Source organism: Python bivittatus, unplaced genomic scaffold (assembly GCF_059951505.1).
Source record: "Python bivittatus isolate LINGU-HERP-01145 unplaced genomic scaffold, Pbiv_v1 ctg000750_np1212, whole genome shotgun sequence".
NCBI lineage: Eukaryota > Metazoa > Chordata > Lepidosauria > Squamata > Pythonidae > Python > Python bivittatus.
Genome location: NW_028277102.1, coordinates 78,612 through 206,103, shown reverse-complemented (window position 1 = coordinate 206,103; position 127,492 = coordinate 78,612). Strand labels below are relative to the sequence as shown.

The 127,492-nt window shown below is 43.3% G+C and overlaps 6 protein-coding genes and 1 pseudogene across 6 annotated transcripts; all 7 read right to left on the bottom strand.

The window, feature by feature from the left end:
• Window positions 1-2,782: 2,782 nt before the first annotated feature.
• LOC148214099 (vomeronasal type-2 receptor 26-like) lies at window positions 2,783-13,339 on the bottom strand. Its single transcript, XM_088128576.1, has 3 exons — window positions 13,106-13,339; window positions 6,230-6,356; window positions 2,783-3,705 (listed from the first exon to the last, which is right to left on the bottom strand). The coding sequence occupies exons 1-3, from the start codon at window positions 13,250-13,252 to the stop codon at window positions 2,783-2,785; spliced, it is 1,197 nt and encodes a 398-aa protein (XP_087984702.1). The 5' UTR covers window positions 13,253-13,339.
• A 13,339-nt stretch (window positions 13,340-26,678) lies between these two features.
• On the bottom strand, window positions 26,679-37,798 carry LOC107326675 (vomeronasal type-2 receptor 26-like). Its single transcript, XM_088128575.1, has 6 exons — window positions 37,581-37,798; window positions 36,121-36,412; window positions 34,685-34,747; window positions 31,744-31,971; window positions 29,211-29,337; window positions 26,679-27,601 (listed from the first exon to the last, which is right to left on the bottom strand). Exons 1-6 carry the CDS (start codon window positions 37,796-37,798, stop codon window positions 26,679-26,681), a joined length of 1,851 nt encoding a protein of 616 aa, XP_087984701.1.
• A 5,850-nt stretch (window positions 37,799-43,648) lies between these two features.
• Window positions 43,649-56,883, bottom strand: LOC107326676 (vomeronasal type-2 receptor 26-like). Its single transcript, XM_088128574.1, has 3 exons — window positions 56,650-56,883; window positions 49,679-49,805; window positions 43,649-44,571 (listed from the first exon to the last, which is right to left on the bottom strand). The coding sequence occupies exons 1-3, from the start codon at window positions 56,794-56,796 to the stop codon at window positions 43,649-43,651; spliced, it is 1,197 nt and encodes a 398-aa protein (XP_087984700.1). The 5' UTR covers window positions 56,797-56,883.
• A 5,255-nt stretch (window positions 56,884-62,138) lies between these two features.
• On the bottom strand, window positions 62,139-74,797 carry LOC148214098 (vomeronasal type-2 receptor 26-like). Its single transcript, XM_088128572.1, has 6 exons — window positions 74,580-74,797; window positions 73,115-73,406; window positions 72,176-72,205; window positions 66,945-67,172; window positions 64,415-64,541; window positions 62,139-63,031 (listed from the first exon to the last, which is right to left on the bottom strand). Exons 1-6 carry the CDS (start codon window positions 74,795-74,797, stop codon window positions 62,139-62,141), a joined length of 1,788 nt encoding a protein of 595 aa, XP_087984698.1.
• A 1,975-nt stretch (window positions 74,798-76,772) lies between these two features.
• Window positions 76,773-86,465, bottom strand: LOC148214097 (vomeronasal type-2 receptor 26-like). Its single transcript, XM_088128571.1, has 6 exons — window positions 86,184-86,465; window positions 85,247-85,276; window positions 84,700-84,762; window positions 81,857-82,084; window positions 79,322-79,448; window positions 76,773-77,665 (listed from the first exon to the last, which is right to left on the bottom strand). Exons 1-6 carry the CDS (start codon window positions 86,463-86,465, stop codon window positions 76,773-76,775), a joined length of 1,623 nt encoding a protein of 540 aa, XP_087984697.1.
• Window positions 86,466-87,644: 1,179 nt separating this feature from the next.
• On the bottom strand, window positions 87,645-106,217 carry LOC148214096 (uncharacterized; annotated as a pseudogene).
• Window positions 106,218-113,227: 7,010 nt separating this feature from the next.
• On the bottom strand, window positions 113,228-118,539 carry LOC103052782 (vomeronasal type-2 receptor 26-like). The gene is made up of 3 exons (XM_088128602.1): window positions 118,354-118,539; window positions 116,824-116,950; window positions 113,228-114,120 (listed from the first exon to the last, which is right to left on the bottom strand). The coding sequence occupies exons 1-3, from the start codon at window positions 118,537-118,539 to the stop codon at window positions 113,228-113,230; spliced, it is 1,206 nt and encodes a 401-aa protein (XP_087984728.1).
• Window positions 118,540-127,492: the final 8,953 nt, after the last annotated feature.

Below are 127,492 nucleotides of genomic sequence, written 5' to 3'. Positions count from 1 at the left end.
TCATTTTCTTGTATGCTTCCTGTGCTTTCCCAAAACACAGCCCTCTTGGCATCTAGAACCCCTTTTGCTCTTGAGGATTGTTCCATCAGGGCATATTGGATCATCTATAACTGGCTTATCTCCTATCCTTCCGCTGTGCCTGTGACCTAGTCCTCCAACCGAAAGGGGCTGATACAGATGTGGTAGGTAAGGCAACCAGCTTCATGCAGCTACAAGAGACACACAGCGTCTCATTCATTACCCACCACATCTTTTACCCATCCCCTCCACTGGTGCTCCATTCCATGTTTCACCCTTATTTTTTTCTGAGGGGTTAAGCAAATCTTGGATATCAAGAACTGAGCTGCAGTTATCCATCGCCTCTGTTATTGCAAGAAGGCCTATGTGGGGCTCAAAATCTATTGATCATGGATGATTGTTGGAATGAGACAAAGAGGGGGACTATCCAGATGAGGCAGCAAGCAGGCTCGGCTGCTGGACCCAGTCAAGTTGGGAGACTGGGCTTGATGCATTTGATAAATGGAACCTCTGAGTTGGTGGGATGCAACAGGCTATTGACTCACAAGGTAGACTCCTGGGATCTTAGCTTGTAGAGAATAACATGACCAGGTGGTTCTTGTGCGGAAAATAGGAGGAGAGAGGAGTATTAGGTATGTTCACCGCCTGGAGTTATTTATAAAAAAAAAAAAAGGATAAAAAATCTGAAAGCTTCAGAGGCAGCCTTGCTCCTGGATAAACCTATCCAAAGACCAGAGAGCCTTTCATTCAGATTACTGTAACACACTCTACATGGGGCCACACTTAGACTATTGAGGAAACATAATTTGTTCAGTACAGTAGCAAAAACCACTCTAGTTTGTTCTTTGCAGACCACATTACACCTGTTTGAAATTAGCTGCACTGATTTCCCGTTCCTGTTTAGGCCCAACTCCAGATCCTGAGCTGTACCTCCAAAGCCTGAGCAATATCTGTGGAATCAAAATCTTAAGTTATTCTCATGGATTTGTTGATATTGCCTTTAATGAAAATTTTAGTTTTGCACTAATATTTTGATATATTGCTTGGTGGTGTATTAATTACACAGCTCCAGACAGCTGGACAAGATCAAGGAAGGAAGAAAGGACTACAGAGATTTCAGTAAGGTCTATTGAATGTTAGTCTGGGTAAATACAGAACCTTGGAAACGGTGAATTTCCCTTGAGTTAATTAAGGCAGAATCCCTTGGGAATGCTTTGAAATGCTTCTTTCCAGGTTTCCCAGTTGCCATGTATGAAATAAGCTGTCAGCTGACTGGGCAGCAGGGAAGGGAAGGGTGTGTTAAAAAAAAAAAAAAAAAATTGTAGCCAGACCTGTGTGATTAAACCCCTCCCTTGACTGCGTGGCTATCATCTTGACTTTGTTGACCACCCCCGTGGCCCTCCTGACCGCTTATGTCATTCCACTCCTTTACCAGCCTCCCCACAAGCTCACAAATTATAATTTTTATTCCTTGCATTGATTCCCCCACTCCCAATACTTGTAATCTGCCTCTCAAGATGGAAAAGTTATATATACAGTGGTACCTCGGTTTACGAACTTAATTCGTTCTGTGACTCTGGTCGCACCCCGAATTGGTCGCAACCCGAAGGAAATTTCCCCATAAGGTTCAATGTAATTACCGTTAATCCGTTCTGGCGTGGAAGACAGGGAGGTGGCTATTGCCTGGAGGGAGAGTCCCCCTCCCTACGACCACGTGTCAGGGGCGGAAAATGGCCATGGACCACGTGTCGGGCGGAAAAATGGCCGCAGACCACGTGTCAGGGGTGGAAAATGGCCGTGGACCGTGTCACGGGAGGGAAAATGGCCGTGTATCCTGTTCATATCCCGAGACGGAGTTCGCAAACTGAGGTAACCCGAAAAGTTCGTTAACAGAGACGTTCGTAACCCGAGGTTCCACTGTATATAAAAAGATGAAACTATGTTCTCTGAAGAAGATGGCATTCTTCAAACAACAAGTTTGCCCATGATTTACTGAATTTACTGAAAAGTTTCCGTTCACACAAACCACTGAGGTTCCTTTTTTTATCCGAGGGCACTGGACAAACAACTTCTACCAGGTCATAAGGAAAAATATGCAACTAAATGAGTTTATTATTTATTGATTGATTAGCCCTTAGGCCATATCAGAATAGAGAATATAAAAAAAATCAGACCATATATTAAAATAGAATAAGAAAAAAAATTTAAAAAAGGAAAATGCAAATCATATTTCTGTATTACTTGTAAATATGCAACTAAATGAAGAATTTCCCCAACGTGGGAAAGCAGGACCCTGAATTTGTCAGGCTTTTGGTGTGATCCTATGGAGTGTGTGACAATTTATAATCAATGTTTATTCAGCATCAAACCAGGCTAACCCTTATTCCATTACTGGCTATCTTGAATAAGGATGTCCTCTATCACTGAATCCCAGTTTGGAATAAAATTGACACAGTGAGGAATGGGGGAAGTTCCACAAGGTTCATTGTGGTTTACTGCTGGGACTGGCCTCTTCTATACTATTCATGACTTGGATGTTGTTTTATCACTTTTGAAATGACCCAAAAGCGACTGGAATAGCTAATACACTAGAAGACAAACAAATTCAAAATGATCTAAAACTGATAAAGGAAATCTAGGCTGCATCAACAGAAATATGTCTTACTGTGGTATGTCAACCTGAACAGTATTCAAAAGGAACAGCAGATCATGCATCTCTCATCATCTGCCTCCCTATCTTCTACCTATCTACCCATCCTTCCATCTACCTAACAAAATCAGGTTCTCTTTTAGAATTTACTATTAGGTGCTCCTTGGTGTTCATATCAGGTCTCAGGAGGATGATGTAGCATTTGGGGACAAAGATGCAGCCCAGTAAGCCCAGGCTGGAGGCCAGGATGGAGAAGATCTGCACAGCCACCATGTATTTCCCTTTGGTGCTCAGGTAGGTGGGGACAAAGGAGACCCAAACGCTGCAGAAAACTAACATGCTGAAGGTGATCAACTTGGCTTCGTTGAAGCTCCCTGGTAGCCTGCGAGCTAGGAAAGCCACCAAGAAGCAGATGGCAGCCAGAAAGCCCATGTAGCCCAGTGCAGTGTAGAACATGATGACTGGGCCTTCATTACATTGCAGCAGGATGTACCCAGGTTGGGAATGCATGTCAGAGTCTGGGAATGGGGGAGAGATTCCCAACCATATCATGCAGATACCCACCTGAATCCCAGAACAGGACAAGACAATGGAGTTGGCCAGAGTCTTCCCCAGCCATTTCCTCATCCTGCTTCCTGGCTTTGTAGCCTGAAATGCCACCACCACCATGATAGTCTTGGCCAGCAATGAAGAGACAGCAACTGAGAAAACAACACTGAAGGTGGTTTGTCGAAGAAGGCAGGTCACCTTCCTGGGACGACCAATGAATAGAAGGGAGGTCAAGAAGGAAAGGAGGAGGGAAACCAGAAGAATGTAGGTGAGGTCCCGGTTGTTCGCTTTGACGATGGGAGTTTCTCGGTATTTAATGACGATTCCCAAGATGAAGCTGGTGGTTAGGGAGAAAGCAAGGGCTAAGGAAGCCAAGATGAGACCCAACATTTGTTCATAGGATAGGAAGCTGATACTTTTTGGGACACATTGATCTCTCTTCTTATTGGAATGCTTGTCATCTGGACATTGGCTGCAACTGGATGCATCTGAAAAACATAAGCCATTGTTGAGCCAGCATCTAACCATACTGTGGCTGTAACATGAAAAATCCATTTTAATTATTGGGCTGATGAAATGAGAATTTCGTCTTGGAGAAAATCTGTCTATGAGATTGCTATGAACTGAAAACAAGTTGATGGCATATAATCATCAATCAAGTGAGAGCTGATTTTCTAGAAGAGTAGAGGAGAGGTGGGACTGACATTCTTCAGTATTTGGCTAGGGCCGAAGATGGTTCCAAAAAAGAAGAGATAATTCATGCAGGACAAATGATCAATGGGCAATAGTTAGGAGGTGCTATGGGACATGTAGCTGAATTTGAACTGAAAGCTGAAACAAGCAGAGTATTGTCTGTAAACCCTATCATGGGCCTCATGTTGGCACTTGGTGGACAAGAAAAAGTTAAAAAATGTTGGGCTCAGCTACATACAGTAATTGAGAACATCTTAAAGAAACAGTTGAAAGCAGAGGGGTTTCTTTGGAGATTGATCGATAAACAGCTGGGAAAAAGTCATTGAACTTTGTTTTTATATGTGGTAAGTGCAGCATGATTGTTAGACACAAAGGTGGAAAGGCTTGAACTTATTCACAATGGTGGAATGGATGGTGAAGATGATGGAACTTGCTGAGATGGCCAAATTGACATCACTGATGAGAGAAAAGACATTAACTAAGTATAACACTGGCTGGAAGCCCTTATAGACTTTTTGTGTGAAACAGAAAAAATGAACTTTTGATATTTGGTTGTCATGAGCCACGATTCAGAGCCTTTCTCTGATTCTGACAACGTTGCTCCAGCTGAGCCTGTGAATGTCAGCCTGAGGAATCATTAAGGCATGAAGCATCTGAGGCTGATCAGTCAGAGGCCTCTCCTGATCAGCTGGAGCAGTCAGATGAGGAGGCATGACCTCCAAGCCCCAGATCCAGATGCATGCAGAGGCAAGCAGAGGAGTGTCAATCAATGAGACTCCTTGCAAGGCAAAGGGTGAACCCTGAATAAATGCAGTCAGCTGCCAGCGGAGAGATTTATGTAGCTTGCTTTGCCTTCACTGTGTTGGAAAACACGTGTTTGAAACCTGAACTCATGTCTTGTGTGTATCCTGTCCTTGAATTCCTGATTTCTGGACTGGCTGACTACTCGATTTGGCTTCGTGAGTTTTGGCACTGTAACTAGACTACTCTTGCTTCTTGGACTACAAACTGTACTTTATTTGCTAAGTCTTTGATTTACAACTTGTCTGCTGTTATCTGCTTCTGCTCCTTGGCAATCATGTCTGCTACCTTGAAACAGAACAATGGTTTTGATGATTACAAAAAAAGAGATTACCCCCCTCCCCCAAGAAATGAAAGTCACACTCTAACCATAGAGTAAGAGGTTAATTTACACTTGTAACTGCTGTAAAGGAAAATGAGAAGTTCCTTCTTCATGGGCCTCATGATGGCCTGCCGGGGGACTATTGCATTTGGTCAGATGGGTCCTTTTGATCCAGCAGAAATCCTCCGAAGACCAGGGTAAGATCCTGTGTAAATCCTTTCAAAGAGGATCTGCAGAAGACCAAGGAACAACATAGAGCCCTCTTTTGGAAACACGACAGGAACTGCCTCTTTTCCCAGTGTTGTAGACAGATGCAGTGATAGTCAGAACAGGTCTTAAATCAGCTGTGTGAGCCTGGATAAGATGTGGCTTTGAAGTGATTCAAGAGGAGATGCACTGTAGGTTCTTCTGAGGCATCTCTCTGAAGGATTTGCTCTGCTCCATTCTAAAATGTAGGCAAAGATCCCTGTGGTTACCCAGCTGCAATTTCAACACTCACCCAAATGGAAACCTTGGTCTTAAAACTGAAACCTGATGGGGCTATTAGAACCCCAATCTTGACCTTAGGACTGGATACTTTAGTTCCAGGCTTCCCCTGAAAACCTGGCATGGGATCCTCAAAGCTTCTTCAAAAATTTCTACCAAACTAATTTTAATAGAATAAAATAAGGAAGTTATTGAATACATGGGGAGAAGTCTCTATTTTATTTTTGGAATGGAAGAAATAATGCATTCCAGATAGAGTTCCACTGCCCACCAGTGAAGTCCACATGACGATCAAATTCATGTTTCCATGAGAATTAGTCCTTTTGCCTACAAACCCTTGAGGAAGTCAATGTTAAGTGGAATTGCCACTGACTTTTCAAGGCTGAAGATCAATGAGATGCCAAACCCCACAAGTGTTACCTTCTTTCCTGAAAGCAAACAAGAATACAGCAGGTCAAGGATTCAGCCATCTTTCATTATTTTACTTTTAATGGCCACATCATCATGAAAATTGTACGATGGTCTCAAATCTTGGAAATATTTGGTGACTGTGTTGTTTTCCAATGCTTCTTTGTGGAGATAAGGAGAAATAGATGAGGAATTAGGTCTAGAAGTAGCAGGAAAGCAGCACCTGTAACAAACCCTGCCCAGAAGAGCAAAGTGAATTTGACCTCTGTCCCAAGTGCCCTCTTTGCTCTAGAGCCACTGACCTTCCTGCCCAGAGATGGTTCCTTCCATGCACGGAGAACAGTCGTAGCAGCAGACGGGTGCTCCTTCTCTCGTCAGCTTGCTGTATCCTGGGAGACAGTTTTCTGTGCATCTGGACAAAGGCACCTTCTAAACATGAAGAGGAGCCACAGAAATATTCCATTCAATTCCATTTTGGGGGGAGTCAATTACCAGTGTAAAATAGAAGCAGTCAGATAAGCAAGAAATAAAAGAGAAAAACACATCTGAAAATATCACCTGAGTTAACATACTCGAATTGGATGAATATTACTCTAATAAAACTCTATGAATCCTACAGCTGAAATCATAATATTTAAAAGTAAAATTATGAGTCTACGAAGAGCTAAAATCTGGAATCTGGGAAAGCACTGGGAGCACTAAATTTTTGAATAAAAATTGCTGCATTGGTCAAGGGGGAAGCATAAATCCTTCTGACATATGTATAGGAGAATAGAGTCTTTCATTGTCTGTCTGTTGTTGACTTGGCTTTAGTTAGCGAGTGACAACTGTCAAGGTTTTAATTTTAAAGGCGGTCTAGCAAAACATGGCAATGTCTGAAGAAATGGAGTCTGAGTGGTCAGAGAGAAGAGTTTGCACAAAGAAGGAATTGGCGTGCCCTGGATATTTTACTAGGTAAGGAGAGATGAAGCAGACACTAGAACATCTGTGAAACCACAGCAGAATACAGTATGGGCAGGGATTCTATAGTCCATGTGCCCAAGGGCACAATCAGGCAGCATAGGGTAATTTCTTATAATAAGCACAGTTCATGGTGGGGCATTAAACTGAGCTAATGTTAGAGCCTTTCTCATTTTGGAAACCATGGCAAAATGGAAATACGTCACTGACCTAAGCAAGGGGAATTAGCTGCTGAAAAGTCCATCTTTGGCTTGGTGAGATGGCCTGATAGTCTTTCTACATCAAATTGTGAGACGCTTCCCTGTACACAGTTAATTTATAATTCTTAATATTTACAATGAGTGGCAAGTGATCTTAGGGCATGTTTTAATCCAGTCAAAGTCTGAGACGAAGATCACACCATTGCCATATAGAAGCGTGGGGATAAACCTATGAACTAATTTGGTGGGAAGAAGGGATTTTCACCAGAAAGAGTTAAACCTGGTCCTTCAAGTCTTCCTATTTATTTATTTGTTAAACCTGCATGCCACCTGACTCCCATCAACTCTGGGCAGACCTGTGGTACACCCATCACTGCTTGAATTGAGTCCATCCACCTTGCTGCTGGTCGTCATCTTCTTGTCTTTCCTTCAATCTTTTCCAGAATTACAGACTTCTCCACAGAGCTAGCTTTTTACATAATCTGTCCAAAGTAGGAAAATTTGAGCCTGGTCATTTGTGCCTTGAGCGAGAACTCTGGGTTGATTTGTTCAATGATCCATTGTTTGGTTTCTTGACTGACCATGGCATTCTGAGGAGTCTTCTCCAACACCAAAGTTCAAAAGTGTCACTACTCTTTCTCTCCAGCTTCTTCAAAGTCCAACTTTGAAGAGGAGAGTGATTGACTCTAAGCAATATAACCATGTGAATGGGGGTGGTATTTCTGTGAACTGAAATGTGTTATGGGCTGGGTACACATACTGGGCAAAAGCATGGTTTCTTTTAATCAAGATTTGTTGGAAGCAAAATAAATATGGTTGTCAAAACAAATTGTATTAAGTCATGATCCACAATATAATGTCTCTGTTCATGTAACACAGAAAAGTGAGATCAACAAATCTTCCTATACTGTAATGTAATGGATGACTCCACCTTTGGACAGGTTTCTTCAACCACATCACTGCCCCACTTACTATTCTGTCTCTCCTATGTAATATTAACTGCAACCCAGATTACAAGATCTAAGTATGCTACATGTTTATTGAGGTGCTTACTAGGAAATGTATTATTGAAGCCCTTGCAGTCTTCCATGAACTTAAAAACAGTTCTGAGCAGCAAAGTCTTCAGAAAGCCACAAATTTGGGGACTAGTCCAGGAAAATACAGAAAGTCTTCCTCCATGGGAAGAACAACAGCTGATAAATGGTAAGAAGCAAAATGCAGCAGGATCACCCACCTGACTGAATGATGCTGGCCACATGATGGCACTTGGGTTGATGGAGAGGTTGACTTCTGAAGAGGCCTCTCTTTCTATTCTCCCAACTTTGACCCCAGCAGTAGACTTGTTGGGGAACACTGCCCAGTGCATGATATCAAAGTCAGAGGCTAGATCTCCATTCTTGTTGAAATAAACACCATCCACGGAAAGATTGTAAAGCTGGAAATTTCTCAGGAAAGGATGAAGCTGGAAAGAAGGAAAACCACGTCCATATCTTATCTGGTTCCATTTCAGCCCTAATTCAATGTTTATATTGCTCTTATTATAGCTATGGGACTGGTATGAATAACTGGACCTTTCTGAGTCAGTGCCTCTGCCTGTAAAGTGTTTCAGGATCTTAGAGGAAGTCTTTCTCCCTTCGTTCCAAGGGAAACTGGATCTGGTCCACATGCTTCTTGTGAGTTTCCTGAAACAGTTAAGTCCACTCAGTGACTTGTCCCTGAAAGCCAAAAGTCAGCAAACCAATTCTAAGAAGCCCCTATAATTACATTAAGAGGGAAATCCCAAAAGATAAATGAATCTCATATCTGGTGGTCAATGTTTGGGATCCCATGAGATGCTGTACATATTTAATGTTTTAATTTCTTTCTAAAAATCTTGTTTGTATATATATACATATAGCATGAAATATTATGCAGATGCCTCTGGCCCCGAAAACTTGCCACAGAGGGATCTGGCTTCATTCTCCCTTCCTTTTGCACTGCTGGTCTGTCTCACACTCTTGCTCTGCCTGCCTCTCTCTAGTGTCTTCTCCTGTCCTCATTCTCCTTCTCCTCCTCGTCCTGTGCTGTTCCTCCTCCTTTCTTCCATCTTACTCCCTCAGTCTTCCTCCCTTGCTCAGTCCTTCTAATGCCATGTTTCCGTGTGAAATTGGTTTTATTTTGTTAAACAGTCACACGCCTAACAGCCTTGCCTGAGACTGTTGTCAGATTCACCCGGCACGCCACAGCGAACGCCGCTGCTCAGTTTCACCGCCCCTAGTCAATTTCACCGCCCCAGGCGCAGGCAGTGGAAAAGGGGAAGACAGGCGAACTGCAAGTTAATTGCCAACAGATACTTTCTATCACAGCCTGCTTCCCTCAAGCGCCCCAGGCAAAGCCAACCGCAGCGGCTCGGAAGCGCAGCGATCAGTGAGTGATCAAGAATTCCCGGCTTAGTCTGCAGAAGAAAAGCCCAACGAACGAACGCAACAACCCCATAGACAAAGGACAGCAATCAGAGAGACAAAGAAACTCAGCTGAATCTGCCATTTGGGCAAGGGGGAAATACCCCGGGCAACTCAGTACCTAGGCAACGGGGAGAAGGGCGGGAAAGAAGAAGGGGCAACTCTGGGTCAGGGAGGGAACCCTATAGAACCGCTCTATGTAACCGTGCCAAACCAACCCTGGCTTTGTATCACCCTGCATTACACCCAAGTAAACTTCTTTTGCTGAACCTGTGTTTCACGAGAGTTTCATTCGGCGCTGAATGTGGCAACTCTTACAACTGTTACACTCAGGCGAGGGATTAGGAGAATGGCTGAGCAATGCCTGATGGAGTGATCAGGAATTATGCTGACACATACCTGCTGCCAGATCGCTTCTGCTTCCAAGACCAAAATAGCCATATAAGATAGTCCCAGCGTCTAGGAGTGAGGGGGGATACCCATGACAGGCCAAAGGGAGCTGGGCAGACCCAGCCTCTACCGTCTCTTCACCACAGTTACCACTGAAGCATGTCAGACCAGGCAGATAGGAAGGCTTGTGATGGGAGAAGATGCAAAATATATCTTTTCCGCCAGACCAGATCAATATGAAGTTACACAGGCTCAGCTTTTGGCTAGGAAATGGACAAAACTGGCATCATGAATGTATGGCCCTGATTTATTGAGTGATTTGACTTTCAGGCCGCCACAGTCTTTGGACTCTTGGTGGTGTGCTTTCGAAAAGCAGTAAGGATCTTAAGGCTGAAATTCAGGGCACATGTGGAGGGGGGTCCTGGTTCCTGCTAGAAGGTGCTATGAAGAAACATGAATTTGAAGCAGAAAAATGCTTTGAATTCAGAAGCAAAAGTCTTGACTATTTCCTTGGCTGGAAGTAGAGGAGACCAAGTTGGGTGACCAAGGAAGAACATGAGGATGCCCTCCTGGTGCTTAAACACTTTACAATCAGGGAATTGCTGTCCCTGTAGAAGTATCTCTTTTATTGTAAAGCATTCCAAAGCAGCACCAGTACTTCCATTTTGGAAGATTCAGCAACAGAATCTCTTTTTCTTTCTCCAAACCTCATCTGATCAGAACAAACATTATAGCAGGGCAACTGCTGTTCAGACCACCATATCCGCCCCTCCCACCCAGCCCTGCCTACACCCAATTTAACACTGAGGAATTGAAGGAGGAGCATCAATGGAACTTCGAGGAGAAGTCCTACCTGCCATGGCTGTATAATCTGGGGTGTTTGATGGACTCCAACCCGCCACCGCCTCCTCGGTTGGGCAGAATAGGCAGCACTGAGGACCCAGAACAGGGCCTGAATTGCTGTGGATATACTAGAGGCGTCCTCAGACAGGATTCTTGCAACCGCATCACGGGGTGGGATTTCCCAGTTCATTTTTTCTAAGCATCTTCCCCAAACTTTCTTGGACAACACAGGCCTGGAATAGGAACACTGGAATGCTGCCTCCCCATATTGATCAATAGCAGAGTAATATGAATAAAAATCATAATCTTCTGTCCTTTCTTTTGTGTGAGTTAAGAAGGATAACAAAAGATGTTTATCCTGGAGATCAAGCTCTTGGTAAAACCTTCTGACACTTAAGTCTTGCAAAGCTGCTACAAGCCACACTTTCCCCTCACAGAATTCCAACATTTCAAGAAATTGTATACATAATAGTAGTGATACTGTGCCCTGAATGTCTAATTGACAAACAATTATTGTTACTTTACGGTTGCTGAAATTTAGAAAAACATTTTTGTTAAATTCTTCTGAGAATGGGACGTTTTTTCTCAACTTCAGTGTTAAGATGCTTTGTGAGAAGGCAATGCAAATTCCCATTTTTGTGGCTAGAGGTGCAAAGTTTCTTCGGAACTTTTCCCCGTTTTCATTGTCTGGAGCAACGAGGCCGATCCACGTCCACCGGAAATGCAGGAGCAGCTTGACAATCGCCAAGTGAGGAGGTTCTTGGTTAGGACTCATCCGGTAGAAAAAAGGGAAATGCTGTTTATGCTCCGGAATGGGGCTGAGAACACCATAATTGATCTAAGAAAGAAGATGAAAGATTGCTGGTCTGCCTCACTTTTAATGATAATATTCAGATGCTTAAATCTAAGGGCTTTTCACAGCTACTGAGCTAAGGTTTCCAGAAAAGAAAAGCTGCTTTGAAATGTTCCATCTCCATTGATGATCTCTCTCCGGCTTCTGTCATCTCTGTCCATGTCATTTCTGGCTAAGAAAAGCCTGTTCTCCTTGTGGTTGATGTCCATGGTGATCCCTGACCAATAACCCCAACCCACCCAGGTTAGTATGGGGTGATACACATGGTGCTCAGTGGAGAACCTTTGGTGCCTATGGGAGCCCTACTCACTCTGTGGATCCCCTGTAGCTCTCAGCACACAACAGATCAGGGGCTCTAAGTGAGCCAGGTGGTGGATAGGAGATTCTCAGTAAAGTAAGGGGTGAGCATTGTTTCCTAATGTCTTGGGAATTTCCCCTCCGATTACTTTCTGAAAGCTGCCTAAACCCACTGCTTCAACCATCTGTCCAAACTTACCACCTCCTCCACTGCCGGCCCCATCCCATCCTAGGGAGACAGACTGGTATTTATTTATTTTTACTGGCAGGGAAATCTTCCAACCTCTCCACCTTAACATTCTTCTCACTAAACTGTTGGGACAGCACCCGCCTCTTATACAAAGCAGAGTGGAGGTCAACTTGGGGTATAGAGGAAATTAATGGTGACCTCCTTTGTGCATCAAAGCACATTAAAGTGGTTGGCTGGCTGTGCCCTTGTCCTCTCACTGCCTTTGTACCATTGGAAAGATTCCTTGCATCCACTTTGTCCATACTTGGTGTCATAGGGTGTCATTAGTTCTCCCCTCTTGCTTTTCATCCACTCATGAATTGCATCCAGGAACAACTTTCTTGGTCTTCCTCTTTCTTTTGACTTTCCTTCATATCTTTCGCTCCTCATTCATTCTGTGTCTCAAACCCACCAATTTTGTATCACCCACTTAAAACTCTGTCCACACTCATTTGGCACCCATACATTCTGGATTCTCTCTTATCACATCCATTTCTTAGAGACCCATTCTGAATGCATTCCACTGACTTTTTTCTTTCTCCTGACATGCCCAATTCTCACTGTGATATAACAGTGTGAGCAGAATGATATTGAATCATTCTGGCAAAAGACCACATATCACTATCTTATGACAAGTATTTGTGGGCCTCAGAATTTGTCCATCCTTTTCTTGCTCTTTTCTGACCAGATAGACCAATCTGTTTACTTGCTCAAGTTGTTTCTGTGAGGAAAGGTTTTGGTTGCATGTCCAATTCATAGCAGAAAAGGAGAGGGTCATGAAGACAGTGTATTGTATTCCAAATTGTGTATCAATATCAGAACGGCCAAAGTAATACAAGGGAAATGAACCTATTTCAGGTCGTTTAAGAGTGACCGACTCCAACTTTGCTTGGTGCTGTCCAAGAGTGCCCCCTTCTGGACTCGTCTGGAGAATTTCCAAAATGGACTTCTATTTATATTCATACCTGTGGAATTTTGTAGATGCTCAGCATGGTTGAAACATGATTAAAGAGCTCCGAATTAGTCCCTTCAAGAATGGCCAAGATATTTTTTCTTCTTCCACAACTGTAGTTTGGGATGTTCTCCTGCCCCATAGACAGAACGTCCATCATGGCCTCGTATGTTATGAGGGCGTTGAAAAAGTTCTCATAAATATTGTAGCCCAGGGAGATATTGTGGAGCAGTGTAGGACTCTGATTGATCTCGTGAGTGGCAAACAAGAAAGGCAAGATGTGGCTGAAGCTCATACTCTTTACACTACAACAGAAAAGATATCAATAGGTTTTCCTCTTCTGCTTATAAAGACATGTTGTATTGCCCCCAGCTTTTACTTGAACCACATCTGGCACTGATCAATTCAAGTTTAGACTTAGAACCACCCTTGTGAAAGTCCCACAGCCTGAAACATCAATGGAATGAGGATGCAATAGGACACCATATAAATGTTCAACCTAATCTGGTTGATCTCACAGAGGGCAAAGAAGGAGGGTGGGACCAGAACTCACTTTCATTACACTGCAGTGCAGGAACTATTGTCAGGCGCTCATTGCAGAATGAAAAAAACAGGAAATTCCTGTATTAAATATTTACAGGGCCTTTGTAGGGGATAGACTTCTCTGGATGTTCCTGTTAGACAGAAAATCCCATGTACACCAATGGGAGTGTTTTTCCAAAAGAAGTGGCAGAAGAAAAGCTTGGTAGATCAGGATCAAAGTGAACCTTACCCGAAACCACCCGATATGATTCTGTGTCTATGTTATGACTTGGAGGGATAGCATGGAAAAGAATTCTTCTAGCCAAACTAACATAAAGCAGAAAAGTATCTGAGTAACTGCTTACATTTGTAGAAAATAATCTCTTTTTTGAGCAGAACCTGTTGCAGGAATCTTTTCCCAAGATATCTGTGTATTTTGCATTTTCTTTGTTGCACACTGCCTTGCATACTCATGTTGATTGGAGAGGAGTATAAGTAAAATCCAAAAAAATCTGGAGACTGATTTGTTGCACAGTAGCACTGTCAAATAATGTATTGCTCTATGTTCCATAACCCCAATGGTGCCTGTGTTTCCACAAGACATTCAGAAAAGGTAATATCAAAATCCATCACCCTTAGCATGTTGTTAAAAAAAATGATTAGGTCTTAGACTGCCCTCGGTAAACTTGTCACTCGAGTGCTTTGAAGTACCATCAAAAATTCCTAATGTCTGTGCTTCTGAGGTTCTTTTACCTTTAAATCGTTCTCTGGAGGAAGGAATGGCTTTCTCCCTTGTTGATCATGCACATGTCTATTTCAAGATGGAAGAAACCACCCCGATGTGAAAAGATCACGAGGGTAAAGTAGGATGGTCCTGAATTCCCCTCAGCAAATCCCAATCATATTTCTCCCTCAAGAGCTACTAAAGGACATCATTCCCCCTGAGGTGAGGTTAGACCCATCGCTGTTAGGCTTTTGGAAAGCCCTGAAAATGTGGTTTTTGCAGCAAGCTTGGGGATCCCATGGAAAGCATGCAAGATGGTTGCAATGTACTTAGATGGCTGTAATTCTCCTGCAATCTTGCTTTTTATTTATGTTGATTATGTTTATGGTTTTCCATGTTTTAGTGGCTGTGACACTGTTTTAATTGTTAGTTGCGCATCACCCAGACTCACGTCCAGTGAAATGGACAGCCATATACATTTGTTTTCTTTTACACTGATTCTAATCTAATAATTTACTTCATACTTCCCTTTTTTACTATATACGCCTAATTATTTACTCTCTTTCTTGTTTGACCAGATGGCTATGGATTGGTGACCCAAGATTACAGTCTCTTCTTTCCCACAGCATAAAATGCTATTGTGTTAAATGTTTTTTTATTAATGTATAATTCTTGAAGCATATAAGTAGAAGTAAAAAAAAACCCCAGTGAATTAATGGTATTGATACCCTCTGTTTTACGGTACTTTCTAACTCTGGATTCTGTTCGGTGAAGAAGAGGAGACGATTTCTGACAAATTTACAGTCATTCAGGCAGCAGCAGATTTCCCCAAACTCTATTCTGCATATATGACAAATATATCTTGGCGATTATATAAATTGAGTTCAGAAATATCCTCTTCCAAATCAGCTGTTTATTTCTCTGTCATAACCTTCGCACATGGCATACCCAGAGAGACCTTTCTGCTTGACTAGAAAATAAAGGTGTTCCTTTTAGAAGTTGGAAAGCATCTGGTGTTGATGCTTGTCCTTGTTGAAGAACCCAAAAGAAACTCTTCAGGTTTTAAAAAATCCAAAATGCCTTTTGCTTAAAGAAAATGTGGAGGAAAAAGAATAAGCTTCTTGAAAAAGGCTAGGAATTGGGAAATGGGAATTATTCCTTACTAAAGAGATATTGGAGAGGGAAAAATGTACCACTAGAGGCACATTCACGTCAATAATTACCTGATAAATGTATGGCGTGGAGGCCTGATGAACTCATATTGTTGAAATATACTATTAGCTGTAGATATGATTCCACTGATCAGATAATCTCCTGGCTTGTAGAAATTGTCCCCGTAATGTAGCTCATTGATTACATTCAATGGACATTTCTTCACCAGCATCTCAGAGGGAAAATGGGACCCCAGCAGAAGCAGGAACAGTAGCCCTCGAGATACCATGATGGGGCTATTTGCTAGAATTCCCTTTCAGGCAAAGATAGCTCTTCCTTGGTCCCCGAGCTGCCTAATTATGAGGAAAAACTACTAACAGACAGTACGACTGCACTGAAGATTTTCTCTTCAATGAAGATGGTCCAGCTTGGCACCAAATTTGGAAACCACAACTGGTAATTTCAGAATGGCGTGGCCTTTCCTTAAATCAAAAGCATCTTCTCCTCTCAGAAAACCAGGAGGTAATTATGGATCAGAGATGTTCAGGTTTTATATATCAGGATTTGTCAAATATTGGTCACCATGGTTTCAAAAATGACCTGTGATGATGCTGATGAAATCCCTTCAGCTTTGTTACCATCACCATGGTTCTGATAATTAGAAGGAGAATTGGGAATCATTGTGGCAACATAGATGTGCAGCTGGAGAAAATATTTTTGTCTAACTCATAGACAAAGTTCCAGTTTAAGTGTCGAGAGGGGAAGAATTCAGGAAAGCTTGACTGCCTTTTACTTAAGAAACTTATTTGGAGATGCTTAAAGTTGTAGTATGTTCAGTATTAAAGGCTGTAATACACTAAATCAGCTAAACCTTTATTAACTGTCCAGGGGGAACTCCATCTTGGTGTGGGTGAGTCCATCTTCCTAAATGCAGGTCAGATACCCCAGAATAGCTACATCCAGAAATACCATCTGGATGGCCCTTCAGAGGCCCTGTTACAACATCTTCTGCTTTACAAAATGGAGAAGAAATAACAATGTTTATGTTTATGAAGATAGGATTTGATGGAAATTCCATGGACATTGTTGTGATCTTTTTGATTATATAGGGTTTATTTTTTAGAGTCAGAATCACGTGGCAGAGTTTGACCTGTGCAGTCGGTCTCAGTTGAGCTTCTGAGGACACAACGACAATGTCTGGAAATCTGCTGCTGCTCTCAGGGGTTGCAGAAAGAGGTGGAAAAAAAGGTGGTGCTTTCCCTGCAGCAAGGGTGGTGAGCATTCTCCCATGATGTCTTACTCAGCAGGATGCTTTCTGTCCCTCCCTCAGTCTGTCTTGTGTCCCCTTTGGGTTTGAAAGCTGCCTGAATCTTGAAAGACCTTTCTTTCCCTTGAAGCTTTGCTTTTCTCCCTTGATTGGAAGGAAGATTGAATGGTGCTCCTCAGTGCGCTAGAAGCCTCTTCTCAAAATGCGGTTTTGCTGTCCGCATCAGGGTGGGCCACTCATGGGGTCTCGACAGGCGAGAGTGAAGACAAACACGCAGGTTTTCCTCGAGGTGAGTGAGCCCAGAGCGTGTTCTGAACTACTCTTTTATTGGGTATTACAAGTCAGGAAGCAGGTGGTGGGGGCAGGTTGTGGGGGCATATAGCCTTTTATAGTCATGCAACAGCTTTAAGCAACACTATTGGTTTATTCTATGTTTCCTGTATAGCCTGTCATGGTTATACGTTTCCCTACTTGCTTACGTAGCATCAGGTATGTCTCAAGCAGTGATCGCCTTATCGTGCTTTTAGGTGCTTTTATTATCTGGTGCCTTCCCTCATCCTAGGTTTCTGGTTCGTGTGCTGGCCACTGGCCTGGCCACACTGCAGAAGCCTGAATCAAGTTTCTGATAAGCAAGCATTTTATTCCAACATCTCCTCCGTTTTTGTTTTAAAAGTAAAACTGGTGGATTCCAACTCTTCGTCAGAGTCTAATATGCGGAGGGATGCTTTTTCCATATTTTCTCCAGACCGTATTGGTTGGTAATGGTGGCGTTCCAGTACCATATTTTCCAAGGCACCTATTTTAGTTTCCACAAATTTTGTTAGGCGAGATAAAATGCAGGGGCCTAATGTACATGCAAGGAGTAGCAATATCAGTGGTCCTGCTATGGTACCTATCAGGGTGGTCAACCATGGGGAAAAGTTGAACCAGGATTGAGACCATCCTTGCTGACCCTCCCTCTCCTTTTTACGTTTATCCAGGCCCTCCCTGAGTTTGGTCATGGAGTCCTGCACTATGCCAGAGTGATCTGCATAGAAGCAACATTCTTCTCTTAAAGCCACACATAACCCCCCCTCTTTTAGAAAAAGTAAATCAAGGCCTCTTCTGTTCTGCAAGACCATTTCTGAGAGGGAGGTTAGGGATTTTTGTAAGTGAGAGATCGAAGTTTCTATTCTCTCTAAGTCTTCATCGATGGCTGCCCTAAGGTGGTGGTATTGGACATACTGATTTGCAAAGGATGCTATCCCAGTTCCTGCTCCTGTTAGGCCAAGTCCTACCAAGAGAGCTACTGTGAGGGTGGAAATGGGTTCACGCTTGTGTCTTATGAGTTCTGACCCTGAGTAAGTGTTATAAACTTCTTCTTCTGTGTGGTAGTATATGCGTGGCATGACCTGGACAAGGATGCAAAAACCTTTGGTGCTTATTACATGACCATGGGCACAGGCCGTGAGGCCTGTAGAGCAAGCCCACCATCCATCTGTGGGTGGTATGTAAAAGAGTGTTGTATCAACCTCACTATGTGTTGTGTTGCAGTATTGTTTATACTGTGTGGGAACCTGTCCAAGGCAGGTTCCCTTGCCTGAGATTGACTGCAATGTTTGTGAGCCATGTTTCCATCTGCATGCCTTGTCATTCGAGGAAGTGTTGTATGGAGAAACAAGCCCTACAGCCTCATAATATGGGGGTCGAACATCGTAGCAAAACCAGCAGGCTGTAGTAAGGTTGGGATTGGTGTCATTGACCATGTGATAGGTGGCTGTGACGATGTCCCAAAGGGGGTTCCCAGGGCGGCTCCATGAAGGGGAAAAAGAATAACCGATGGAAGTAGGCGAACTTTTCCCGGGAGTGGGGGTGGGTTGTGGGGGTGGCTCCCTGCGGACTGGGGTTACTTCAATTTCTACTTTATGTTTACTATCGCGTGGGGGTGGCGCCTTACGGTTGGCTGGTATTGTCTTGGGGCCCACCGGTACCGGGGGTTCTATGGGGGTTTGTGTTAGGCGTATAGTAAAAATATTCCCCGGCTCCCCGGTTTTATCATGAACCCGGCCTCCCCAAGTGACCCCTGACTGCCACCCCGTGTGTCGTTTTCCCTCAGCAGTGAAAGAGATTTTAACCGGATTACAATTAATATATGTTCCAAATTGGTTTTGCTCACATCGTACGTTCTCACCAGTCCGTCTGAGTGTAATAAGATCACCTCTGAAAGGGGGGTTCCATGTTATTTCTCCCGTGGAGACGCAGCTCCAGTCCGCACAAAAGTAATCGTTTTCCCCACCACACTTCTTCCGGTATGTTGTTGCCCTGACATGGCCGGGGCAGACATAAAGGGGCCATCTCTTGATCCATCTGTGGCTAACCATACCCGGTCTGTTGGGAGAAGTGGTGGTGTCCATCATCACACCAAAGTCAAAGTACAGGTCAGGAAACCAGGACCCCGGCACCGCCATAGATGAAGTGGAGTTCAGGATGTCTGCGTGTGCGTCCAATACCGCCCACGTTAGGTTCTGGGGTTGATGGGGATTGTGCTGCGCATAGTTAGGTGCGCAGAGGGCGACGCTCAGTAGCTGAAGGGCAACCGGGAACCACAGTATTCTTCCCAATTGAGGCAGATGTGACATTTTTACTGAGGCCCTTCCCTTGGTCTACCTTCTGTTGTCCCTGCTGTCCTCTTCCTCGGCCGTACGTTGAGGGTCAGCTTCCGGAGTGACACCAGTAAGGCCTCTTATGTGGGGAGGAGGAGGGGCGTCTTGGGCGTCCGGCGAAAGCGGGAGATGACAAGGACGGACGCAGCGACCAGGGACCCACAGAACCTTATCGGGAAGCTGAATGGCCGCGTAACCTCGACCCCAGGTGATGAGTTGTGCAGGCCCTCTCCAGGCGGGGTCTGGCAGGCAACGATAGTAGACAAGTGGTCGTTGGTGGTCAGCGGCAGGTTGTGAGGCAAAGTGACGACAAGCAGCAGAAGTGGCAGGTAGTCCGGTCAAGTTGAGAAAGTTAAGAGTATAGAGGCAAAGGTTGAGAATGTCTTGCACCGCTGGGAGGCTAGGGGGCCCTTTCCCCTTTGTTTCTATATATCTGTCAAGAGCATGTTTTAAGGTCTGATTTGCTCTTTCAATTATGGCTTGACCTTTGCTGTTGTATGGTATGCCGAATTTGTGTGTGATTCCCCATTTCTGGCAAAAGGCGGCAAAAGCACTGCCTGTATAGCCAGGCCCATTGTCTGTTTTAAGTTCTTTTGGGCGTCCCAGCGTTGCAAAGGTTCGAATACAATGATTAATAATGTGTTTAGAGGCTTCGCCCCTTTGAGGGGTGGCCATGATGAACCCCGAGTAAGTGTCAATGGAAACGTGTAAGTACTTCCATGGGGAAAAAGAAGCATATTGGGTAACATCCATTTGCCAAATTTGGTTGCACTCTGTCCCCCTGGGGTTAACTCCCATGGGCACAGAGTGCGCTTGTTTGCTACAGGTGGGGCATTGCTGTAAAATTGCAGTGGCCTCTGTAGCAGAAATTTTGAACTGCTGAATGAGCGCCTTTTTATTCTGGTGGAAATAGGAATGACTTTCCCACGGAGTGGGAGAGGAAAAGGCAAAAATGAGTGGGGAGGAGGATGCAGCCGCGGCCGCAGCGTCGGCCACGCTATTTCCTTCCTGGAGGATACCAGGGAACGGTTGGTGGCTACGAATGTGTGCAACATGGAAAAAATGAGTCCTTTTAGAAATGAGGTGTTGTAAGGACAGAAACAAAGATAGAAGAGTTGGTTCGATAGAGGGGGATAAGTAGGCTTGATAAATGGAGGAAATAATTTGGGAAACATAAAGACTGTCAAGAATAAGGTTAAAAGATTGATGAGGAAAGGCCTCAAAAGCAAGGATGGAAGCATAAAGCTCTGCCCGTTGGGCGGAGGATTGTGGAGGGGTGGTTTTTGTATGCCATTGGCCGTCAATCTGCCAAGCGCAGGCGCCAGATTTTTTGCTGCTGTCGGCGAAGACAGTGACTGCATCATGAATGGGGAAAGGAGACATAGGAGTTTGCCAAATAAAGGGAGTGGTTCTGAGAAGTTGTACCCGAGGGTCTGGTGGTGGATGGCAAGAGACAGTGCCAGGCCAGTCAGCGAGGGCAAACTGAAGGTGGTCGCTGACCGCTAGCAGTGACTCCCATGTGGAGAGAGAGCAAGGAACATAAATGACAGAGGGTTCAACACCAGCTAGGGCCTTAGACCGCAGCCGACCTTTGGTAATAAGGGAAGCAAATTGAGCGGGTTTAGTAGTAAGCGTTGCACGAGGCGTGTGAGACAGGTGGATCCATTCAAGGATTAGCAATGAAGGTGTCACCTGAACCACCGCACCTGTTGGCAGTGTCAGCGTGTTCAGTAGGAGCAAAGAGAAAGGCAAGTTGTCTTTCATGCGATCCACCCATTTGGTACGTAGGGCCTGATTAATTAATTTTACAGCGTCCAATTGTTCCTTTTGCAAGGGGATGACATCTGCAGGTTGCTTTCCTTTAGTTAGTGCCGTGAATAAGGGAGAAAGTTGAATGGTGGAAAGACCTATGTAGGGGCGGATCCAGTTGATGGATCCCAAATATTGCTGTAATTGTAGCAAGGTAGGCGCAGGTGGCAATTGAATGTTCGGCAAACAGGGGTTAGCGTGTGATTCAAGCACCTTGTGTCCCAAATAATGAAAAGGTGATGAAAGTTGTACTTTGTCTGGTGCAATATGTAATCCTCCTTGTTGCAATATGTGTTGTAGGTGAGGCAATGTTTTTAAGACAGTACCTTTGGGTCCTGGTGCAGCAACCAGAATGTCATCCATGTAATGATAAACTAAAAATGACGAATATTTATCCCTATAGGGTTGTAAAACCTGCGATACAAAGTATTGACACATGGTGGGGCTGTTCAGCATTCCCTGTGGCAAAACTTTCCATTGATAGCGAGAAGTTGGTTGAGAATTATTGAGCGCAGGTACAGTAAAGGCAAAGATATGTTTATCTTTAGGATGCAAGGGTATAGAGAAAAAGCAATCTTTAAGATCAATGATCATCATATCGTAACTTTGAGGAATCAAATTTGGATTTGGGAGGCCGCATTGCAGCGCCCCCATTGGTTTGATAATTGCATTCACCGCCCTAAGGTCATGAAGAAATCTCCATTTACCGGATTTCTTTTTAATTACAAAGACTGGAGTGTTATAAGGGCTTAAAGAGGGCTCAAGGTGCCCATTGTCCAATTGTTCATTGACCAATTGTTTTAATACAGTGAGTTTTTCCACTGTGAGCGGCCATTGATCTATCCAGACTGGAGTTTGAGATTGCAATTCCAGCCGCAAAACAGCTGAAACAGCCATTATTGCAAAATAAGCTTGGTTTGGAATTGGGACATCAAATCTCGTCCCCACAAGTTAATATGTAAAGGTAAAACTACAGGCTTAATGAAAGCGGTAACAGGGCTTGTGGCTGATGTGACTGAGATCCAATTGCAGCTGATCTGAGCCGTCTGGATCCCTCCTACCCCTCTGACGGATGGGGCAGGGTCAGTAGGCCAATCGGCAGGCCATTCAGCTGAGCAGATGACCGAGACGTCGGCACCGGTATCTAGAAGACCGGAAAAAGAACGTCCATTGAGTTTAAACTTGGCTACTGGCCTTTTGGAGTTGACGTTTTGCTCTATAGTCATACAGTCAGAAAAAGTCTCAAGGGGGATCATTGTCGCCACCACATCTCCCTGTTTGATGGTTACCGGAGAATTAACCATAATTGCCAAGGCGAAATCAGAAAAGGAGTCAGCACTGCGCAAAAAGGGGGCAGCTATGACTCCTTGAGCGGTAAGGTCCAAGTTGGGGAAAACAAGCACCGGCATTTCGGGGGGCAATGTCAAAGGCGAGCGAGGCGATATAAAAAGATGATAAACATGAGCGGGTAAAGAATAGGTCACGGTCTCGTCCGCAGTCATCTCTACAGAGTGAGGGGACGGGTCCTCATTGGGTAATTCAGCCTTGGGGGTGGGGCTGGCTGCATGCCCCACAATCAGTTTCCCGAATTCTGCTGACTTTGATTAAAGGACCTGCATTGGTTGGCCCAATGAAATCCTTTTTTGCATTTTGGACAAACGGTCTTAGGTTTGACTGCCTGTTGGGAGAAACTGCGATGTGCGCCCCCTCCTGGTGCCCTGCACTGAGATTTGAAATGACCAGGTTTCCCGCAATTGAAGCAATTTCCGGCAGGGCGTGACACAGGAAGTGCGTCTTGTGGCGTGAGGGAGGAAGAAGAAGGCGGAAACAAGGTTGTGGTAATGGCGGAGGCCAGCGCAGCCATTTTGTGGCTGGTGGTTCCGACAATACGACATGCTTGGAGAAAATCAGCCAGGGTGATGCCAGGTTTGTTAGCTATGGGCTGGAGCACCTTTTGACAGTCCGAATTAGCGTTTTCATAAGCCAATTTCATACACAGTTCACCTCTAGCATCTACGTTGTCAATTTGGCGTTCTAATGCAACTTGAAGGCGACTAATAAAGGAAGAATAGTCTTCTGTAGGCGATTGAATTATTTTAGAAAAGGTTTGCAAAGGTTTGCCCTGATTGTCATCAACCTTTCGTAAGGCTGCTAAGGCACAATTTTTAATAATAGGAAAAGCAGCTCTATCGGAGTTTTGCTGTTGTGCGATAGTGCTGATGGTGCCAGTCCCCAGGACATCGTCAGCAGTAACATTTTGAGGGAGTCCAGCATTTATGGCAACGGCAGCCTGTTTGCCGTACTCCGAATTCCAAATTACATATTGAGCAGGGGTTAAAATCATGCCAAAAAGCGACTGCCAATCTGCAAGCAGCATTTCCACAGCAGCAGTAGAAAGCGAAGTAAGCAAGCCCATAACATAACGCGACTGCAGGCCATAATCTCTAACAGCACTTTTAATCTCTTTGATTTGTTTGTAATCTATGTGCGTATGCACCGGCTGGCCGGGAGCGCCCGCAGCAGCTCCGGCGGGCACCACCCAGGTCACCGGAAACATTGCACACGCTTCAAGATCCTCAGCAGAGAGTTGACCTGACTGCTGAGCAGTCTGCATAGCTCTGATTATGTGACCCCCCCTTTGAGGTTTTATAGTAAGGGGGGGACTTGGAGCCATGGGAGCCGTGGGACCATTGGCTGGATCAAGGCACCCAGAACCTGCTGACATGGGAAGTAAAGTGGCCGGAGAATTTTTAACAGAATCATACGGGGGTGGTATGGGTTCTGCCGGCATTTGGTTGTCGAATTTATGGTGAATCATTAAGCATTCCATGACCACACGCCATGAGGTCAGAATTTGGACCGGGGCCCTAGGGGCCGCGTGGAAGTATTCCCCCAATTTTGTCCATGTGGATATTTTCAGTGACCCTTTTTCAGGGTATGATGGACATTGTTGCCAAATGTAAGACAAAAGGCCAATTAATTCTTTGTTTTTCAAACGGGGAGGGTTTTGCCTCCGTTTGAAGAAATTTTAGAGGAAGATTCGGTTAATTCCCTCAATTCCTTCAGATGCGCTGTCTGTTGTTGAGAGAATTTTCCGCCCATACTTACGAATATCCAGCCGTGTTTCAGACGGGACGAGTGCACAGCTCCCCTCGAGCGAATAAGTAAGGACGGTCCGAGACGCACCTCGTGAAGTCACGCGATCACGTCGGGGTCACCACAATGCGGTTTTGCTGTCCGCATCAGGGTGGGCCACTCATGGGGTCTCGACAGGCGAGAGTGAAGACAAACACGCAGGTTTTCCTCGAGGTGAGTGAGCCCAGAGCGTGTTCTGAACTACTCTTTTATTGGGTATTACAAGTCAGGAAGCAGGTGGTGGGGGCAGGTTGTGGGGGCATATAGCCTTTTATAGTCATGCAACAGCTTTAAGCAACACTATTGGTTTATTCTATGTTTCCTATATAGCCTGTCATGGTTATACGTTTCCCTACTTGCTTACGTAGCATCAGGTATGTCTCAAGCAGTGATCGCCTTATCGTGCTTTTAGGTGCTTTTATTATCTGGTGCCTTCCCTCATCCTAGGTTTCTGGTTCGTGTGCTGGCCACTGGCCTGGCCACACTGCAGAAGCCTGAATCAAGTTTCTGATAAGCAAGCATTTTATTCCAACACAAAACCCCTGTGAGATAAGGGGGTGGTTCTTAACTTGGGCTTTCCCAGGGATTAGTAATGGTTGAGGAGTTGGGGGCCACAATTCATGTCTCCTAACCTTCTAAAGGTCTGCAGTAGGCAATCTGATGCTTTGTGATGTAACCAGAATGGGTATGGCCAATATTTTCTGCAGTTTGGGGAGGTTTTATGGCTTGTATTAGGAGCAGGAGGCCTCCAGAGGCTAACCACTCCCATTCCCATTTGCCTCTATCCAAAACCTAAAAGGTATGAAGTTACCCAAGCAAAATCCCGCCATTTTGCTGCCAAATTTGGACAGGGGCTCTGCAATCTTAGCATGTTTGGGGACTGTGTGAAGGTTGTGAGTTGCCTCCTCCTTAACCTGGTTCACTTTCTTTCCTGCAACCCAGAGGGATATGGTTAAGACAGGGATAGAGGTGGGTCTTGGGGAAATATTGTGATTCCCTCTTGTTACTCAGCAACAATCTGTAGCTCATCGTTGAGCAGATTCAAATAATACTTAGAGGACACATTCTTTGTTCTTTTCTTACCATGTATTTACATTTATGAATGTTGAACGTTCTGCAATAAATTAAAGGTTCGTTTTCTTGTATGCTTCCTGTGCTTTCCCGAAACACAGCCCTCTTGGCATCTAGAACCCCTTTTGCTCTTGAGGATTGTTCCATCAGGGCATATTGGATCATCTATAAATGGCTGTCTCCTATCCTTCCGCTGTGCCTGTGACCTAGCCCTCCAACCGAAAGGGGCTGATACAGATGTGGTAGGTAAGGCAACCAGCTTCATGCAGTTATAAGAGATGCACAAATTGTAATTTTTATTCCTTGCATTAATTCCCCCACTCCCAATACTTGTAATCTGCCTCTCTCAAGATGGAAAAGTTATATAAATATAAAAAGATGAAACTATCCTCTCTGAAGAAGAAAGATGGCATTCTCCAAACAACAAGTTTGCCCATGATTTACTGAATTTACTGAAAAGTTTCCGTTCACACAAACCACTGAGGTTCCTTTTTTATCCGAGGGCACTGGACAAACAACTTCTACCAGGTCATAAGGAAAAATATGCAACTAAATGAGTTTATTATTGATTGATTAGCCCTTAGGCCACATCAGAATATACAATATAAAACAAAAGAGTCATCAGACCATATATAAAAGATAGAATAAGAGAAACAAATTAAAAAAGAAAGAAAAAGTGCAAATCATATTTCTATATCACCTCTCAATATGCAACCAAATGAAGAATTTCCCCAATGTGGGAAAGCAGGACCCTGAATTTGCCAGTCTTTTGGTGTGATCCTATGGAGTGTGTGACAATTTATAATCAATGTTTGTTCAACATCATACAAAGCTAACCCTTATTCCATTACTGGCTATCATGAATAAGGATGTTCTCTATCACAGATTCCCAGTTTGGAATAAAATTCACACAGTGAGGAACAGCAGGAAGTTCCACAAGGTTCATTGTGGTTTACTGCTGGGACTGGCATCTTCTATACTATTCATGACTTGGATGTTGTTTAATCAGATTTGCAGATGACACAAAAGTGACTGGAGTAACTAATATGCTGGAAGACAGAAACAAACTCAAAATGATCTAAAACTGATAAAGGAAATCTAGGCTGCATCAACAGAAATATGGCTTACCATGGTATGTCAACCTGATCAATATTCAAAGGGGACAGAAGATCATGTATCTCTATCATCATCTGCTACCTCCCTCCCTAACTCCCTCCCTCCCTACCTTCTACCTATCTACCCACCCCTCCATCCTTCCATCTATCTATCTAAAAGAATCTGGTTCTCTTTTAGAATTTACTATTAGGTGCTCCTTGGTGTTCACATCAGGTCTCAGGAGGAGGATGTAGCATTTGGGGACAAAGATGCAGCCCAGTAAGCCCAGGCTGGAGGCCAGGATGGAGAAGATCTGGACAGCCACCATGTATTTCCCTTTGGTGCTCAGGTAGGTGGGCACAAAGGAGACCCAAACGCTGCAGAAAACCAGCATGCTGAAGGTGATCCACTTGGCTTCATTGAAGCTCCCTGGCAGCCTGCGAGCTAGGAAAGCAACCAAGAAGCAGATGGCAGCCAGAAAGCCCATGTAGCCCAGTGCACCGTAGAACATGGAGACTGAGCCTTCATTGCACTGCAACAGGATATGTCCTGGTTGGGAATGCATGTCAGAGTCTGGGAATGGGGGAGAGATTCCCAGCCATATCATGCAGATGCCCCCCTGAACCCCAGAGCAGGACAAGACAATGGAGTTAGCCAGAGTCTTCCCCAGCCATTTCCTCATCCTGCTGCCTGGCTTTGTGGCCTGAAATGCCACCACCACCATGATAGTTTTGGCCAGCAATGAAGAGACAGCCACTGAGAAAACAACGCTGAAAGTGGTTTGTCGAAGAAGGCAGGTCACCTTCCTGGGGTGACCAATGAATAGAAGGGAGGTCAAGAAGGAAAGGAGGAGGGAAACCAGGAGAATGTAGGTGAGTTCTCGGTTGTTGGCTTTGACAATGGGAGTTTCTCGGTATTTAATGAAGATTCCCAAGATGAAGCTGGTGGTTAGGGAGAAAGCAAGGGCCAAGGAAGCCAAGATGAGACCCAACATTTCTTCAAAGGATAGGAAGCTGATAACCTTTTGGACACATTGATCTCTGTTCTTATTGGAATGCTGGTCATCTGGACATTGGCTGCAACTGGATGCATCTGAAAAACACAGGCCATTGTTCTTTAGCTAGTATCTAACAATATCTGTGGCTGTAACATCATGAAAAATCCAATTTTAATCATGTGTTGGGATTATGTTTTTTGAGGTGATGAAGTGAGTGTTTTGTCTTGGAGAAAATTTATCTATTTGGTCGGTAGGAGTCGAAAACAAGAGTAGAAGAGAGATTGGGCCCACATTTTGCAATATTTGGCTAGGGCCTAAGACAGTTGCAAAAAAGATAAGGGGTAATTCATGCAGGACAAATGATTAATGGACAATAGTTGGGAGGTACTATGGGACATGTAGCTGAATTTGAACTAAATGCTGAAAGAGAATCAGGGCATTGTCTTTGAATCCTACCATGGGCCTCATGTTGGCAATTAGTGGACATGTAAAAATCTTAGAAAAATGTTGACCCCTACAACGTACACTAATTCAGAAGATTTAAGATCAGTATATAATTGAAAGCAGAGGTGTTTCTTTGGGGATTGATAGATAAACAGTTGGAAAAAAGTCATGGAAGTTTGTTTTTATACATGATGAATGCAGCGTGATTTTTTTATGCCCAAACGTGGAAAGACATGACATTACCCACAATGAAGGAATGGATGGTGAAGATGACGGAACTTGCTGAGATCGCCAGATTGACATGATTGATCAGAGAAAAGATAGTAAATTTAAAACTGACTGGAAGCCCTTATAGACTTTTGAAGTGAAACATTTGGAAACGTGATAGGAACTGCCTCTTAAATCAGCTGTGTCAGCATGGAAAAGATGTGGCTTTGAAGTGATTGAACATGAGATGCATTGTAGGTTATTCCAAGGCATCTCTTCTGAAATTATTTGCACTGGTCCATTCTATAAAGTAGGAAAAAAACCCAGATGCAAGCTTCAACACTGAACAAAACAGAAACCTTGGTTGTAAAATTGAAACCTGATGGGGTGATTGGAACCCCAATCTTGACCTTAGGATTGGATACTTTGTTTCCAGGCTTCCCCTGAAAACCTGGCATGTGGTCCTGAAAGCTTCTCAGAAAGTTACTCCATAACTAATTTTTAATATAATACAGTAAGGAAGTTATTGAATACATGGGGAGAAGTGTCTATTTTATTTTTGGAATGGAAGAAATAATGCATTCCAGATAGAGTTCCACTGCCCACCAGTGAAGTCCACATCATGACCAAGTTCAGATTTCCAGGGAGAATTCATCCTTTTGCCCACAGACATTTGAGGAAGTGAATGTTAAGGGGAAATTGCCACTGATTTTTCAAGGCTGAAGACCAATGAAATGCCAAACCCCACAAGATTTATCTTCTTTCCCAAAAGGAAACAAGAATACAGCAAGTCAAGGATTCAGCCATGTTTCATTATTTTGCATTTAATGGCCAGACCATCATGCAAAATGGTATGATGGTCCCAAATTTTGGAGATGGTTGCTGACAGGTCCCCCCCCCCCCCCCAATGCTTCTTTGTGGAAATAAGGAGAAATAGATGAATTAGGTCTAGGAGTAGCAGGAAAGCAGCAGGTGTAACAAACACTGCCAAGAAGAGCAAGAGTGAATTTGACCTCTGTCCCCAAGTGCCCTCTTTGCTGTAGAGCCACCGACCTTCTTGCCCAGAGACGGTTCCTTCCATGCATGGAGAACAGTCGTAGCAGCAGACTGGTGCTCCTTCTCTCGTCAGCTTGCTGTATCCTGGGAGACAGTTTTCTGTGCATCTCGACAAAGGCACCTTCTAAACATGAAGAGCAGCCACAGAAACATTCCATTCAATTCCATTTTGGGGAAGTAAATTACCAGTGTAAAAGAGAAGCAGTCAAATAAACAAGAAAGAAAAGAGAGAAACACATCTGAAGATATCACCTCAGTTGACATCCTTGATTTGAATGAATGAGCATTCTTGCACAGGTGATGGCAGGACATTAAACAAACAAATTTTAGAAGTGTTCTCAGTTTGGAAATCATGACAGAATTTCAACATCTTGCTAACCTGAACGAGAGGAACTGGCTCCTTAATAGTACATCTTTGGCTAGGTTAGATGATGTGATTCTCTTTCTATATCAAAAAGCGAGACTCTTCCCTTTGCACAGTTAATTTAGAATTCTTCATACATACCGTGAGTAGGCAAGTGATCTTAGGGCGTATTTTAATCCAGTCAAAGTCTGAGACAGGAGAACTATGCCATTGGCATATACAAGCATGGGGGTAAACCTATGAGCTAAATTGGGGTGAAGAAGCCAGAACTGATGCAGACATTCAATAGCAGTGGGGCCAATATACCACTCTGCCTAACTCCCCTCTTCAGTGTTCACTTCGTCAAATGACCTTGCGGGGTGGGTCAGATATTGGAATAGGAGTGTTCATAGAGCTTTTATAGCAAGAGTAATAGCCATCGCTCTATTGTAGAATTGATCTGTTTATCCCACAGCTTAGCTTTTGATATTGAATCAAAGGTGAACCTAAAATCAATGAAAGACGCACATACAGCTGGTCCTGCTTTGATGGACTATGTGCTATCAAGTTGGTGTCAACTTTTAGCAATCACATGGCAGGAGTTTCAGCAGAAAGACTTGAACCTGGTCCTTCAAGTCTTCGTATTTATTTATTTTTGTTTGTTTATTAAATTTGTATGCCACTCAACTCCCATCAACTATGGGCAGACCTATGGTACACCCATCACTGCTGTAATTGTGTTGATTCACTTTGCTGCTGGTCATCATCTTCCTGCCTTTCCTTCCACCTTTCCCAACATTATAGACTTCTTCACAGAGCTAGGTTTTTGCAGGATCACTCCAAAGTAGGAAAATTTGAGCCTGGTCATTTGTGCCTTGAGTGAGAACTCTGGGTTGATTTGCTCAGTGATCCATCATTTGGTTTCTTGACTGCCCATGGAATTTTCAGGAGTCTTCTCCAACACCAAAGTTCAAAAGCACCGCTACTCTTTCTCTCTGGCTTCTTCAAAGTCCAACTTTGAAGAGGAGAGTGATTGACTCTAAGCAAGATAACCATGTGAATGAGGGTGGTATTTCTGTGAACTGAAATGTGTTACAGGCTGGGAACACATACTAGGCTAAAGCATGATTTCTTTTAATATTGGTTTGTTGAGCACAAAATCAATATGGTTGTTAAATGACATTGTATCAAGTCATGATCCACAATACAATGTCTGTGTTCACGTAAGACAGAAAAGTGTGACCACCAAAACTTCCTATAATGTAATGGATGGATGACTCCACCTTTGGACAGGTTTCTTCAGCCATAACTTCCCCCCACTTAGTATTCTGTCTCTCCTACACAGTGTTAACTGCAACCGGGATTACGGGATCTAGGCATGCTACATGTTTACTGAGGTGCTTACTAGGAAATGTATCACTGAAGCCCTTGCAGTCTTCCATGGACTTAAAAGAAAAAAATTCCTTCTATGCTGCAAAGTCTTCAGAAAGCCACAAATTTGGGGATTAGTCCAGGAAAAGCAGCCCATGACCCACGTAGTCTTCCTCCATGTGAAGAAAAAGTGGGAACGCAAAATACCAGAGGCTTTCTGAAACTGGATCATGGTAAATACCTCCCTGGCTATGCTGTGGGGTAGGACACAACACTACATCCTGAGCCGTATACATCAGTGAGGTAGCTGCCTCACCATTAGTGTCCTCTGCATGCTACTGAAAAAATGTATTCATATAGTTTTTTTGTGGATGGCTTTCAGGAGGGTGCAGAAAACTGACTGGTTCAGGAGAGAGTTCCAACAGGCTTGGGAGTTTTTAGCCATCTTTTATCATTAAGTCTGCTATATTGTTATTTCTTACTGTTATTATTTTTGCCTTGCCTTGCCTTGCTTTACTTTGACTTTATTTTATTTTGTTTTAAATTGTTTACTGTTTCTTAAGACTCCCTGTGTTTTAATGTCTCTATATTGTTTAATCCACCCAGAGTTGCTTGCATTGTGGTGGGGAGGAAATGTGAAAATCAGTAAATAAAATAAGATAATCATGCAATTATGTCTGATGAATTAATGGGTTTCCATTCAAGGATTCCATTCCTTGAAACTGCTCCGCCCTGAGTTCAAAGGGATTTGTGTCTAAGGAGGCTTGTATAACAGCCGATCAATGGTAAGAACCAAAATGCAGCAGGATCACCCACCTGACTGAATGATGCTGGCCACATGATGGCACTTGGATCGATGGAGAGGTTGACTTCTGAAGAGGCCTCTCTTTCTATTCTCCCAACTTTGACCGCAGCAGTAGACTTGTTGGGGAACACTGCCCAGTGCATGATATCAAAGTCAGAGGCTAGATCTCCGTTCTCGTCCAAATAAACACCACCCACGGAAAGATTGTAAAGCTGGAAATTTCTCAGGAAAGGATGAAGCTAGAAAGAGAAGTAAAACCACGCCCATATCTTATTCAGTTCTATTTCAGCCCTCATTCAATGGTTATATGGCTTTTTCTATGGCTATGGGACTGGTATGAATAACTGGACCTTTCAGGTCAATGCCTCTGCCTGTAAAGTGTTTCAGGATCTTAGAGGAAGTCTCTCTCCCTTCCTCCCAAGGGAAACTGGATCTGGTCCACATGCTTCTTGTGAGTTTCCTGAAACAGTTAATTCCACTCAGTGACTTGTCCCATAAAGCCAAAAGTCAGCAAACCAATTCTATCAACCCCTTATATATACATTAAGAGGGAAATCAAAAAAGATAAATGAATCTCATTAGATCTGTGGTCCGTGTTTGGGATTCCATGAGATCCTGCTCATTTTAATGTTTTAACTTCTTTCTAAAAATCTTACATGCATGTATATACATATAGCATGAAATATTATGCGGCTGCCTCTGGCCCCAAAAGCTTGACGCAGAGGGATCTAGCCTGAAATTCATTCTCCCACCATTTCCCTCCACTGGTCTGTCTCATTCTCTTGCTCTGCCTGCAACTCTCTGTTGTCTTCTCCTGTCCTCCTCCTCCTCCTGTGCTCTTCCTCCTCCTTTCTTCCATCTTGCTCCCTCAATCTTGCTCCCTTGCTCACTGCTTTTTCTGACATCTTTCTCTGCCTGTTACTGCTGCTTGCTTGGCTGTTCCACTTGTGGTCTGTCCCTTGGACACACACCCTCTTGCTTACTCACACCTCTAGCTGGCTCATGTTGTCCAAGAAACAACTAACCAGGGGGTGCTGGTGTGTGGCCTCTCCCTTCAGTCTGTGCCCTTCACTGTAAGAGGTGCATGTGAATTGGTTTCAGTTTTTTAAATGGACACACTAGGTCTAGAAGACCTAAGGCTGTTATACCCATGTAGGTTGGGGACTAGGCTAATGGCTGAGCAATGCCTGATGAAGGATTGATCAGGAATTATGCTGACAGGTACCTGCTGTCAGATCTCTCCTGCTGCCAAGGCCAAATGGTCCTAGAAGGTAGTCACAGCGTCCATGAGTGACGGGGATACCCATGGCCGCCCAAAAGGGCAAAGGGAGCTGGGCAGATCCAGCCTCTACTGTCTAATCTCCACAGCCACCATCGAAGCATCTCAAACCAGGCAGATAGGAAGGCTTGTGATGGGAGAAGATGGAATACTATAAATAAATATATAAAATATATATTTTTCATCAGACCAGATCAATATGAAGTTACATAGGCTCAGCTTTGGGCTGGACAATGGAGAAAGGTGAAATCACCAGTGTATGGCCCTGATTTATTGACTGATTTGACTTTCAGGTCACCACAGTCTTAGGACTGTTGGTGCTGTGCTTTCAAAAAGCAGTAAGGATCTTAAGACTGACATTCAGGGGACATGTGGAGGGGGGTCCTGGTTCCTGCTAGAAGGTGCTATGAAGAAACATAAATTTGAAACAGAAAAAACTGCTTTGAATTCAGAACCGAAACTTATGACTATTTCCCTGGCTGGAAAGTAGAGAAAATCAAGCTGGGTGATCAAGGGAGAACATGAGGATTGTCATGCACTTCTGGTGCTTAAACACTATACAAATGGGGAAATGCTGTCCCTATAGAAGTATCTCTTTCATTGTACAGCATCCCAAAGTAGCACAGATATTTTCATTTTGGAAAATTCTGCAACAGAATCTCTCTTTCTTTCTTTCTTTCTTTCTTTCTTTCTTTCTTTCTTTCTTTCTTTCTTTCTTTCTTTCTTTCTTTCTTTCTTTCTTTCTTTCTTTCTTTCTCGAAACCTCCTCATCTGAACAGAAAAATACTACAACTGGGCAACACTTGTTCAAAGCGTCTAACCCACCCCCCACCCGAAGCCTTGCCTACACCCAATTTAACACTGAGAAATTGAAGGAGGAACATCAATGGAACCTCGAGGAGAGGTCCTACCTGCCATGGCTGTAGCATCTGGGACGTCTGATGGTCTCCAACCCACATCCTCCTCCTCCTCAGTTGGGCAGAATAGGCAGCACTGAGGACCCAGGACACGGCCTGAATTGCTGTGGATATACTAGAGGCGTCCTCAGATAGGATTCTTGCAACCGCATCACGGGGTGGGATTTCCCAGATCTCTTTTTCTGAGCATCTTTCCCAAACTTTCTTGGACAATACAGGCCTGGAATAGGAACACTGGAATGCTGCCTCCCCATATTGATGAATAGCAGAGTAATATGAATTAAAATCATAATATTGTGTGCTTTTTTTTGCCTGAGTTAAGAAGGATAACAAAAGATGTTTATGCTGGAGATCAAGCACTCTCACACTTAAATCTGGCAAAGCTGCCACAATCCACACTTTGCCCTCAAACAACTTATTTTTGTTTTCAATAGTTGTTATCATTGTTACTAGAGTTATTGTGGCCTGAAAGTCTAATTGAGAAACAATTACTTTTACATGAAGGTTGCTGAAATTCAGAAGCATGTCCTTTGTTTTCTTTTCTTCTGAGAGTGGAATATTTGTTCTCATATTCATTGTTAAGATCCTTTGTGAGAAGGCAATGCAAACTCCGTTCTTTGTGGCTAGAGGTGCAAAGTTTCTTCGGAACTTTTCCCCATTTTCATTGTCTGGAGCAACGAGGCCGATCCACGTCCATCGGAAATGCAGGAGCAGCTTGACAATCGCCCAGTGAGGAGGTTCTTGCTTTGGACTCACCCGGTAGAAAAAAGGGAAATGCTGCTTATGCTCCGGAATGGGGCTGAGAACACCATAATTGATCTAACAACAAAGAGAAAAGGTTGGTGGTCTGTCTCACTTTCAATGAAAATATTCAGATGCTTAAATCAAAGGGCTTTCCACAGCTGTTGAGCTAATAGGCAATAGCTGCATGAAAGGTTCGATCTCCATTGATGATCTCTCTCCTACTTGTGTCATCTCTGTTTATGTCCTTTCTGGCTAAGAAAAGCCTGTTCTCCTTGTGGTTGATGTCCAAGGTGACCCCTGACCAACAACCCTGACCCACCCAGGTTAGTCTGGGCTGATGCACATGGTGCTCAGTGGAGACCTTTTTGTGCCTATGGTAGCCCCTACTCACTTGGCAGATCCCCTGTAGCTCTCAGCACACAACAGATCAGAGGCTCTAAGTGAGCCAGGTGGTGGGTAGGAGATTCTCAGTAAAGTAGGGGGTAAGCACTTTTTCCTAATCCCTTGGGAATTTCTCCTCCGATTACTTTCTGAAAGCTGCCTAAACCCGCTGCTGTAGCCATCTGTCCAAACTTCCAAACACCCACCTCATGTACAAAGCAGAGTGGAGGTCAACTCTGCTTATAGAGGAAATTAATGATGACCTCCTTTGTGTCTAAAAGCACATTAAAGTGGCTGGCTGACTGTGCCCTTATCCTCTCAGTGCCTTTGTATTCTTGGAAAGTTTCCTTGCATCCACTTTATCCATACATAGTGTCATTGGCTGCTAATAGTTCTCTTGCCTTGCTTTTCATCCACTCATGAATTGCTTCCAGGCACAACTTTCTTGGTCTTCCTCTTTCTTTTGACTTATGAAGGATTCTTCCTTCATATCTTTTAGTCCTCGTTTGTTCTATTCTCAAGCACATCTGTATTGTATAACTCACTTAAGAATTCAGTCCACATTCATTTTCCACCATACATTCTAGACTCTCTTTTTTCACACACATTTCTTAGAGTCCCTATTCTGAATGCATTCCACTGACTTTCTTCTTTCGCCTGACCTGCCCAATTCTCACTGTCATATAACAGTGTGAGCAGAATTATACTGAATCATTCTGGCAACAGACCATATATCACTGTCTTATGACAAGCATTTGTGGGCCTTAAAATTTCTCCATCCTTTTTTTGCTCTTTTGCCTACTTGCTGTAATTTCTGTGAGGAAAGGCTGATGGCTATGAGTCCAATTCATAGCAGAAAAGGAGAAGGTCATGAAGACAGTGTATGGTTTCCAAATTGTGTACCAATATCAGAAAGTCCAAAGTAATACAAGAGAAATGAACCTATTTCAGGTCTTTTAAGAGTGACCATCCGACTCCAACCTTGCCTGGTGCTATCCAAAAGTACTCTTTTCTGGACTGATCTGGAGAATTTCCAAAATGGACTTTGCTTCTATTTCTATTGATACCTGTGGGATTTTGTAGATGCTCAGCATGGTTGAAATGTGATTAAAGAGCTCAGAATCAGTCCCTTCTAGAACGGCCAAGATATTTTTTCTTCTTCCACAACTGTAGTTTGGGGTGTTCTCCTGCCCCATAGAGAGAAAGTCCATCATGGCCTCGTATGTTATTAAGGCGTTGAAAAAGTTCTCATAGATGTTGTAGCCCAGGGAGCTATTGTGGAGCAGTCTAGGACTCTGATTGATCTCATGAGTGGCAAACAAGAAAGGCAAGGCGTGGCTGAAGCTCATACTCCTTATTCTACAAGAGAAGAGATATCAGTAGGTTTTCCTCTTCAGTTTATAAAGACATGTTGTATTGCCTGCAGCTGTTACTTGAAAGATTTCTGGCACTGGTCAATTCAAGTTTAGACTTAGAACCACCCTCGTGAAAATCCCACAGCCTGAAACATTGATGGAATGAGGACGAAATGGGGCACCGTATAAACGTGCAAAGAAGCCCCATCCCTGGTAGCCTTTTGGAAAGCCCTGAAAATGGGGTTTTCCAGCAAGCTTGGGTATCCCTTATGGAGACTGCAAGATCCTTGTATTGTGCTTAGATGGCTGTAATTCTCCTGCAATCTTGCTTTTTATTTATGTTGTTTATGTTTATTGTTTTAGTGGTTGTGACGCTGTTTTAATTGTTAGTTATACACCACCCAGAGCCATGTCCTGTGAGATGGGCAGCCACATAAATTTGTTCTCTTTTACAATGATTCCAATCTAATAATTTATTTCATACTTCCCTTTTTTACTCTATATGCCTTAGTCTAATTATTTACTCCCGTTGTTGTTTGACCAGAGACCCAAGATTACAGTCTCTTCTTTCCCACAGCATAAAATGCTGTTGTGTTAGTTAAATATTTTTCATTAAGGTATAATTCTTGAAGCATATCAGTAGAAGGAAAGAATTGCCCAGTGAATTAATGATATTGATACCATCTGTTTTATAGTACTTATAGCACTGGATTCTGTCTGGTGAAGAACAGGAAATGATTTTTGGCAAATCTACTGTCATTCAGGCAGCAGGAGATTTCCCCGAACTTTAATCTGCATGTATGAGAAATCCTCTTTCCTTGGCAATTATATGAATTGAATTCAGAAATATCCGCTTCCAAATCAGATGGTTATTTCTCTGTCATAATCTTAGCACATGTCATACTCGTAGAGTCATTTCTCCTTGAATAGAAAATAAAGGTGTTCCTTTTAGAAGTTGGAAAGCATCTGGTGTTGATGCTTGTTCTTGCTGAAGAACTCAAAAGAAACATTTCAAGTTTTAAAAAATCCAAAATGCCTTTTACTTAAAGAAAATTTGGAAGAAAAAGAATAGGCTGGTTGAAAAAGGCCAGGAATTGGGAAATGGGAATTATTCCTCACTAAAAGACATTGGGGAGGGAACAATCAGTCGATAGAGGGACTATAATAATTACCTCATAAATGTATAGCTTGGAGGCTTGAAGAACTCATATCGTTGAAACATAGCATGAGTTGTAGAGATGATTCCACTGATCAGGTAGTCTCCTGGCTTGTTGAAATTGTACTTGTAGTTTCCCTCAATTATCACATTCAATGGACATTTCTTCAGCATTGACACAGACGGAAAATGGGAGACTAGCAGAAGCAGGAACACCAGCCCTCGAGATACCATGATGGTGCTCTTTGCTAGAATTCTCTTTCAGGCAAAGACAGCTCTTCCTTGGTCCCAGAGCTGCCTAATTATGAGGAAAAACTATGAACAGACAGTACAGCTGCACTGAAGAATTTCTCTTCAATGAAGATGGTCCAGCTTGGCACCAAATTTGGAAACCACAACTGGTAATTTCAGAATGGCGTGGCCTTTCCTTAAATCAAAAGCATCTTCTCCTCTCAGAAAACCAGGAGGTAATTATGGATCAGAGATGTTCAGGTTTTATATATGAGGATTTGTCAAATATTGGTCACCATGGTTTCAAAAATGACCTGTGATGATGCTGATGAAATCCCTTCAGCTTTGTTACCATCACCATGGTTCTGATAATTAGAAGGAGAATTGGGAATCATTGTGGCAACATAGATGTGCAGCTGGAGAAAATATTTTTGTCTAACTCATAGACAAAGTTCCAGTTTAAGAGTCAAGAGGGGAAGAATTCAGGAAAGTTTGACTGCCCTTTACTTAAGAAACTTATTTTGAGATGGTTAAAGTTGTAGTATGTTCAGTATTAAAGGCTGTAATACAGTAAATCAGCTGAACGCTTATTAACTCTCCAGGTGAAACTCCATCTTGATGTGAGTGAGTCCATCTTCCTAAATGCAGGTCAGATACCCCAGAATAGCTACATCCAGAAATACCATCTGGATGACCTTTCAGAGGCCCTGTTACAACATCTTCTGCTTTACAAAATGGAAAAGAAATAACAATGTTTATGTTTATGAAGATAAGATTTAAAGGAAATTCCATGGACATTGTTGTGATCTTTTTGATTATATAGGGTTTATTTTTTTAGAGTCAGAATCATGTGGCAGAGTTTGACCTGTGCAGTCGATCTCAGTTGAGCTTCTGAGGGCACAACGACAATGTCTGGAAATCTGCTGCTGCTCTCAGGGGTTGCAGAAAGAGGTGGAAAAAAAGGTGGTGCTTTCCCTGCAGCAAGGGTGGTGAGCATTCTCCCATGATGTCTTACTCAGCAGGATGCTTTCTGTCCCTCCCTCAGTCTGTCTTGTGTCCCCTTTGGGTTTGAAAGCTGCCTGAATCTTGAAAGACCTTTCTTTCCCTTGAAGCTTTGCTTTTCTCCCTTGATTGGAAGGAAGATTGAATGGTGCTCCTCAGTGCGCTAGAAGCCTCTTCTCAAAACCCCTGTGAGATAAGGGGGTGGTTCTTAACTTGGGCTTTCCCAGGGATTAGTAATGGTTGAGGAGTTGGGGGCCACAATTCATGTCTCCTAATCTTCTAAAGGTCTGCAGTAGGCAATCTGATGCTTTGTGATGTAACCAGAATGGGTATGGCCAATATTTTCTGCAGTTTTGGCACGTTTTAAGGCTTGGGGTAGAATTAGAGATGGGAAGGCCTGGAAAAAAGCTGGAAAAAATTTTTTTCCAATGCCATTTGGAAAAGAGTGTGGAATATGTTTTTTTCCAATGATAAATAATATATCTATGACATGGTATTCAAACTATAGAACATGAAGACCTTAATGAAAGATTTCTGAGACTTTTTGTAAATTCTTAAATTATTGCAAGTTCTCTCAGCTGAAGACAAGCAAATCCTGGAATAGAATTCAAGTAACACGGTACTTCTCCATGCAGTTCTCAAACAGGGGAAATGTGCATTTGCGTCACGAGGGGGCACTGCAGGGAAAAGCCTTCCATTTAGTTTATTTGTGTACCTCCGACCTCCGACAGTTGAGTAATTGTTGGTATACAGGAGATCAGTGTTTCTCAACCTTGGCACCTTTAAGACGAGTGGACTTCAACTCCCAGAATTCTGGGAGTTGAAGTCCACTCGTCTTAAAGGTGCCAAGGTTGAGAAACACTGCAGAAGATGATAGTTTCTGTCCTCCTCTCAGGCCTTAACTGACAGGTAAGAGAGTAAATTTGTCTGATAAATTAGTTTCTCTTTTGTAACCCTTAAATGATTCCTATTAATGTTCTCCACCATCACAGCATAATGTTTACCTATAGTCTGGTCAGTAAATTGGTTTTTCTTTTCCTCCTCTCAGTACAATGGTGAGAGCAACATCTAGAGTTTGGAAACATTTCCACAGTGCAATTTCTGCTGAGAGCGAAGCTGCAATTTGCAAATATTGTGAGAAGAAATATTCTTTTCCAAATGCTACGAGGATGACAAAACACATTCTTGCAATGCAGAGGTGTCCTAAAGACATTAAAAAATACTTTATGGAATTAAATGATGAGGACCAGAATGAAAGTGCAAGTAGCTTTTCCTTCCAGAGTTCTAATTCCAGAAACACTATTTCTGCTGCTTCTGGATCATTACAAAGTGTTTCTTCGCCAGCAGCATCTTCAAGTAAAGAAGTGTTGCAAACCACTGCCTCACAAAAATGCACCATACCTTCATTTATAGATAACATGACACCTGAAAATCAGGAGGAAATTGATCATGGCCTTGCAAGAGCAATATATGCTTCTGGATCAGCACTGTCAATAACTGAAAATGCATATTGGCAGGAAGCTTTTAAATTATTACGACCATCATATCATTTGCCAAGCAGACATTCCTTGAGCAAGCCTCTTTTGGAGACAGAATATGAGCGTATGATGGAATCTGTACAAGGAAAAATCAGTGAAGCACTATGTCTTGCAGTACTTACAGATGGACGGACAAATGTTCGGGGAGAAGGAATCATCACCTTTGTGATAACAACACCTCAGCCAGTCTTTTATAGAAGCACTGAAACTGGAGAGAACAGCCATACTGCAGAGTATATCAGCAGTGAAATATGTGCAGTTTTAGAGAAAAGTGAGAGTGGTAAAGTATTTGCTTTGCTGACCGACAATGCAAGCAACATGAAAGCTGCATGGGAAATCATAACGGACAAGTATCCAGATATTACTGCAATAGGATGTGCATCTCATGGACTAAACTTACTTCTTAGTGACTTCATGAAACTGGACACTGGATTCAAAGGATTTATAGAAGAGCTAAAGAAGTTATCAAGTATGTAAAAGCTACTCATGTTGTCACCGCAGTCTTCAAGAAGAAGCAAGAAGAAAAAAATCCACAGAATAAAATAGTGACACTGAAGCTCTGTAGTAAAACACGTTGGGGTGGAGTGGTGATCTCCTTTGAAAGTTTACTAAAAAACAAAGAAGCTCTTCAAGCAACAGGAATAACTGAGGATCTTAAAATTCCCAGAAATATAAGGAACACTGTGCTTGATGAGGACGTGTTTTGGGTTCAGCCCTACAGATTTTAACACCAACTTTTTCAGCAATCCGTTCATCTGAATCAGACGCTGCACTTTTGTCCGAAATTCCTAACCCCATGGCTGTGATAAAAACACCTGTTTTTGAAAGTCTAAGTGCATCTCCACTTACAGCTGCTGAAAAAAGTAAAGTGAAAGATTTTATTAAGAATCGGGAAGAATTTTGTTGCCATCCAATACATGCTGCTGCAAATCTACTGGATCCAAGAGTCAAAGGCAGTGGTGTGAGTGACGAGAATACGGCTGCTGCATTTGGCTGGATTACGAAACAAGCCGTGCACTTCGGACTTGATGTTGGAAAAGTACTTTCAAATGTTGCAGAATATAGAACATCTTCGGGGATTTGGGCCAGGAATGCATTCTGGGATTCTGCAAAACATATCCCTCCTGCAACATGGGGGCAAGGTCTCTGTACCACACGACCTCTGACCCCTCTTGCATCTCGCTGACTGCAGATTCCTGCATCTTCTGCTGCATGTGAAAGAATCTGGTCTATGTTTGGTAATATTCATACCAAATCAAGAAACAAACTGACCCGTGAAAGGGTAGAAAAGCTTGTTTCAATCCGTGCAAACCTAATGTTTTTAGAAGTCCATGAGAAAAAGGACAAAGAGGAAGAGGAAGAAGAAACGGAAAATGATAGTTCAGAAAATGAGATAGAATAAACTGCATGTGTATGTTCTGTCTTCTGTTTCTTTTTTTTAAAAGCACCACTCAAGGGGTAGACCTTCTATGGAGCTTCAATACTGAGATGGACCTTAACTTTATTTGCTGTTGGTGCTAAGGGGCAAATCTGATTCTTTTTTATGTTGATGGTTTCTTGCTTTTTTTGTTGCTTTTGAGGGAAAGGGGGGTGCTCACCTGTTTTATTGCAAGCATAATACTTTTATATACACTGCAGTTCACACAATTTGTAAAACTACTCCACACTAAACTTGTTTTCAATTTTTCCAAAATTTCTATTTTTTCCAGAAAAAAACAGGGAAAAAACCGTTTTTTTCTCATGGCTTCAAAATTTCCGGAAATTTTACATCTCTAGGTAGAATCAGGAAGCCTCCAGAGGCAAACCACTCCCATTCCCATTTTCCACTGTCCAAAACCTAAAAGATATGAAATTACCCAAGCAAAATCCAGCCATTTTGCTGCCAAAGTTGGACAGGGGCTATGTAATACTTAGAGGACACAGTCTTTCCTCTTTTTTTTTTTACCATGTATTTACATTTATGAATGTTGAATGTTCTGCAATAAATTAAAGGTTCCTTTTCTTGTATGCTTCCTGTGCTTTCCTGAACACAGCCCTCTTGCCATTGAGAACCCCTTTTGCTCTTGAGGATTGTTCCATCAAGGCATATTGGATCATCTAGGAATGCAAGGAACAAAAATTACAGTTTGTGAGACATTGTGGGGAGGCTGGTAACATAGGACATAAGTGCTCAGCAGGGCCACAGGGGGTGGTCAAAAAAGTCAAGATGATAGCCACAGTCAAGGGAGGGGTTCAATCACACAGAGGGGGCTACAAGCTCTGTTTTTTTTTTCTTTTTACACACACCCTTCCCTTCCCTGCTGCCCAATCAGCTGACAGCTTATTTCATAAATGGCAACTGGGAAACCTGGAAGGAAGGTTTGCATTGATTCCCCCACTCCCAATACCTGTAATCTGCCTCTCTCAAGATGAATATGTGTGTGTGTGTGTGTGTATATATCTTCTATAACTATCTTCTCTGAAGAAGAAATATGTCATTCTTCAAACAACAAGTTTGCCCATGATTTACTGAATTTACTGAAAACTTTCTGTTCACACAAACCATTGAGGTTCCTTTTTTATCCAAGGGCACTGGGCAAACAACTTCTACCGGGTGATAAGGAAAAATATGGAACTAAATCAGTTTATTATTGATTGATTAGCCCGTAACCATATCAGAATACACAATATAAAACAAAACAGTAATCAGCCCATATATTAAAAAAAAGAGAAACAACTTAAAAAAGAAAAAGTGCAAATCAAATTTCTATATCACCTCTAAATATCCAACTAAATGAAGAATTTCCCCAACGTGGGAAAGCAGGACCCTGCATTTGCCAGGCTTTTGGTGTGATCCTATGGAGTGTGTGACAATTTATAATCAATGTTGATGCAACATCAAAGCAGGCTAAACTTTATTCCGTTACTGGCTATCATGAATAAGGATGTCCTCTATCACTGAATCCCAGTTTGGAATAAAATGCACACAGTGAGCGGGAAGTTCCACAATGTTCATTCTGGTTTACTGCAGGGACTGGCCGCTTCTATACTATTCATGACTTGGATGTTGTTTAATCAGATTTGCAGATGACACAAAAATTACTGGAATAACTAATACACTAGACAACAGAAACAAATTCAAAATGATCTAAAACTGATAAAGGAAATCTAGGCTGCATCAACAGAAATATGGCTTACCGAGGTATGTCAACCTGATCAATATTCAAAGGGGACAGAAGATTATGTATCTCTATCATCATCTGCTACCTCCCTCCCTTCCTCCCTATCTCCCTACCTTCTACCTATCTACCCACCCCTCCATCCTTCTACTTACCTATCTAAAAGAATCCAGTTCTCTTTTAGAATTTATTATTAGGTGCTCCTTGGTGTTCATATCAGGTCTCAGGAGGAGGATGTAGCATTTGGGGAGAAAGATGCAGCCCAGTAAGCCCAGGCTGGAGGCCAGGATGGAGAAGATCTGCACAGCCATCATGTATTTCCCTTTGGTGCTCAGGTAGGTGGGCACAAAGGAGACCCAAACACTGCAGAAAACTAACATGCTGAAGGTGATCAACTTGGCTTCGTTGAAGCTCCCTGGCAGCCTGCGAGCTAGGAAAGCAACCAAGAAGCAGATGGCAGCCAGAAAGCCCATGTAGCCCAGTGCAGTGTAGAACATGATGACTGGGCCTTCATTACATTGCAGCAGGATGTACCCAGGTTGGGAATGCATGTCAGAGTCTGGGAATGGGGGAGAGATTCCCAACCATAACATGCAGATGCCCACCTGAATCCCAGAACAGAACAAGACAATGGAGTTGGCCAAAGTCTTCCCCAGCCATTTCCTCATCCTGCTGCCTGGCGTTGTGGCCAAAAATGCCACCACCACCATGATAGTCTTGGCCAGCAATGAAGACACAGCCACTGAGAAAACAACGCTGAAAGTGGTTTGTCGAAGAAGGCAGGTCACCTTCCTGGGGTGACCAATGAATAGAAGGGAGGTCAAGAAGGAAAGGAGGAGGGAAACCAGGAGAATGTAGGTGAGTTCTCGGTTGTTGGCTTTGACAATGGGAGTTTCTTGGTATTTAATGAAGATTCCCAAAACGAAGCTGGTGGCTAGGGAGAAAGCAAGGGCCAAGGAAGCCAAGATGAGACCCAACCTTTCTTCATAGGATAGGAAGCTGATAACTTTTGGGACACACTGATCTCGCTTCTTATTAGAATGCTGGTCATCTGGACATTGGCTGCAACTGGATGCATCTGAAAAACACAGGCCATTGTTCTTTAGCTAGTATCTAATAATACCTGTGGCTGTAACATCATGAAAAATCCAGTTTAAATCAATGATTGGGATTATGTTTTTTGAGGTGATGAAGTGAGTGTTTCGTTTTGGAGAAACTCTATCTATGTGGCAGTGAGAAATCAAAAAGAACTTGATGTCACATAATCACCAATCAAGTGAGAGCTGGTTTGCTAGAAGAGAAGAGGAGAGGTGGGGCTCACATTCTGCAGTATTTAGCTAGGGCTTACGATGGTTCCAAAAAAGATAAGAGATAATTCATGCAGGACAAATGATTGATGGGTAATAGTTAGGAGGTGCTATGGGATATGCAGCTGAATTTGAAGTGATAGCTAAAAGAGAAGCAGGGCGTTGTCTTTAAATCCTACCATGGGCCTCATGTTGGCACTTGGTGGACAAGTAAAAATTTAAAAAATGTTGGACTCAGCTACATACAGTAATTGAGAAGATCTTAAAGAAACAGTTGAAAGCAGAGGTGTTTCTTTGGAGATTGATCAATAAACAGTTGGAAAAAAGTCATCGAACTTTGTTTTTATACATGGTAACTGTAGCATGATTCTTACATGCACAAAGGTGGAAAGGCTTGAACTTATTCACAATGGAGGAATGGATGGTGAAGATGTTGGAACTTGCTGAGATGGCCAAATTGACATCATTGATGAGAGAAAAGACATTAACTAAGTATAACACTGGCTGGAAGCCCTTATAGACTTTTTGCATGAAACAGAAAAAATGAACTTTTGATATTTGGTTGTCATGAGCCATGATTCAGAGCCTTTCTCTGATTCTGACAACGTTGCTCCAGCTGAGCCTGTGAATGTCAGCCTGAGGAATCATTAAGGCATGAAGCATCTGAGGCTGATCAGCCACAGGCCTCTCCTGATCAGCTGGAGCAGTTGGATGACTAGGCACAACCCCCAAGCCCCAGATCCAGATGCATGCAGAGGCAAGCAGAGCAGCGTCAATCAATGAGACTCCTTGGAAGGCGAAGGGTGAGGCCCGAATACCTGCCGCCAGCAATGGATTAGAACAAATGAAAGATTTAAAAAAAAAAATGGAAATCACACTGTAACCATAGATTAAGAGGTTAATTTACAGCATTGGTTCTCAACGGGGACAGTACCACCCCCTGGGGGGGGGGTGGGAAGATGCTGAGGGGCGGTGAACTTGTTTTGGGCGGTAGGGGGGCGGTGGGCATGTTTTTGGCCGTAGAGGGGCGATGAGCATGTTTTGGCATTCGAACTTAATTTTAAAACTCCCCCAAAAATGTATTAAATCAATTATCCGGTTTACACCATTTGTACCAGCAATAAAAGGAACTTACGCAACGGCTGCCCTCACGCACTTCTAAGAATGGTGAGACGAATTTGTATTCTAGGTAGGCTGACCTTGAAGAACTCGACACTACGATTCTTCTCTGATCCCAACCAGCACAGCGCATGCGTCAGCTGTTTTCCCGCGCGATTAATTGCAGCGTGTGCGTCAGCTGTTTTCCCGCGCGATTAATCACAGTGCGTGCGTTGAGCGTCCTTTCAATATGAATGTTTGATTTGACCCGTGTTTCTTGAGTTGCTTTTTGTTCGCTTCATTTCTGTTTTTTCCCCTCAGTTTCGATTTACTTTCATTGTTTATTTGGCCAGTCGGCTAGGTAAGTGCGCTTATTAGTTCTTTATCGTGGTCGTGAATTATTAATTTTGAGAAATAGTTATCTTTCCCTCATCATATTTTGCAGCCGCCAATGATGTCGGTTAATAAAAAGAAGTGTCGTCGATACAGTTCCACGTACTTGAAGTTCGGATTTGTTCCTTCGCCGTCGAACTCGCAACTACCCATGTGTTTACTTTGTAACAAAGTGTTATCTAATGAGGCAATGAAACCGTCTCGTTTGCAGGAGCATCTGCAAAAAATTCATCCTGACAAACAAAATAAAGATTTGTCGTTTTTCACGAACATCAGGGACAAGTTTCTGAAGGCACCGTCTGTCACAGGCTTACTAGCAACCTCATCAAAAAAATGCGACGATGGTTTGATAGCCTCTTATAATATATCAAAATTAATTGCTAAATCGGGGAAAGCTCATACCATTGGCGAAGAGTTGATACTGCCGGCTGTCAAGGAAGTTTTAGAAACGGTTTTACACCATCCAGCCGCATCCAATCTTATAAAAAATGTCCCATTGAGCAATGATACAGTGCGACGACGAATTGATGAGATGGCTGAAGATGTTGAAGCTTCCTTATGCAAACTTTTGATACCCACCGAATTTTCTCTTCAGGTTGATGAATCAACCTTGCCAAGTACTAATGAGGCTTTACTGTTAGCGTACGTCTAGTTTGTGAAGGAAGGAAAAATTATTCAAGAGATGCTTTTTGCAAGAAGCTTGATTGCAGATACTAAAGGTGAATCTATTTTTAATACTGTCAAAGATTATTTTAAAGAGAAAAATATTCCTCTTGCGAACATTATGTCTGTTGCCACCGATAGAGCTCCTGCAATGGTGGGTCATCATCGTGGGTTCATCGCCCTTTTGAAGAAAGAGGCACCAGGTATTTTAGCTGTTCACTGCGTGATTCATAGACAGCATTTAGTTGCAAAAAACCTCAGCGACCGTTTGCATCAGTCATTACAATATGTCATCTCTGCTGTGAACAAAATTCGCAGTAATGCTCTCAACGATCGATTATTCGGGCAGCTGTGTAAGGACAACGATGAAGAATTCAATCGCTTGCTTCTACACACCGAGGTCCGCTGGCTTTCCAAAGGCGCCTGCCTCAATAGCTTCTGGAATCTTTTCGACTCTGTACTTGAGTTCCTCGAAGAGGAAGATGTAGCTCTGAGAGACAGATTGCTACAATTTAAGATTGATGTTCTTACATGGCCGATTTATTCGCAAAATTCAATGGAATTAATTTGCAGCTTCAAGGCGAAGAGCTCAATTTGATCACAACAAAATCTGTTATTTCTGCCTTCCTAAAAAAACTCACTTTGTGGAAGCAGAATTTTGGTCGCAACGAGTTCAGCCAGTTTCCAATCTTGTCGGATCTGCATAAGAGCAGTGAAATCCCCTTCGATGAAACACAAGTTTACTGTCAACACCTTGAGTCTTTGCACAAGGACTTTTCTGAGCGTTTTGAGGATATTTTGTCCCTGGAAGTCCCTCAATGGGTCATGAACCCTTTTATGAATATTGAGACAGCAGAGGTTCAGATTCAGGAGGAACTGGCCGAACTTTCAGCTAATGAAACTTTGAAAGCCAGCTTCCAGAATGGTGATCGTCTCACAGAATTTTGGCTTCAAAGTAACATCAATCGCCTCTACCCAGGACTGTGGATTATCATCAAAAAATTTGTAATTGCCTTCCCTTCCTCCTACCTTGTTGAGTGAGGATTCAGTGCTGTGACTGATCTAATTACAAAAAAGAGAAGTCGACTCCAAATCGTGGAAAGAGGGGACTTGCGCCTTCATCTCTCTAACAATATTGAACCGAACGTTCAGAAACTGGCTCTGAACCATCAAGCACAACCATCCTACTGACATAATCAAGTATGTTTCATTGATATTACTCTTTTAGTGTATTTTTTGCTGTTCTTTTTTAATTATCTAATTAAGAATAAAGAATTTTTAAACATTAAAAAAGCATTTGCAAAAAAAAATAAAAAAAATAAAATTAAAAATTAAAAAAACGAGCATCAAAAAATAAATAAATGTATTTACAGCATTTTGAAATAAACGTATTTACATAAAAGAGCATTTAAGCATTTTTTTTTGCATTAGTCATTTTAATTTTAATAAAAGGAATGCAATTACCTTCCAGGGCAAAAGTATCGAGTTAAATTGAACAAATTTGGTGTGTAAGTCTCCCGAAAAAAATTACTTAAAATTTTTGCCTTTTATAATTCAGTAACTCCCCCCCCTCCCCTCCCCATACCCTAAATTACAGGATTTTCACAAAGGGTGGCGCTGAAAAATTTTCCACTCCTTAGGGGGGCGGCAGCTTCAAAAAGGTTGAGAATCACTGATTTACAGTTATAACTTCTGTAAAGGAAAATGAGAAGTTCCTTCTTCATAGGCCTCATGTTGGCCTGCCTGGGTACAATTTCACCTGATCAGATGGGTCACTCTGATCCAGCAGAAATCCTCAGAAGATCAGGGTCAGGTCCTGTGCAAATCCTTTCAAAGAGGATCTGCAGAAGACCAAGGAACAACATGCAGCCCTCTTTTGGAAACATGACAGGAACTGCCTCTTTTCCCAGTCTTGTATACACATTCAGTGATAGCCAGAACGGCTTTTAAATCAGCTGTGTGAGCATGGAAACGATGTGGCTTTGAAATGATTCAAGAGGAGATGCACTGTAGGTTCTTCTGAGGCATTTCTTTGAAGGATTTGTACTGCTCAATTCTATAAAGTAGGAAAAGACTCCTGTGGCTATCTGGCTGAAAGTTTCAACACTCACCTAAATGGAAAACCTGAGCTCAAAACTGAAACCTGATGGGGTCATTAGAATCCCAATCTTGACCTTAGGACTGGATACTTTGGTTCCAGGCTTCCCCTGAAAACCTGGCATGTGGTCCTCAAGGCTTCTTCAAAAGTTACTACCAAACTAATTTTAATGTAATACAATAAGGAAGTTACTGAACACATGGGGAGAAGCGTCTATTTTATTTTTGGAATGGAAGAAATATGCATTCCAGATAGAGTTCCCCTGCCAACCACATGATGATCAAATTCACGTTTCCAGTGAGAATTGGTCCTTTTGCCTATAAACCCTTGAGGAACTCAGTGTTAAGTGGAAATTGCCACTGACTTTTAAAGGCTGAAGATCAGTGAGATGCCAAACCCCACATGTTTTACCTACTTTCCTGAAAGCAAACAGAATACAGCAGGTCAAGGATTCAGCCAGGTTTCATTATTTTACTTTTAATGGCCACATCATCATGCAAAATTGTATGATGATCTCAAATCTTGGAAATGTTTGCTGACTGTTTTTTTTCCAATGCTTCATTGTGGAGAAATAGATGGGGAATTTGGTCTAGAAGTAGCAGGAAAGTAGCACTAGAGCCACCGACCTTCTTGCCCAGAGACGGTTCCTTCCATGCATGGAGAACAGTCGTAGCAGCAGACTGGTGCTCCTTCTCTCGTCAGCTTGGTGTATCCTGGGAGACAGTTTTCTGTGCATCTGGACAAAGGCACCTTCTAAACATGAAGAGGAGCCATAGAAACGTCCCACCCAATTCCATTTGTGGAGTCAATAACCAGTGTAAAAGAGAAGCAGTCAAATAAACAAGAAATAAAACAGAGAAACATATCTGAGAACATCACCTGAATTGACATTCTTGATTTGAATGAATGAGCATTCTTGTACAAGTGATGGTGGGACATGAAACTGAACAAATGTTAGAAGCTTTCCCAGTTTAGAAACTATGGCAGAATTTAAATATCTCATTGACCTAAACCAGAGGCTCCTTAAAAGTACATCTTTGGCTAAGTGAGATTATCTGAATGTCTTTCTATATCAAAAAGCGAGACTCTTCCCTTTGCACAGTTAATTTAGAATTCTTCATACATACCGTGAGTAGGCAAGTGATCTTAGGGTGTATTTTAATCCAGTCAAAGTCTGAGACAGGAGAACTACGCCATTGGCATATAGAAGCATGGGGGAAAACCTATGAGCTAATTTGTGGGGAAGAAGCCAGAACTGATACAGACATTCAATAGTAGTGGGGCCAATATCCCACTCTGCCTAACTCCCCTCATCAGTGTTCACTTTCTCAAATGACCATGTGGGGTGGCCCGATCTTTCATTAGGAGTTTTCATAAAGCTTTTATAGCAAGAGTAATAGCCATTTGACTATTACAGGATTGATAAGTTCATCCCATAGCCTGGCTCCTGATACTGAATCAAAGGTGAACCTAAAATCAATGAAAGATGCACATACAGCTGTTTCTGCTTTTTTTTTTAGACTATTTGGTATGAAGTTGGTGTCGAGTGTTCGCGATCACATAGAGGGATTTTCAGCAGAAAGACTTCAACCTGGTCTTTCAAGTCTTTTTATTGATTGATTAAATTTCTATGCTGCCCAACTCCCATCAACTCTGGGCAGACCTATGGTACACCCATCACTGCTGTAATTGTATTGATCCACCTTGCTGCTGGTCATCGTCTTCCTGTCTTTCCTTCCACCTTGCCCAGCATTATAGACTTCTCCACAGAGCTAGGTTTTTGCAGATCTGTCCAAAGTAGGAAAATTTGAGCCTGGTCATTTGTGCCTCGAGTGAGAACTGTGGGCTGATTTGCTCAATGATCCATTGTTTGGTTTCATGGCTGACTGTCAGAACCTGCAGCAATTGAATGAATAGCCAAAAGAGGACTGATTTATTAGGGATAATAAATGCTGGGTTTGCTTGCTTTGATTCTGCCATTTGTAAAAAAAAAGGGGGGGGGGAGGAAGACAGAGCTGGTGTCATCTCGAAGGCCGGGAAGGAGAGGTGTTATCAGGGTGAGGAATTCACAAGGCCATGACTTGGTAAGGAAGAAATCTGGTGCTAAAAGAAGAAGGGGGAGCAGAGGGGGTCAAAGGAGAGGGAAAGTTACGCGGGCTTTAGTTTTAGCAATGCTTTGCTTCGAGCTGCATGTACCATCCAACAAAGGAGATTTTATCTGAACCAGGCCTGCTTTCATGAGAATTCTTCTGGATTGGGATTCCGAGGAGTCTTCTCCAACACCAAAGTTCAAAAGCGCCAGTACTCTTTCTCTCTGGCTTCTTCAAAGTCCAACTTTGAGTCCAACTTTGAAGAGGAGAGTGATTGACTCTAAGCAAGATAACCATGTGAATGGGGGTGGTGTTTCTGTGAACTGAAATGTGTTATGGGCTGGGTACACATACTGGGCTAAAGCATGATTTCTTTTAATCATGATTTGTTGAAAGCAAAATGTGAAATCACATTGTATCAAGTCATGATCCACAATATTAAGGCTGTGTTCATGTAACACAGAAAAGTGAGCCCACCAAATCTTCCTACACTGTAATGTACAGATGACTCCACCTTTGGACAGGTTTCTTCAGCCATAACTTTCCCCCACTTAGTATTCTGTCTTTCCTACGTAGTGTTAACTGCAACCTAGATTACAGGATCTAGGCATGCTACAAGTTTATTGAGGTGCTTACTAGGAAATGTATCACTGAAACCCTTGCAGTCTTCCATGGACTTAAAAGAAAAAATTCCTTCTATGCTGCAAAGTCTTCAGAAAGCCACAGATTTGGGGACTAGTCCAGGAAAAGCAGCCCATGACACATGTAGTCTTCCTCCATGTGAAGAAAAAGTGGGAACGCAAAATACCAGAGGCTTTTTGAAACTGGATCATGGTAAATACCTCCCTGGCTATGCTGTGGGGTAGGACACAACACTACATCCTGAGCCATATACATCAGTGAGGTAGCTGCCTCACCATTAGTGTCCTCTGCATGCTACTGAAAAAATGTATTCATATAGTTTTTTTGTGGATGGCTTTCAGGAGGGTGCAGAAAACTGACTGGTTCAGGAGAGAGTTCCAACAGGCTTGGGAGTTTTTAGCCATCTTTTATCATTAAGTCTGCTATATTGTTATTTCTTACTGTTATTATTTTTGCCTTGCCTTGCTTTACTTTGACTTTATTTTATTTTGTTTTAAATTGTTTACTGTTTCTTAAGACTCCCTGTGTTTTAATGTCTCTATATTGTTTAATCCATCCAGAGTTGCTTGTATTGTGGTGGGGAGGAAATGTGAAAATCAGTAAATAAAATAAGATAATTATGCAGTTATGTCTGATGAATTAATGGGTTTCCATTCAAGGATTCCATTCCTTGAAACTGCTCCGCCCTGAGTTCAAAGGGATTTGTGTCTAAGGAGGCTTGTATAACAGCCGATCAATGGTAAGAACCAAAATGCAGCAGGATCACCCACCTGACTGAATGATGCTGGCCACATGATGGCACTTGGATCGATGGAGAGGTTGACTTCTGAAGAGGCCTCTCTTTCTATTCTCCCAACTTTGACCGCAGCAGTAGACTTGTTGGGGAACACTGCCCAGTGCATGATATCAAAGTCAGTGGTGGGATCTCCATTCTCGTCCAAATAAACACCACCCACGGAAAGATTGTAAAGCTGGAAATTTCTCAGGAAAGGATGAAGCTAGAAAGAGAAGGAAAACCACGCCCATATCTTATCCAGTTCCATTTCAGCCCTAATTCAATGTTTATATGGCTATTATTACAGCTATGGGACTGGTATGAATAACTGGACCTTTCAGGTCAGTGCCTCTGCCTGTAAAGAGTTTCAGGATCTTAGAGGAAGTCTCTCTCCCTTCCTCTCAAGGGAAACTGGATCTGGTCCACATGCTTCTTGTGAGTTTCCTGAAACAGTTAATTCCACTCAGTGACTTGTCCCATAAAGCCAAAAGTCAGCAAACCAATTCTAACAACTCCCTAAAATTACGTTAAGAGGGAAATCCCAAAATATAAATGAAGCTCATTAGATCTGGTGGTCAGTGTTTGGGATCCCGTGAGATCCTATTCATATTTCATGTTTTAATTTCTTTCTAAAAATCTTGTATGTATGTATATACCTATACCTTTAAATATTACGTGGATGCCGCTGGCCCCGAAAGCTTGCCACAGAGGGATCTAGCCTAAAGTTCATTCTCCCTTTGTCTTGCACTGCTGGTCTGTCTCACTCTTTTGCTCTGCCTGCCACTCTCTGTTGTCTTCTCCTGCCTTTGCCCTCCTCCTCCTTCTCCTTCTCCTCTTCCTCCTCCTTTCTTCCATCTTGCACCCTCAATCTTCGTCCCTTGCTCAGTGTTTCTTCTGCCATCTTTCTCTGTCTGTTACTGCTGCTTGCTTGGTTTTTCCACTTGTGGTCTGTCCCTTGGACACACACCCTCTTGCTTAATCACACCTCTAGCCGGCTCATGTTGTCCAAGAAAAAATAACCAGGGGGTGCTGGTGTGTGGCCTCTCCCTTCAGTCTGCACCCTGCACTGTAAGAGCTGCTAGTGAATTTATTTTTTTAAACAGACACACGTCTAGCAGTCTTGCCTGAGACTGTTACATCCACATAGGTGAGGGACTGGGGCAATGGCTGAGCAATGCCCGGTGAAGGAGCGATCAGGAATTATGCTGACAGGTATCTGCTGCCAGATCGCTCCTGCTGCCATAGCCAAAATGGCCATACAAGGGAATCCCAATCCAGGCATGAGGGGCATACCCACGGCAGCCCAAAGGGGCCAAAGGGGGTTGGGCAGATCCCAGCCTCTGCTGTCCCATCACCAAAGCCACTATCGAAGCATCACAAACCAGGCAAATAGGAAGGCTTGTGATGGGAGAAGATGGAAAATATGAGGTATTACGAATATGAAGTTACACAGGCTCAGCTTTGGGTTAGGAACTGGAGAAAGTTTGTAACATGACTATATGGTCCTGACATATTGATTGATTTGACTTTCAGACCACCACAATCTTAGCACTCTTGGTTGTATGCTTAAAAAAGCAGAAAGGATCTTAATGCTGAAGATTAGAACAAACATGACAACTGGAAAATCCTTGTTCAAAACAATGTACCCCCTCCTCCCGCAGCTCTGCCTACACCCAATTTAACACTGAGGAATTGAAGGAGGAGCATCAATGGAACCTCGAGGAGAAGTCCTACCTGCCATGGCTGTACCATCTGGAGCGTCTGATGGTCTCCAACCCACATCCTCCTCCTCCTCAGTTGGGCAGAATAGGCAGCATTGAGGACCCAGGACACGGCCTGGACTGCTGTAGAAATACTGGAGCCATCCTCAGACAGGATTCTTGCAACCACATCATGGGGTGGCATTTCCCAGTTCATTTTTTCTAAGCATCTTTCCCAAACTTTCTTGGACAACACAGGCCTGGAATAGGAACACTGGAATGCTGCCTCCCCATATTGATCAATAGCAGAGTAATATGAATTAAAATCATAATACTGTGTCTTTCTTTTTGTCTGAGTTAAGAAGGATAACAAAAGATGTTTGTGCTGGAGATCAAGCTCTTGGTAAAGCCATCTCACACTTATGTCTTGCAAAGTTGCTGCAAGCCACACTTTCCCCTCACATAAGTTCCACTTTTCAAGAAAATTTATGTGTATTGCTAGTAATACCGTGCCTTGGATGTCTAATTTACAAACAATTATTTTTACTTTCCGCTTTCTGAAATTTAGAAATGTGTTTTTGTTAAATTCTTCTGAGTATGGCATGTTTTTTCTCAACTTCAGTGTTAAGATGCTTTGTGAGAAGGCAATGCAAATTCCCATTTTTGTGGCTAGAGGTGCAAAGTTTCTTCGGAACTTTTCCCCGTTTTCATTGTCTGGAGCAACGAGGCCGATCCACGTCCATCGGAAATGCAGGAGCAGCTTGACAATCGCCCAGTGAGGAGGTTCTTGCTTTGGACTCACCCGGTAGAAAAAAGGGAAATGCTGCTTATGCTCCGGAATGGGGCTGAGAACACCATAGTTGATCTAAGAAAGAAGATGAAAGGTTGGTGGTCTGTCTCACTTTCAATGAAAATATTCAGATGCTTAAATCAAAGGGCTTTCCACAGCTGTTGAGCTAATAGGCAATAGCTGCATGAAAGGTTCGATCTCCATTGATGATCTCTCTCCTGCTTGTGTCATCTCTGTTTATGTCCTTTCTGGCTAAGAAAAGCCTGTTCTCCTTGTGGTTGATGTCCAAGGTGACCCTTGACCAACAACCCCAACCCACCCAGGTTAGTCTGGGCTGATGCACATGGTGCTCAGTGGAGACCTTTTGGTGCCTGTAGGAGCCCTACTCCCTCTGCGGATCCCCTGTAGCTCTCAGCACCCAACAGATCAGAGGCTGTAAGTGATCCAGGTGGTGGGTAGGAGATTCTCAGTAAAGTAGGGGGTGAGCACTGTTTCCTAATGTCTTAGGAATTTCCCCGCCAATTACTTTCTAAAAGCTGTCTATCCCACTGCTTTAGCCATCTGTCCAAACTTTCCTCCATCTCCACTGACAGCCCCATCCCATCCTATGGAGATAGACTCATAATTTTTTTTTTTAAAACTGGCAGGGAAATCTACCAATCTCTCCACTTTAACATTCTTCTCACTAAACTGTTGGGACAGCCCCAGCCTCATGTTCAAAGCAGAGTGGAGGTCAACTCTGGGTATAGAGCAAATGATTGGTGACATCCTTTGTGCCTCAAAGCACATTACAGTGGCTGGCTGGCTGTGCCCTTGTCCTCTCAGTGCCTTTGTATTCTCAGAAAGATTCCTTGCATCCACTTTGTCCATGCCTGGTGTCATAGGGTGTCATTAGTTCTCCCCTCTTGGTTTTCATCCACTCATAAATTGCATCCCAGAACATCTTTCTTGGTCTTCCTCTTTCTTTTGACCTATGAAGGATTCATAACGTTCAGTCCTCAATTCAGTCCTTTCAGTCCTTTCTATGTCCCAAACCCACCTATATTGTATCACTCACTGAAGAATTCAGTCCACACTCATTTGGCACCCATACATTCTGGATTCTCTCTTATCACTCTCAATTGTTAGAGACCCATTCTGAATGGATTCCATTGACTTCTTTCTACCTCCTGACATGCCCAATTATCAATACAGAATGATATTGAATTATTCTGGCAACAGACCACATGCTGCTATCTTATGACAAGCAGTTATGCGCCTTAACATTTCTCCATCCTTTTCTTGCTCTTTTCTGAACATTTTGACCAGATAGATCTATTTGTCTACTTGCTCTAGTTGTTTCTGAGAGGAAAGGCTCTTGGTTGTGAGTCCAATTCATAGCAGAAAAGGAGAAAGTCACAAAAACCATATATTGTGTCCAAATCCATGTTGGGTACCACTGTCAGAAAGGCCAAGGTAATACAAAGGAAATGAACCTATCTCAGATCTTTTAAGAGTGACCATCTGACTCCAACTTTGCTTGGTGCTATTCAGGAGTGCCCCCTTCTGGACTCATCTGGAGAATTCTCAAAATGGACTTTGCTTCTATTGATATTCATACCTGTGGGATTTTGTAGATGCTCAGCATGGTTGAAACATGATTAAAGAGCTCCGAATTAGTCCCTTCAAGAATGGCCAAGATATTTTTTCTTCTTCCACAACTGTAGTTTGGGATATTCTCCTGCCCCATAGATAGTATGTCCATCATGGCCTCGTATGTTATGAGGGGGTTGAAAAAGTTCTCATAGATGTTGTAGCCCAGGGAGATATTGTGGAGCAGCCTAGGACTCTGATTGATCTCATGAGTGGCAAACAAGAAAGGCAAGATGTGGCTGAAGCTCATACTCCTTATACTACAACAGAAGAGATATCAAAAGGTTTTCCTCCTCAGTTTATGAACACATGTTGTATTGCCAGCAGCTGTTACTTGAACCACATCTGCCACTGATCAATTCAAGTTTAGATTTAGAACCACCCTCGTGAAAGTCCCACAGCCTGAAATATCAGTGGAATGAGGATGCAATAGACCACTGTATAAATGTTCAACCTAGTCTGGTTGATCTCACAGAGGGCAAAGAAGGAGGGTGGGACCAGAACTCACTTTCATTACAAGGCAATGCAGGAACTATGTCAGGCAGTCATTGCAGAATGAAAAAAAACAGGAAATTCCTGTATTACTTTTTTACAGGACCTTTCTAGGGGATAGACTTCTCTGGATGTTCCCATTAGACAGAAAATCTCATGTACACCAATGGGATTTTCTTTCCAAAAGAAGTGGCAGAAGAGAAGCTTGGTAGATCAGGGTCAAAGTGAACCTTACCTGAAACCACCCAATATGATTCTGTGTCTAAGTCATGATTGGGGGGAAAGTCAGGCCTTTGAGCTGTAATTCAAGGGGTTTGACAAAAGTGGGGCACTAACCATTCAGGAAGTACAGCCGGTGGTATTCACACACACCCATCATTGGTGGCTCATAAGTAATGGAATGAATGGCTGACAAGAAGCTACATGGCCAGGTGTGGCCTGCTTCCTGGGTCCCCCTGACCAATCAAGCAGGTAAAACACCTGGAGGTGGTTCTGAGTGTTACATTTGCATTTGGTAGCTGTTCCCTGGAACTCTCAACATGAGGTCCAAAGAAGTGTCCATGCGAGTGAAGGAGGCCATCATTAGACTGAGAAAACAAAATAAACCCATCAGAGAGATAGCAAAAATATTGGGAGTGGCCAATACAACAGTTTGGAACATCCTGAAAAAGAAGGGATTAACTGGCAATCTCAGCAACAGCAAAAGGCCTGGAAGACCATGGAAGAGAAATAAAGTGGATGGCCGCAGAATTCTGCTCATGGTGAAGAGGAACCCTTTCACAACATCTAGCCAGGTCAAGAACGCTCTTGAGGAGGTAGACATGTCATTGTCAATATATACAGTCAAGAGATGGCTTTATGAATGTAAATACAGAGGCTTCATAACAAGGTGCAAACAACTGGTAATGCTCAAGAACAGAAAGGCCAGATTAGACTTTGCCAGCAAACATCTGAAAAAGCCTGCCCAGTTCTGCAATAAGATTCTTTGGACTGAGGAAACCAAGATTAACTTGCACCAGAATGATGAGAAGAGAAAAGCATGGAGAAGGAAAGGAACAGCTCATGATCCCAAGCATACCACATCATCTGTCAAACATGGTGGAGGCAGTGTTATGTCATGGGCATGTATGGCTGCCAATGGAACTGGGTCACCTGACTGCTGATAAAAGCAGCAGGATGAATTCTGAAGTGTATAGGGCTATACTTTCTGCTCAGATTCAGCCAAATGCTGCCAGACTGATAGGACGCCTCTTCATATTGCAGATGGATAATGACCCAAAACATACAGCAAAAGCTACCCAAGAGTTTCTCAAGGCAAAGAAGTGGGATGCCCTTCAATGGCCAGGTCAGTCACCTGATCTCAACCCAACAGAGCATGCCTTTCACTTCCTGAAGACAAGACTGAAGGCAGAAAGACCCACAAACAAGCAGCAGCTGAAGGCAGCTGCAATAAAGACCTGGCAAAGCATCTTGAAGGAGGAAACTCAGCATTTGGTCATGTCCATGGGTTCCAGACTTCAGGCAGTCATTGACTGCAAAGGATTTTCATCCAGGTATTAAAGGTAATCCTTATGTTTGTCATGATGTTGGTTTGTTCCATTACTTATGAGCCACCAATGATGGGTGTGTGTGTGTGTGTGTCTGTGTGTGTATGCCGCTGGCTGTACTTCCTGAATGGCTAGTGCCCCACTTTTGTCAAACCCCTTGAATTACAGCTGAAAGTCCTGATTTTGCTCCCATCTGGGTGTATTTCCTTTCAACTTCAATGTGGTGGTTTACAGAGGCCAAATGCCAAAACAGTTATCCTTGTTCCAATATTTCTGGTCCTGACTTTAAATAAAACTAAAAAAATCAGGAGACTGATTTGTTGCAGAATAGCACTGTCAAATAATGTATTGCTCTATGTTCCGTAACCCCAACTGTGCCTGTGTTTCCACAACACATGCGTGAAAAGCAATATCAAAATCCATCACCCTTAGCATGTTGTGAAAACAGTGATTAGGTCTTCTGTCACTTGAATGCTTTGAAGTACCGTCAAACATTCCTGATGCCTGTGGTTCTGAGGTTTCTAGATACACACTTTTTACCTTTAAATCATTCTCTGGAGGAAGGAATGGCTTTCTCCCTTGTTGGTCATGCAGATGTCTATTTCAAGATGGAAGAAACCACCCCGATGTGAAAAGATCACAAGGGTAAAATAGGATGGTCCTGAATTCCCCTCAGCAAATCCCAATCATATTTGTCCCTCAAGCGCCTACTAAAGGACATCCTCCTCCCTGAGGTGAGGTTAGACCCATCCCTGTTAGCCTTTTGGAAAGCCCTGAAAATGTGGTTTTTGCAACAAGCTTTGGGATCCCATGGGGAGCCTGTGAGATGGTTGCACTGTGCTTAGATGGCTGTAATTCTCCTGCAATCTTGCTTTTTATGTATGTTGATTATGTTTATGGTTTTCAGTGTTTTAGTGGTTGTGACACTGTTTTGTTAGTTTTACATCACCCAGACTCACGTCCAGTGAGATGGGCACCTGTCTAAATTTGTTGTCTTTTACACTGATTCTAATCTAATCATTGACTTCATACTTCCCTTTTTTACTGTATATGCCTTAGCCTAATTATTTACTCTCTTTCTTGTTTGACCAGAGAGCTATGGGTAGGTGACCCAAGATTACAGTCTCTTCTTTTCCAGAGAATAAAATGCTATTGTGTTAATTATTTTTTATTAGTGTATAATTCTTGAACCATATCAATAGGAATGCCCAATGAATTAATGATATTGATACCCCCTGTTTTATGGTACTTTCTAACTCTGGATTCTGCTCGGTAAAGAACAAATTTATTATCATTCAGGTGCCAGAAGATTTCCCTGAACTTTATTCTGCATATATGACAAATCCTCCTCCCTTGGTGATTATATGAATCGATTTCAGAAATATTCTCTTCCAATTCAGTTGTTTATTTCTCTGTCATACTCTTAGCACATGGCATACCCAGAGAGACCTTTCTGCTTGACTAAGAAATAACAGTGTTTCTTTTAGAAGTTGGGAAGCATCTGGTGTTGATGCTTGTCCTTGTTGAAGAACTCAAAAGACACACTTCAGGTTTTAAAAAATCCAAAATGCCTTTTACTTAAAGAAAATGTGGAGGAAAAAGAATAGGCTTCTTGAACAAGGCCATGAACTGGGAACTGGGAATTATTCCTTACTAAAAAGATATTGGAGAGGGAAAAATGAATCCTTAGAGGCACATTCATGTCAATAATTACCTGATAAATGTATGGCGTGGAGGCCTGCTGAACTCATATTGTTGAAATATACTATTAGCTGTAGATATGATTCCACTGATCAGATAATCTCCTGGCTTGTAGAAATTGTCCCCGTAATGTAGCTCATTGATCACATTCAATGGACATTTCTTCACCAGCATCTCAGAGGGAAAATGGGACCCCAGCAGAAGCAGGAACAGCAGCACTCGAGATACCATGATGGTGCTCTTTGATAGAAATCTCTTTCAGGCAAAGACAGCTCTTCCTTGGCCCCCGAGCTGCCTAATTATGAGGAAAAACTACTAACAGACAGTACGACTGCACTGAAGATTTTTTCTTCAATGAAGATGGTCCAGCTTGGCACCAAATCTGGAAGCCACAACCATTAATTTCAGAATGGCATCATCCCTGCTTAAATCAACAACACCTTCTGCTCTCAGCGAAGTAGGAGGTAATTATGGATCAGATGTTCAGGTTTTATATATGTTGTTGTTTAGTCGTTAAGTCGTGTCCGACTCTTCGTGACCCCATGAACCATATTGCGCCAGGCCTTCCTGTCCTTTTATATATGAGGATTTAGCAAATATTTGTCACAGTCATTTTGAAAATGATCCGTGATGATGGGGGTGAAATCCCTTAAGCGTTGTTACCATCATCATGGTTTTGATAATTTGAAGGAGAATTGGAAACCATTGAGGCAACATAGATGTGCAGCTGGAGAAAATATTAATAATAGTATGTTCAGCTGAAGCCTTATTAAATCTCCAGGGGGAACTCCACCTTGGTGTGGATGAGTCCATCTTCCTAAATGCAGGTCAGATACCCCAGAAGAGCTGCATCCAGAAATACCATCTGGATGACTCTTCAGAGGCCCTGTTACAACATCTTCTGCTTTACAAAATGGAGAAGAAATTGCAATCTTCATGTTTATGAGGATAAGATTTGATGGAAATTCCCTGGCCATTGTTGTGATGTTTTTGATTATACAGTGGTTTGTTTGTTTTTTTTAGAGTCAGCATCATGTGGCAGAGTTTGACCTGTGGAGCTGGTCTTAATTGACCTTCTGAGGGCACAACAATAACGTCTGGAAATCTGCTGCTGCTCTCAGGGTTTGCAAAAAAAGGCAGAAAAAATGATGGCACTTTCCCTGCAGAAAGGGAGGTGTGCATTCTCCCATTACATCTTGCTCAGCAGGATGCTTTCTGTCCATCCCTCACCTCTGTCTCATGCCTCCCTTTGGGCTTCCGAAACTCCCTGAATCATGAAGTCCTTTCTTTCCCTTGAAACTTTGCTTTTCTCCCTTGATTGATCAAGTTGGTGTCAATCCTTTCAAAAAGGAGGATGAAAGATGCAAATTGCTGCAAAGGCCTAATAAATAAGCCCAGAGCTTAATATTGAAAAGTTTGAGGGAAATTTTATCTGCTGTGGTGATATGTTATCTGACCTGGTTTCAGAAAACAGATTATCATCTTAATCCTACCTGATATCAGATTGAAAGAGAGTAAAGAATGTAATTAATTTTTTTAAAAAAGATGATCTAAGGCTATTTGTGTTTCATTATTTAATCATTATAATTCAAAATTCACACGCAAGGAAGAGAGATTTGTTAGAACACATAAAAGGGAGTGTAACTCTAAGCTATTTTTTTTTCAAATTACCAATTCTATTGAACAATAGGTACCAAAATCCGGTTTCCTTATTGTTTTATATCATTAACTGCTGCTTTGTGTTTCTGTTAGGTGTCAGGATGATGATATAGCATTTGGGGATAAAGATACAGCCCAGTAAGCCCAGGCTGGAGGCCAGGATGGAGAAGATCTGCACAGCCACCATGTATTTCCCTTTGGTGCTCAGGTAAGTGGGAACAAAGGAGACCCAAACGCTGCAGAAAACCAGCATGCTGAAGGTGATCCACTTGGCTTCATTGAAGCTCCCTGGCAGCTTTCGGGCCAGGAAAGCCACCAAGAAGCAGATGGCAGCCAGAAAGCCCATGTAGCCCAGTGCAGTGTAGAACATGGAGACTGAGCCTTCACTGCACTGCAACAGGATATGTCCTGGTTGGGAATGCATGTCAGAGTCTGGGAATGGGGGAGAGATTCCCAGCCATATCACACAGATTCCCCCCTGAACCCCAGAGCAGGACAAGACAATGGAGTTGGCCAGAGTCTTCCCCAGCCATTTCCTCATCCTGCTGCCTGGCTTTGTGGCCTGAAATGCCACCACCACCATGATAGTCTTGGCCAGCAATGAAGACACAGCCACTGAGAAAACAACACTGAAGGTGGTTTGTCGAAGAAGGCAGACCACTTTGTTTGGGCGACCAATGAATAGAAGGGAGGTCAAGAAGGAAAGGAGGAGGGAAACCAGAAGAATGTAGGTGAGGTCCCGGTTGTTGGCTTTGACGATGGGAGTTTCTCGGTATTTAATGAAGATTCCCAGAACAAAGCTGGTGGTTAGGGAGAGAGCAAGGGCCAAGGAAGCCAGGATGAGACCCAAGATTTCCTCATAGGATAGGAAGCTGATAATTTTTGGGACACATTGATCTCGCTTCTTATTGGAATGCTGGTCATCCGGACATTGGCTGCAACTGGATGCATCTGAAAAACACAGGCCATTGTTCTTTAGCTAGCATCTAACAATATCTGTGGCTGCAACATCATGAAAAATCCAATTTAAATCAATGATTGGGATTATGTTTTTTGAGGTGATGAAGTGAGAGTTTAATTTTGGAGAAACTCTATCTCTGTGGTCACGAGGAGTCAAAAAGAACTTTATGGCATATAATCATCAATCAAGTGAGAGCTGATTTGCTAGAAGAGAAGAGGAGAGGTGGGACCAACATTCTGCAGTATTTGGCTAGGGCCTAAGATGGTTCCAAAAAAGATAAGAGATATTTCATGCAGGACAAATGATCGATGGGCAATAGTTAGGAGGTGCTATGGGACGTGTAGCTGAATTTGAACTGAAAGCTGAAAGAGAAGCAGAGCACTGCCTTTGAACCCAGCATGGGCCTCGTATTGGTGCTTGATGGGCATGTAAGACAGTGTTGAATTCAACTATATATAGCAATTCAGAAGATGTTAAAGATCAATATACAACCGAAAACAGAGGTGTTTCTTTGGGGATTGATAGATAAAGAGTTGGAAAAAAGTCATGGAACTTTGTTTTATACAAGGTAACTGATTTTTACTAGTACAAAGGTGAAAAGGCTTGACATTATTCACAATGGAGGAATGGATGGTGAGGATGATGGAACTTGCTGAGATGGCCAAATGGACATCATTGATCAGAGAAAAGGCATCAACTACATGTAACCCTGGCTGGAAGACCTTATAGACTTTTGACATGAAGCAGAAAAAAATAAACCTTTGATAGATGGCTGTTATAAGCCATGATTCCAGAGTCTGGTTCTAGTTACTATTAAACTAATTTTAATATCATACAATAAGGAGGTTATTGAACACATGAGGAGAAGTGTCTTTTTTATTTTTGGAATGGAAGAAATAATGCATTCCTGATATAGTTCCCCTGCCCACCAGTGAAGTCCACATAATGATCAAATTCACATTTCCAGTGAGAATTAGTCCTTTTGGCTACAGACCCTTGAGAGAGTCAATGTTAAGTGGAAATTTCCACTGATTTTTTAAGGCTGAAGACCAATCAAATGCCAAACCCCAGAAGATTTATCCTCTTTCCAGAAAGTAAACAAGAATACAGCAGGTCAAGGATTCATCCATCTTTCATTATTTTATTTTTAATGGCCAGAGCATCATGCAAAATTGTATGATGGTCCCAAACACTGGAAATGTTTGCTTACTGTCCCCCCCCCCACCAATGCTTCCTTGTGGAAATAAGGAGAAATAGATGAATTAGGTCTAGGAGTAGCAGGAAAGCAGCAGGTGTAACAAACACTGCCAAGAAGAGCAAGAGTGAATTTGACCTCTGTCCCCAAGTGCCCTCTTTGCTCTAGAGCCACCGACCTTCTTGCCCAGAGACGGTTCCTTCCATGCATGGAGAACAGTCATAGCAGCAGACTGGTGCTCCTTCTCTCGTCAGCTTGCTGTATCCTGGGAGACAGTTTTCTGTGCATCTCGACAAAGGCACCTTCTAAACATGAAGAGCAGCCATAGAAACATTCCATTCAATTCCATTTTGGGTGAGTCAATTACCAGTGTAAAAGAGAAGCAGTCAAATAAACAAGAAGGAAAAGAGAAAAACACATCCAAAAATATCATCTAAGTTGACATCCTCAATTTGGATGAATATTACTCTAATAAAACTATATGAATCCTACAGCTGAAATCATAGTATCATTTAAAAGTAAAATTATGATCCTACCAAGAACTAAAATCTGGAATCTGGGAAAGCACTGGGACACTAAAATTTTGAATCAAAACTGCTGCATGGGTCAAGGGGGAAGCAGAAATCCTTCTGGCATATGTATACAGCCATAGAGACCTTCATCATCTGTCTGTTCTTGTCTTGGATTTGGTCAGTGAGTGACAACCTTCAAGGGGTGTTTGCTAGACCCCCAGTTTTAAAGGTGGTCTAGCAAAATATGGCAGCATCTGGAGTCTGACTGGTCAGAGGGAAGAGCTCTCACATAGAAGGAATTGGCGTGCCCTGGATATTTTATCTCGTAAGGAGAGATGGAGCAGACACCAGAACATCTGTGAATCCCACAGCAGAATCCAATATGGGCAGGGATTCTATAGTCCATGTGCCCAAGGGCACAATCAGGCCGCATAGCTTAATTCTAATGATCAGCCTTTTAGGACGGCTGATGGTGGGACGTTAAACTGAGCTAATGTCAGAGCCTTTCTCAGTTTGGAAACCGTGACAGAATGGAAATATCTCACTGGCCTAAACAAGGGGAATTAGCTGCTGGAAAGTACATTTTTGGCTTGGTGAGGTGGCCTGAGCTAATTTGGGGGGAAGAAGCCAGAAGTGATACAGAAATTCAACACAAGTGTGGGCAATATAGCACCCTGCCTAACTCCCCTCACCAGTGATTGCTTTTCTCAAATGACCTTGTGAGATGGGTCAGATCTTGGAATAGGAGTGTTCATAAAGCTTATATAGCAAGAGTAATAGCCACCTGTCTATTGCAGAACTGATCTGTTTCTCCCAGAGCTTAGCTCTTGATATTGAATCAAAGGTAAATCTAAAATCAATGAAAGCTGCACATACAGATAGTCCTGCTTTGATTGACTGTGTGCTGTCATGGTGTTGTCGATCCTTAGCGATCACAGAGAGGGATTTTCACCAGAAAGAGTTCAACCTGGTCCTTCAAGTCTTCTTATTTATGTATGTATGTATGTATTTATTTATTTATTAAATTTCTATGCCGCCCAACTCCCATCAACTCTGGGCTGATGTATGGTACACCCATCACTGCTGTAATTGTGTCCATCCACCTTGCTGCTGGTCATTGTCTTCTTGTCTTTCCTTCAATCTTTCCCAGGAATACAGACTTCTCCACAGAGCTAGAGTTTTGCATAATCTGTCCAAAGTAGGTTAATTTGAGCCTGGTCATTTGTGCCTTGAGTGACAACTTGGGGTTGATTTGTTCAGTGATCCATTGCTGGGTTTCTTGGCTGACCTTGGCATTCTCAGGAGTCTTCTCCAACACCAAAGTTCAGAAGTGTCACTACTCTTTCTCTCCAGGTTCTTCAAAGTCCAACCTCGAAGAGGAGAGTGATTGACTCTAAGCAAGATAACTGTCAGGCCTAGCCCAAGGAACTCCTGGAGACCATGCAGATTCAGTTCAGCAATGTTTATTAGCTACAATCTCTAGCAAGAATCTTCCCGGACTGAAACTCAGTTTCCACAGTCAGCCAGTGAAAACAGAGTGAATTCCTCAGGGAGGTCATAGCCTCATCCTCTTATCTCTTCCTTGCCCCTCAGGAGACGAAAGAGGATGTTTCCCTCCCTGAGTGTGGCCTTCATAATTCCATTCCATCACAATAACCATGGGAATGGGGATGGTATTTCTGTGAACTGAAATGTGTTATGGGCTGGGTACACATACTGGGCTAAAGTATGATTTCTTTTAATCATGATTTGTTGAAAGCTAAATCAATATGGTTGTCAAATCACATTGTGTCAAGTCATGATCCACAATATAATGTCTGTGTTCATGTAACACAGAAAAGAGAGATCAACAGATCTTCCTACACTCTAATGTCATGGATGACTCCACCACCTATGACCAGGTTTCTTCAGCCATATCTTTTCCCCACTTAGTATTCTGTGTCTCCTACATAGTATTAACTGCAACCCGGATTACGGGATCTAAGTATGCTACATGTTTATTGAGGTGCTTACTAGGAAATGTATCACTGAAGCCCTTGCAGTCTTCCATGGATTTAAAAAAAAGTCCTGCTGAGCGGCAAAGACTTCAGAAAGTCACAGATTTGGGGACTAGTCCAGGAAAACAGAAAGTCTTCCTCCATGTGAAGAACAACAGCTGATAAATGGTAAGAAGCAAAATGCAGCAGGATCACTCACCTGACTGAATGATGTTGGCCACATGATGGCACTTGGATTGATGGAGAGATTGACTTCTGAAAAGGCCTCTCTTTCTATTCTCCCAACTTTGACCGCAGCAGTAGACTTGTTGGGGAACACTGCCCAGTGCATGATATCAAAGTCAGAGGCTAGATCTCCGTTCTCGTCCAAATAAACACCATCCACGGAAAGATTGTAAAGCTGGAGATTTCTCAGGAAAGGATGAAGCTGGAAAGAGAAGGAAAACCATGTCCATATCTTATCCAGTTCCATTCAAGCCCTAATTCAATGTATATATGGCTCTTATTATAGATATGGGACTGGTATGAATAACTGGGCCTTTTCAAGTGCCTCTGTAAAGTGTTTCAGGATCTTAGAGGAAGTCTCTCTCCCTTCCTCCCAAGGGAAACTGGATCTCATCCACATGCTTCTTGTGAGTTTTCTGAAAGAGTTAATTCAACTCAGTGACTTGTCCCACAAAGCGAAAAGTAAGCAAACCAATTCTAAGAATCTCCTATAATTACATTAAGAGGGAAATCCCAAAAGATAAATGAAACTCATTAGATCTGGTGGTCAGTGTTTGGGATCCCATGAGATCTTGTTCATATTTCACGTTTTACTTTCTTTCTAAAAATCTTATTTGTATCTATGTACATGTAGCATGAAATATTATGCGGATGGCTCAGGCCCTGAAATCTTGACGCAGAGGGATCTAGCTTGATTCTCCCTCTGGTTTGCCCTGCTGGTCTATCTCATTCTCTTGCTTTGCCTGCCTCTCCGATGTCTTCTCCTGTCCTCCTCCTCCTCCTGTGCTCTTCCTCCTCCTTTCTTCCATCTTGCTCCCTCAATCTTCCTCCCTTGCTCAGTGCTTCTTCTGTTATCTTTCTCTGTCTGTTACTGCTGGTTGCTTGGCTTTTCCACTTGGACACACACACTCTTGCTTACTCACACCTCTAGCCGGCTGATGTTGTCCAAGAAACAACTAACCAGGGGGTGCTGGTGTGTGGCCTCTACCTTCAGTCTGCACCCTGCACTGTAAGAGCTGCATGTGAATTGGTTTTAGTTTTTTAAACAGACACACGTCTAGCAGACCTGAGACTGTTACACCCTCGTAGTTGAGGGATTAGGAGAATGGCTGAGCAATGCCTAATGAAGGAGTGGTCAGGAATTATGCTGACAGGTACCTGCTGCCAATCACTCCTGCTGCCAAGGCCAAAATGGTCCTAGAAGGCAGTCCCAGGGTCCAGGAGTGAGGGGGGAAACCCATGGCAGCCCAAAAGGGCCAAAGGGAGCAGGGCAGATCCAGCTTCTACTCTCTCATCACCACAGCCACCATCGAAGCATCTCAAACCAGGCAGATAGGAAGGCTTGTGATGGGAGAAGATGCAAAATATATCTTTTCCGCCAGACCAGACCAAAATGAAGTTACATAGGCTCAGCTTTCGGCTAGGAACTGCACAAAGCTGGCATCATGAGTGTATGGCCCTGATTTATTGACTAATTCAACTTTCAGGCCAGGACAAACTTTGGGCTCTTGGTGGTGTGCTTTCAAAAAGCAGTAAGGATCTTAAGGCTGAAATTCAGGGCACATGTGGAGGGGGTCCTGGTTCCTGCTAGAAGGTGCTATGAAGAAACAAAGTTTTGAAGAAGAAAAAGCTGCTTTGAATTCAGAAGCAAAACTTATGACTATTTCCCTGGCTGGAAAGTAGAGGAGACCAAGTTGGGTGGTCAAGGGAGAACATGAGAATTGTCATGCACTTCTGGTGCTTAAACACTATACAAATGGGGAAATGCTGTCCCTATAGAAGTATCTCTTTCATTGTACAGCATCCTAAAGTAGCACAAATATTTTCATTTTGGAAAATTCTGCAACAGAATCTCACTTTCTTTCTCCAAACCTCCTCATCTGATCAGAACAAACACTACACCAGGGCTACTGCTGTTCAAACCACCATATCCCCCCGCCCACCCAGCCCTGCCTACACCCAATTTAACCCTGAGGAATTGAAGGAGGAGCATCAATGGAGAGGAGGTCCTACCTTCCATGGCTGTAGCATCTGTGGTATCTGATGGTCTCCAACCCGCCTCCCCTTCCGCTGGGCAGAAGAGGCAGCACTGAGGGCCCAGGACACGGCCTGAATTGCTGTGGATATACTAGAGGCATCCTCAGACAGGATTCTTGCAACCACATCATTGGGTGGGATTTCCCAGATCTCTTTTTCTGAGCATCTTTCCCAAACTTTCTTGGACAACGCAGGCCTGGAATAGGAACATTGGAATGCTGCCTCCCCATATTGATGAATAGCAGAGTAATATGAATTAAAATCATAATATTGTGTCCTTTCTTTTGCCTGAGGTAGGAAGCATAACAAAAGATGTGTATGCTGGAGATCAAGCACTTCGTAAAACACTCTCACACTTATGTCTGGCAAAGCTGCTACAATCCACACTTTCCCCTCAAACAACTGATTTTTGTTTTCAATAGTTTTTATCACTGCTACTAGAGTCATCGTAGCCTGAAAGTCTAATTGAGAAACAATTATTTTTACTTGACGGTTGCTGAAATTTAGAAACATGTCCTTCTTTTTCTTTTCGTCTAATAATTTTTGTGTTTTTTGCTGATTCAGTGTTAAGATGCTTTGTGAGAAGGCAATGCAAACTCCGTTCTTTGTGGCTAGAGGTGCAAAGTTTCTTCGGAACTTTTCTCCGTTTTCATTGTCTGGAGCAACGAGGCCGATCCACGTCCATCGGAAATGCAGGAGCAGCTTGACAATCGCCAAATGAGGAGGCTCTTGCTTTGGACTCACCCGGTAGAAAAAAGGAAAATGCTGCTTATGCTCTGGAATGGGGCTGAGAACACCATAATTGATCTAATAACAAAGAGAAAAGGTTGGTGGTCTGTCTCACTTTCAATGAAAATATTCAGATGCTTAAATCAAAGGGCTTTTCACAACTACTGAGCTGATGTTTGCAGAAGGCAATAGTTGCATGAAATGGTCCATATCGATTGCTGATCTCTCTGCTGCTTGTGTCATCTCTGTTCATGTCCTTTCTGGCTAAGAAAAGCCTGTTCTTGTGGTTGATGTCCATAGTGACCCCTGACCAACAACCCTGACCCACCCAGGTTAGTATGGGCTGATGTACATGGTGCTCAGTGGAGAAACTTTGGTGTGTATGGGACCCCCTACTCACTCTGTGTGTCTCCTGTAGCTCTTAGCACACAAGAGATCAAGTGCTGCAAGTGTTCAGGTGGTGGATAGGAGATTCTCAGTAAGGTAGGGGTGAGCACTGTTTCCTAATGTCTTGGGATTTTGCCAGGCTCAACTCGATAATAATTCCAATCTACAAGAAAGGTGGGTTTGATCAGCCCAGTAATTTTCATCCAATTAGCCTTTTATCTATTTTAGGCAAGCTTTACGCTAAACATCTTGAACGTCGTTTACTAGATTGAATGTATACAAATGATGTAATTGGGCCTGAACACATAGGTTTCTGCAAAGGAAATTCTGCGATTGACCACTGCCTTACATTGAACTTCCTAATTGAAAAGTACCTGAATTTAGGAAGAAAAAAGCTTTTTGTAGCGTTTATAGATCTTAAAAGCACTTTTGACTCTATTCTGAGGGATGTACTATGGACTAAATTGAAGAAACAAGGAATAGAACTGAGGCTGTTGTTCCTACTAAAGAAACTGCATACAAACACTCTTGTCAAGTCAAACATTCGACTAAGGGTCACTTAACGGAAAGAATACCTACGCAGAAGGGAGTTAAGCAGGGCTGTGTCCTTGCTCCTCACCTCTTTAACCTTTTCTTGAATGACTTGGCCCACTCCCTTAGTTCAGTTAATGGTCACCCCCCCAGTCTCAGCGGTCTTCCTACTCCATTGTTACTTTATGCCGATGATACCACAGTTCTTTCCTGCTCGAGGGTGGGCTTACAAAGATATTTGGAGGCATTCTATAATTATTGTCAGAATAACTCACTTACTATTAATTTTTCCAAATCAAAGGTGATAACATTTGCTAAAAGATGGCGTCTGGCGAGATGGTCTATGGGCAGTACAGAAATTGAACAAGTCAAAACTTTTAAATACCTTGGCATTACTTTTAGCTATAATCTTTCTTGGGTAACTCATCGTAATAAGTCAATCCACTTAGCCAATTGTTCCACCACCCAGATTAAACAGTTTTATTTTACAAGAGGTAATCAATTTGTACCGGCAACAATTAGGATATTTAAAGCCAAATCTCTCTCTCAAATACTTTATGGTGTCCCTCTTTGGTTGAGAGCTTTTAATGCTAAAGTGGAAGGTATACAGGCTTCCTTTCTGAGGCAACTCTTAGGGGCTCCTAACTGCGTCTCTTATTCCATAATCTGCCTAGAAACGGGTCAAAGTGTAATCGAAACTAAAGCCTGGATATTAACAATTAAATATTGGCACAGAATCGTATTTAGAGCAGCTCCTCGAAGTCTGCTATCATATCTCAAAAAAGACAATTATATCTCGCTGTGGTCATGACGCATTATATCCAAGATTAAGCAGATTGGGATTGCAATTGAGGACCTATACCTTTCAGATGAAAGCTTTGTATTTAGCACTATTAAACAGAGACTTTTGGACCTAGAATACCACAAACTCAGACTAGCCCAACCTTGCGTATGCTCCCCTGCTATGCTTGGTATAGAAAACCAATTGGGCAAGATGGCGCATTATATAAACGATCTCATGTTACCTTCCCAGCGAAGGGCCTTTTTCTTGGCTAGAGGGAATGCTTTTCCTTCTAAGGTGCTCCTTGGAAGGTATAAAGGCATTCCCATCCATGACAGGCTCTGTCTTTGTGGCAGCCCAGATACAATCTATCATATCATTTTCGATAGTCATTTATTTGTGTCTCTTCGGCATGATTTGTTCTTAAGACCGTTGCAGGGTAAATATCCACTGAACGATGTGGATCCTGCGTCATCCTGCCCGTATTTGCTTTGTGATGCTATACCTGAGATTACCCAAATTGTTGCTAAGTTCTTGGAGGAAGTGTTCGAAAGGAAATGTAACCAAACTCTTCTTTGAGAATTGTTTTTTGCTTCTTATGATATGCTAATTCCTTGTACATTAATGTTTGTAATGCCAATAAAGGTCTGAATTGAATTGAATTGAATTGGGATTTTGCCCATCTGGTTACATTATGAAAGCTGTCTCAATCAACTGTACTAGCCATTGTCTGAACTTACCTCCTCCTCCACTGCCAGGCCCATCCCATCCTAGGGACACAGACCAATATATATTAAACTGGCAGGGAAATCTACCAACCTCTCCACCTTAACATTCTTCTCAGTAAACTGTTGGGACAGGACCTGCCTCATGGACAAAGCAGAGTGGAGGTCAACTCTGAGTATAAAGCAAATTAATGGTGACCTCCTTTCTGGGTCAAAGCACATTAAAGTGGATGGCTGGCTGTGCCCTCGTCGTCTCAATGCCTTTGTATCATTGGAAAGATTCCTTGGATCCACTTTCTTGGTCTTCCTCTTTCTTTTGACCTATGAAGGATTCTTCCTTCATATCTTTTAGTCCTCGTTTGTTCTATGTCTCAAGCCATCTGTATTGCATAACTCACTTAAGAATTCAGTCGACACTCATTTTCCACCATACATTCTAGATTCTCTTTTTTTCACACACATTTCTTAGAGACCCTATTCTGAATGCATTCCACTGACTTTTTTCTTTCGCCTGACATGCCCAATTCTCGCTGTCATATAACAGTCTGAGCAGAATTATATTGGATCATTCTGGCAACAGACCACATACCACTGTCTTATGACAAGCAGTTGTGAATCTTAAAATCCCTCCATCCTTTTTTTGCTCTTTTCTGATAGACCAGTTTGTCTACTTGCTGTAATTTCTGTGAGGAGAGGCTGTTGCGAGTCCAATGCATAGCAGAAAAGGAGAAGGTCATGAAGACAGTGTATGGTTTCCAAATTGTGTACCAATATCAGAAAGATCAAAGTAATACAAGGGAAATGAACCTATTTCAGGTCGTTTAAGAAATGACCATCTGACTCCAACTTTGCTTGGAGTCCAAGAGTGCTATCCAAGTGCTATCCAAGAGTGCCCTTTTCTGAACTCATCTGCGGAATTTCCAAAATGGACTTAGGTTGTACTGAGATTGATACCTGTGGGATTTTGTAGATGCTCAACATGGTTGAAATGTGATTAAAGAGCTCAGAGTCAGTCCCTTCAAGAACAGCCAAGATATGTTTTCTTCTCCCACAACTGTAGTTTGGGGTGTTCTCCTGCCCCATAGAGAGAAAGTCCATCATGGCCTCGTATGTCATTAGGGCGTTGAAGAAGTTCTCATAGATGTTGTAGCCCAGGGAGATATTGTGGAGCAGCGTAGGCCTCTGATTGATCTCATGAGTGGCAAACAAGAAAGGCAAGATGTGGCTGAAGCTCATACTCCTTATTCTATGAGAGAAGAGGTATCAATACATTTTCCTCTTCAGTTTATAAAGACATGTTGTATTGCCCACAGCTGTTACTTGAAAGACCTCTGGCAGTGATCAATTCAAGTTTGGACTCCACCACCCTCGTGAAAGTCCCACAGCCTGAAACATGAATGGAATGAGAAGGAAATGGGACACCAGATAGAAATGTAAAGAAGCCCCATCCCTGTTAGCCTTTCAGAAAGCCCTGAAAATGGGGTTTTCCAGCAAGCTTGGGTATCCCTTAGGGAGCCTGGAAGATGCTTGTATTGTGCGTAGATGGCTGTAATTCTCCTGCAATCTTCCTTTTAATTATGTCGATTAGTTTTATTGTTTTCAGTGTTTTAATGGTTGTGACACTGTGTTGTTAGTTGTAGACCACCCAGAGCCATTTCTAGTGAAATGGGCAGCGATATAAATTTGTTTTCCTTTATACTGATTCTAATCTAATAATTTCTTTCATACTTCCCTTTTTATTGTATATGCCTTAGTCTAATTATTTACTCTCGCTGTTGTTTGACCAGAGAGCTATGGATAGGTGACCCAAGATTACAATCTCTTCATTCCCACTGCATAAAATGCTATTGTTTTAACTGTTTTTCATTAATGTATAATTCTTGAAGCATATCAATAGAACTAAGAAATGCCCAATGAATTAATGATATTGATACCATCTGTTTTACGGTACTTTCTAACACTGGATTCTGGAACACAGGAGATGATTTTTGACAAATTTATTGTCATTCAGGCAGCAGAAGATTTCCCCGACCTTTAATCTGCATATATGAGAAATCCCCTTTCCTTGGCAATTATATGAATTGAATTCAGAAATATCTGCTTCCAAATCAGGGGGTTATTTATCTGTCATAATCTTAGCACATGGCATACCCATAGAGTCATTTCTCCTTGAGTAGAAAATAAAGGTGTTCCTTTTAGAAACTGGGACGCATCAGGTGTTGATGCTTGTCCTTGTTGAAGAACTCAAAAGAAACCCTTCAAGTTTTAAAGCATCCAAAATGAATTTTACTTAAGAAAATTTGGAAGAAAAAGAATAGGCTGGTTGAAAAAGGCCAGGAATTGGGAAATGGGAATTACTCTGTATTAAAAAGACATTGGAGAGGGAAAAATCAATCACTAGAGGCCCTATAATAATTACCCCATAAATATATGTCTTGGAGGCTTGAAGAACTCATATTGTTGAAATATAGCATTAGATGTCGAGATAATTCCACTGATCAGGTAGTCCCCTGGCTTGTTGAAATTGTACTTGTACTTTCTCTCAATTATCACGTTCAATGGACATTTCTTCACCAGCTTCTCAGAGGGAAAATGGGACACTAGCAGAAGCAGGAACAGCAGCCCTCGAGATACCATGATGGTGCTCTTTGCTAGAATTCTCTTTCAGGCAAAGACAGCTCTTCCTTGGTCCCAGAGCTGCCTAATTATGAGGAAAAACTATGAACAGACAGTACAGCTGCACTGAAGAATTTCTCTGCAATGAAGATGGTCCAGCTTGGCACCAAATTTGGAAACCACAACTGGTAATGTCAGAATAGCGTGGCCTTTCCTTAAATGAAAAGCACCTTTTGCTCTCAGCAAAGCAGGAGATAATTATGGCTCAGTGATGTTCAGGTTTTATATATGAGGTTTTAGCAAATATTTATCACAGTGGATTCAAAAATGACCTGTGATGATGGTGATGAAATCTCTGAAGCTTTGTCACCATCACCATGGTTCTGATAATTAGAAGGAGAATTGGGAATCATTGTGGCAGCACAGATGCGCAGCTGGAGAAAATATTTTTGTATTACTCATAGAGACAGTTCCAGTTTAAGAGTCAAGAGGCGAAGAATTCAGGAAAGTTTGACTGCCCTTTACTTAAGAAACTTATTTTGAGACGGTTAAAGGTTGTAGTATGTTAAATTTTAAAGGCTGTAATACATTAAATCAGCTGAACCCTCATTAACTCTCCTGAGGGAACTCTATGTTAGTGCTGATGAGCCCATCATCCTAAATGCAGGGCAGGTACCCCAGAATAGCTGCATCCAGCTCAGTAAAGAGATACCTTCTGGATGACCCTTTAGAGGCCCTGTTACAACATCTTCTGCTTTACAAAATGGAGAAGAAATAGCATTGTTTATGTTTATGAGGATAAGATTTGATGGAAATTCCCTGGACATTGTTGTGATGTTTTTGATTATATAGTGTGTTTTTTTTAGAGTCAGCATCATGTGGCAGAGTTTGACCTGTGCAGCTGGTCTCAGCTGAGCTTCTGAGGGCAGAACAGCAATGTCTGGAAATCTGCTGCTGCTCTCAGGATTTGCAGAAAAGGTGGAAGAAAAGATGGTGCTTTCCCTGCAGGAAGGGAGGTGCGCATTCTCTCATGACGTCTTATTCAGCAGGATGCTTACTGTCCTTCCCTCATCTCTGTCTGGTGTCTCCCTTTGGGCTTCGGAAACTGCCTGAATCATGAAGTCCTTTCTTTCCCTTTAAACTTTGCTTTTCTCCCTTGATTGATCAAGGTGGTGTCAATCTTTTCAAAAAGGAGGATGAAAGATGCAAATCGCTACAAAGGACTAATAAATAAGCCCAGAGCATAATAACAAGGGTTATCATTCTAATCCCACCTGATATCAGATTGAGAGAGAGGAAAGAATGCAATTATTTTTAAAAAGATGATCCAACGCTATTTTTGTTTCATTATGTAATATTTATTTATTTATTTATTTATTTATTTATTTATTTATACATTTGATTAATTCTCTGCCGATCTCCCCCCAGTGGGGAACTCTGGGTGGCTCACAAAGTATATATAAACCTAACAGTGACAAATCTACAATCAGTGCTATATCTATTATGCTATGTGACCAGCAGGGGTCTCTGGGGTTGTCATCCGGGCTTTTTTTCCTCCTCCGTAGATCTTTCTCGCCACTCGCATCGATCGTCGCTCATGCCGGCTGCATTTGGAGTTCGGCCAGCACCGGTATTTTGCTCCCCCACGCAGCGCCGCCGGTTCCTCCCCTCTAAAAGGGAGTCCCCATTTATCTACTCACAGATGGAATAGCTTTCGAACTGCTAGGTGGGCAGGAGCTAGGACAAGGGACAGGAGCTCACCCCATTCCGCTGAGCTGGGCCTGAACCGCTGGAGTGCCGACCATTTCTGACTGGCAAACTCCAGTGTCATTAAGCCCTGTGCCACCGCGTCCTCTTTATAATTCAAAATTCACATGAAAGGAAGAGAGGTTTCTTAGAACACATAAAAAGGAGTGTAATTGTAAGCTATGTTTTTTTTTCAAATTACCAATAAATAATTGAAAAATAGGGACCAAAATCATGTTTCCTTACTGTTTTATGTCATTAACTGCTCCCTTGTGTTTCTGTCAGGTCTCAGGGTGATGGTATAGCATTTGGGGACAAAGATGCACCCCAGTAAGCCCAGGCTGGAGGCCAGGATGGAGAAGATCTGCACAGCTACCATGTATTTCCCTTTGGTGCTCAGGTAGGTGGGGACAAAGGAGACCCAGACGCTGCAGAAAACTAACATGCTGAAGGTGATCCACTTGGCTTCATTGAAGCTGCCTGGCAGCTTTCGGGCTAGGAAAGCCACTAAGAAGCAGATGGTGGCCAGAAGGCCCATGTAGCCCAGTGCAGTGTAGAACATGATGACTGAGCCTTCATTACATTGCAACAGGATGTACCCTGGTTGGGAATGCATGTCAGAGTCTGGGAATGGGGGAGAGATTCCCAGCCATATCACGCAGATGCCCACCTGAACCCCAGAGCAGGACAAGACAATGGAGTTGGCCAGAGTCTTCCCCAGCCATTTCCTCATCCTGCTGCCTGGCTTTGTGGCCTGAAATGCCACCACCACCATGATAGTCTTGGCCAGCAATGAAGACACAGCCACTGAGAAAACAACACTGAAGGTGGTTTGTCGAAGAAGGCAGACCACTTTGTTTGGGCGACCAATGAATAGAAGGGAGGTCAAGAAGGAAAGGAGGAGGGAAACCAGGAGAGTGTAGGTGAGGTCCCGGTTGTTGGCTTTGACGATGGGAGTTTCTCGGTATTTAATGAAGATTCCCAGAACAAAGCTGGTGGTTAGGGAGAGAGCAAGGGCCAAGGAAGCCAGGATGAGACCCAAGATTTCCTCATAGGATAGGAAGCTGATAATTTTTGGGACACATTGATCTCGCTTCTTATTGGAATGCTGGTCATCTGGACATTGGCTGCAACTGGATGCATCTGAAAAACACAGGCCATTGTTCTTTAGCTAGCATCTAACAATATCTGTGGCTGTAACATCATGAAAAATCCAATTTAAATCAGTGATTGGGATTATGTTTTTTGAGGCGATGATGTGAGTGTTTTGTCTTGGAGCAAATCTATCTATGAGTCAGAGTAGGTTTGCTAGAAGAGGAGAGGAGAGTTGGGCCCCATATTCTGCAATATTTGGCTAGGGCCTAAAATGGTTCCAAAAAAGATAAGAGATAATTCATGCAGGACAAATGATCAATGGTCAATAGTAAGGAGGTGTTGTGGGACATGCAGCTGACTACTCTTTTGCTTCTTGGACTACAAGCAGCACTTTATTTTGCTAAGTCTTTGATTAACAACTTGACTGTTGTTATCTGCTTCTGCTTCTTGGCTACTGTGTCTGCTACCTTGAAACAGAACAATGGTTTTGGTGATTAGAAAAAAAGATAGATTACCAAAAGAAAAAAGAAAAAAAAGAAAGTCACACTCTACCCATAGAGTAAGAGGTTAATTTACACTTATAACTGCTGTAAAGGAAAATGAGAAGTTCCTTCTTCATGGGCCTCATGATGGCCTGCCTGAGGACAATTCCACTTGGTCATTTTGATCCAGCAGAAATCCTCAGAAGATCAGGGTCATATCCTGTGCAAACCCTTTCAAAGAGGATCTGTAGAAGACCAAGGAACAACATGCAACCCTCTTTTGGAAACACGACAGGAACTGCCTCTTTTCCCAGTCTTGTAGAAACATGCAGTGATAGCCAGAACAGCTCTTAAATCAGCTGTGTGAGCTTGGATAATATGTGGCTTTGAAAGGACTCAACAGGAGATGCACTGCAGGTTCTTCTGAGGTATCTCTTTTGAAGGATCTGCGTTGCACTATTGTATAAATTAGGCCAAGATCCCTGTGGTTACCCTGTTGCAAGCTTCAGCCCTCACCCAAATGGAGATCTTGGTCTTAAAACTGAAATCTGATGGGATGATTAGAACCCCAATCTTGACCTTAGGACTGGATATTTTGGTTCCAGGCTTCCCTGAAAACCTGGAATGTGGTCCTGAAAGCTTCTCCAAAAGTTACTATCAAACTAATTTTAATATCATACAATAAGGAATTTATTGAACACATGAGAAGTGTCTATTTTATTTTTGGAATGGAAAAAATAATGCATTCCAGATATAGTTCCCCTGACCACCAGTGAAGTCCACATGATGATCAAATTGACGTTTCCAGAGAGAATGAGTCCTTTTGGCTACAAACCTTTGAGGAAGTGAAAGTTAAGTGGAAATTGCCACTGATTTTTAAAGGCTGAATGCCAATGAAATGCCAAACCCCCAGGTTTTACCTTCTTCCCTGAAATCAAACAAGAACACAGCAGGTCAAGGATTCAGCCATCTTTCATTATTTTACTTTTAATGGCCACACCATCATGAAAATTGTATGATGCTCCTAAATCTTGGAAATGTTTGCTGACTGTTCCGCCCCCCCCCCCCCACCAATGCTTCTTTGTGGAGATAAGGAGAAATAGATGAGGAATTAGGTCTAGAAGTAGCAGGAAAGCAGCACCTGTAAGAAACACTGCCCAGAAGAGCAAAAGTGACTTTGACCTCTGTCCCCAAGTGCCCTCTTTGCTCTAGAGCCACCGACCTTCTTGCCCAGAGACGGTTCCTTCCATGCATGGAGAACAGTCATAGCAGCAGACTGGTGCTCCTTCTCTCGTCAGCTTGCTGTATCCTGGGAGACAGTTTTCTGTGCATCTCGACAAAGGCACCTTCTAAACATGAAGAGCAGCCACAGAAACATTCCATTCAATTCCATTTTGGGGAAGTAAATTACCAGTGTAAAAGAGAAGCAGTCAAATAAACAAGGAAGAAAAGAGAAAAAAAAAAACCCATCCAAAAATATCATCTAAGTTGACGTCCTCAATTTGGATGAATATTACTCTAATAAAACTATATGAATCCTACAGCTGAAATCATAGTATCATTTAAAAGTAAAATTATGATCCTACCAAGAACTAAAATCTGGAATCTGGGAAAGCACTGGGACACTAAAATTTTGAATCAAAACTGCTGCATGGGTCAAGGGGGAAGCAGAAATCCTTCTGGCATATGTATACAGCCATAGAGACCTTCATCATCTGTCTGTTCTTGTCTTGGATTTGGTCAGTGAGTGACAACCTTCAAGGGGTGTTTGCTAGACCCCCAGTTTTAAAGGTGGTCTAGCAAAATATGGCAGCATCTGGAGTCTGACTGGTCAGAGGGAAGAGCTCTCACATAGAAGGAATTGGCGTGCCCTGGATATTTTATCTCGTAAGGAGAGATGGAGCAGACACCAGAACATCTGTGAATCCCACAGCAGAATCCAATATGGGCAGGGATTCTATAGTCCATGTGCCCAAGGGCACAATCAGGCCGCATAGCTTAATTCTAATGATCAGCCTTTTAGGACGGCTGATGGTGGGACGTTAAACTGAGCTAATGTCAGAGCCTTTCTCAGTTTGGAAACCGTGACAGAATGGAAATATCTCACTGGCCTAAACAAGGGGAATTAGCTGCTGGAAAGTACATTTTTGGCTTGGTGAGGTGGCCTGAGCTAATTTGGGGGGAAGAAGCCAGAAGTGATACAGAAATTCAACACAAGTGTGGGCAATATAGCACCCTGCCTAACTCCCTCACCAGTGATTGCTTTTCTCAAATGACCTTGTGAGATGGGTCAGATCTTGGAATAGGAGTGTTCATAAAGCTTATATAGCAAGAGTAATAGCCACCTGTCTATTGCAGAACTGATCTGTTTCTCCCAGAGCTTAGCTCTTGATATTGAATCAAAGGTAAATCTAAAATCAATGAAAGCTGCACATACAGATAGTCCTGCTTTGATTGACTGTGTGCTGTCATGGTGTTGTCGATCCTTAGCGATCACAGAGAGGGATTTTCACCAGAAAGAGTTCAACCTGGTCCTTCAAGTCTTCTTATTTATGTATGTATGTATGTATTTATTTATTTATTAAATTTCTATGCCGCCCAACTCCCATCAACTCTGGGCTGATGTATGGTACACCCATCACTGCTGTAATTGTGTCCATCCACCTTGCTGCTGGTCATTGTCTTCTTGTCTTTCCTTCAATCTTTCCCAGGAATACAGACTTCTCCACAGAGCTAGAGTTTTGCATAATCTGTCCAAAGTAGGTTAATTTGAGCCTGGTCATTTGTGCCTTGAGTGACAACTTGGGGTTGATTTGTTCAGTGATCCATTGCTGGGTTTCTTGGCTGACCTTGGCATTCTCAGGAGTCTTCTCCAACACCAAAGTTCAGAAGTGTCACTACTCTTTCTCTCCAGGTTCTTCAAAGTCCAACCTCGAAGAGGAGAGTGATTGACTCTAAGCAAGATAACTGTCAGGCCTAGCCCAAGGAACTCCTGGAGACCATGCAGATTCAGTTCAGCAATGTTTATTAGCTACAATCTCTAGCAAGAATCTTCCCGGACTGAAACTCAGTTTCCACAGTCAGCCAGTGAAAACAGAGTGAATTCCTCAGGGAGGTCATAGCCTCATCCTCTTATCTCTTCCTTGCCCCTCAGGAGACGAAAGAGGATGTTTCCCTCCCTGAGTGTGGCCTTCATAATTCCATTCCATCACAATAACCATGGGAATGGGGATGGTATTTCTGTGAACTGAAATGTGTTATGGGCTGGGTACACATACTGGGCTAAAGTATGATTTCTTTTAATCATGATTTGTTGAAAGCTAAATCAATATGGTTGTCAAATCACATTGTGTCAAGTCATGATCCACAATATAATGTCTGTGTTCATGTAACACAGAAAAGAGAGATCAACAGATCTTCCTACACTCTAATGTCATGGATGACTCCACCACCTATGACCAGGTTTCTTCAGCCATATCTTTTCCCCACTTAGTATTCTGTGTCTCCTACATAGTATTAACTGCAACCCGGATTACGGGATCTAAGTATGCTACATGTTTATTGAGGTGCTTACTAGGAAATGTATCACTGAAGCCCTTGCAGTCTTCCATGGATTTAAAAAAAAGTCCTGCTGAGCGGCAAAGACTTCAGAAAGTCACAGATTTGGGGACTAGTCCAGGAAAACAGAAAGTCTTCCTCCATGTGAAGAACAACAGCTGATAAATGGTAAGAAGCAAAATGCAGCAGGATCACTCACCTGACTGAATGATTTTGGCCACATGATTGCACTTGGATTGATGGAGAGATTGACTTCTGAAGAGGCCTCTCTTTCTACTCTCCCAACTTTGACCGCAGCAGTAGACTTGTTGGGGAACACTGCCCAGTGCATGATATCAAAGTCAGAGGCTAGATCTCCATTCTCGTCCAAATAAACATCATCCATGGAAAGATTGTAAAGCTGGAAATTTCTCAGGAAAGGATGAAGCTGGAAAGAGAAGGAAAACCATGTCCATATCTTATCCAGTTCCATTTCAGCCCTAATTCAATGTATATATCACTCTTATTATAGATATGGGACTAGTATGAATAACTGGGCCTTTTCAAGTGCCTCTGTAAAGTGTTTCAGGATCTTAGAGGAAGTCTCTCTCCCTTCCTCCCAAGGGAAACTGGATCTCATCCACATGCTTCTTGTGAGTTTTCTGAAAGAGTTAATTCAACTCAGTGACTTGTCCCACAAAGCGAAAAGTCAGCAAACCAATTCTAAGAATCCCCTATAATTACATTAAGAGGGAAATCCCAAAAGATAAATGAAATTCATTAGATCTGGTGGTCAGTGTTTGGGATCCCATGAGATCTTGTTCATATTTCATGTTCTAATTTCTTTTGAACAATCTTATATATATCTATATACATGTAGCATGAAATATTATGTGGATGGCTCTGGCCCTGAAATCTTGACACAGAAGGATGTAGGCTGATTCTCCCTCCATTTTGCTCTACTGTTCTGTCTCATTCTCTTGTTCTGCCTGCCTCTCCGATGTCTTCTCCTGTCCTCCTCCTGTCCTCCTCCTCCTCCTCCTCCTCCTGTGCTGTTCCTCTTCCTTTCTTCCATCTTGCTCCCTCAATCTTCGTCCCCTACTCAGTGTTTCTTCTGTCAATTTTCTCTGTCTGTTACTGCTGCTTGCTCAGCTTTTCCACTTGTGGTCTGTCCCTTGGACACACACCCTCTTGCTTACACACACCTCTAGCTGGCTCATGTTGTCCAAGAAAAAATTAACCATAGGGTGCTGGTGTGTGGCCTCTCTCCTTCAGCTGGTGCCCTTCACTGTAAGAGCTGCATGTGAATTGGTTTTTGTTTTTTAAACAGACACACGTCTAGCAGATTTGAGAGTGTTACACCCATGTAGTTGAGGGATTAGGAGAAAGGCTGAGCAATGCCTGGTGAAGGAGTGATCAGGAATTATGCTGCCAGGTCTCTGCTGCGAGATCTCCCCTGCTGCCAAGGCCAAAATGGTCCTAGAAGGCAGTCCCAGGGTCCAGGAGTGAGGAGGAATCTCATGGCAGCCCAAAAGGGCCAAAGGGAGCTGGGCAGATCCAGCCTCTACTCTCTCATCACCACAGCTACCATCGAAGCATGGAAGAACAGGCAGATAGGAAGGCTTGTGATGGGAGAAGATGCAAAATATATCTTTTCCACCAGACCAGACCAATATGAAGTTACATAGGCTCAGCTTTCAGCTAGGAACTGCACAAAGCTGGCATTGTGAGTGTACGGCCCTGATTTATTGACTGATTTGACTTTCAGGCCAGGAGAAACTTTGGACTCTTGGTGGTGTGCTTTGAAAGAGCAGTAAGGATCCTAAGGCTGAAATTCAGGGGACACATGGAGGGGGTCCTAGTTCCTGCTATAAGGTGCTATGAAGAAACATAGTTTTGAAGAAGAAAAAGCTGCTTTGAATTCAGAAGTGAAAGTCATGACTATCTCTCTGGCTGGAAAGTAGAGGAGACCAAGTTGGGTGATCAAGGGAGAACATGCAGATTGTGGTGTCCTCCTGGTGCTTAAACACTCTACAATCGGGGAAATGCTGTCCCTGCAGAGGCACCTCTTTCATTGTACAGCATCCCAAAGCAGCACAGATACTTCCATTTTGGAAGATTCAGCAACAGAATCTTGTTTTCTTTCTCCAAACCTCCTCATCTGATCAGAAAAAACACTACACCAGGGCAACTGCTATTCAAACCACCGTATCCCCCCCTCCCACTCAGCCCTGCCTACACCCAATTTAACCCTGAGGAATTGAAGGAGGAGCATCAATGGAGAGGAGGTTCTACCTGCCATGGCTGTAGCATCTGTGGTATCTGATGGTCTCCAACCCGCCTCCCCCTCAGTTGGGCAGAATAGGCAGCACTGAGGGCCCAGGACACGGCCTGAATTGCTGTGGATATACTAGAGGCGTCCTCAGACAGGATTCTTGCAACCACATCACGGGGTGGGATTTCCCAGATCTCTTTTTCTGAGCATCTTTCCCAAACTTTCTTGGACAACACAGGCCTGGAATAGGAACACTGGAATGCTGCCTCCCCATATTGATGAATAGCAGAGTAATATGAATTAAAATCATAATATTGTGTCCTTTCTTTTGCCTGAGGTAGGAAGCATAACAAAAGATGTGTATGCTGGAGATCAAGCACTTCGTAAAACACTCTCACACTTATGTCTGGCAAAGCTGCTACAATCCACACTTTCCCCTCAAACAACTGATTTTTGTTTTCAATAGTTTTTATCACTGCTACTAGAGTCATCGTAGCCTGAAAGTCTAATTGAGAAACAATTATTTTTACTTGACGGTTGCTGAAATTTAGAAACATGTCCTTCTTTTTCTTTTCGTCTAATAATTTTTGTTTTTTTTGCTGATTCAGTGTTAAGATGCTTTGTGAGAAGGCAATGCAAACTCCGTTCTTTGTGGCTAGAGGTGCAAAGTTTCTTCGGAACTTTTCCCCGTTTTCATTGTCTGGAGCAACGAGGCCGATCCACGTCCATCGGAAATGCAGGAGCAGCTTGACAATCGCCCAATGAGGAGGTTCTTGCTTTGGACTCACCCGGTAGAAAAAAGGGAAATGCTGCTTATGCTCCGGAATGGGGCTGAGAACACCATAGTTGATCTAAGAAAGAAGATGAAAGGTTGGTGGTCTGTCTCACTTTCAATGAAAATATTCAGATGCTTAAATCAAAGGGCTTTTCACAACTCTTGAGCTAATAGGCAATAGCTGCATGAAATGGTCCATATCGATTGCTGATCTCTCTCCTGCTTATGTCATCTCTGGCTATGAAAGCCTGTTCTCCTTGTAGTTGATGTCCAAGGTGACCCCTGATCAACAACCCCGACCCACCCAGGTTAGTCTGGGCTGATGCACATGGTGCTCAGTGGAGAACCTTTGGTGCCTATGGGAGTCCATACTCACTCTGAGGGTCTCCTGTAGCTTTTAGCAGAAAACAGATCAGGGGCTGCAAGTGTTCAGGTCGTGAATAGGAGATTCTCAATAAAGTAGGGGGGAGCACTGTTTCCTAATGTCTTGGGAATTCGCCCATCTGATTACATTATGAAAGCTGTCTAAATCAACTGTACTAGCCATTGTCTGAACTTACCTCCTCCTCCACTGCCAGGCCCATCCCATCCTAGGGACACAGACCAATATATATTAAACTGGCAGGGAAATCTACCAACCTCTCCACCTTAACATTCTTCTCAGTAAACTGTTGGGACAGGACCTGCCTCATGGACAAAGCAGAGTGGAGGTCAACTCTGAGTATAAAGCAAATTAATGGTGACCTCCTTTCTGGGTCAAAGCACATTAAAGTGGATGGCTGGCTGTGCCCTCGTCGTCTCAATGCCTTTGTATCATTGGAAAGATTCCTTGGATCCACTTTCTCGGTCTTCCTCTTTCTTTTGACCTATGAAGGATTCTTCCTTCATATCTTTTAGTCCTCGTTTGTTCTATGTCTCAAGCCATCTGTATTGCATAACTCACTTAAGAATTCAGTCGACACTCATTTTCCACCATACATTCTAGATTCTCTTTTTCACACACATTTCTTAGAGACCCTATTCTGAATGCATTCCACTGACTTTTTTCTTTCGCCTGACATGCCCAATTCTCGCTGTCATATAACAGTCTGCGCAGAATTATATTGGATCATTCTGGCAACAGACCACATACCACTGTCTTATGACAAGCAGTTGTGAATCTTAAAATCCCTCCATCCTTTTTTTGCTCTTTTCTGATAGACCAGTTTGTCTACTTGCTGTAATTTCTGTGAGGAGAGGCTGTTGCGAGTCCAATGCATAGCAGAAAAGGAGAAGGTCATGAAGACAGTGTATGGTTTCCAAATTGTGTACCAATATCAGAAAGATCAAAGTAATACAAGGGAAATGAACCTATTTCAGGTCGTTTAAGAAATGACCATCTGACTCCAACTTTGCTTGGAGTCCAAGAGTGCTATCCAAGTGCTATCCAAGAGTGCCCTTTTCTGAACTCATCTGCGGAATTTCCAAAATGGACTTAGGTTGTACTGAGATTGATACCTGTGGGATTTTGTAGATGCTCAACATGGTTGAAATGTGATTAAAGAGCTCAGAGTCAGTCCCTTCAAGAACAGCCAAGATATGTTTTCTTCTCCCACAACTGTAGTTTGGGGTGTTCTCCTGCCCCATAGAGAGAAAGTCCATCATGGCCTCGTATGTCATTAGGGCGTTGAAGAAGTTCTCATAGATGTTGTAGCCCAGGGAGATATTGTGGAGCAGCGTAGGCCTCTGATTGATCTCATGAGTGGCAAACAAGAAAGGCAAGATGTGGCTGAAGCTCATACTCCTTATTCTATGAGAGAAGAGGTATCAATACATTTTCCTCTTCAGTTTATAAAGACATGTTGTATTGCCCACAGCTGTTACTTGAAAGACCTCTGGCAGTGATCAATTCAAGTTTGGACTCCACCACCCTCGTGAAAGTCCCACAGCCTGAAACATGAATGGAATGAGAAGGAAATGGGACACCAGATAGACATGTAAAGAAGCCCCATCCCTGTTAGCCTTTCAGAAAGCCCTGAAAATGGGGTTTTCCAGCAAGCTTGGGTATCCCTTAGGGAGCCTGGAAGATGCTTGTATTGTGCGTAGATGGCTGTAATTCTCCTGCAATCTTCCTTTTAATTATGTCGATTAGTTTTATTGTTTTCAGTGTTTTAATGGTTGTGACACTGTGTTGTTAGTTGTAGACCACCCAGAGCCATTTCTAGTGAAATGGGCAGCGATATAAATTTGTTTTCCTTTATACTGATTCTAATCTAATAATTTCTTTCATACTTCCCTTTTTATTGTATATGCCTTAGTCTAATTATTTACTCTCGCTGTTGTTTGACCAGAGAGCTATGGATAGGTGACCCAAGATTACAATCTCTTCATTCCCACTGCATAAAATGCTATTGTTTTAACTGTTTTTCATTAATGTATAATTCTTGAAGCATATCAATAGAACTAAGAAATGCCCAATGAATTAATGATATTGATACCATCTGTTTTACGGTACTTTCTAACACTGGATTCTGGAACACAGGAGATGATTTTTGACAAATTTATTGTCATTCAGGCAGCAGAAGATTTCCCCGACCTTTAATCTGCATATATGAGAAATCCCCTTTCCTTGGCAATTATATGAATTGAATTCAGAAATATCTGCTTCCAAATCAGGGGGTTATTTATCTGTCATAATCTTAGCACATGGCATACCCATAGAGTCATTTCTCCTTGAGTAGAAAATAAAGGTGTTCCTTTTAGAAACTGGGACGCATCAGGTGTTGATGCTTGTCCTTGTTGAAGAACTCAAAAGAAACCCTTCAAGTTTTAAAGCATCCAAAATGAATTTTACTTAAGAAAATTTGGAAGAAAAAGAATAGGCTGGTTGAAAAAGGCCAGGAATTGGGAAATGGGAATTACTCTGTATTAAAAAGACATTGGAGAGGGAAAAATCAATCACCAGAGGCCCTATAATAATTACCCCATAAATATATGTCTTGGAGGCTTGAAGAACTCATATTGTTGAAATATAGTATGAGTTGTAGAGATGATTCCACTGATCAGGTAGCCTCCTGGCTTGTTGAAATTGTACTTGTAGTTTCCCTCAATTATCACATTCAATGGACATTTCTTCACCAGCTTCTCAGAGGGAAAATGGGACACTAGCAGAAGCAGGAACAGCAGCCCTTGAGATACCATGATGGTGCTCTTTGCTAGAATTCTCTTTCAGGCAAAGACAGCTCTTCCTTGGTCCCAGAGCTGCCTAATTATGAGGAAAAACTATGAACAGACAGTACAGCTGCACTGAAGAATTTCTCTGCAATGAAGATGGTCCAGCTTGGCACCAAATTTGGAAACCACAACTGGTAATGTCAGAATAGCGTGGCCTTTCCTTAAATGAAAAGCACCTTTTGCTCTCAGCAAAGCAGGAGATAATTATGGCTCAGTGATGTTCAGGTTTTATATATGAGGTTTTAGCAAATATTTATCACAGTGGATTCAAAAATGACCTGTGATGATGGTGATGAAATCTCTGAAGCTTTGTCACCATCACCATGGTTCTGATAATTAGAAGGAGAATTGGGAATCATTGTGGCAGCACAGATGCGCAGCTGGAGAAAATATTTTTGTATTACTCATAGAGACAGTTCCAGTTTAAGAGTCAAGAGGCGAAGAATTCAGGAAAGTTTGACTGCCCTTTACTTAAGAAACTTATTTTGAGACGGTTAAAGGTTGTAGTATGTTAAATTTTAAAGGCTGTAATACATTAAATCAGCTGAACCCTCATTAACTCTCCTGAGGGAACTCTATGTTAGTGCTGATGAGCCCATCATCCTAAATGCAGGGCAGGTAACCCAGAATAGCTGCATCCAGCTCAGTAAAGAGATACTTTCTGGATGACCCTTTAGAGGCCCTGTTACAACATCTTCTGCTTTACAAAATGGAGAAGAAATAGCATTGTTTATGTTTATGAGGATAAGATTTGATGGAAATTCCCTGGACATTGTTGTGATGTTTTTGATTATATAGTGTGTTTTTTTTAGAGTCAGCATCATGTGGCAGAGTTTGACCTGTGCAGCTGGTCTCAGCTGAGCTTCTGAGGGCAGAACAGCAATGTCTGGAAATCTGCTGCTGCTCTCAGGATTTGCAGAAAAGGTGGAAGAAAAGATGGTGCTTTCCCTGCAGGAAGGGAGGTGCGCATTCTCTCATGACGTCTTATTCAGCAGGATGCTTACTGTCCTTCCCTCATCTCTGTCTGGTGTCTCCCTTTGGGCTTCGGAAACTGCCTGAATCATGAAGTCCTTTCTTTCCCTTTAAACTTTGCTTTTCTCCCTTGATTGTCAGGTTGTTGTTGTTCAGTCGTTAAGTCGTGTCCGACTCTTCGTGACCTCATGAACCATATTGCGCCAGGCCTTCCTGTCCCTCACTGTCTCCCTGAGTTGGCTCAGTTTCATGCTTATTGCTTTAGTGATGCCATCTAACCATCTCATCCTATGCCGTCCCCTTCTCCTTTTGCCTTCAATGTTTCCCAGCATTTCCCAGCAGGGTCTTTTCCAAAGGGTCCTCTCTTTGCATTAGGTGACCAAAGTATCTGAGCTTGAGCTTCATTATGAATTGACTGGTTTGACCTCCTAGATTGGCTAGTTTGACCTTCTAGCAGTCCAGGGGACTCTTAAGAGTCTTCTCCAGCACCACAATTCAAAGGCATCAATTCTTCGGTGCTCAGCCTTCTTTATGGTCCAGCTCTCACAGCCATACATTACTACTGGAAAAACTATAGCTTTGACTATGCGGATCTTTGTCGGCAAGGTGACGTCTCTGCTTTTTAATATGCTATCTAGGCTTGCCATAGCTTTCCTCCCAAGGAGCAAGCGTCTTTTAATTTCATGGCTGCAATCTCCGTCTGCGGTGATCTTGGAGCCCAAATAAATGAAGTCTGTTACTGCTTCCATTTCTACTCCTTCTATTTGCCAGGAATTGATGGGTCCAGATGCCATGATCTTAGTTTTTTTAATGTTGAGTTTCAAGCCAGCTTTCGCACTCTCCTCTTTCACCCTCATCAAGAGGCTCTTTAGTCCTTCTTCACTTTCTGCCATTAGGGTGGTATCGTCTGCATATCTGAGGTTGTTGATGTTTCTCCCTGCAATCTTAATTCTGGCCTGTGATTCTTCCAGCCTGGCATTTCTCATGATGTACTCTGCATATAAGTTAAATAAGCAGGGTGACAGTATACAGCCTTGTCATACTCCTTTCCCTATTTTGAACCAATCGGTTGTTCCATGACTGGTTCTAACTGCTGCTTCTTGGCCCGCATACAGATTTCTCAGGTAGATAGGTAAGGTTGTCTGGTACCCCCATCTCTAAGAATTTGCCACAGTTTGTTGTGATCCACACAATTGAAGGCTTTTGCATAGTCAGTGAAGCAGAAGTAGATGTTTTTCTGGAACTCTCATGCTTTCTCCATGGTCCAGTGAATATTGGCAATTTAATCTCTAGTTCCTCTGCCTCTTCGAAACCCAGCTTGTACATCCGGTAGTTCTCGGTTCACGTACTGCTGAAGCCTAGCTTGTAGGATTTTGAGCATAACCTTGCTAGCATGTGAAATGAGCGCAATTGTGTGATAGTCTGAGCATTCTTTGGCATTCCCCTTCTTTGGAATTGGAACGTAAACTGACCTTTTCCAATCCTGTGGCCACTGTTGCGTTTTCCAAACTTGCTGGCATATTGAGTGCAGCACTTTAACAGCATCATCTTTTAGTATTTTAAATAACTCAGCTGGAATACTGTCATCTCTGCTAGCTTCGTTGTTAGCAATGGTTCCTAAGGCCCACTTGACTTCACTCTCTAGGATGTCCGACTCTAGGTCAGTGATCACACCAGCATGGACATCAGGGACATTAAGATCTTTCTAGTAGAGTTCTGTGTAACCTTGCCACTTCTTCTTAATCTCTTCTGCTTCTGTTAGGTCCCTGCCTTTTTTGTCTTTTATCATACCCATCTTTGCACTAAACGTTTCTCCTATTGTGGGGGAGATGGGCAGCGGAGAAATCCAATAAAATAAATAAAATAAAATAAAATAAAATAAATAAATAAGCGTTCCTTTGATATCTCCAATTTTCTTGAAGAGATCTCTAGTCTTCCCCATTTTATTGTTTTCCTCGATTTCTTTGCATTGTTCATTTAAGAAGGCCTTCTTATCCCTCCTTGCTATTCTCTGGAAATCTGCATTCAGTTGCTTATATCTTTTCCTTTCACCCTTGCTTTTCACATTCCTTCTTTCTACAGCTCTTTGTAAAGCCTCATCAAACAGCCATTTTGCTTTCTTGCATTTCTTTTTCTTTGGGATGGTTTTAGTTGCTGCCTCCTGTACAATGTTACGGACCTCTGTCCATAGTTCTTCAGGCACTCTGTCTATCAAATCAAATCCCTTAGATCTATTCATCACCTTCACTGTGTACTCACAAGGAATATGATCTAAGTCATACCCAAGTGGTCTACGTTCTTCAATTTAAGCCTAAATTTTGCAGTAAGCAGCTCATGATCTGAGCCACAGTCAGCTCCTGGTCTTGTTTTTGCTGTCTATATAGAGCTTCTCCATCTTTGGCTGCAAAGTATATAATCAATCTGGTTTCGGTATTGACCATCTGGTGATGTCCATGTGTAGAGTCGTCTCTTGTGTTGTTGGAAAAAAGTGTTTGCTATGACCAGCTTGTTCTCTTGACAGAAGAACTCTATTAACTTTTGCCCTGCTTCATTTTGTACTCCAAGGCCAAACTTGCTTGTTATTCCGATTATTCCTTACTTCCTACTTTAGCATTCTAATCCCCCATGATGAAAAGGACATCTTTTTTTTGGTGCTAGTTGTAGAAGGTGTTGTAGGTCTTCATAGAATCGGTCAACTTCAGCTTCTTTGGCCTCAGTGGTTGGGGCATAGACTTGGATTACTGTGATGTTGAATGGTTTGCCTTGGATTCACACTGAGATCATTCTGTTGTTTTTGAGGTTGTACCGCATTACTGCCTTTCCCACTCTCTTATTGAGTATGAGTGCTACTCCATTTCTTCTAAGGGTTTATTGCCCACAGTAGTAGATATGATTGATCAGGTTGGTGTCAATCTATTCAAGGAGGAGGAAAAAAATGCAAATTGCTACAAAGGCCTAATAAATAAGCCCAGAGCATAATACCAAAAGGTGATGAGGAACATTTTATCTGCTGTGGGGATATGTTATCTGACCTGGTTTCAGAAAAATGATTAATGTCAAGGTTTATCATTCTAATCCCACCTGATATCAGAGGCAGAGGGAACAAAGAATGTAATTATTTTAAAAAAGAAGATCCAATGCTATTTTTGTTTCATTATTTAATCGTTATCATTCAAAATTCACATGAAAGGAAGAGAGGTTTCTTAGAACACATAAAAAGGAGTGTAATTATAAGCTTTTTTTTTTTTTAAAATTACCAATAAATAATTGAAAAAAAGGGACCAAAATCTGGTTTCCTTACTGTTTCATATCATTAACTGCTGCTTTGTGTTTCTGTCAGCTCTCAGTATGATGATGTAGCATTTGGGGATAAAGATGCAGCCCAGTAAGCCCAGGGTGGAGGCCAGGATGGAGAAGATCTGCACGGCTACCATGTATTTCCCTTTGGTGCTCAGGTAGGTGGGGACAAAGGAGACCCAGACGCTGCAGAAAACTAACATGCTGAAGGTGATCCACTTGGCTTCATTGAAGCTCCCTGGCAGCTTTCGGGCTAGGAAAGCCACCAAGAAGCAGATGGCAGCCAGAAAGCCCATGTAGCCTAGTGCAGTGTAGAACATGATGACTGAGCCTTCATTACATTGCAACAGGATGTACCCTGGTTGGGAATGCATGTCAGAGTCTGGGAATGGGGGGGAGATTCCCAGCCATATCATGCAGATGCCCACCTGAGTCCCAGAGCAGGACACAACAATGGAGTTAGCCAGAGTCTTCCCCAGCCATTTCCTCATTCTACTTCTGGCTTTGTGGCCTGAAATGCCACCACCACCGTGAAAGTCTTGGCCAGCAAAGAAGACACAGCCACTGAGAATACAACACTGAAGGTGGTTTGTCGAAGGAGGCAGGTCACCTTCCTGGGGCAACCAATGAATAGAAGGGAGGTCAAGAAGGAAAGGAGGAGGGAAACCAGGAGAGTGTAGGTGAGGTCCCGGTTGTTGGCTTTGACGATGGGAGTTTCTCGGTATTTAATGAAGATTCCCAAGATGAAGCTGGTGGTTAGGGAGAAAGCAAGGGCCAAGGAAGCCAGGATGAGACCCAAGATTTCTTCATAGGATAGGAAGCTGATAATTTTTGGGACACATTGATCTTGCTTCTTATTGGAATGCTGGTCATGTGGACATTGGCTGCAACTGGATGCATCTGAAAAACACAAGCCCTTGTTGTTTAGCTAGTGTCTAGCAATACCTGTGGCCATAACATCATGGACAATCCAATTTAAATCAATGATTGGGATTATGTTTTTTGAGGTGATGATGTGAGTGTTTAATCTTGGAGATACTCTATCTCTGTAGTCGCTAGGAGTCAAAAAGATCTTTATGACATATATTCATCAATCAGGTGAAAGCTGGTTTGCTAGAAGAGAAGAGGAGAGGTGAGACCCACATTCTGCAGTATTTGGCTAGGGCCTTAGATGGTTCCCAAAAAGATGAGAGATAATTCATGCAGGACAAATGATCAATGGGCAATAGTTAGGCGGTGCTATGGGACATGCAGCTGGATATGAACTGAAAGCTGAAAGAGAAGCAGGTAATTGTCTTTGAATCCTACCATGGGCCTCACATTGGCCAACCCAAGGAGCATTGTGCTTGGCCAGATGGGCCATTGTTCTGACCTTACACAGGCAAGATCTCAATATTACCATACAAAAGTGCTTGCAGACCTGAGACCGTCTTTGCAGAGAGTTTAGAAGGTCTCATAAAATAGATAATACTGACACTGTGAAGAAACAAGGTTCTTGTTTAGCGCAACCACTTTGTGAGAGAAAGAAAAGCATGACTTTAGTTGCTTCAGTAGATGGAAGCAGTTCGCTGCTGTCTTGGTTCAGAAGCCAAGCGGAGACAGGTGAGATCAATACATAAATGGGAGACTGACAGAAAAACAAAACAAAGAAACAAAGAAAAAACCCAAGGCTGTAGGCTAGTCTGGGAAGTTGAAAAATGTCTTGGAAAGAGGCACTAGCTAACTATTTACATATTCTTATCAGAAAATTGTATGAGCCGTATGAAACTGAAATTGCCAGGAGTTAACTTGATTTGCTTCTTAGGTTAATTAAATAATGTTTTTCCCATGGAGTCCTTGGTGCTCTCAGAGCTTCGGTGTTTGCTTGCAGACACTTCATCAGCCAACTAGGTAACATCATCAGTGCAAGAGAGTGTTGGGTTTGCTCCCTGTTTATATACAGTAGCTTGCTCTGCCATTGTTGGTGGGGGTGTGGCTTCGTCCTTGGTAGATTCTTGATTAGGGTCTTGTTTTTTGCTTGTTTGTCTGGTGTTAATCCCTGCTTATCTGGGTGTTGGCTGTTGCAGAGGGTGTGTTCTGGTCTTTTGTTTTCTTCTTAGCTTTTTTATTGTGTCTTTTGAATGGTGTGTAAATGTGGTTTATCTCTGTCGGTCGATGGCTGATTTGTCTGAATGCCAAGCTTCTAAGAATTCCCTAGTAGTTTTGGATTTGGACTGGTCTAAGATGCTAACACTTTCCCAGTTAAAACTGTGGTTGAGTCTTTCCATGTGTTGTGAGATTAAGGAGTTTTCATCATGTTTTCTGAGTGCTAGTTGGGTTTCATGGATGCGTTCTGCTAGTGTTCTGCACAAACACCAAACAAACAATTAAGCAGAAAAAACAATAGCGTAATCAAGGAACTACCAAGGAGAGAACCATACCCTCACCGTAGCGGGCTAACAACCTCATTTCTGCCACAGTCGTTAAGCGAATCACTGCGGGTCATTAAGCAAGACACCACATGACCACGACTTGTGATTTCACTACCAGCTTCTCCACTGATTCTGCTTCTCAGAAGCCGGTTGTGAAATGTGCAAATGGTGATCATGTGACTGTGGCACATTGCGACAGTCATTATAGCTCGCTGGTTGCAAAGTGCCCGAATGTCAATCACATGACTGTGGGGATGCTGCAATGGTCATTAGTGTGAGGACTGGCTGTAAAGTTACTTTTTCAGCACTCTTAACTTTGAACAGTTGCTAAACAGGGCAGTCGTTAAGGGAGGTGTAACTGTAGTTGCTGTTTTATACTTTATCCTGCCATCCCTCCATGAGGCTGTGTGAAATATTGCCATCTGATTTCTGCAAATCTTCTGCAATGGGTCTGTGCAAATCCTTTCAAACGGGAGCTACAGAAGACTAAGGAATAACATGCAACTCGCTTTTGGAATCATCACAACAGCTGCCTCTTTTCCCAGTCTTGTACATGCATGCAGTGATAGCCAGAGGAGCTTTCAAAGCAGCTGTGTGAGCCTGGAAAAGATGTGGCTTCTAAGTTATTCAATTAGAGATGCGTTACATGTCCTACTGAAGCATCTCTTCTGAAGGATTTGCACCATGCTATTCTGTAAAGTAGGCAAAGATCCCATTTGTTATGAAGCTGCAGGCTTCAACTCACTAAAACTGCAGCCTTGGTCTCAGAACCATAATATTGACCTTAGGACTAGATCCTTTTGGTTTTAGGCTTTCCCTGAAAGCCTGGAATTGGGCTCTCAAAGCTTCTCAAAAGGTTGCTAGAAAACTTTGAATATGTATAATTGAATAAGGATATTATTGAAGACATGGGGAGAAGTCTCTTTTATTTTTAGTGTGTGACGCTTGGTATGCCAGTGAAAGATGGAGCTTGAACTGTGGCTAGAAGAAGTAACTTGTTCCAGATATAGTTCCACTGCCCACCAGTGAAGTCCACATCAGAACTATACTCACATTTCCCGGGAGTAATTCAATATTTCTGTCCAGAGATATTTAAGGGAACCAACTTTTCACATTTCCAGGGAGAATCAGACCTTCTGTCTGTAGACATTTGTGAGATCCCAAGATGAATTAAAAACAACCATTCTTTTAAAAGCCAAAAGCCAATGAGACTTGTCTTCTTTTCTGAAACTAGGCAAGAATGCAACAGATCAAGAGTTTTCAGCCATGTTTCATTATTTCACTTTGCACGGCCATACCATCATGCATCACTGAATGGGGGTCCAAGGTCCTTGAACATTTTTCTGGCTGCTTCAAACAACTTGTTTCATTTTGCTTTGTGGAATTGAGGAAAAGATGCTAGTAATTAGGTATACAACTAGCGGGAAAGAAAACACCTTTAACAGATGTTGCCCAGAAGAGCAAGAATGAATTCTGATTGCATCCTCAAGTCCTTTCTTTACTCCTGGTCTACTTACCTTCCTCCGTGGAGATTGTTCCTTCCATACAAGGAGAACAGTCGTAACAGCAGACCGGCTCTCCTTCTCTTTTGAGTTTGGTGTATCCTGGGAGACAGCTTTCTGTGCATCTAGAAAGGGGCACCTTCTGAACATAAAAAGCAGCCAGAGAAACATTCAATCCCATCTTTATTTCAGTCAATCACCAGCACAAAAGAGAGGAAATCAAACCAACCAACCAAAGAAATGAACACACCACAGAACTTCAGCTCAGGGGACATCTTCAATGTGACTAGATAATATTCTAACAAAAATATATTAATCCTAAATCTGAAATCTTAATATTATTCACAACTGAAGCAATGACTCTACTAAAAACTCAAAATTGGAATCTGGGAGAATGTTGTATTAGTACACTACATTCTGAATTTAAAATAGCTGCATGTGATCAAGAGGAAAGACCAAATCCTTTTAACCGTAGGTGTGCAGCAATAAAGAAGGAGCAATGCAATCAAGGAAGTGATACAAAAGTTCAAAAGTTGTGGTGCCAATATATACCCTGCCTAATCCCTCCCAGCAAAGTAACTTTTTTAGTTAAATGACCTTGTGAACTAAATGGGATTTTGAATAGGCATTTCTATGAAACTTATATAGCAATAGCCATCTGTCTAATGTAGAATTGATAAGTTTACCCCATAGCGTAACTTGATACTGAATTAAAGGCAAATCTAAAATCAATGAAAGCAGCACATACAGCGGAACTTGCTTTAGCCGTGCACTTTTGTGCCCTAGGCTGCAAGATGAAGGCATGATCAATTTCCGGTAAAATAGCAGACACAGCAGGAGCCATGGACGAGCTGTCCTCATGATTGTATGCTGTGGTGTGTTGAGGGATGTTTTGGGGGTGGTGTTTACCTGCGTAGGAGCTGGACTTTTGGACCTGCTTGGACTATTTTGGACTTGTTCAGGGTGGAGAAGCAGACCGGAGGATGGACAATTTTGGAGGGTGGCTGTGCTTGCTGTTTTGTGGTGCTGGCCATGCCTACCGAGCTGACTGCATTTGGCACGTCTGTGCACTTCGTGGCAGTTTTTTTTAACCTGGTGGTAGTTTTCTTGGTTCAGCTTAGGCTGCTCTTTGAAGACCTGTTTGGTCTGCACTGGAGGACTGTTTTGTTCCCTGGAGGAGTGGGCTGGAAGACACGTCACACTGGAGAATGGGCTGCTTTTGTTCTCCTGCCACAGCTGCCTTACCAACTGTGCGTGTGGACTCAGAGGTGTTTGTGCACTCAACGGCGGTTGTTGGAAGTGGTCCTTTCCTGCACTGTCAGTTCTCTGTTGCTGGATGTTGGGGCTTTGGAGGTGTGGTTGGTGACCAGGCAGTGTGTGTGTGTGTGTGTGCACGTGCACATGCAGTGGAGTGGAGTGGAGTGGCAGGCTGCTGTGGACCCTATTCCCCATGGAGGCTTTTTTGCTTTCCCTCCTGGTAGCCCCAAGGAGGAAGAAACAATGTGGCTTCCATGTGATGGTTACGTGCCTGATTTTTGGACTGTGGGTTTCCCACTGTGGCCTGAAGATTGACCCCTTCTTCTGGGTGAGGGCCAGAGGAGGAATTGATGTGGGGTGAATGGCAAGGGAGCCTTCTACCAGCGGGTGGGAGCAGCATGGGAGGGGTGCCTGTGAGTGCCAGTGCATGTAAGTGTGTTGTAGTAAAGTGGGGAGGTGGTTGTTGAGTACTGTTATGGTGGTGAGAACTAGTGAAGCTAAAGTGCCTTGGTATGCCTGGCTTCCCCTCCCAGGGTTGGCTGGAGAGGAGATTCCCAGTCTTGGGAATCAGGGGCCTGCGTTTGGAGATGCGGTTGCTGTTGCGAGGATGGGGGTGGACCATAGTATTACAGTGGGAGAGGCATGGGGAGATATGGTGGGAGACAGGGAGCAAGCCATTCTGAGGGACCGTGGGACCATGACCTTCTACAGGTTTTGTGTTCCAGCTCCTTGGTCTCAGTCCTGGTGCCCTGTCAGCAGACTTTCAGAGGCCCTGGCTTTTGGCTGCTGTTTCTCAATGCCAGGTCAGTCTGTAATAAGTCCTCCCTCATTAGTGATTTAATCACTGATGAGAGGGCTGAGCTGGCATGTACAGTCATGTGAAAAAGAAAGTACATCCCATTTGAGTTTTATGGTTTTACGTATCAGGACATAATAAACTCATCTGGTCCTTAGCCATTCTCAAAAGTAGGTAAATACAACCTCGGATGAGCAAGAACACAGCCTAGAGACTGTGAGGGTCTGGATGGGGAACAACAGGCTTCAACTGAACCTTGGCAAGACTGAGTGGCTTTGGGTTTTGGGACCTGCTGGATCTAGGACTATGCCATCTTTGGTGCTGAAGCCCCAGACAGACCCAGTGTACAATCTGGGGGTCCCCCTGGACTCACAGCTCCTACTTGAAGAGCAGATTGATGTCAGATTGATGTTTCTGACTCTAACTCCCGAAGTCTTCAACTAAACACTAGGAATTCCTTAGGGTAGTGCCAGTCTCATCCTCTTCTCTTTCTCACGCTCAGGCTGTGGGCTGAGGAAATATTTCTCCCCGTGACCCTGAACCTCTTCGTCCAAGTCCTCCATCACACCGCAGGATGCTGCAACATCATAATTGCAAGCTAGTTGCCAAGTGCCCGAATCATGATCACGTGACTGCGGGGCCTCTGCAATGGCTGCAACTACATAAGTCCCACTGGCTCAGCGCCAGTGTAACTTTGAACAGTTACTGAACAAGTGATTGTTAAGTGCACAGGGCCTGAAAATTGGCAGGACTGGTACAGGAGCACTAGCAGTGACCCCAGTTGCAGCTAGAGTGGTCTGAGTGGGACTGGTGGCAAAGGACTGAGGCCTGGAGATTGCCCTAATAACCAGCTTGGCATCTGGCACCCGAACAGCTGCTCTGGCCCTCTGGGGGGACCTGAAGGACTTGGAAGCTGGCAGGTTCAATTCCAGATTGAATGTTGGGGTCCCTCCAGTAGATGTTAGCTGGGTCTCTCTCCCTAGGGTGACAGATAGCAAGGGAGTCCATGGGTGGATGTGGGAATGTGTGGGTGAGTGTGTGAGTGTTTTCCCCTACCAACTAGTGAGAGAGGTTGGTGTGGGGGGCATGGTGTGCAAAGGGGCTAAGGAGTAAGGCTCCTATGGTGCCGAGAGTGGGAGCTGGAGTGCCAGGGAGCTCACCACCACCCTGATTGACTGATTTGATTGATTGGGTGATTTTTACTATATGTTTGGATGGAGGGTCCCCTAATTAGGGAAATCAGAGGCCTGGGATTGGGGGGAATTGGAGGCCCTGGGGGGTTTAGGGCGGGTCATCCTATTCAGGTGGTAATGGGGAGGGAGTGTTATGATGGGAGTGAGAAGGCAGGCTGCTCTTGGGGAAGATGCCCTCTGTGTCTACTACCAGTGGTGTGTTCTGGCCCTGTGGACTCAGACCCAGGCCCTGGACAGCAGACCTGTGGAGGCCCTGGCTTTTGGGTGCTGCTTCTTAATGCCAGATAAGTTAATAACAAGCCCCCCCCCCATATGTGATTTGATCACTGAGGAGCGGGCTGACCTCTCATGTATCATGAGACCTGGCTGGGCCCAAAGGAGAGTCCCCCTTTTGGAAGTGTGCCCAGCTGGGTTTATGGTTTGGCACCAGCTGAGACCCCAGGGTAGGGGAGAAGGAGTAGCAATTGTCATCTGGGAATCTCTGTTGACCTTCAGGGGCTCTGCTCCACAAGAGGTCGGTTGTGAGACCCTGTTCCTGAAGCTGGGCTTGTAAGAACAGTCGGGATTGTTGCTGCTGTACCAGCCTCCCTGCTGCGTAGCAACCTCCCTGCCTGAGCTGCTGGAGGCTGTCTCGGGGCTAGCGGTGGAGTTCCGCTGTGATGGAGGATGAGGAGGTTCAAGGTCATGGGGAGAAGCATCTCCTCAGCCCACAGCCTAAGCGTGTGAAAGCAAAGAGAATGAGACTGGCACTACCCTAAGGAATTCGTAGTGTTTAGGTGCAGACATTGGGAGTTAGAGTTAGTCTGGCGAGATTCTGTCTAGAAGGTGTAAGCTAATAAAGTAACTAAGCAATTCCAGAACTGTCTCGTGGAGTTTCTTGGGCTGAACCTGACATCCCCAGACTTATGGTTCTGGGGGACTTCAATTTGCCATCCCTGGGACGTGCCTCAGAGGCAGTCCGGGAGTTCATGGCCACTCTTCAATTGGTCTGACCCCAGCAACTGATGTACCCAATTGGGTTCCAAAGGAAGCTGGGGGTTATACCCAAGGATCTGCTTCCACTGCCTGGAATAGGAAGGTGGCTGAGGCCCTTGATAAGATTGCACCCATGCAACCTCTCTTTATCCATCAAGCCCAACACTCCCTGTGGTTTACGGAGGAATTGAGAGTCTTGAGAAGGATTAAGAGACATCTAGAGCACCACTGGAGGAAAATAAGGACCATCTAGAGAGCTGCTATTAAGGCCTACCTTGTGGCATCAATGTTTCTCTGCTCTTATTGCATCTGCAGAATGCTACCTGGCGGCCCTGTTTAAGAACACCTGAGCCCTTTTGGGAAAGGAGGGCCCAGTAGCCCATTTACAGGGCCATGCAGAGGAGTTTGCTGGGCATCTGGAGGATAAAATTGCTCAGATCCATTCCCAGCTGGATTCCAAGTGTGGGGCATGGCCTATGGAGATATCTAGGGTATGGACTTACCCTGTTATCTGGGAACAGTTTGATCCTGTTGGACCCGAGGAAGCGGACAGGGTCCTCCAGACTGTTAATGCCACCACTTGTCAACTAGACCCATGCCCCTCCTGGCTGGTCAAGGCCGCTTGGAAGGTGACATGTGGGTGGGTCCAGGTGATGGTGAATTCTTCCTTGAGGAAGGGGGTGTTTCCAGTGGCCTTTAAGGAGGCACTGGTGCATGCCCTCCTCAAGAAACCATCCCTGTATCCCACTGTGCTGGACAATTTTCATCCAGTCTCCCACCTCCCCCTTTTAGGGAAGGTAGTGGAGAAGGTGGTGGCATTGCAGCTCCAGGGGAAACTGGATGAAATGGATTATATGGACCCTTTTCAGCCAAGTTTTAGGCCTGGATATGGGATGGAAACAGCATTGGTCACACTCGTGGATGATCTCTGGCGGGAGCGGGATGGGAGTTGTGCATCTATTTTCTCTCTTCTTGACCTCTCAGCAGCTTTCGATACCTCCGTAAACCACAGGGAGTGTTGGGCTTGATGGATAAAGAGAGGTATCGACCATGGTATCCTCTGGGGCCAACTTAGGGAGTTGGGAGTGGACAGCATGGTTTTGTGCTAGTTCACTTCCTTCTTCCAAGATCAGTACCTATCGGTGTTGACTGGGAGCATGAGGTCCAGCCCATGGCCCCTCTGTTGTGGGGTACCTCAGGGTTTGTTACTCTCTCTGCTCCTTTTTAACATCTACATGAAACCACTGGGTGAGATCATCCACTACCATGGGATGAGGTATCATCAATATGCATATGATACCCAATTATACATCTCCAACCTGGGTGATTTGAGTGATGCTGTCTTTTGCAGTGCTTGGAGGCTGTAGGGGTCTGGATGGGGAAAAACAGGCTTCAGCTGAACCCTGGTAAGATAGAGTGGCTGTGGATTGGAGGTTCCTCTGTATCTGGGGGTTTACCATCTTTGGTTCTTGATGGGGTTGCACAGCCCCAGACAGATCCAGAATGTAATCTGGGGGTTCTCCTAGACTCATGACTCCTGCTTGAGGAGCAAATGGCAGCCATGGCCAAGAGGGCCTTTGTGCAAGTTCGTGTTGTGCACCAGTTACACCCCTTTCTGGATCAGGAGACCCTCTGGTCTGTCACTCATGCCCTGGTCACCTCTCGTTTAGACTATTGCAATGTGCTCTACATGGGGCTATCCTTGAGGAGTACCCTGAAGCTACAGCTGGTTCAAAATGCAGCTGTATGGGCAATCTTGGGTGACCCAAGGATGACTCATGTAACACTTATGCTGTGGAAGCTGCATTGGGTTCCAGTTTCTTTCTGGGTCTAATTCAAAGTGTTGGTTATCTCCTTTCAATCCCTACATGGCATGGGTCCATGTTACCTGAGGGACCGTCTCACCCCCATTACATTGACCCGTCCCACCCAGTCCAGCAGAGAAGGCATGTTGTGGATACAGTCAGTGAGAGAACGTCGACTGGCAGGTCCTAGGAGGAGACCCTTCTCTGCTGTTGCCCCTGCCCTATGGAATACTCTACCCCGAGAGGTGAGGCAGGCTCCTACCTCCCAATTTTTTGGATGGAATTGAAGACTTGGCTCTGCCAGCTTGTGTGGGGCAAGGAAAGATACAATCATCCCTGGGGATGGCTGGTACCTTGATGATGCTTCCTGAGTTTATTAACACCTAATTAACATCAGCCTCTTGGAAATATCAGATAGGAAGTTTGTTTTTATCATATTTTAATTAATTAATTAATATTTATCTATTTTAGTTAATGCTTATTCTGTCTTTGCTGTAAACCGCCCAGAATCACTCCGTAGTGAGACCGGCATTGACAGATTTGAAATATAAATAAAATTAAATTAAATTAAATAAGTAAATAAATAAATAAGTGAGGACTACATGTATAAGGAACAAGTGCTCCTTTGGACGGGTTTCTTCAGCTCTCTGTTATGGTATCTTCAGGTATCTTTTGCTAACAATGATATATGTTTAGTGAGGTGGATACTAGGAAATCTATCACTGAAGTCCTTGCAGTCTTCCATGGACTTTTTTTTAAAGTCCTGTTGAGGAACGAAGAGTTATGAAAGACAACAAATTTGGGGACTAGTCTAGGAAAAGCAGCCCATGATACAGATAGTCTTCCTGCATGTGAAGACCAAGTGAGAATGCAACATACGAGAGGCTTGTCTAAACTGGATCACAGTAAATACCTCCCTGGCTATGCTCTGGACTAGGACTTCTTGCACTCTACACATCAGTGAGGTAGCTGTCACACCATTAGTATCCTATGCATGCTGCTGATAAAATGTATTGATATAGTCTTATTGTGGATGGCATTATGGAGGTTGCAGAAAACCAACCAGATCCGGAGAGAGTTCTAACAGGCCTGGGAGATTTTAGCCATGTTTTATCGTTAAGTTTGCTATATTGTTATTTCTTACTGTTATTACTTTTATATATTTTTTTACCTTAGTTTACTCTGACTTTATTTTATTTTGTTTTAAATTGTTTACTGTGTCTTAAGATTCACTGTGTATTATTATTATTATTATTACTATTATTACTATTATTATTATTAATTGGATTTCTCCCCTGCCCATCTCCCCCACAATAGGGGACTCCGGGCGACTTACAGAAAACAATAAAACTATAAATATATCTAAAGCACATAATACATCCAAAATTTAAAACAATACTAAAAAAAGGAAGATCCAAGAAGATGGAAAATCAGGCTGCGGAGAGCTGGCCACTATGGGGCTAGCCATCCTCCTGCTTGAAGTATTCCCTCCCCACCCCAGGCCAAGTGGCAGAACCAGGTCTTCAAGGCCCTTCGGAAGGCCAGGAGTGAGGGGGCCAATCGCACCTCCGGGGGCAGAATGTTCCAAAGAGTGGGGGCTACTGCAGAGAAGGCCCGCCTTCTGGACCCTGCTAGATGGAGTTCTTTTACTGAGGGGGTCCAAAGCATGCCCTCTCTGTGCGATCAGGTGGGATGGGTTGAAGACATAGGGGAGAGGTGGTCCCTTAGGTAACCTGGCCCCATGCCATGTAGGGCTTTAAAGGTAATAACCAACACCTTGAATTGGACCTGGAGGCAAACTGGTACCCAATGCAGCTCATGGAGCAACGGTGTTACATGGTCCCTTCTTGGGGCTCCAAAAATAGCCCGCGCCACCGCATTCTGGACCAGCTGTAGCTTCTGGATAGTCTTCAAGGGTAGCCTCATGTAGAGTGCATTGCAGTAGTCTATCTGGTAGATAACAAGGGCATGAGTGACAAAGTCCCGGATACAGAGGAGCCATTAACTCACAGCCACTCCATCTTACCAGGGTTCAGCCGAAGCCTGTTGTTCCCCATCCAGACCCTTACAGCCTCCAGACACCGAGAAAGGGCAGTCACGGCATCACTTACTTCACCTTGGATGGAGATGTATAATTGTGTATCATCAGCATACTGATGATACCTCATCCCATGGTGGTGGATGATCTCACTCAGCGGTTTCATGTAGATGTTGAAAAGGAGCAGAGAGAGAATCGAGCCCTGCTGCACCCCACAAAGGAGGGGCCGAGGATGGGATCTCTCGCTCCCTATCAACACCGACTGGGATCGGCCCTGAAGAAAGGAGGTGAATTGGCACAAGACTGTGCCACCCACCCCCAAGTCCCTGAGCCATCCCAATAGGATACCATGGTCGATGGTATTGAAAGCCACTGAGAGATCAAGGAGAGCAAGGATGGTCGCACTTCCACCATCTCGCTCCCGCCAGAGATCATCCATAAGCACGACCAATGCAATTTCTGTCCCATAACCGGGCCTGAAACCTGACTGGAAAGGGTCCAAATAATCGGTTTCCTCCAGAACTCTTTGGAGCTGTGAAGCCACCACTTTCTCAACCACCTTCCCCAAAAAGGGGAGGTGGGAGACTGGACGAAAATTGTCCAGCACACTAGTATCCAGGGAGGGTTTCTTGAAGAGGGGGTGCACCAATGCCTCCTTAAAAGCAGCTGGAAACACTCCCTCCTGCAAGGATGTAGTAACCATCGCCTGGATCCAACCACATGTCACCTCCCAAGCTGCTTTCACCAGGCAGGAGGGGCATGGGTCAAGTTGGCAAGTGGTGGCCTTCACAGTCCCCAGGATCCTGTCCACTTCCTCAGGAGCAACAGGATCAAACTATTTCCAGATAACTGGATAAGAACTGTCCCCTGGTATCTCCCCAGACCCTGCCCCACGCTCGGAGTCCAACTTGGAATGAATCCGAGTGACTTTGTCCTGCAGATGCTCTGAAAATTCCTCCGCATGGCCCTGCAAATGAACCCCGACATCCCCCTTGCCAAGGAGGGACCTAGTGATCCTAAACAGGGCCACTGGGTGGCATTCTGTGGACGCGATAAGGGCAGAGAAGTATTGGTGCTTCGCCACCCTTATTGCCACAATGTAGGCCTTAACAGTGGCTCTAACCTGAGTTCGGTTGGATTCAGTTTTTGTTTTCCTCCAGCGGCACTCTAGATGTCTCTTGACCCTCTTCAGCACCCTCAACTCCTCCGTAAACCACGGGGAGTGTCGGGGCTGAAGTGGCAAGAGAGGTCGCATAGGTGTGATCCTGTCCAAGGCCCCAGCTGCCTCCCTATTCCAAGCAGCAGCCAAGGCCTCCACTGGACTGTGCAGCAGGTCCATGGGAATATTCCCCAGCTCCCTCTGAAACCCTGACGGGTCCATCAGGCGTCGGGGGCAGACCAATTGCATGGGTCCTGCCTCCCTGCGGAGGGGGGTGGCATAGGAGAAACTCAGGGTCACTAGGACGTGATCTGACCATGACAACGGGGAAAGCTGTAAATCTCCCCTCAGATCATTTTGCCATTGCTCCGACAAGAAAACCAAATCTGGCATGTGGCCACTGTCTCGGGTTGGGTCCCACAGCATTTGCGACAGGCCCATGGCTTCCATGGGAGCCATGAACTCTCAAGCCACGTCCGAGGACTGCCCCAGGGATGGCAGGTTGAAGTACCCCAGAACCATAAGCCTGGGGAACTCCACTGCCAGCCCCATGATGGCCTCCAGCAGCCCAGGCAGGGAGGCTGCCACGCAGCAGGGAGGCTGGTACAATAGCAGAACTCCCAACTGTTCGCGGGAACCCAACCTAATGAACAGTGTTTCACAGCCAGAAACTTGTGGAGCGATGCCCCTGAAGGCCACTAGAGATTCCCGGATCACAATAGCCACCCCTCCTCCCCTGCCCTGGCATCTCGGCTGGTGCCGCACCGTGAACCCAGCCGGGCACATTTCCGAGAGGGACACCCCTCCCCTCGGGGCCCAGCCAGGTCTCGGTAATGCATGCCAGGTCTGCCCCCTCCTCAGTGATCAAGTCACATATGAGGGGGGCCTTATTGTTAACCGACCTGGCATTAAGCAGCAGCAGCCGAAAGCCAGGGCCCCTACGAACCTGCTGACCAGGACCTGGGAATGAGCCAGGAGGGCCGGAACACGCCACCGGTGAGACATACCAGGGGCTTCTTCCCCAAAGATGGCCCGCCCTCCAGCTCCCTCCATAACGTCCCCTGCCCATCACCACCTCGATGGTGTAGCCCACCGCATAGCCCCCGGGGGTTCTGGGCCAAAATACCTCCCTACCTGGACCTCCCAGGCTCCCAATCCAAGGCAAGGGCCCCTCCTTCCACCCAGTCATCCTCATTCACACCCAAACGCTCACCACTTTAGTGTTTATATATTGTTTGATCCACCAAGAGTTGCCTGGATTGTGACAGGGAAGAAATAGGAAAATCAATAAATAAAATAAGATAATTATGCATAATGTCTGTTGTGGCTTTGGATTCCATTCCTTGAAGCTGATCTGCATTGAATTCAGAGGGATTTATTTCTAAGCAGGCTTGTATAACAGCTGATAAATAAACGTGCAACTTTCTTCTAAATTAAGAACCAAAATGCAGCAGGATCACCCACCTGACTGAATGATGCTGGCCACATGATGGCACTTGGATTGATGGAGAGGTTGACTTCTGAAGAGGCCTCTCTTTCTATTCTCCCAACTTTGACCCCAGCAGTAGACTTGTTGGGGAACACTGCCCAGTGCATGATATCAAAGTCAGAGGCTAGATCTCCATTCTTGTTGAAATAAACACCATCCATGGAATGATTGTAAAGCTGGAAATTTCTCAGGAAAGGATGAAGCTAGAAAGAGAAGGAAAACCACGTCCGTATCTTATCCAGTTCCATTTCAGCCCTAATTCAATGTTTATATGGCTCTTATTATAGCTATGGGACTGGTATGAATAACTGGACCTTTCCAAGTCAGTGCCTCTGCCTGTAAAGTGTTTCAGGATCTTACAGAAGTCTCTCTCCCTTCCTCCCAAGGGAAACTGGATCTTGTCCACATGCTTCTTGTGAGTTTTCTGAACTAGCATCCTAGTTCCTGCTAGAAGGTGCCATGAAGAAACAGAGATTTGAAGCAGAAAAAACTGCTTTGAATTCAGAATTCAAAGTCATGACTATTTCCCTGGCTGAAAACTAGAGAAGATTAGGTTGGGTGACCAAGGAAGAACATGAGGATTGTTGTGCCCTCCTGGTGCTTAAACACTAGACAAATGGGGCAATGCTGTCCCTGTAGAGGCACCTCTTTCATTGTACAGCATCCCAAAGCAGCACAGATACTTCCATTTTGGAAGATTCCGCAACAGAATCTCTCTTTCTTTCTCCAAACCGCCTCATCTCATCAGAACAAACACTACACCAGGGAAACTGATGTTCAAACCACCGTATCCCCCCCTCCCATACAGTCCCGCCTACACCCAATTTAACACTGAGGAATTGAAGGAGAAGCATCAATGGAACCTTGAAGGAGAAGTCCTACCTGCCATGGCGGTAGCATCTGGAGTGTCTGATGGTCTCCAACCCACATCCTCCTCCTTCTCAGTTGGGCAGAATAGGCAGCACTGAGGGCCCAGGACACAGCCTGGATTGCTGTGGAAATACTGGAGGCGTCCTCAGACAGGATTCTTGCAACCACATCATGGGGTGGCATTTCCCAGTTCATTTTTTCTAAGCATCTTTCTGAAACTTTCTTGGACAACACAGGCCTGGAATAGGAACACTGGAATGCTGCCTCCCCATATTGATGAATAGCAGAGTAATATGAATTAAAATCATAATCTTCTGTCCTTTTTTTGGCCTGAGTTAGGAAGCATAACAAAAGATGTTTATGCTGGAGATCAAGCACTTGATAAAATACTCTGACACTTAAGTCTGGCAAAGCTGCTACAATCCATACTTTTCCCTCGAACAACTTATTAAAGTTTTCAATAGTTTTTATCACTGTTACTACAGTTATTGTGGCCTGAAAATCTAATTGAGAAACAATTACTTTTACATGATGGTTGCTGAAATACTGAAGCATGTCCTTTGTTTTCTTTTCTTTTGAGAGTGGAACATTTGTTCTCATATTCACTGTTAAGATGCTTTGTGAGAAGGCAATGCAAACTCCGTTCTTTGTGGCTAGAGGTGCAAAGTTTCTTCGGAACTTTTCTCCGTTTTCATTGTCTGGAGCAACGAGGCCGATCCACGTCCATCGGAAATGCAGGAGCAGCTTGACAATCGCCCAATGAGGAGGCTCTTGCTTTGGACTCACCCGGTAGAAAAAAGGAAAATGCTGTTTATGCTCCGGAATGGGGCTGAGAACACCATAATTGATCTAACAACAAAGAGAAAAGGTTGGTGGTCTGTCTCACTTTCAATGAAAATATTCAGATGCTTAAATCTAAGGGCTTTCCACAGCTGTTGAGCTAATAGGCAATAGCTGTATGAAAGGTTCGATCTACATTGCTGATCTCTCTGCTGCTTGTGTCATCTCTGTTCATGTCCTTTCTGGCTAAGAAAAGCCTGTTCTCCTTGTGGTTGATGTCCATGGTGACCCCTGACCAAAAACCATGACCTACCCAGGTTAGTATGGGGTGAGGCACATGGTGCTAAGTGGAGAACCTTTGGTGCCTATGGGAGCCCCTACTCACTCTGTGGATCCCCTGTAGCTCTTAGCACACAACAGATCAGGGGCTGCAAGTGTTCCAGTTGGTGGGTACCAGATTCTCAGTAAAGAAGGGGGTGAGCACTGTTTCCTAATTCCTTGGGAATTCACCCATCTGATTACATTATGAAATCTGCCTAAACCCACTGCTCTAGCCATCTGTCCAAACTTACCTCCTCTTCCACAGCAAGCCCCATCCAATCCTCGGGAGACAGACTGGTAATTTTTATTATTAATATTTTTTTCCATTGGCAGGGAAATCTACCAATCTCTCCACTTTAACATTCTTCTCACTAAACTGTTGGGACAGCACCCACCTCATGGACAAAGCAGAGTGGAGGTCAACTCTGGTTATAGAGCAAATGAATAGTGACCTCCTTTGTGCCTCAAAGCACATTAAAGTGGCTGGCTGACTGTGCCCTTGTCCTCTCAGTGCCTTTGTATTCTCAGAAAGATTCCTTGCATCCAATTTGTCCATACCTGGTGTCATAGGGTGTCATTAGTTCTCCCCTCTTGGTTTTCATCCACTCATAAATTGCAACCCAGAACATTCTTGGTCTTCCTCTTTCTTTTGACCTATGAAGGAGTCTTCCTTCATATCTTTCAGTTCTCATTCATTCTATGTCTCAAACCAAACTGTACTGTATTACACACTTAAGAATTCAGTTCATACTAATTTTGAACCATACATTCTGGATTCTCTCTTATCACCCACATTTCTTAGACACCCATTCTGACTGCATTCCACTGACTTTTTTCTTTTGCATGACATGCCCAATTGTCACTGTCATATAACAGTCTGAGCAGAATTATACTGGATCTTTCTGGCAACAGACCACATACCACTGTCTTATGACAAGCAGTTGTGGGCCTTAAAATGTCTCCATCCTTTTCTTGCTCTTTTCTGATAAAGCAATTTGTCTACCTGCTGTAGTTTCTGTGAGGAAAGGCTGTTGGCTATGAGTCCAATTCATAGCAGAAAAGGAGAAGGTCATGAAGTCAGCGTATTGTTTCCAAATTGTGTACCAATATCAGAAAAGCCAAAGTAATACATGGGAAATGAACCTATTTCAGGTCTTTTAAGAGTGACCATCTGACTCCCACTTTGCTTGGTGCTATCCAAGAGTGCCCCCTTCTGTACTCATCTTGAGAATTTCCAAAAAGGACTTAGCTTCTATTTAAATTGATACCTGTGGGATTTTGTAGATGCTCAGCATGGTTGAAATGTGATTAAAGAGCTCAGAATCAGTCCCTTCAAGAATGGCCAAGATATTTTTTCTTCTCCCACAACTGTAGTTTGGGGTGTTCTCCTGCCCCATAGAGAGAAAGTCCATCATGGCCTCGTATGTCATTAGGGCATTGAAGAAGTTCTCATAGATGTTGTAGCCCAGGGAGATATTTTGGATCAGCCTAGGACTCTGATTGATCTCATGAGTGGTAAACAAGAAAGGCAAGATGTGGCTGAAGCTCATACTCCTTATTCTACAAGAGAAGAGATATCAGTAGGTTTTCCTCTTCAGTTTATAAAGACATGTTGTATTGCCTGCAGGTTTTACTTGAATGACCTCTTCCCTGATTAATTAATGTTTAGATTTAGAACTACCCTCATGAAAGCCCCACAGCCTGAACTATGAATGGAATGAGGTTGAAATGGGACACCATATAAACGTGCAAACTAGCCCCATCTGTGTGAACCTTTCAGAAAGCCCTGAAAATCTGGTTTTCCAGCAAGGTTGGGGATCCCATAGGGAGCCTGCAAGATGCTTGTATTGTGCGTAGATGGCTGTAATTCTCCCGCAATTTTGCTTTTTTCTGTATTTTGTTTATATTTGTTGTTTTAAGTGTTTTTATTTTTCTGACATTGTTTTAATTGTTAGTTGTACACCACCCAGAGCCATGTCCAGTGAAAGGGCAGCCATATAAATTTGTTCTCTTTTACACTGATGCTAATCTAATAATTTACTTCATACTTCCCTTTTTTACTGTATATGTTTTAGTCTAATTATTTATTCTTGTTCTTGTTTGACCAGAGAGCTATGGATAGGTGACCCAAGATTACAGTCTCTTCTTCCCCACAGCATAAAATGCTGTTGTGTTAAATATTTTTCATTCAGGTATAATTCTTGAAGCATATCAATAGAAGTAAAGAAATGCCCACTGAATTAATGATATTGATACCCTCTGTTTTACATTTGTTTTTCTAACTCTGGGTTCAGAGATGATTTTTGCCAAATCTACTGTCATTCCAGCAGCAGAAGATTTCCTCGAACTTTAATCTGCATATATGAGAAATCCTTTTTCCTTGGCAATTATATGAATTGAGTTCAGAAATATCCTCTTCCAGATCAGATCTTTAGTTCTCTGTCATAATCGTAGCACATGGCATAGCCACAAAGACCTTTCTCCTTGACTAGAAAATAAAGGTGCTTCTTTTAGAAGCTGGGAAGCATCTGGTGTTGATGCTTGTCCTTGCTGAAAAACTCAAACAAACACTTCAAGTTTTTAAGAAATCCCAAATGCCTTTTACTTACAGAACATTTGGAGGAAAAAGAATTGGCTGCATGAGAAAAGGCCAGGAATTAGGAACTGGGAATTATTCCTTACAAAAAGGACATTGGAGAGGGAAAAAGCACTCACTAGAGGCACTATAATAATTACCTTATAAATGTATGGCTTGGAGGCTTGAAGAACTCATATGGTTGAAATAAAGCATTAGACGTGGATATGATTCCATTGATCAGGTAGTCTCCTGGCTTGTAGAAATTGTCCCTGTGTACTCCTTCTATTATCACATTCAATGGACATTTCTTCAGCAGTGACACAAACGGAAAATGGGACACTAGCAGAAGCAGGAACAGCAGCCCTCGAGATACCATGATGGTGTTATTTGCCAGAATTATCTTTCAGGCAAAGACAGCTCTTCCTTGATCCCTGGTTAATTATGAGGAAAAACTACTAATAAACAGTATGTCTGCACTGAAGAATTTCTCTCCAATGAAGATGGTCCAGCTTGGCACCAAATTTGGAAGCCCCAACCATTAATTTCAGACTGGCCTGGTCCCTGTTTAAATCAATAGCACCTTCTATTCTCAACAAAGCAGGAGGTAATTATGGATCAGATGGTCATGTTTTATATAGGAGGATGTAGCAAATATTTGTCACCATGGTTTCAAAAATGTCCTGTGATGATGGTGATGCAATCCCTTAAGCTTGGTTACCATCACCATGGATTTGATAATTAGAAGGAGAATTGGGAATCATTGTGGCAACAGAGATGTGCAGATGGAGAAAATATTTTTGTGTGAATCAGAGAGTTCCAGTTTAAGAGTCAAGAGGGGAAGAATTCAGGAAAGTTTGACTACCCTTTACTTAAGAAACTTATTTTGAGATGGTTAAAGGTTGTAATATGTTCAGTATTAAAGGCTGTAATACACTAAATCAGCTGAAGCCTTATTAACTGTCCAGGGGGAACTCCATCTTGGTGTGGATGAGTCCATTTTCCTGAATGCAGGTCAGATACCCCAGAATAGCTACATCCAAGTAGAGATAACAACTGGGTGACCCTTCAGAGGCCCTGTTACAATATCTTGTGCTTTACAAAATGGAGAAGAAATAGCAATGTTTATGTTTATGATGATAAGATTTGATGGAAATTCCCTGGCCATTGTTGTGATGTTTTTGATTATATAGTGGTTTTTTTTTTTGAGAGTCCGCATCAGATAACTAGGTTTGATCTGTGCAGTCAGTCTCAGTTGAACTTCTGAAGGCAGAACAGTAGTGTCTGGAAATCTGCTGCTTTCAGGGTTTGCAGAAAGAGGTGGAAGAAAAGATGGTGCTTTCCCTGGAGGAAGGGAGGTGTGCATTCTCTCATGACATCTTACTCAGCAGGATGCTTACTGTCCAGCCCTCAGCCCTTTGGGCTTTGGAAGCTGCTTGAATCATGACAGGCCTTTCTTTCCCTTGAAGCTTTGCTTTTCTCCCTTGATTGATCAGGTTGGTGTCAATCTATTCAAAAAGGAGGTAAGAAATGCAAATTGCTACAAAGACCTAATAAATAAGCCCAGAGTGCAATATCAAAAGGTGATGAGTGACATTTTATCTGCTGTGGTGATATATTATCTGACCTGGTTTCAGAAAATGGATTATCATTTTAATCCTACCTGATATCAGATTGAAAGAGAGTAAAGAATGTAATTAATTTTTAAAAAAAGATAATTTAATGCTACTTCTGTTTCATTATTTAATCATTATAATTCAAAATTCACGTGAAAGGAACAGAGATTTCTTAGAACACATAAAAGGGAGTGTAAATCTAAGCTATGTTTTTTTCAAATTACCAATTAACTATTGAACAATAGGCACCAAAATCCGGTTTCCTTATTGTTTTATATCATTAACTGCTGCTTTGTGTTTCTGTCAGCTCTCAGAATGATGATGTAGCATTTGGGGATAAAGATGCAGCCCAGTAAGCCCAGGCTGGAGGCCAGGATGGAGAAAATCTGCACAGCCACCATGTATTTCCCTTTGGTGCTCAGGTAGGTGGGGACAAAGGAGACCCAAACGCTGCAGAAAACCAACATGCTGAAGGTGATCCACTTGGCTTCGTTGAAGTTCCCTGGCAGATTTCGGGCCAAGAAAGCCACCAAAAAGCAGATGGCAGCCAGAAAGCCCATGTAGCCCAGTGCAGTGTAGAACATGGAGACTGAGCCTTCATTGCACTGTAACAGGATATGTCCTGGTTGGGAATGCATGTCAGAGTCTGGGAATGGGGGAGAGATTCTCAGCCATATCACGCAGATGCCCACCTGAACCCCAGAGCAGGACAAGACAATAGAGTTGGCCAGAGTCTTCCCCAGCCATTTCCTCATCCTGCTGCCTGGCTTTGTGGCCAGAAAAGCCATCACCACCATGACAGTCTTGGCCAGCAAAGAAGACACAGCAACTGAGAAAGCAACACTAAAGGTGGTTTGTCGAAGAAGGCAGGCCACTTTGTTTGGGTGACCAATGAATAGAAGGGAGGTCAAGAAGGAGAGGAGGAGGGAAACCAGGAGAATGTAGGTGAGGTCCCGGTTGTTGGCTTTGACGATGGGAGTTTCTCGGTATTTAATGAAGATTCCTAGAACAAAGCTAGTGGTTAGGGAGAAAGCAAGGGCCAAGGAAGCCAAGATGAGACCCAAGATTTCTTCATAGGATAGGAAGCTGATAACTTTTGGGACACATTGATCTCGCTTCTTATTGGAATGCTGGTCATCCGGACATTGGCTGCAACTGGATGCATCTGAAAAACACAGGCCATTTTTCTTTAGCTAGCATTTAATAGTATCTATGGCCATAACATCATGAACAATCCAATCTAAATCAATGTTTGGGATTATGTTTTTTGAGGTGGTGATGTGAGTGTTTCGTCTTGGACCAAATCTGTCTATGAGGCTGCTACAAGTTGAAAACAACTTGATGGTATATAATCATCGATCAAGTCAGAGTAGGTTTGCTAGAAGAGTAAAGGAGAGTTGGGGCCCATATTCCACACTATTTGGCTTGGGCCTAAAATATTTTCCAAAAAGATAAGAAATAATTCATGCAGGACAAATGATCAATGGGCAATGATCAATAAGATCAATGATGAATAAGAAGGTGTTGTGGGACATGCAGCTGAAATTGAATTGAAAGCTGAAAGAGAGGCAGGGCATTTTCTTTGAACTCTACCATGGGCCTCTTATTGGCACTTGATGGGCATGTAACAAGGTTATAAAATATTGAATTCAGCTACATATAGTAATTGAGAAGGTCTTAAAGATCAATATACAATATCAGGTGTCTCCTGATCAGCTGGAGCAGTGAGATGATGAGGCATGACCCCCAAGCCCCATATCCAGATGCATGCAGAGGCAAGGAGAGCAGTGTCAATCAATGAGACTCCTTGCAAGGCAAAGGGTGAGGCCTGAAAAATTTCAGCCAGCTGCCAGCAGAGAGATTTATGTAGCTTGCTTTGCCTTCACTGTGTTGGAAAACAAGTGTTTGAAACCTGAACTCATGTCTTATGTGTATCCTGTCCTTGAATTCCTGACTTCTGGACTGGCTGACTATTTGCTTTGGCTTCGTGAGTTTTGGCACTGTAACTAGACTACTCTTTTGCTTCTAGGACTACAAACTACCGTATTTTTCCAACAATAAGATGCCCCCATGTACAAGACGACCCCCACTTTTCCAACCCAAAATTAAAAAATCAATATTTTAAAGATAGTGCAGAACACATTTTTATTTAGTAATTAGTTAACATTTACCTGATACACTCGGTGGGAGGAGGTCGAAACCGTCTCTCTGCAGCTCTATTTCCAGGCTCTTTTGCATAACTGATTACATTCAAGCACGAGTGAAACTGCAGATAGCTTGTCTCTGCAAACAGCCTTCCTCTAATTGGTTTGTTCAGCATCAGCTGATGTCAGTTACATCAGGCTCATGATTGGAGGAAGTCTGTTTGGGAGACAAGCTATTTCACTCATGACTGGAGGCTAGCAATAGGAAGAAGCCTCTCTGCAGAAACAAAGTACTGTATGGGCAGTTTTGCAACTGCACGATTCTCGGCTGACTTCCTTGAATAAGACGCCCTTCAGTTTTTAGGCTAAGGATTTTAGAAAAAAGTATCATCTTATAGTTGGAAAAATACGGTACTTTATTTGCTAAGTCTTTGATTTACAACTTGTCTGCTGTTATCTGCTTCTGCTCCTTGGCAATGGTGTCTGCTACCTTGAAACAGAACAATGGGTTCGATGATTAGAAAACAAGATAGATTACCAAAAAGATAAAAAAAAGTCACACTGTAACCATAGAGTAAGAGGTTAATTTACACTTATAACTGCTATAAAGGAAAATGAGAAGTTCCTTCTTCTTGGGCCTCATGTTGGCCTGCCTGAGTACAATTCCACCTGGTCAGATGGGTCACTCTGATCCAGCAGAAATCCTCAGAAGATCAGGGTCAGATCCTGTGCAAATCCTTTCAAAGCGGATCTGCAGAAGATCAAGGAACAACATGCAACCCTCTTTTGGAAACACGACAGGAACTGCCTCTTTTCCCAGTCTTGTAGACAGATGAAGTGATAGCCAGAACAGGTCTTAAATCAGCTGTGTGAGCCTGGATAGGATGTGGCTTTGAAGTGATTGAAGAGGAGATGCACTGTAGGTTCTTCTGAGGCATCTCTTTGAAGGATTTGCACTGCTCCATTCTAAAAAGTAGGCAAAGATCTCTGTGGTTACCCAGCTGCAATTTCAACGTTCACCCAAATGGAAACCTTGGTCTTCAAACTGAAACCTGATGGGGCCATTAGAACCCCAATCTTGATGTTAGGACTGGATTCTTTGGTTCCAGGATTTCCCTGAAAACCTGGAATGTGGTCCTGAAAGCTTCTAAGAAAGTTACTCAAAAATTAATTTTTAATTTAATTCAGTAAGGAAGTTATCGAACACATGGGGAGAAGTGTCTATTTCACTTTTGGAATGGAAAAATAGTGCATTTCAGATAGACTTCCATTGCTCCCCAGTGAAATCCACATCATAACCAAGTTCAGATTTCCAGGGAGAATTCGACCTTTTTCCCACAGACATTTGAGGAAGTGAAAGTTAAGTGGAAATTGCCACTGATTTTTTAAGGCTGAAGACCAATCAAACGCCAAACCCCACAAGATTTATCTTCTTTCCCAAAAGTAAACAAGAATACAGCAGGTCAAGGATTCAGCCATCTTTCATTATTTTACATTTAATCGCCGTACCATCATGCAAAATTGTATGATGGTCCCAAACATTGGAAATGTTTACTTACTGTTTTTTTCCTCCCAGTGCTTCCTTGTGGAAATAAGGAGAAATAGATGAGGAATTAGGTCTAGGAGTAGCAGGAAAGCAGCACCTGTAACAAACACTGCCCAGAACAGCAAGAGTGAATTTGACCTCTGTCCCCAAGTGCCCTCTTTGCTCTAGAGCCACTGACCTTCTTGCCCAGAGATGGTTCCTTCCATGCATGGAGAACAGTCATAGCAGCAGACTGGTGCTCCTTCTCTTGTCAGCTTGGTGTATCCTGGGAGACAGTTTTCTGTGCATCTCGACAAAGGCACCTTCTAAACATGAAGAGCAGCCACAGAAACATTCCATTCAATTCCATTTTGGGGAAGTAAATTACCAGTGTAAAAGAGAAGCAGTCAAATAAACAAGAAGGAAAAGAGAAAAACACATCCAAAAATATCATCTAAGTTGACGTCCTCAATTTGGATGAATATTACTCTAATAAAACTATATGAATCCTACAGCTGAAATCATAGTATCATTTAAAAGTAAAATTATGATCCTACCAAGAACTAAATTCTGGAATCTGGGAAAGCACTGGGACACTAAAATTTTGAATCAAAACTGCTGCATGGGTCAAGGGGGAAGCAGAAATCCTTCTGGCGTATGTATACAGCCATAGAGACCTTCATCATCTGTCTGTTCTTGTCTTGGATTTGGTCAGTGAGTGACAACCTTCAAGGGGTGTTTGCTAGACCCCCAGTTTTAAAGGTGGTCTAGCAAAATATGGCAGCATCTGGAGTCTGACTGGTCAGAGGGAAGAGCTCTCACATAGAAGGAATTGGCGTGCCCTGGATATTTTATCTCGTAAGGTGAGATGGAGCAGACACCAGAACATCTGTGAATCCCACAGCAGAATATGATATGGGCAGGGATTCAACAGTCCATGTGCCCAAGAGCACAATCAGGCCTCATAGCTTAATTCTAATGATCAGGCTTCTAGCACAGCTGATGGTGGGACGTTAAGCTGAGCTAACGTTAGAGCCTTTCTCAGTTTGGAAACTATTGTTCAATGATCCATTGTTTGGTTGCTTGGCTGACCTTGGCATTCTGAGGAGTCTTCTCCAACACCAAAGTTCAAAACCATCACTACTCTTTCTCTCCAGCTTCTTCAGTCCAATTTTGAAGAGGACAATGATTGACTCTAAGCAAGGTAAACATGTTAATGGGGGTGGTGTTTCTGTGAACTGAAATGTGTAATGGGCTGGGTACATATACTGGGCTAAAGCATGATTTCTTTTAATCATGATTTGTTGAAAGCAAAATAAATATGGTTGTCAAATCACATTGTATCAAGTCATGATCCACAATATAATGTCTGTGTTCATGTAACACAGAAAAGAGATCAACAAATCTTCCTACACTGTAATGTCATGGATGACTCCAGCTTTGGCCAGGTTTCTTCAGCCACATGTTTCCCCCACTTAGTATCCTGTCTCTTCTACATAGTGTTAACTGCAACCTGGATTATGAGGTGCTTACTAGGAAATGTATCATTGAAGCCCTTGCAGTCTTCCATGGACTTAAAAAAAAGTCCTGGTGAACAGCAAAGTCTTCAGAAAGCCACAAATTTGGGGACTAGTCCAGGAAAAGCAGCCCATGATACAGAAGGTCTTCTTCCATGTGAAGAACAACAGCTGATAAATGGTAAGAACCAAAATGCAGCAGGATCACCTACCTGACTAAATGATGTTGGCCACATGATGGCACTTTGATTGATAGAGAGGTTGACTTCTGAAGAGGCCTTTCTTTCTATTCTCCCAACTTTGACCCCAGCAGTAGACTTGTTGGGGAACTCTGCCCAGTGCATGATATCAAAGTCAGTGGTCAGATCTCCGTTCTCATCCAAATAAACACCATCCATGGAAAGGTTGTAAAGCTGGAAATTTCTCAGGAAAGGATGAAGCTAGAAAGAGAAGGAAAACCATGTCCATATATTATCCAGTTCCATTCAAGGCCTAATTCAATGTATATATGGCTCTTATTATAGATATGGGACTGGTATGAATAACTGGACCTTTTCAAGTCAGTGCCTCTGCCTGTAAAGAGTTTCAGGATCTAAGAGGAGGTCTCTCTCCCTTCCTCCTAAGGGAAACTGGATCTGGTCCACAAGCTTCTTGTGAGTTTCCTGAAAGAGTTAATTCCACTCAGTGACTTCTCCCTCAAAGCCAAAAGTCAGCAAACCAATTCTGTCAACCCTCTATATATACATTAAGAGGGAAATCCCAAAAGATAAATGAAACTTATTAGATCTGGTGGTCAATGTTTGGGATCCATGAGATCCTATACAGATTTAGTGCTTTATTTCTTTCTAAAAATCTTGTATGTATATACATATAGCATGAAATATTATGCAGATGCCTCTGGCACTGAAATCTTGCCATAGAGGGATCTAGCCTGAAGTTCATTTTCCTTCCATTTTGCCCCGCTGGTCTGTCTCACTAGCTCACTGTGCCTGCCTCTCTCTGTTGTCTTCTCCTGTTCTCCTTCTCCTCCTCCTCCTCCTCCTCCTTTCTTCTGTCTTGTTCCCTCAATCTTTCTCCCTTGCTCAGGCCTTCTTTGCCATCTTTCTCTGGGATATTGGTTTTATTTTTTAAAAGAGACACATGTCCAGTAATCTTGCCTGAGACTGTTAGACCCATGTAGGCTAGGGAGTAGGATAATGGCTGAGCAATGCCTGATGAGGGACTGATAAGAGTTATGCTGACAGATACCTGCTACTAGATTGCTCTTGCTGCCTAGGCCAAAATGGTAATTGAAGACAGTCCCAGCATCCAGGCATGAGGGGGGATGCCAATGAAAGCCCAAAGGGGCCAAAGGGGGCTGGGTAGATCCAGCCTCTACTGTGTCATCACCACAGACACCATTGAATCAGGCAGATAGGAAGGCTTGTGATGGGAGAAGATGGAAAAAATATATATTTATACCATGAGTGGCTGGATAGTGTAGTGGTTAGAGCACCGCTTTTGAAGCGGGAGACCGGGGTTCAAATCCTGGCTGGTACCTACATTACCAGTAGGGGTTCTTGGGCAAAGACCCCATAACGCTTCACCTGTCTACCTTAAATATGAGAGTGACATGAACTGAGAGAGTCATGCCAGTTCAGACATCGCCTGGATTAACAAGGTCCATGTCAGATGTTGGGGAACCAGGACAATCTGACGATAAGTGGGCTACTGGAGTAAACCAGACATGGACAAGACAGGAGAACTTGGAATTGATGGAATGCTACTACAACAGTAGACCTAATGACAGGGGATATATGAAACATATAAGGTAACTATGGATAGACAGAAGACCTACCTCCACACTAACTGAAAAACGGCTAGTTACCCAGTGCTTCAACATAGTGAAGAGAAAGCTGCTCTCACAACTTGAGATAGACCAACTCCACATTACAACCCAGATTCAAGTAGACTTGGAAGAAGAACTGGATGTGCAGCCAACACCTGAAGCTGGAATGTCACTGCTACCCCCTCCATTACAGAACCCAGCAGCTGATATGAGGCATAAGATCATGGATAAACTAGCTATAGCAACCCTCGAGACTGATTACCAAGGCTCGGTGGAGAAGTATCATTGGATAGTATGCTAGAAGATGCCAATAGAGCCCTTACGACAATTCCTACTACCACCATAACTCAAACCAATGAACTGGTATATGCTACAGCCACTGTAATCCTGGAAATGCTTGGCTACACAATCAAGAACAGCAGTACATAACCCTCCCCCCCCCCTTGGAAAATGAGATTGGAGGCTAAGATCAAGGCTACTTGGAGAGAAGTCAGTCAGCTGGTGGAACTACAGAAGGATGTGGAGATTAAGGATAAGACTCGGCTACTGAAAAAATATATGGGCCTGACTCCATCTGGAGCCCTAGAGACTGCTAAACAAAGGCTCACAGCACTGTCTGCCAGGCTAAGGAGATACACTAGAGAAGCAGAGGCCAAGAAGATAAATGCCCTGTTCTCCAAAGAACCATCCAAAGTGTACTCCCAACTGCAGTGCAACAACACAGTAACAGCAGAGCCACCAACAGCACAAACTGAACAGAACTGGAAGAACATACTGTATGGGAGAAAGTGAAGACACATAACACCAACGTAAAGTGGCCATCTTTTGGATATACCAAGGTGATTCACTGTCCCCGCTGCTGTTCTGCATAGGCTTAAACCCCCTCAGCCAGATAATCAGAAGAACTAGATACGGGTACAAGAGTAGAATCACCATCAGCCACCACCTACATGGTGACATCAAGCTAAGAGTGAACGAGACATCAACTCAGTGATCTACCTGACATGGATCTACAATGAGGACATTGGGATGTCATTCGGACTGGAGAAGTGTAGCCAGTTGATAGTAAAGAGAGGGAAGGTAGTTAAGACCAATGGGGTGGAACCACCAGTAGGCCACATAGTAGACAGAGAGACCAGCTACAAATACCTTGGTATCCTGTAGTCTCATGGGAACCACGATGAGGAGGCAAGGAAGACAGCAACATCCAAGAACCACCAAAGGATAAGGCAGGTCCTGAAGAGCCAGCTCAATGGGAAGAACAAGATCCACGCTATCAACACATATGCCCTGCCCATCAGCAGATACCCTGCTGGTATGGTGAGCTGGCCAAAGGAGGATATTGTGATGGAATGGTGTTTTGAAGGCTGCGCTCGGGGAGATAAGGATTTCCTTAGCCCCCAGCAGGAGCGTGGGAAGGTTAAGAAGATGAGACTGGCACCACCCTAAGGAATTCACAGTGTTTTGGCTTGCTGGCTTGGGAAGTTAGGTTCAGTCTGGAGAGATTTCTGTCTTTGAGGTGGAAGCTAATAAATGCAACAGAACTGTATCTGTACTGTCTCGTGGAGTTCTTTGGGCTGAACGTGACATCAATCTCTCCAGACTCAACCTAACTTCCCAAGCCAGCAAGCCAAAACATCATGAATTCCTTAGGGTGGTGCCAGTCTCATCTTCTTAACCTTCCCATGCTCCTGCTGGGGGCGAAGGAAATCCTTATCTCACCAAGCATGGCCTTCATAACACCATTCCATCACAGATATGGAGGCTGCTGATGTGAAGAGCCGGAAGCTCCTCACAATGTATGGAGGTTTCTACCCCAAGTCCAACACCCAGAGATTGTACACCAGCCACAAAGAGGGTGGGCGGGGTCTGATGAGTGTCAAAGCCACTGTCCTGAATGAAACCCAGAGCATCCAGGAGTACATCAGTAAGACGGCACCCAAAGATGAGCTGCTGAGAGAATGCCTGAGGCAGCAGCAGACATGGGAGGAATTTCAAGTGGAGGAAGTACCATGGCAAGACAAGGCCCTGCATGGGATGTACCATTGACAGATATGTGAGGTGCCTGATATTGGGAAATCCTATCAATGGATGGAAAAGGCTGGACTAAAAGATAGCACTGAGGCACTGGTCATAGTGTCAGAATCCTCGTGATTGTTCTTTTGCATGTATGCTTAAATTCCAGCGGGGGGGGGGGGGGGAGAAACCTAGAGCAAAGGCTGCTCGATGCCAGCAACCCATTTCCCAAACCATCAGGGATAATTAAGAACCTAGCAATAGAGGAAGTTGGAGAGCCTCGACATCCTGAGCAAGAAGGACTAATGATCGAGGGGGAGGGGGAAAGGAAAGAGCTTTAAATTTGGGGTTGGCTGGGGGGATTTATTTCCAGCTATTTCTTTTTGCCATATCACTGTGTGCTTCTGTTTTTTCAATAAAACTTCTTATCTCTGAACCTGTGTTGGTTTTGATGAGGATTGCTTTTATTGAGGACTGAGCGCAGTCCTGAGTGCAATCCTGAGCACAAGAACAGGCTCTAAGCACCACATCCATAGAAGCAGGGATCTACCACACTAGACAGGACCCCAAGGTGCAGGTTGTGCAAAGAGGCCTCAGAGACTGTCAAACACATAGTAGCAGGAACAGCATATACTGAATGGCACAACCAAATAGCTGGCATTGTGTACAGGGACATCTGCACAGTGTATGGGCTAGACCCTCCCAAGTCCAGATGGGAGATCCCACAGAAGGTCATGGAGAATAACAGGGCTAAGATCCTGTGGGACTTCCAGATCCAGATGGACAGGCAGGTATTGGCCGATCAACCAGACATCATGGTTGTAGACAAAGACCAGAAGATAACACTGGTGATAGATGTATCAGTGCCAAGTGACAGCAACATCAGGAAGAAGGAGTATGAAGCTGGAGAATTACCAGGGCCTGAAGGAAGAACTAGAGAGGAAGTGGAAAGTAAAGGCTAAAGTCTTCCCAGTGGTGGTCGGAGCACTCAGAGCTGTGACTCCTAAGCTGGGAGAGTGGCTCCAACAGATCCCAGGAACAACATCAGAGCTCTCTGTCCAGAAGAGTGCAGTGCTACAAACAGCTAAGATACTGTGCAGAACCTTCAAACTCCCAGGCCTCTGGTACAGGACCCGAGATTGAGGAAGACACACACCACCCGTAGGGGTGAATGTGTGTGTGTGTGTGTATAAATAATATTTCACATCAGACCAAATCAATATGAAGTTACACAGCCTCACCTTTGGGCTAGGAACTGTTCAATGCTTGCATCATGAATGCATGGCCCTTATTGATTGATTGATTTGACCTTCAGGCCACTACAATCTTAGCACTCTTGATGGTGTGCTTAAAAAAGCAGTAAGGACCTTAAAGCTGAAGGACAGGGGACGTGTGGAAAGCATCCTCGTTCCTGCTTGAAGGTGCCATGAAGAAAAATAGATTTGAAGCAGAAAAAACTGCTTTGAATTCAGAATTCAAAGTCATGACTATTTCCCTGGCTGAAAACTAGAGAAGATCAGGTTGGGTGACCAAGGAAGAACATGAGGATTGCTGTGCCCTCCTGGTGCTTAAACACTAGACAAATGGGGCAATGCTGTGCCTGTAGAGGTATCTCTTTCATTGTTGTTGTTGTTGTTGTTGTTGTTGAGTCATTAAGTCATGTCCGACTCTTCATGACCCAATGAACCATATCGCGCCAGGCCTTCCTGTCCTTCACTGCCTCCCTGAGTTAGCTCAGCTTCATGCTCATTGCTTCAGTGATGCTATCTAACCATCTCATCCTTTGCCATCCTCTCCTCCTTTTGCCTTCAATCTTTCCCAGCATCAGGGTCTTTTCCAAAGACTCCTCTCTTCGCATTAGGTGGCCAAAGTATCTGAGCTTGAGCTTCATTATCAGTCCTTCCAATGAACAATCAGGGTTGATTTCCTTTAAGATTGACTGGTTTGACCTCCTAGCAGTCCAGGGGACTCTTAAGAGTCTTCTCCAGCACCACAGTTCAAAGGCATCAATTCTTTGGTGCTCAGCCTTCTTTATGGTCCAGCTCTCACAGCCATACATTACTACTGGAAAAACCATAGCTTTGACTATGCGGATCTTTGTCAGCAAGGTGATGTCTCTGCTTTTTAATATGCTATCTAGATTTGCCATAGCTTTCCTCCCAAGGAGCAAGTGTCTTTTAATTTCATGGCTGCAGTCTCTAACTGCGGTGATCTTGGAGCCCAAATAAATCAAGTCTGTTACTGGTCTTTCATTGTACAGCATCCCAAAACAGCACAGATACTTCCATTTTGGAAGACTGAGCAAGAGAATCTCTCTTTCTTTCTCCAAACCTCCTCATCTCATCAGAACAAATACTGCAGCTGGTCACCTCTTGTTCAAAATATCTTACCTTCCTATCCCCAGCTCTGCCTACACCCAATTTAACATTGAGAAATTGAAGGGGGAGCATCAATGGAAGCTCGAAGGAAAAGTCCTACCTGCCATGGCTGTAACATCTGGGGCATCCGATGGTCTCCAACCTGCCTCCTCCTCCTCCTCAGTTGGGCAGAATAGGCAGCATTGAGGACCCAGGACATGGCCTGAATTGCTGTGAAAATACTGGAGCCATCCTCAGACAGGATTCTTGCAACCACATCATGGGGTGGCATTTCCCAGTTCATTTTTTCTAGGCATCTTTCTGAAACTTTCTTGGACAACATAGGCCTGGAATAGGAACACTGGAATGCTGCTTCCCCATATTGCTCAATAGTAGAGTAATATGACTTAACATCATAATATTGTGTCCTTTTATTTGTCTGAGTTAAGAAGGATAACAAAACATGTTTATGCTGGAGATCAAGCTCTTGGTAAAACCTTCTCACACTTACGTCTTGCAAAGTTGCTGCAAGCCACACTTTCCCCTCACATAAATTCACCATTTCAAGAAAATGTATGTGTAATACTAGTAATAATGTCCCCTGAATGTCTAATTGACAAACAATTATTTTTACTTTACGGTTGCTGAAACTTAGAAACACGTTTCGTTCTTCTGAGGATGGGATGTTTTTTCTGAACTTCACTGTTAAGATGCTTTGTGAGAAGGCAATGCAAACTCCGTTCTTTGTGGCTAAAGGTGCAAAATTTCTTCTGAACTTTTCCCCATTTTCATTGTCTGGAGCAGTGAGGCCGATCCACGTCCATCGGAAATGCAGGAGCAGCTTGACAATCGCCAAATGAGGAGGTTCTTGGTTAGGACTCATCCGGTAGAAAAAAGGAGAATGCTGTTTATGCTCCGGAATTGGGTTGAAAACACCATAATTGATCTAATAAAAAAAAAGAAAAAGTTGGTGGTCTGTCTCACATTTAATGAGAAAATCTAAGGGTTTTCACAGCTACTGAGCTAATGTTTTCAAAAAGCAATCGTTGCATAAAAGGTTCGATCTCCATTGATGATCTCTCTCCTGCTTGTGTCATCTCTGTTCATGTCCTTTCTGGCTAAGAAAAGCCTGTTCTCCTTGTGGTTGAGGTCCATGGTGACCCCTGACCAACAACCCCGACCCACCCAGGTTAGTCTGGGCTGATGCACATGGTGCTCAGTGGAGACCTTTTGGTGCCTGTAGGAGCCCCTACTCACTCTGTGGATCCCCTGTAGCTCTTAGCACACAACAGATCAGGGGCTGTAAGTGATCCAGGTGGTGGATAGGAGATTCTCAGTAAAGTAGGGGGTGAGCACTGTTTCCTAATCCCTTGGGAATTCACCCATTCGATTACTTTCTGAAAGCTGCCTAAACCCACTGCTCTAGCCATCTGTCCAAACTGACCTCCTCCTCCACTGCTACCCCCATCCCATCCTAGGGAAACAGACTGGTAAGTTTTTTTTTACTGGCAGGGAAATCTACCAATCTCTCCACTTTAACATTCTTCTCACTAAACTGTTGGGACAGCACCAGCCTCATGTTCAAAGCAGAGTGGAGGTCAACTCTGGGTATAGAGCAAATTAATCGTGACCTCCTTTGTGTCTAAAAGCACATTAAAGTGGCTGGCTGACTGTGCCCTTATCCTCTCAGTGCCTTTGTATTCTTGGAAAGTTTCCTTGCATCCACTTTATCCATACATGGTGTCATAGGCTGCTAATAGTTCTCTTGTCTTGCTTTTCATCCACTCATGAATTGCTTCCAGGCACAACTTTCTTGGTCTTCCTCTTCCTTCTGACCTATGAAGGATTCTTCCTTCATATCTTTCAGTGCTCATTCATTCTATGTCACAAACCCACCTGTATTGTATTACTCACTGAAGAATTCAGTCCACAGTCATTTTGCACCATGCATTCTGGATTCTCTCTTATCACATTCATTTGTTAGAGACCCATTCTGAATGGATTCCACTGACTTCTTTCTTTCTCCTGACATGCCCAATTCTCATTGTCATATAACAGTCTGAGCAGAATTATATTGGATCATTCTGGCAACAGACCAGATACCACTGTCTTATGACAAGTAGTCGTGGGCCTTAAAATTTCTCCATCCTTTTCTTGCTCTTTTCTGAACATTTTGACCAGATAGATCTATTTGTCTACTTGCTCTAGTTGTTTCTGAGAGGAAAGGCTCTTGGTTGTGAATCCAATTCATAACAGAAAAGGAGAAGGTCGTGAAGACAGTGTATTGTTTCCAAATTGTGTACCAATATCAGAAAGGTCAAAGTAATACAAGGGAAATGAACCTATTTCAGGTCTTTTAAGAGTGACCATCTGACTCCAACTTTCCTTGCTGCTATTCAGGAGTGCCCCCTTTTGGACTCATCTGGAGAATTTCCAAAGTAGACTTTGCTTCTATTTATATTCATACCTGTGGGATTTTGTAGATGCTCAGCATGGTTGAAATGTGATTAAAGAGGTCCGAATCAGTCCCTTCAAATATGGCCAAGATATTTTTTCTTCTTCCACAACTGTAGTTTGGGGTGTTCTCCTGCCCCATAGACAGAAAGCCCATCATGGCCTCATATGTTATGAGGGGGTTGAAATAGTTCTCATAGATGTTGTAGCCCAGGGAGATATTGTGGATCAGCCTAGGACTCTGATTGATCTCATGAGTGGCAAACAAGAAAGGCAAGGCGTGGCTGAAGCTCATACTCCTTATACTACAAGAGAAGAGATATCAGTAGGTTTTCCTCTTCACTTTATTAAGACATGTTTTATTTCCCACTGCTGTTACTTGAAAGACCTCTGGCACTGATCAATTCAAGTTTAGACTTAGAACCACCCTCGGGAAAGGCCCACAGCCTGAACCATGAATGGAATGAGGAGGAAATGGGACACCGTATAAATGTGCAAAGAAGCCCCATCCCTGGTAGCCTTTTGGAAAGCCCTGAAAATGTGGTTTTCCGGCAAGCTTGGCGATCCCTTAGGGCAGTGTTGTCCAAACTTGGCCACTTTAAGATGAGTGGACTTCAACTCCCAGAATTCCCCAGCCAGTTGAAGTCCACTCATCTTAAAGTAGCCAAGTTTGGACAACACTGCTTTAGGGAGCCT

What these genes read in the sequence shown, in the direction of transcription:
- LOC107326675 (XM_088128575.1), bottom strand. Translation starts at nt 37,798, where the DNA reads ATGGTATCTCGAGGGCTGGTGTTCCTGCTTCTGCTAGTCTCCCATTTT. An exon ending in GCATCTACAAAATCCCACAG is followed by an intron (nt 34,748 to 36,120) that starts GTATCAATAGAA and finishes CTTTGTTGTTAG; the next exon opens with ATCAATTATGGTGTTCTCAG. An exon ending in ATTTCCCTTTTTTCTACCGG is followed by an intron (nt 31,972 to 34,684) that starts GTGAGTCCAAAG and finishes TTCTCTTTCTAG; the next exon opens with CTTCATCCTTTCCTGAGAAA.
- LOC107326676 (XM_088128574.1), bottom strand. Translation starts at nt 56,796, where the DNA reads ATGATGGACATACTATCTATGGGGCAGGAGAATATCCCAAACTACAGT. An exon ending in GCATCTACAAAATCCCACAG is followed by an intron (nt 49,806 to 56,649) that starts GTATGAATATCA and finishes CTTCATGTTTAG; the next exon opens with AAGGTGCCTTTGTCCAGATG. An exon ending in AACCGTCTCTGGGCAAGAAG is followed by an intron (nt 44,572 to 49,678) that starts GTCGGTGGCTCT and finishes TGTGTTTTTCAG; the next exon opens with ATGCATCCAGTTGCAGCCAA.
- LOC103052782 (XM_088128602.1), bottom strand. Translation starts at nt 118,539, where the DNA reads ATGGATGGTGTTTATTTGGATGAGAACGGAGATCTGACCACTGACTTT. An exon ending in GGCCAACATCATTTAGTCAG is followed by an intron (nt 116,951 to 118,353) that starts GTAGGTGATCCT and finishes CTTCATGTTTAG; the next exon opens with AAGGTGCCTTTGTCGAGATG. An exon ending in AACCATCTCTGGGCAAGAAG is followed by an intron (nt 114,121 to 116,823) that starts GTCAGTGGCTCT and finishes TGTGTTTTTCAG; the next exon opens with ATGCATCCAGTTGCAGCCAA.
- LOC148214098 (XM_088128572.1), bottom strand. Translation starts at nt 74,797, where the DNA reads ATGGTATCTCGAGGGCTGCTGTTCCTGCTTCTGCTAGTGTCCCATTTT. An exon ending in GCCTGGCAGTGGAGGAGGAG is followed by an intron (nt 67,173 to 72,175) that starts GTAAGTTCAGAC and finishes TTCTCTTTCCAG; the next exon opens with CTTCATCCTTTCCTGAGAAA. An exon ending in AACCGTCTCTGGGCAAGAAG is followed by an intron (nt 63,032 to 64,414) that starts GTCGGTGGCTCT and finishes TGTGTTTTTCAG; the next exon opens with ATGCATCCAGTTGCAGCCAA.
- LOC148214099 (XM_088128576.1), bottom strand. Translation starts at nt 13,252, where the DNA reads ATGATGGACGTTCTGTCTATGGGGCAGGAGAACATCCCAAACTACAGT. An exon ending in GCATCTACAAAATTCCACAG is followed by an intron (nt 6,357 to 13,105) that starts GTATGAATATAA and finishes CTTCATGTTTAG; the next exon opens with AAGGTGCCTTTGTCCAGATG. An exon ending in AACCATCTCTGGGCAGGAAG is followed by an intron (nt 3,706 to 6,229) that starts GTCAGTGGCTCT and finishes TATGTTTTTCAG; the next exon opens with ATGCATCCAGTTGCAGCCAA.
- LOC148214097 (XM_088128571.1), bottom strand. Translation starts at nt 86,465, where the DNA reads ATGAGCTTCAGCCACATCTTGCCTTTCTTGTTTGCCACTCATGAGATC. An exon ending in GCATCTACAAAATCCCACAG is followed by an intron (nt 85,277 to 86,183) that starts GTATCAATCTCA and finishes CTGTGTCCCTAG; the next exon opens with GATGGGATGGGCCTGGCAGT. An exon ending in GCCTGGCAGTGGAGGAGGAG is followed by an intron (nt 84,763 to 85,246) that starts GTAAGTTCAGAC and finishes CTTCTTTCTTAG; the next exon opens with ATCAACTATGGTGTTCTCAG.